Raw genomic sequence first — 139,478 nt, forward strand, 5'->3', positions numbered from 1 at the left:
TTTCATCAACATCAGTCAGGTTTTAAAAAAACAACTTATTTTCAGCCTAGCTGTTTTAGTCCAGCTGTTTTCAGCCCTTTTGGGGTTGCAGGTTCCACACACAGAATTCCCCTGGGTTCCTGCATAGGCATTTTGAGTTTCTGATCAGTTTTGCTCTCCTCGGGCATCTCTCGTGGATCCCTTTGTGCCTGTGGCTCCACGAGAGTTTGATAACTGTAGGCTGGAAGCTTTGTTGTGTAGGATGGCACACTAAAGCCATGCTTCTGCTTTGCCTGAGCCGCATTGCTGTCTGACTTATGATATGTGTGTACTACCTTCAAGTCTAACAGCACCTGTGTCCAAAAATCCTGAAGTTTTGGGTACTGTGTGGATGACTGCTTGTTCTACAGGTTCATTACAGAGTCTGCTTGCAATGTCAGTATTCAGTAGCTGGGAGTTGTATTTGCTGAGGTTAGACGAGAAAGTATTTGAGACTTTATTCTTCTTTTACAGCAAAGACTGTGAAATAGTGGTGACAGAGCAGAGTCCCAGTTCACCCATTGCCAAACCTGTCTAAGTCCAGAACCGCTCTCCAAGGTAAGAAATGATGTGCTGTCTGCCTTAGCTAACTTACAGACAGCTTACGTTTGCTATTGAATTGTGAACCGTGTGTCTCTTAGAGCCAACGGAGCAATAATTTGGGGATGGCCCTCCCTGCAGCTGCAGATCTACTGCCTGATGGCAGCAGACAGCCACGCAGTCAGCTGAGATGAGACACTTCTCTGCAGATGGTTAAGCTTAAGCAAAATGCATCTACGCTACACACTCTCTTGAATTAAATTCCAGTCGTTTTGGGAACCTATTGCTTAAAGGAAAAAGTAGATCACATTTCATTAGATGATGCCTGAGATGAAAAACTGGAACTGGTTTTATAGAAAACACGGATAATTTTCTCCCAATATGTATTATTCTTTTGCAGAGGATGGGGACTGGGGGGGAATCCTTGCAGATGAGCAGCCCCTGATGGAGAAAGGGAGTGAGGGTGAAGGCAGAATGAGCAAAGGCTGTCACTTGCATCCCAGCAGCACTGGGAGAAGGCACTGAGAGCTGCTGCTGCTGCTCTTCTTGGGCTGAGAGACACGACTGAACCCTGGGAGAGATGTAGGAGTACAGAGGTAATGGTGATCTGCAGGGTAAATGCTTCATGTCTGCTGGGTTCCAGCTGAACGTGTGCTACCTGGGCTTGTTTTTTTTTTTTTTTTTTTTTTTTTTTTTAGAGGGGGCTGACATAGGATTAGGAGAAAAGCAGGAAAAAATGTCAGTGCTAGAGATGAGGATTCAGGGATCAGCTGAATTGCAGGTAGGTGCCACTCCAGGATGAGCAACGAATGGATAAATGTAGGTGAGAGCGTGATGAGGGCTGCTGTGAAAAATGAGGAAGAAAGTGTTTTTTTTTTTTTTTTTTCTCTGATCCCATCCTGAATCAGGAAAAAAGCCAGTATCCTAGAATTTCTGCACATTCAATTCCAAAAGGAAAAAATGCCTTTTAGAGCAGTCAACAAATTCCACTTTGGTAGAAAAGCTGATTTGTTTTGAATTGAATGTAGAAAATGAATGTCAAAGAAAAGTCAGTTCGAAGCAAGAAAGTCCATCCTTTTCATTGGGAAAATGTCAAAAGGGCACGCTGACATTTACATTTTTTTTCTCTCTCTACTTTGTTTCCGAACAAAAATTTGCCAAAGCCAACAGGGTGTGATTTGCTGATGGAAATCTGTTGTGACAAAAAAATTTTCCAACCAGTTTCACAAGCCGCGCACAAACATTTCCACTCCTGATTCCAATCTGGATTTGGCAGGGAGCGGGGGGTAAGGACGGAGAGGGGCTATGCTGTTGGTTACCCATCAGGGATGTCTCACCCTGTCGAAGGACCCAGCGCTGCTGGAAGCTCTAGGAAGCAACCTGTTTCCAGAGCGCTTAGACCTGGGTTTGCTCTGTCTGGCTGGGTGGAATTAAAGGAAAAACCTTTAATGAGAAATGTTCACACGTGAGTCATGTTAGGGATTGACAGCTGCTTATTTAGATCCCAAATGGGGTGGCATACCAGTACTTTTTTTCTGCACTAACCTAACTACAGCCGCTAGTGGTAGTGGGTGTCTCAGGGTGTGTGTGTCTTGTTCAGGACTAGTTCAGAAGTGCATCTGGGTGTCATTCAAGCTGTAGCCCATTGGCATCTTCCATCTGGCAATGTGGACTGGAATATCCTTGGGAGCAAAGTCAGCAGAGGTTTTTCTTCAGCTGGGTTGCAGTGCAGTTTTAGCTCACCTGAGCAGGCCAGCAAAGGTAATACGTGACATTTCTGCCTTGTGTGTGTTTGGGATGGTGTTATGCCACAATACCTGATTGCTTATACTTTTTTCTTTGTGATGTAGTTCATGGATGATAGATGAGATACCAAATGAGGACAGGAACCTTTCTGACTCTGGCTGAGCGACAGGTAAGCACCTGCTTCAGCGGTTCCTTTGCTGCTTCTGTCCTCCTCGGCAAAAGGCTGGCACCTCTAGAGGTGGCTGAGGAGGTGGAAAGGCCTTGGGGAACCCATCTGTCCTCTCATTACAGCGAGAATAAACATTAACTTAGACTAGACATCACTTTTAGGTTGCTGAAGCAAAGTGAGATTAATTCCCCTCCAAGCATCTCGAGGAGAAGCATTAGTGACTGCAGGGTGAGCATGTGGATCTTGGAGGAGACCATGGTGTGGGTGGGTGAGGGATTTTTGGGAAGGAAGGAACAGATCCACATAGCCCTGCCCTTGTGGGTGACACCACCAGCTTGCCTTTAAGAAGGGAACGTCCTTGATGACTGCAGGCCACCAATCCCAGCCAGCTCCTACCTGCTGACAGGGTGCCGCTGCGATGTGTGACAACCGCAGATGGCTATCAGCTCCTGGAGGGTCCCATCCCCATCCCCTGCCCGTTTGTCTCACTGAGTGGCACCAAGGGAAAGTGACAGCTGAAGCACTGCCTGACCAGGCAACAAAAACACCAGCAAAAATGCAAACGGAAAGTTTCAGAGGTTTTTTTTTTTTTTTTTTTTCTTCTATGACCAGCTCATGTGTGCAGTATTTTGATATGCCACCATTTCCCCCTTGGCTCAGCTGTTCCTTGGCATTACTTAATTGGCCAAAGCCAACTCGCCCTGTTTTAGAGATTCATCTGAGCTCCTGTGGCTTGCTGGCCAAGCGTGTGGCAAGGATCTAACTGTACTCAAGGTTACAGGGACCTCAAGTTATGGGAAGCTGTGTTAAAACATCTATTCACCCCCAAATCTTCTGTGCCAGTCAGTTCTGCTTCTCTTCTCCCTAGTGTGTTCCAGCTGGGCTGGAGGCAAAGCAAACCATCCTCCTTGCATCAGGGGGATAGAAGCACTGAAATATTTAGGCTAGTCTCAAATAGCTCTTCCCAAACCATTAGCTTGAGAATTGGAGATCCCAAATAATACTTCCTAGGTATCCATGAGGTCTGGCTACTTGCTTATCTTTGGATGCTTACAGACCAAAATAAAGGATATTTTTGCTGTAGCTCATCCCTACATCACTTAAATCCAGCATATGTGAAGGAAGAGGTTTGCAAGTCTCTCCTGCAACCCCACGGTGGAATTTTTGGTGATGGTGGTGAGAACCAAACCATCAGCCTGGGCACAGGGACCAGGGCACAGCCCATGCTGACAGCCCATAGCCAGCGCCTCCCCCCAGAAGGAGGGCAGCCCACCTTGTGCATCAGCTCAGTGCATGAAGGACTTTGAAAGGAGGAGGAAAAAAAAAAAAAACACCAACATGTGAGCACAAGGGCTTGGACGTTACCGGGGAGAAAAAAAGCCACAGCGGCAATAAAATTAATTTCCTTCTCTAATATATACAAGACTTTCTCTAGGAGAATTATGACCCAAGCTGATCAAAGTCTGTAAGTGGTACTTATGCTATCAGTTTCACCCCCTTAATGCCCTCCTGTCAAAACAAAATCCCTTCGAAAGGCTTTGAGGAAAATCACATGAGCATAATGGCTTTCAAAAAAATGGCCCTAAGTACTCAGTAACATATACAGAGAAGACTATTAGATCGGCTGGTGTAATTGTACTTATATTCAAATGTAAACATTCTTATATGAGCAAGTTACTGCTTACCCGCAGAGCGGAGCACAGGCGGATCAGGCTGAAAATGCTTCAGTTATCAAGGGAAAGGGGAGGGGTGGGCAGCTGTGAGAACTTTGCCCTGAGGCAGGATGGTGATTTTGGGCAGCATTAGATAAAAGGAGAAGGGAAGGATGGGGCTTATTAAAGAGCCATTTGGAGATGCACACAGAGAGGGTGAAATTCAGGTGGGGTGCAATTTGCAGTGCCGTGCTGCTCTCAGGTAGGAGACGGACACATCGAGCTATCTGATCCTTTATCTGTTGTAACGTGTTTGTTTGAACATGTTCTCAGTGGGTTTAGTGCTGCTCTGACAGCTCTGGGAACCACAGTCCTCCCCGCGTTCCCAGCAGGGGTGCGCCAGGCAGCACTGCGAGGGGCAATGGGGAGGTGCTGGGCTCTGCCCACAACCATCCCAGCCTGTTGGGTACAAAAAGGTCAATTTCTCAAATACCTGTTTTTCAGGACCGTTAGTACTGGGAGGCTGTGCAGGCCACAGACCCGTGGGGATTGCAAGTCTTTGTCCGTGCACAAAATAGAGACGGTTTCCATCAGCTGAGGATTTGCTGATGCACCTGTAGGGCCATAGGGCCTCAGCACCTTTATACAGGTACCACATTGTCCTCAGGAGCAATGATTGTCACACAACTTGCTTCATGTGCAGCTCATGATATAAGCCCTGCTCTTTTCCCATCACTATTTGGGACTGTTTCAGTATCTTGGATAACCTTTGCTACTAGGAGCAATGCTTCAAGGATGTTCCACAGCTGGGGAGGGATGGGGAGCATCAGTGGGTTCAGAGACAGTCTGGAGGATCTTAAATGGGGAGGGTGTTTGGGCAGATCCTGATGCTGCAGCACAGAAGCTGAGCTTTCCTGGTGACTTGGATGCTTCTGAGTGAAACAGCTGCCTCTGAGGGTCAGCGCCACTTCTGTTTCATCCTGTGCAAACCAAAAGCAGGCACTGAGTGCAGCACTCGTTTCTTCAGTCCCTCTTCTTCTCTCTTCCTTCTCCTGTTTGCATTGTCCCACCTTACAGGCAGAGACCAAAAGTTCATTCTTTAGAGTCTTCCTTCTCTTTTTCAGGGTTTCCACCCTCTCTTTGTGCCCCCAGGACCATGCACCCTCTTTGCCATATGGCTTTTCTCCCTGGGGGCACCAGCTCAGTCTATCCCAAGGTAAGACCAGGTCGACTAGGCAAGGGCTTTCTTTTTCTCCTCTGACAAAAGCCTGAAATATTTCAAAGACTTTCTCCAAAAGACGCAATAATACCAACAAAACCATACGGTTTCTATTACTCTTTTTCTGGTGAGCTGAAAACAAATCTTCCCTGGCCATCCCTCTTGCATCGCGGCAGAGACGAAGTCTGCTGGAGTCAATGAAAAGATGTTCATAGATCAGGCTCGTTGAGATTCCTAACATCTCATAGAGGTATTTCCCTATCTGTCCCTCTTTCCTGGACTTACTGTCTTGCTCTCCCTTTGGAGGAAATTCCTTTCCTGGTGATAACCATGTCTCTAGCTCATATTTCCTCTTTCTTGTTGACAGTTTTAAACCAATAGATTTATGAACTTTGAAGTAATAGAAATATTTAAGACATACCTACTCTTTCCCTTATCTAGAACAGGCTGGGATTATTATTCTTCTGGACATTGCACTTGTAAAGGGAGACATTTGCCTTTCATCCCATCTTCTGGAAAGCCAACCCCACTTTGCTTAATGAGGACTTTGGTAACCTCTGGTTATTGATGCGTAGCACCAAGTGTTATTACCGGTTTCATCCCAGTAGGTCCCAGTGCTATTTTGCCACCTTTTATCCCAGCTGGGACTGATGAGGTAAACCTACTTTTGAGGTGGCTGCAGCAATTCCCAAGTTGTTACAGAGGCCAGGGAAGGGAAATGAAATTGGTGAAAGGTTTAGCTGTGGAATGATGCAATTAAAAGGTCTTTTCCTGGGGGGTTCCTCCATCTCTGCCCCTTTTGTGTAGGATGCTCTAGGGTAGGAGGACCAGATTCTTCACCAGGAATTATCTGTCAGATGCAAAGTGTGCCATGCTCCTTGAAAATAAAATCATGCCCACACAGCTGTCATCTTGGGATGACAGTGTCTTGGTTAAACGGGGCAAGGAGGGAGCTGCAGCCCATCCCCAGAGTGTCTGTCCTGGGGGGACAGGCCCAGCCCCACCAGCTCTGCTGCAGCATCACTCTCCCTCGCGCACCAAGAGCCTGCTGAGTGTAAATTCCTCCCTCAAGGACTTGGCAGATAGGGACAGACTTTCTCCACCTTCTTGCTTGCTCTTTCTGCTGGGTCCCTACTGAATAGGGGCAGAGGGAGGAGACCCTTCCTACAGCCAGTACTTCTGGCTGGCATACAGTGGCTGTGTCCAAGGTAAGTGAATCCATGGGCTGATTTAATGCAGCCAGTCCTGCAGGAGACGGGTTAAAGGGAATTACAGAGGCACCAGCAGCTTCCCACGGTCACCTGAGTGGTGCAGTCTGGGGTGGGTGAAATTACCCGGCGCTAATGAGCAACACCTCCCGGTGCTCCCACGGGGCAGAGGGGGAATTGGGCAGGTAAGACAACCTTGTGGTTAATTAAGATTTTTCTCATCTGTAATGAGCATAATTTGGCAAACTTCCATGGCAATGTGTCTTTAGCTATGATTGAGCTTGGGGAAGGTTTTACCTGAGTTCCGACATTTCAGGACCCCGATAACGGTGCTGCAAATGGATAAAGCGCTAATGTCCCTCTGGTGTGCTGGTGTTGGGTGTGAGGCTTTTCTTTTCATGCTGCGTGCCAAGCAGATTCTGGGCAGCTTCTCCAGCACGATCTTGAGATCACATATTCTGCTTCTAGACAGCAGGACCTAAGGCAGGATATTCTGGAGGGACGGGGCTGTGTGAAGGCAGGGGAGAACCCTTGGGTGCCAAAGGTGTGTGCGAGAGGGTCTGTGGTGCTCTCAGGAGAGGGACAGGCTGACCATAAAACTGCTTTGCCCAGGTGAAAGAGGCTTGAATGTGTTATCCTGAAGCATCTGGGGTGCCAGAAGGTGGCTGCTGTGGATTGCCCCCGGGGATAAGAGACCTCCATCTGCCCCACCTCCAGCCTGCTCGCAGTCCTCTCTGAAGATGGCTCCGTGGTGGAAATGGAGCACATCAGCTGGGTTTGTGCCCAGATGGACACGGATATGTAAAAATAGCATTTACCACTGTGGTGAACACCAGACTTTGTGGCTTTTTTTGTTCATGTTCTTGTCCCCCCTCTGTAGCCCCGGCCTCTCCCAGATGAGCCTGAGCGAGAGGCAGCGCAGGGAAATCACATGCTGGCATTTCCCCAGCTTTATCAGCTGTGGGGCTTAAAACAAATAAATCATTTTCCGAGGCTATAAATCCAGAACCTTTCACCAACTCTTACAGTAACGCACATGTGCAGAACAACAGCAGGCTGTTTATCCAAACTCGCCAAAGCCTTTGTAGCAGAGCTGATGAGTTTGCAGCAATGTGGCTCTCCCGCCGGCTGCGGGGCTCAGAGCATGTGAGGGGAAAGACGATGTTCTCCCCAAACCCAAGCTGGGATGTTTGTGGAAGGCCTTTTTTTTTTTTTTTTTTTTTTTTTTTCTTGCTTCATTGCATGGTGTTTCTCGGCTGGGATTTTTCCAGGTCAGCTTTCAGAGCTGTAGGAATTGGTACTGTAAGGGTTAACCGGGTGTGCAAGGATGTTCCTCTCTCCTCCTGATCCCCAGGTCTTGGCTCTGTTAAACATCTCCCCCTCTCTTTTACATTCAGCTCTTCTTTTACAAGGCTGGGCTCGGGAATCTCAGCCCAGCCAAGAGCCATCTTCCCCTCCATTAAGGCTGCATGACAGCAGGTAACGATATCACTTCAAAAGGACAAAATTGTTCCCTTCCCCCTGACTCCCTCTAAATTAAACTCTCTGCAAACAGCATTTGAGCACGACATAGGAAGAAGCAGCTGCCCTGTTTCCTTGCAAGACCCAGCTCCCAAATGTGCTATCTTGGGGACAAAAGCAGAGCCAAGCCCCATGGCCATTGATGCTGTTGGGGCTGCATGGCGGGGACCGCAGGGCTGTTTGTCCAGAGACATTTGCAGCTCCAGTTTTAGCCATCTCACCCCCCGAGAGGAGTTGAAGACACTCTGTTTTATCAGCCCGCTGCTGACCTCTTACCCTGGATCAGGCCAGCAAAGGCTGGATCATGTCTTGGCTAATCACCGTGGCTGCAGATTGGAGCCCTAAAGGTCTCCATCTACTGTGGGATGCACTGAGCCCACTTTCACAGCCTGCCTGGCTCTTTTTTCCACTTTTCTTTTTTTTTTTTTTTTTTCCTCTTTTATTCCTGCCTTTGCTGACTCAGTCTAACATTTCTCACGCTGTTTCTATGCCTGCCATCTCTCATGCATCCCCGTGGGCTGCCCCATCCCTTGGCACACAGGTTGCACAGCTCTCGTGCCGCTGGCTGTGCTCGTGTGTGGTCCTCCACCTGGGAGCGAGCGGGCCCAGTGGTGTGATTTTGTCTCTCCTGCTTGGGCACTATTTAGGGATAACAATAACAGTCAGAGGAAGGTCTCCTGCAAGGAGAGATCAAATAGAAGGGGGAATATGGGACTGAGAGGGCAGCCCAGGAGGTGCTAGCACAGGCAGCAAGGAGGCACAGTCTGCCTTTCTTCCCAGCTGCCTGTCCTTTAACAAAAAATATGCAAAGAAGAGGTACCAGGGTTAGTTATATGAGTTTTGGGGTAGCAGTTTAAAAAAAAAAAATGAAAAATTAAGGCACACATGTACCAAAGCTACTAGACTTTGCCAACAATTTATTTTTTATCTTATTTTTATTTATAATATTTCATTTATTTATCCTAACTATTCATGTAGAACATCATTTTTCTAACCCCCCTCCCCAAAACCCATTTAACCACAGAATTTCAGCTTCATGGCATGCCCTCACCGCAGCTGGAGGTGCTTATAACTCCAACTGCCTTTACTTTAGCTTCCAAGTGGTTGAGCCTCCCAGTTTCCTGTGAAATCTTCCCTTAAATGATCATTTGAGAGACTGCAGTCTTCCTGGGCCTTCCCAGAAACCTTCAGCAAGCCTGGATAGGATGGGGATATCTCCTAGGAGTGATATGCAGTCTGAGCAAGCCTGCAGAGTGCCAGGGCAGTTGGCTCCCCCTGGCCTGAGGGACTGCCGCTGCAGGGTGCTGCTGATGTGGGAATAGCCCCATGGCTCCAAAGGCACAGAGTTCCTCAGCCTGGATGGCTCTTCATAGGTAATACTTATATATTTTTTAAAGGATGGAGTGGCTTTGGACCCAAATAAGTCATTGGAGAACTCTCCCAGTCTTCCCCCAGGATTCCTGATACCTTCTGTTAAAATAAGTTAAAGGATTTAGGGCACTCCTATAGCCTCTGATTTATTTTTTCCTAACTTCTTAAGGATGCTGGAGAAAACACAGGTGTCTCACAAACACTGATGTGCATAAAGTGACTTATTTCCCATGAACTCCTTGCTATCCTAGTCTCTCCTCTGACTGAAACCGATCCAGTGGCCATTTTTGCAATTAACCCCTCCAAAAGTTGAATGTCAAGTTAGAAGCAGGGTGACAGCAGAGCTTGGACCTAATGCTGGAGCCTGCTCTTGCACACCCTGAGGGCTGTGGGGCTGCTGCCGTCCTTCCCTGGGCTGCCTGCACAGCAGCTGCATCCCCTGCTCTGTCTGCTGGTCCAGTTGGGAACATGCTTTCAGGCTCTGGTATTCCCTGAAATATGAAGCTGTGGGTCTGCAGGAGCCCCGTGATGAGGGTGTGAGAGCAACGTTGGACACTTAGCCTCCTTTTCTGGCATAATTTTGGGTCATGGTGCTTCATGGCCCCTTTTCTGACCACAGGAAATGAGGAGGACATCAGCGAGCACATTGTGATAGGAAAGCCGTGAGAGCCAGCCTTTGATGACACAGGGTAAAAAAAAAGCCATGAAGAAAACAGGAGAAATGCATGGCGAGAAATGCTTGCAGAGATGGAAAAGGATGAGCAGCGTGCAGACTGACCCTCATGGGGCACAGCTCCATCAGCCCCAGTGCTCCCCTGAAAGAGTTAATTCCCCAGCCAGTGCACTAAGTGGTCAGCAGCCCAATAAATTATGCCCTCAAAAGACAAACCACAATCATCATTAGTCACGGCTCATTGGCCTGTTAAGGCTCCTCAGTGAAGTTTATCTCTTCCCTCCTGTCCACCGGCAGCCATATTTCATGCTCCGAAAACAGATGACCCCGGGGGTCAGCGAAATGAAAGCCCCATTCAACAGGTCTGCGAAGGGCTTGCCGTGGAAAAAAACGGCCGGGGTCAAAATAACATTGAGATACGGCCAGACCTTCAGCCGCTGTCCTCCCGGAGCAGACACACACCACACGCTCAAGTGACCAAGACATGTTAATCCGTTTCAGGATCAGGCAGGGTCAGGCCGGGGCTGGGAGGAACAGTGGCATAATTAGGTGAGGGTGACCTCCATAAAACAGTAATGGGCTTCCAGAGGCACGCCGGCGCGGGGCAGCCCGCGGGGCTTTGGGCCCACTTCCCCGGTCTTTGTGAGATGGAGGTCGCTGTGGTGGGATGGTGCTGTCCCCAGAGATTGGTGCTGTCCCCAGAGATCGGCCTTGTCCCCGGAGATCAGTCCTGTCCCTAGAGATCAGCCTTATACCCAGAGATCAGTCCTGTCCCAAGAGATCGTCCTTGTCCCCAAGGATCGGCCTTGTCCCTAAAGATCGGCCTTGTCCGTAAAGATTAGCCTTGTCCCCAGGGATTGGTCTTGTCCCCAGAGATGGGCCTTGTCCCTAGCAGTGCCTGGTCTGGTGGACAAGGAGGGTGGCACAGAAGGGAGAGGAGGCTCTGGGAATCCTCCTGGGAAGAGCAGGGTGCTCTGCGATACCAAGGAGCAAAAGGCTGATGGTTGCAGGGTAGGAGCTGGAGCGACCACGTTTGGGTTCCTCTGTTCCTAGGGGCTGACCCAAGGTTTGTGCCGAGACACCAGGTTTGTGCCCACTTTCATCAGGGAAGGACAACCAGACCTCCTGAGCTTCACCCCACTGCCCTCCTTCTGCCCAGCTTTCAGGCTGCTGGGCCCACAGTTGTGTTCCAGATTATTTATTTATTTATATATTCAGGTTCTATTCTTTATTTAAGGAGTGTTTCTATGTGGTGGAAAGACAGAATAAGAAAGGCAATGAGGAAAAATACCTTTATTTTATTTTATTTTATTTTATTTTATTTTATTTTATTTTATTTTATTTTTTATATCTTGTATTTCCCACTTCTGAACTGAAATGGAATTCTGTTCTTTGGTACAAAAGGGTCAGATGACATGATGACTGGTTACTAAATGGAAGTTGTAGATGTTTCAGAAATACTACTCATTTAAATTAAATGATTTTGACTTCAGGGATTTGACTGAGAAACAGCACATTTCAGAAATTGAGCCAAACTTTTATTCCAAATACCTTCCAGCTAGAAATTTTTACGTGTCCAGTAACAGAAATAAAAAAAAATTAAAATCAAACCTTTACAATCTGCTATGAAGTATCAATTCAAACCCTGTTATCTCCAGCAGAGCTGCGCGTGATGAAACCAAAAACTGTAGTCAATCAGCACACTTTGTGGTAGAAAATCAGTTGCCACCTCCAAAACCCCATTTTCAGAAGGGACCTTGTTTTCTCCTTTTCTTTTTTCCTTTTCCTTTTCCTTTTTCCTTTTCCTTTCCCTTTCCCTTTCCCTTTCCCTTTTTCACCAGGTCTTAGTTAACTACTGTATCATCTTTAGGATGGAGCTGAGCATTTGAGGGCAGGGAAGACTTGAGGACAGCACAGGTGTTCCTGGATAAGGACCACCAATGCTCCCGCACCCCCAGCACCCCTCTGGATGGGTATTTAGCCCCCAGAAAACATGTTGTACCCAGAGATAGCATTGTCATAGCACTGGAGGTCAAATCTGGGGTTGACATCTGCGTTGCTGTAAAGGAAGAGCTTTAAAACCAGCTCCCCTAATGAAGCTGATCGTGTATTTGAGCATTGTAAATCAGGAGGTGCCAGGCCAGGGCCATACCAGAGAGGGAGGCAGAAGAGGATGGAGCACCAGGGGAGATTCTAGTTAGCATTCTGCTGCGATAATTCCTTTTCAGAACAGCTTGCAGGGATCACGTTTTAAAACAGCTCTTTAGCTGCGTGTTTATTGCCGTGTGCGTCATGGCATGTTTTAATGCAAAGCAATGGGGATGATATGATTCCGGACATTCAATCTCCCAGCTCCTTCTCTCCCCAGTTACAGCTGTGCCTGGGTGCTGGTAACGGCTGGGGTGGGTGCAGGCAGGTGCCGTGCATCGCAGCCCTGGATCACTGCCACCATCCCTGGAGAGGGCTCAGCTGGGTGCAGGGATGTGATAAGGCAGGGGAGGAGGCTGGTAGCAAAGGGGAGCTGCAGTGACTGGGTTCTTGGTAGCAGGGCTGAATAACCCTTGTGCAGGAATAGGGGGAAAAGAGGTGCTTCTATCTCTGCAAGGCTGGTGGAAGACCTGCAGGGATGTGGGCTGGGGTCCCTGCTCCTGCCTGGGGAGGGGGGTGCTGGGATGTTGTGCCTGTGGGATTTTAGGCACCAAAGGGATGGAAGGGGGGTGTTAGGGAGCTGACAAGCTGATTGTTTCTCTCTCCACTGTCTAATCAGGGTCCCCAGCTCTTAACTCTTCTGCTGCATAATTAAGGTGACTGCATTGAGCAGCAGCATCCCCTTTCCTTGCGTTCATCCACCAGGCTGCAAGAAAACTTCAATCAAACAGATAAAAAACTTGCTCTAGATAAAGTGGGAAGATTTCCACAGTTGCTTTTTTTTTTTTTTCTTCTCCTGGCTGGAGATGGAGCTTTGTGCTGCAGGTGCTCCTCTGGGGAGGAGGCACTGGGGTGCTGCTGGCAATGCAGGGCTCCCTGAGCAGGTCTTGTGGAAGGTGGCAGCGGTGTCCCCAGCAGCCTGGGGAACTGAGCCGTGACTTCCTGAGCCCTGACCCATCGTGGCAGCTGCCAACACATGCTGGCCATCTCTGATGACACAGCCCAGTCAGAACAAGGTGTGAACTGATGTGGTATTGATTCCCTTCTGGGCAAGGGAGGTGAAAACGGGTATTGAAGTAAGAGCACACGCAACATGGAGTCAGCAGCAGGTAAGGCTTTATTACTTAAATCCACTTCTTTACAAGCCAAAGCAGACACAGATGCAAGACAGAGAAGTCGGGACAGTGTGTAGCACATGTGGCTTTCCATTCCCCAGTATATAATGAACCCATTAGCTACGTTAAATTAATTAGCATCTTATTGTGCCTTCCTCTGCTGCAGACAAGCCAGGGATGAGTGCTGCCAAGCTTGTCCCTGCTGTCTGTATGGAGCAGAGCACAGCCCGTGCTCCCTGCCAGACCTGCTTCAGTCACCTGCGTCTTGGCAAAAACAGCCTGAGCCTACCCCATTTCCCCCCCTTTTCCTCTGGTCACTTTACCCTCGCCGGAATGAAAGCCCTATTGCCTCAGCTCCTCTGAAATGCCTGATTCAGAAAGGCAAAGCAGCAGCACGTGGGGCCAGGCAGAGCAGGGAGGAGGTGCAGCAGAAGCCCTGAGCAGGATGACAGGTGTGGTGCTGGCAGAAAATTTACAGCCTCAGCCTTGGGCAGCCTTGGGCTCTGGGCCTTCTTTTTATTACATTTTACACCGAGCGAGGTAGATTGAGTTACCATTGCATTTTCATCTGCTCCATCAGGGCTGTGCTCAAAACCAACAACTGCGGGGCTGGGAAGAGGGCTCCGCGGAGATGTCAGGTCTGGCCGTCAGCAAATACATCAGGTATAAGTAAAGAGCAGGTGATATTTCATAAGCTTAGAATGGGATTTAGCTGTCCAGCGGAGTCCGGAAGAAAAGGAGCACAGCTAGCATTTCCCCAGTCCCCAGGACTGTAGAATGAGATGAATCTCCAATTTTTTGCCCTCCCTGGGTAATAGAGGCATGTCTGGGCTGCTTGCTGGCTCCTCCGTCACCCTGCCCTCACTGTGCAGGGGGCTGCTGGCAAAGCTGCAGGGAGTCCAGGCTGTGGGATTTTAATTGCTGGCTTCCAGAATGACATTCGGGGCTCTGGAGTTTGGAAGGGGAGCTGGTGTGGGCTCAGCACGTCGGGTGTGAAGCTGTCGTTGTCCACATGAAGCTGCAGAGGAAGGGGACAGACCCCAGAGCTGCTTGCAGGTGGATGTACCTCCTCCCAGGCTGCTCTGGCAGGGTGAATTTGGGCTTCTGGGGCTGTGTATGTATTTTTATGGCTTCTTACCTTTAAGCTGTTAAATGCTGGTGGATACGGACCCGTCCTCACTGATTGTCTGTGTCCTGGGTGAGAGCTGGTCTGTGTGCAACTGGAATTGGGAGATACAGACAGGAAATAATGTCCAGGGGAGACTTTTCTTAAAGAAAAGTAGCTTGTGGATGCAAGTTATGTCTTGAGCACCAGAGCCTGGAGTATTTGAGCTCTGCCTCTTCATTTATTTATGTTTTTAGCAGCAGATTTTTAGGATTATGAAAGGACAAACTGCAGCCTGAGTTCTGCGGCTTGGCTCCGACTCTGAGGAGTCCCTTCTGCTCTCTTGCTGTCCAAGAGCAGCCTCTGGTATGGCCCAGGAACCCCTTGGCCTCTCTGACCAGCCAGTTCTCCTGTGGGAGGGTTTGGCACCCAAAAGCAGCCTGTGGCAGGTGGCTGCCCACGCTCCCTTATGGAAACGTGCCCTGGGTTTGGCCAGGCTCTGCCATGGGTGTAGCAGGGAAGGACGTGAGTGTTTGCAGGGACATCTGCAGCTCTTGGCATGGTGGCACCATCTGCTATGCAAAAAGCAGCAGGGCCAGTGCGTTCCTTTGACTATGGACCTTTTCCTTTTTTTCTGGAGGTGACTTTGCACAGAAGTCATCCCTTCAGGCCCTGTCTTCCTTCAGTAGTTGGGATTTTTGGCTTTTTTTTTTTTTTTTGATTTTTTTTTTGGGCTGGTCCAGGCTGTCAGCCCACAGCCACCCTCCTGGAGCAGCTGTTCCCTGTATCAGTGCCTACTGGTCTGTTTGTTTGTTCGTTTGTTTTTGCTTCTTGGTGCCAAACATGAGGGAAATAGGCACTACGCTGGGCGACAAGGCTGCTATTTAGAGCCTCCACAGGCTGAAGATCAGTAAAGGCAAACCCCTGTCTGCAGCAGGGACTCAGCCCCATGGCAGGGCAGGCTGGGGCCATCTTCTCTGGCTTGTGCACAGCAAGCTGAGCAGGAGCTGGCAGTGAGTCCTTGCTCAGACAAGATGAGCTGGGTGGTATAAGTAAGTGTACAGGCAGCAGGTTGAGGTCTGCGACCATTCCCCAAATACAGGGGGCTGTGCTGGAGCACATCGGCCAGTTTGGGGCTCCCCAGTAGAAGAAAAGCACTGGCAAGTCCAGCGGAGCCGACATAATGGGGTGGGGGAGCCTGTGATGGATGGTGAGGCTCTGCCTCACACTGATGGGCACAAGAGCAGGGTTGGTGATGTCTTGGGAGCCAAGAGCTGTCTGGAATATCTCTTCCCAAGCCTCCCAGGGTGGGAGATGTTCAGACCCAAGTGATTCCTGCCTGCAGGGCGGCTTCTCTGGGGTCTCACCTGCACCACCCTTGCTGCAAATGAAGCTATAATTTGTTGTTTAATTTCTAGTGGAGAGAATGGTTTTCGAGTATTTGGAGACATCTCTTAACCCTTCCCAGGCTTTCATCTGAGCTGAGGTGTGTGATACCCCCAGAACCAGTGAAGAAGCCAAGCTGTTCCCTCCCCAAGCCCCGTATTTCAGCTCTGGCTTTCAGCTGGGAGTAGGAGTATTTGCACGGGCTGGAAGCCATCTCCTCTGCCCTCACCAGGATGCTGCACATGGTGGTAGCAGCTGGTCTAGCAGAGCTACCGGGGCCTTTTTCTGAAGGCAGAGCTGAGTCTGGCATCCTGCAATAGGTCAGGTTTAATGTGGCTTCTCCGCTTGCAATTTGTCATGGCCTTATCGGAACATCTGCATCCTGGCCTCTTATTAAGCCCTTAGAAAAATAGTTATATCTAATGCCTGAATAGTTTTAAATTTGGAAGCGGAGTGGGAGTAGATGGAAGAAAATAAATTCCCCTTCATGTAATCATCAGAGGAGGACAGTTCTGAACAATGACCAGATCGTCCTCACACCGACGATGACAGCAATTTCGGACTTATCACACCCCGGCACTATATTAAGGCACTGAGATTACATTGTTATTCATTAGCACAACATCTGTTGAAAATCAGCATGGAGAGGGCTGGTGCAGATGCTAAAAAGCCTCGCGATGGGAGCAGGGAACTTGTTCCCCCACAGGCAGAGCAATTCCTCTGCCCTCCTGGGTGCTGCTGCTGCTGCTCCCTAGGCGCCGTGCACGTGTGATGCAGTTGGTGACGATGTCGGTCACCCACGTCTGCAGGTCCCGGGGCTGCCCAGCTGTGTGCTTTCAGGTGGGTCTTCTCCCTTTTTCTCACCCTTTTCGGGTAGTCTCTTGCTAGTGTGGGCGCAGCTCCTCGCAGGGCACAGCAAGTTGGATGTGTGCCACCACCACGTTTGCCATGACAGGGGACAAAGGTGCCATCTCCTATGTTTCGAAATTTTAAAGTGTACCCAAGTGGCCAATCTCAGTGTGCTCACACCAAAATGCTCTGATTCCTCACAAGCCCAGAAAGGTATAGGATCTTCTTACTATTTATCCTGTCCTGCGCTGAGACCTCCTCTGCCCTGGCTGCCGTGAGAGCCTCAGCTTTCTCGGCTTCCTCAGAGAGGAACCAAGCTTGTGGACAAATTTAGGAGTGACTTTATGACTCAGTTTCCCTCCTGGACTAGCCTCATTAGTACTTAATCTCCATGGCCCTCCTTGCTTATAGCCTGGAGGAACACCTCCTTGTGGTGTATTTGCTGATTCTCACGTGTATCAGTCACAGGGGCATTAAGCTATAATTGAGACCTGGTGTTCTGATTTTTTTTTTTTAAAGCATTTTCAGTTAACCAGAGTACAAGGAATCAGGAAAAGCAGGACTGCAGGGGTATTTCATAGCCTCGCTGCTAAAAATACAGAAAAGGCTCTTAGCCGAAGACCTCCTGGAACTGCAACCATGGTGGATTTGCTTCTATATTTAAGTAAGCAGTTCTAGAAGCTACACTGCCCTTCTGAAGGTGATATCTGAGTCTCTCCAGTCATCGCCATCCACGGCAGCACATCATTTGATTTCATAGAGCATGTGGATGATTCGGTGGGTTGAGGGGCGTTGCTCTCAGGCATCGTGTTGATGTGTGGGTCTGCCCAATAAGTTCGGAAATCCAGCCCAGCCTTCCTCCTCCTAAGCTGCCTGCTTCTGCTCAGGAGTCACTAATGCTGGTCTGCAGAACCTCAGCTCGAGGAGCTTTCAAAGGACCATTTTAGCAGCTGGTGTGAAACATCCATCAGTGCTCCTGTCTTCGCTGTAGCTTGCACCATTCTGGTTTGCCTTACTTTGGTTATGATGAAATTTAGAGGAACTGCTCCTGACAAATGAGACTCTCTAGTGGGTTGCTTCTTTAAACCATTAACACATGCTTAAACATTGACAGAGCGTAAAATGGGAACTTTGAAAAGGAAGATCCTTCATTATCAAAGGCAGCTGGTGGCATGCAGTGGATCACTGCTACGCAGAAGCATATCAGTGCGAGCACATCCTCGTCTGGATCATCAACTCCAAGCATGTTAGGAGACGAGTAGGACAGATGGCTGCTGCCCTTGAAAAGTACCTTGATGGTATAAAAGCTGGGGTGGAAAACGTTAATTTACAGGCAGAACAGGAAGGTGGTGAAGATGTGGTGTCGGCAAGGCTGACCTGAGGTTTCTCTGTGTTTCACACGGATCTCAAGGAGCTTTGGTTCTCAAGGAAAGGTCTTGCACTGAGATGAAAGGTTTCTTGCAACTTCTTTTCCAGACTGGATTGCAGCCAAGTGTCCCCCAAAGGAAGAACTCCCGAGAGATTCCCCTTCTGCTCCCCCTGCCTTTCCAGCACCAGTTCCTACCGGTGATACTGTGACAAGCCTCCCTGGGGGGCACCGAGAACTCTGGTGGCAAATACTCATTAATTGATTCTCTAGGACCAAGGATGCATCCGATCCAATTAGAGATAAATAATTTATGCCATCGAACGTGAGATTGGGACGCTATTGATCAAGGGCAAGAACGGGGACAACAGCTGTTCCTGTTGTCAGTGTTAAGGAACCTTCAGCGCTATGGAACCTAAACTGAGATGATGATGCTTCAGGAGCAGCGGGGGACCACCAGGCTGAAGATGAAGCAGCTGAGGTCTCCGTGCCGCACAGAGGCAACCATTTCTCACTCTTTAATCCTCTACCTTTGCCCATGCCGAAACTTATGGGCTTTGAAACTTATGGAGATCCTGAAGGTTTCGAAGGACACCTAGCTTAAGTAGAGCATGGGTTTCAGGAGGTAACAACAGGGTTCAAGTGTTTATAGGGGACCTCACAGAGCAACTGCTTAAGTTTGCAAATCTTTTTTGGTCGTCCCACTAAGCCCATGTGCTTTAGAGAATGGACAGGTCCACTCCAACAGCACTGGGGAGGAACTCAGCCATAGTGGGATGGGGTAAGAGCAGTTCTGCTCGGTGTCTTCAGACAAAACCAGAAGCATCAAGGGGGAAGGTGCCAATGGAAACACAGCCGTGTGCTGCGTGTCTGCAGAAGGCACTGCACCTGCGTGGGAGCTGCAGGCCAGACACATGCACAATGTGTGCATCCAGCACACGTGGTTACAGAGCCTTTGGGAGACAGAAAAACCTGGTGCTGCCTAATCTTGCTTTAATTCTCAACCATTGCTCTATATGAAGCAGCACAGGGAGAAGGAGCATGGTTTGGGTTTGGTATATAAAAAGAAAGGGAGGAAGAAACCAGAGTTCCCACTGGTGACTTGTTCAAGCCAATCCAGAGAAGACGGAGGGACATCTCAGGGTTGGGGGCTGAAACACGGATGAAGGTTTTCTGACAAGGTCCAGAATTGCTTGGACTCTACCCATGCATCCTTTTCAGCATTTCAGTGGCTGGGGGATTGCTGAGATGTGCGTGAGCCAGCTGGAGGCTTTCCATTGACTTCGGTGGAATTTGGATCAGGCCCAACATGAGTGGGTCCTCGCTCAGCTCTGAGAGGAGAGGGGGAAACTTTGCAAGGTCCAAGTGGTCCAGAGAAATGAGGATCGCTCAGCTGACATCCCCCTGGAACTAGTGCGTTGTTATTTCAGGCAAAAGCAATCTGTTATTTCCACTCCTGAACATTTATTTGGGTCAGGGTGGGAAAATCCGATTTACTTGCCAAAGTCCCGCTGGGGTGGTAAAAATATAAATACCACATATTATTGTGTGTGTATTCTGAAAAGTGGTTAGTGACTGTGTTTATTACATTTGGCCACTTGCAGGGAGTTATTCTCTGTCTGCCCCCTCCCCTAAATTCACATGCTTACGCTGAATGCTGGCCCTGCTGGGACCCGTAAAACTGCTGCAGGGGGATGGAGCCAGAGCGATTTCGGCTCCTCGCAGGGCTTCCTGCAGCCTGTGGGGAGGAAATGTCTTTCCAAGCCACCAGTCCCACCTGGTCAAGCCACCACAGGGATGTGGTGGGACGATTTCCCAGTCCCATCCACGCGGGGCCCCGTCCTGTGCTTCTTCAACCCAGGGTGGGCACCCACGTGGCCGCATCCCCAGCAGCAGCAGGACATGTATTTCATCCTGGTGGTGCTGGGTTTGACCTGTGATGGCTCAGGTAAGGCAGAGGGCAGAGAGGATGGCTGTAACAAATATGCCATTACTGTTGTGCTTCTTTAATTGAGAAGACACTCTGATTTACCAGGATGGATGGCGACAGAGCCGAGGATGGGATGCGCGTTTGGTTACAGGAAAATGGAAGGGAGCTTTGACTGCGTGTCTGAAGCCACACAGCATTTGAAATTGCAAACCCATCCCCAAAACCAAGCGCTTTTTGCAGAGCACTGCTTACAGGCTCGGTTCTCAGCCTCTCCCAGTGCTGGCCAGACAAGGAGCAGCCAGAGCCTATTCCAATTTTGGCAGGGCTAGGAATGGAGTGGATCCACACTGCTCCAGCCCTAGAATGCATCATCTCCATCCAAGAGCTACAGCTGCCCATCCCAGTGCTGTTCCTGGATGCTTCTTTCCACCGGAGGAAAGTTCAGCTGGAGAAGATGGTCTTTCTTCACCTTTGTGTCCGAAAAGTTATGGTTACACCTTGGTTTCTGGTGTTATACAGGACGAAGGCAGCACATCCCGGAGCAGGGCCACTCAGGCTTTCCAAGTGTGATTTAAACCTGCCTTGTGATCTGAATGCCTTGATCCCCTAGAGGGGGTTGGGACGTGTTTGCAGACTAGGTGGCCTCTGAACTGGATAAATAGCCCCAAATATCCCTCTCTTGGGTACTCGGAACTGCCAGTGGATCGGTGCCTCTCGTCCAAGTGGTGCTTTCCAGCCCCACATTCCCCATTTTGGGCCAGAGTCCTTCACGAGCAGCTTTTTAAGCCCCAGGTCAGTCTTATAAGCTACAATGGATGTTATTGACTCCGTGCCATCCCCTTTTCTCATTTACCACTTTCTGCGGGGGGCTTTGGTTGCACGTGTGTCAGCAGTGAGATGCGGTGGGTTCAAGGCTCCTGCTGGTGCCTCGGCTTTGCATTGTCTGAACCCTGCTGCCTGTGCAGATGGGGCCGGCCTGGCATTTTTCAGGAAGGAGAAAGCTAGGTTTGATACCGTGCATCAAAAAGCATGGGTATTTGTGTTGCGGCAACACCTAAGAGTCCTGCTGGGTCTGAACCACCAGCGAGGAGCATGCGAGGTGCTGCTCCCAAGGAGGGCTGTCTATTTCCAGCTAGCAAAAGTCCCCTGCATTTATTCTGCAGTGCAACCTGAGGCACCGGTCAGTTTCTCACGTCTCCTGCAAGCACAACATCCCCATCCCCAGCTCTGTGCAGCAATGGAAGAAGTGCAAAATGATGGAAGAAGTGCAAAAAAAACACAGCCCTGGGGTCCGTGCTCGCAGCATCCATCACAGCCTGCATGGCTCAGTGGCTGCATGTGAGCCCTCGGTGCTGAAACGAGCCCCCGAGAGGCTCCTCCACCCCCCTTACACCACCAGCACTGCACTTAGCTCTCCTCCAGCGTGCTTTGTGGAGCAATGAAAGGCGTAAAAGCAGAGTGAGGCATATAGAGGTGAGGCATATCCCACCCAGCCTTGGCCTCGCTCCCTTCTGCAACGAAAGCCGGCATGCACGCCTGCAGATAACAGCTTTCCCTATGACAACCGGCATCTTTAGGAGGTACCAAGAGGCAGAAGGAGCAGGTGTTGCACAAAGATGCTGGCAGATCCTGCTGGCAGGGATTTCCTTCGCATCCAAGTGGGAAAAAACCCTTGCAAGGGCTGGCGGAGGCTCGCTGGCACCAAGGTGGCGTTGCTTGCAGCGCCTGGCCATTTGCATATTTGGGGAATTAGCCCACATCTCCTCTCCGTTAGCTCACCCACTTCCTCCCCCAGCCTCCGAGGAATCACTTGGGTTTTGTATGGGCAGCTAATTAAAACCTCTCCTAGCTCGAGCCGCTGATTGCCGAGAGGGCTGAGACCACGAGCAGACCGCAGAGGAGGCTGCCCCAGCCCACAGGCTGACCCCACGCCACTGCAGACCCCACGCTCGCAGCTAGGATGTTATTTACTCTGATAGCAGCAACATTCCCTTAAAATATATTGAAAGAGAGATTGGGAAAATGAAGTGTATAAGATTTATCCTGCACTAGAGGATTTCAGCATCCAAGAAAGCCAGAGAGTCCAGTCCCTCAGACTTAATAGAAACCTCCTGCTTTATTAATGTTGCTTTGCCTTTTTTTCTTTTTTTTTTTTTTCCTTGTCCACAGGTCCTGGGCAGAATGTCAAAGCTGTATTTGAGGAGTTTTCCTGGAGGTTTTCATTAATAACAGGGCCAGGGAATCCACTGCAAATGTAAAAATAATAGATTTGAGAGCCCTGAAAGGATGGAGATTTACTTGCTGTGGAAATATAAGGGAGAAAGTGGGAGTGGGAGGTTCCCATGGCTCAGCATTGCCTGCCTGCGAGCTCCAAAAGCTGCCTGAAGCCGAGGAGGTGCCGGGGATGGGTGCGGGAGGGAAGGCTGCCTCCTGCTCTGCTCAGCACCCATCTTCCAGTGCTGCTGGATGTGCCTGAGCCTTCCAGGGGCTTTCCCAGGGTAAAGAGGAAAGGAAAAGGTGTGCAGGGAGCTGCCAACCACCGGATTGGGTTGGGTCCAGATCTGGGCTCCTTGCTCACCCCTCTGAAAAGAGAAGGTGCAGGGTGAGGCTGATTCCCAGCGGGAGGCCACACAAGCATAGACATGGGTAAGAGCTGTATGAGGCCACCAACACTCAGCTCTTGGGGGTGCCACGAGCGTGTCCCCTCCTTCATAATGACCCTCAGCCCATGGTCTCGTGCCCTACAGCTATCACCTGCCCAGCTTGTGACCTCCTCGGGCTGGTCTGTTGCACAAGCGATGGTGACACCATGCCTGAATCAGTCCTTGGAAAGCCACCTAAAGGAGACCAGGAGATCCCTTCCCACATCTCTTTCCCTGCAGAGGTGTCATCCCCAGGGATTTATAACCTGGGCATCCCAACCCTGTGAAGCCCACGGGCACTGTGGGCTCTGAAGGCTCAAACTGAGCCAGCAGAGAGCCCCTTCTCCACAACTGGTTGATGAAGGCTTTGGGCTCCCTCCCCAAACCAGCCCCCAGCACTCAGGGAGTGAGCTGTCGGAGCTCCCTGGGCTCTCCCCTGGAGCCTGGGAGGTGCAGCAGCCCCGCAGCCCTCCGGAGAAGCACTTCAGCCCCGACACGGCTCCTCCTGCCGAGCTTTTCAACAGCTTTGCGGCCCCCCTGGCCCTGCCCGCCGCGCTGGTGGCCTGGGGGGGCCGGAGGCATTTTCCCAGCGCTGTAATCTAACAGCACCAGTGGGAATGTTTACAGCACGCTGCCACTTGAGGGCTTATCGGCTCCCTCCCTATCTCCCACCGCTCCGGCCTGATAAACTGAGGTGCTGGTGGCACCCGGGGGAAGCGCCCGGAGCTGGGGATGGGAGCGAAGCTGGAGGGGTTGCGGCATTTTTCCTCCTTGCTGAGGATGTGGTGGAGGTGTGGAGCCCGTGGGGATGGGGGGCAGCAGGAGAGACCCCTCCCTGATGGGTGGCAGAGAGCTTCCAGGCCTGGGATAAAGGGAACATGCCCTATGGTGGATTTGGTGGATCGTGGGAGCGAGGAAAGGCATCCCTGGGAGAATGGGAGGCGTGCTGGAGAGCCTGGTGCTCCTAGCAAGGGGAAACCGACTGCTGGCACCTGCCCATCGTGGATGGGAACAGGTTTTCCCTAATTAGCCTAATCAGCGGGGGATAAAAGGCTGCTCACCTGGGCCCGCAGCTCTCTGCTTTGCTGGAGGGATGGCTCCAAACCACAACAGCTCATGAGCATCAGCGCTGCCCTGGCTCCCGCCTGCCAACACGAAGGTGCCTCCCCTTGCCCCAGAAAACCTCCCAAACGCCTTTATTACCTCCAGGAAAGAAAAGATGCCCCGATACTTTCCCTGCGGACGCCGGAGCATCCCTCGAGCATCCCTCGCTGCCCCTGGGCTGCTGTCGGCGGGTGCTGGCCTGGGACAAGCCGCTATTGCCCTCTAGCGGCCCCGGGGCCGGGCCGGGAGCGCACCGTGCCGGGGGATGCTCGGGGAGCCCTGCGGGGTCCCTGCGGACACGGCTCCGGCAGCCGGCACCGCCTCGTCCCGCCTGGGCTGAGCTGCCCCCCGCACAGCTGGCCGCGGGGCTCGCTTGGGGTGGGTGTATTTGGGGTATTTTTTATTTTTCTCTCGAGGTTTTGTGGGAAACGCACCTGGCTCGCAGCCTCTGGGCGTGCAGGGATGCGCCTGCGCCTCTCACCGGGTTGTTTCCCTGGCTGGGGGCGGTTTTCCCCAAGCTGGGAATCTCAGGTTTGAGATTCGTGATAATAATTGAAGCAGGGAGTGTGTCTCGGAATGCACCCCAGCTAGATTTTAGATGCATTTGAAGCCAGTCTAGATTTATTTTTATTTTTTGGTAAAATGCACGTTTAAGAAACCTGGCGCTGTCCTGATGATGTGGCCAAGAGGGAGGTGGTGAGGCTGTGCAGGAGTTGGGGACCAGAAAAGCAAGACAAGCTCAGGGAATGGGGGAATACTTGCAAAGGGAATGGATCTGGGACTGATAGAAGGCCCTCGCTCCATGAAGGGTCTTGGGAAATGCAGGGGAAAGAGAGAGGCTGGAAAACCACTGTGTATTTCTGAGGATGCTGGAAGGACCATGCATGGCACAATTTGTCCACCTTCCTCTTTGCCCTCTCCTTTTATCATAATATACAAGGACCCTCTGGAAATCAAAAATACCCTGCTCTTCCCGGAGCACGTTCCCAAAGTGTCCTTCTGCAGCTAACCTGTCCACCAGCAGAGCCCCAGGCTGGATGCTGCTGTTCTGGTCCCTGCGCCGTTTTGTGTGACTTGTTAGGACCTGCTTCATCCTGGACGTGATCGGGCTCATTTTCCACTTATAAATAAGTACATTACTCCCAGGGCTTTAAACTCAGAGGAATCATAACCAAAGACTTCCTGAGCCTGCTGGCTGCCCCAAATGGCATCTCCAGGGTAGACCCCAGTGGCCATCACCATCCAGAGGCACTGGCTCAGCAGCCAACAGCAGTGCCCAAGCCCTGTCTGAGCTGCAGTTGCTCTGGGATGCTGGGTGCTGGTACAACCATTCCCTCCTGGAAGGTGCTGCCCTCATGGGTGTGCTGGCAGAGTAGGGCATGGGAGCATCCTTTAAAGTGGATTTAAACTGCTGTTGATGATTCCCCTGGGTGGATTTTGCGATACAGGGAGCGCCCTCGTGGCCCCTTCCATGGGCAGAGCAGAACAGGGAGGTTTGGGGGATGTAGGGAGGAGCTGGGACCTGCCCACACCCTGCATCTGGCTCTGAATTTGTACATCTCGGGGAGACGGAGGGCAAAGAAGTCCCATTTCTAAAGCTGTAGCCTTTCATCCCCTTCACTGGGCTGGGTGAGGCTCAGCTTTGCCTTTTTCTCTTTTCAAACAAGCAGAGAGAAGCCAGCTCTGCCCACCCAGGTGGGTCTCCTGTGCCCCGCTGCCTCCCACCTACAAGCAGCATCTCCCCAGGCACCCCAAGCACCCCGGGGCTGCCCAAACCCACCCTGAAGCCCCCTCCTGCTCCTTCACCCATCAGAGACCCAGCAGCAGCAGCAGCTCCTGCTCAAAGCCCCCTTTGATGCCTTGCCAGCCCCCGAGCAGCGCCAAGGGCACTCCGCCTGCCCAGCCCCGGAGCACAAAAGGGGCTGTGTGGCTGCTGTTTGCCCTCCGGGAGCTGGGAGGAAACTTGGCACAGAGAAAAACCTTTAGAAGCTACCAGGAAGACCGAGATTTATGTTTCGCTGCTCTTGAGCAGAGAATAAAGGGAAACTTGAGTGTGAGCGGGTAAAGCAGCAGCGAGGTAGGCACTTTATTTGTGGGGTGTCCGTCCAAGGAGGGCAGCAAATGGGATTTGTCTTCATGTATCCAAGAGGAGCATTCGGTGGTGTATATTTGTAGTTTATATCTTAATAAATTGATTTGGCACTTGGGGGAGGCTGATTCTGCTCAACTGAGAAAGTGCCTTTGGTTTCCGTGGGGTGAGGAAGCTGCCTGGAAAAAAAAAAAATCTCAGCCATTTATTTCTAACCTGAATGTCTTTTGCTTTAGGTTATGAAGAACAGCAAGAAAGATCAAAAAAAAAATCTCCCTGCAGAAGAGGGCATGGTGCATGTATCTGCAAGTTGCAGCAGCCCTGAGAACAAAAAGGCTGCTGTTTGGAAATTAAGGCAGAAGTATAACGAGCTTAAAGGAACAGCGCAAGGAAAACTGAGAGTCCCAGCACTGCCCGGACCAAGAACAGCCCCGTCCCCATGTCATTGTCCTGGAGCCCAGGTAAGCAGAACGTCCCCAGAGCTGAAAGGCCACGTTGTGAATTTTTCTTGTGTTTCTGAAGGGCTAGGTCGTGGATTCTGCTGAGCTTTGTGGTTGGGCACGGACTCCCTCCAACCCAAGTCTCCGTCCTAGCCCAGCTGAGCTGGGACTGAGCCTCCCCACAGTCCTGGGTTGCCGCCAGGGTGGACTGGGCTGGCAGATCTGCAGCGGTGTGGGCTGCTCGGGCCAGCACAGAGCTGTCTTTCAGAGCCAAGTGGCGAGAGCTCAGCCTGCCAGGCAGCCCGTGAATCGGAATTTACCTCTTGCAATGCTCTTCCTGGAGGTCCAGCGTTCAGAGCCTTACTGTGAGCATCCCCAGCCAGAGAAAGGCCCTTGTGGGCACACGGCAAGGGCTTAGGAGTGTCTCCTGCAGCATCCTATAGCTGCCTTCTGCAGGTATATGGATACGAGGGATTTCTTCTGCTGTCTCTTATATCCACTGGCATCTCACAGAAGGATTTCACTCTAACAAAGGGTTATCCACCCTGCAGCCTTCCAAGGCAGTCCCCTCCAGCCTGCTGTCACTGTCTTCACCTTGATTTTGAGTTTTGCAAGGTTTTTTGGCAGTGTCTGCAGGCAGTGCACACCTTGCCAAGGGGACGGGGAGACCATAAAATTAGCTCTTGCACCTTCTGCAGAGGCTCTGTGGGCACAGTAAGTGTGAAAACAACTTGCCAGAGCTCTGCAGTTGAGGATGGCTCCGAGCGGAGCTATCCCAGCTGCAAGCCGTTCCTGAGAACTGCTCACACAAACTAACTCTTGCCACCAAATGTCCATATAATTTTATGGCCCTGGCCTATCCTTCGCGCCTAGTACATGGATATATGACCCATGCTTAAATAACGAGATATGACAGGTTGTACATTGCTTTACGATTATGGCATGTGTCATAAAACAAAAAGCTGAAGGCAATAATCCCCTGGAAACACATTGCCCCGGGGCGTCTTGTTACTATTATGAAATAAAATTACAAATGAAAAAATAATGAAAACATTCAAGAACTCATGGTGGAACCGAGAGGCAATCAAGACTCTAGCCAAGGTTGTGAGGATCATTTCTATCCAGTGTAGACACCCGCCAGCCCCAAGGTGTTAGTGGCAGCCTGGCTGTGGGCACTGCTCTTCCTGCAGCCAGCACCCCAAGAGGAGCAGGAGCATAGATATCCTTCTGGCTAGCTCTAGGAATATCTCTTCACCTGGGGCTGATGTCCTCCTCGGACACATTCAAGAGGTCTCCATCCTAAAACTGTTCAATAACAAGTTCTTTGCTTTTTTTCACCTCATTTAAAGTGGAGACTTGTGTATTTTTTGGCCAATAATTTCCCTCCTAGTTTAATTTGGTCCAAGGCGGGAGCTTTCTAATAAGCCAAGAGCCTTCTGAGGAATATGGGGATGTGATATGTCAGGGTGGAGATGCTGAAACTCGGGTTTGCTTTGGTTCTAGACTCCAGTTCAGCTCTTTAGCAAAGCTTGACCTTCTCCAAGGATATCACTATCCTCCTGCCCTTTTTCTCACTTCCTTAAATATCCACGTATATATATATGTGTGTACAGAGAGAGCCATATCCTGGTGTTAGGATGTCACAGTGTACAGAGGTTCTATGTGCTTTGTGGGAACACAGCGATAGCTCTGCCCTGGAGAACAAGAGCAGGGTGATGCCAACGTTTCCCAGCTGCTCGGGGGCGAGGGATGGAGTTCCCCCAGCTGAGGCTGCTGTTGGCAAACGGCATCACCAGCCGGGCTGTGAAAAAGGAAGCAAAACAGGCACCCAAAGCTGGGTGACAGCACGGTGCTGCTGTTGGGTCATCTTCTGTTCTGGGTGGGGTGCTGAGTGTGGTGTTATGTAGTGCTTGGTGGTCTGGGGAGCTGGCAGTCCCCGTCAGACCAAAAAACTCTAAAAAGAAACACATTAGTTGTGAATGAAAACCATGTATAAACATGACCACATGGGGAAAGGGTGAGGATTTCTATTTATTTATTATTATTTTTTGGCTTGAAAATGTTGGAGGAGTATCTTGAAGCTCTGCTGAGAGGGACCTGGAGGTCCTGGTGGATGGTAGCTGAGCAGTACTGGAGACAGATGGCATCCTGGGCTGCATGACCATGGGCGCAGCCAGCAAATGAAGGAATAGGATTTTCCCCCCATATTTTACATTTGTTGGATGGGGGCTGGAGCATGTGCCCCGTGAGGAGAGTCTGGGGGAGCAGGGCCAGGTCTAGGGACCTGGAGCACCCCTCCGTCCCTGCCAGAGGTTGTGGGGAAGATGGGGCCAGGCCCCTTGCTAAGGTGTGTGAAAGGAGAATGAGAAGCAGCGGGTGTAAATTGGGGCAGGAGGGTCTGGCTGGCTTTGAGGAAAGCAGTTTTCACTCTGAGGAATGCTCATTGTGGGACCAAAGGAGGTGATGGGATCTCCAGCCTTGGTATTCAAGGACCAGCTGGACAAAGACTGAGAAACCTGGTCTGAATTCAGTGTCAGCCTCGGTTTGAGCAGGAGGATGAACTAGAGGTGTCCCGAGATCCCTTCTGAACTGATTTATTCTCTGATTCTATTGAAATATTATACATTTTGGGGGTGTTTAGGAGCAGAGGCTTGCCTTTCACTTCTGCGAAATCTCATCCGCGAGCAGGCATGGATGCGAGTACAAGGGGACAGTTACACCAGTGTTTTTATCTCTCTTCTCGGCTTCATTTATATGAGATAAGGGATGGAAAACAGCACTGCGAGCTTGCAGCCGGAGTCTGGTGTCACCCCCACAGGTGGGACACGAGTACAGATTTTCCCCATGTGCCAGCTGTATCCCTGCTCCTGAAAAGCCCCCAGGCAGGCTGTCTGCAGCCCTGGTGTAGGCACTGTTATCAGCTGATAACCATCACCAGTCCCCTGCCCACTGACTCCCACAGACGCTGCCCTCCCCACGAGGAGCTGTAGCATTTCTTTGTTCTTTTTCCCAAGCATAAGCATGCACCGAGGGCTTGTTCCTTGTCCTTCCCCCAGGTAACAACAGGAATCAGCAGCTAAAGCCCTGGCTGGCTGGGGCCCCAATGTCTTCTGTCCCAGAAAGGTTAAAATGCATCTGATGGCCAGTGGCGTCCAGGGTTTGGGGGTGATCCAAATTGGACCATAGCCTGCAAAATGGGGCTGGAAATCAGGGAACTGGGCTGGGAGTCATGGTATCAGGAGACCCTACCAGTGGACAGATATCCATCTGGATCCAGATGGACAAAGATCCTTTGCACTTGCAGATTTTAGGCTTTTTTTTTTGTTTAAGAAAAGAGAAATGCTTGTCACTGGTTCCACTTTCTTGGGTTGTCAGGAGCTGAAATCTCTTCTATAAACTGCCCCAGTTTTTGCTTGATTGGTGACTCAAAAACCAATGGATGAAAGCAAGCATCATTCCTTCTCTGTTGCCTTCTGAGGGCTGGGGGGAAAATCTGAGAAACTTCAGTCACTTGACAGCTGATTGGGAATAGCAATTTTTAGCCTGAAAAGAACTGAGAAGGAAGCTTGCGCGTTCTGAAAAACAATTAAAGTCAGCATTTTTCACGCAGTAAAAAATTGGACAAAAGCAAACAAGTTTTTTTTGAACTCTCAAATGCTTCCTGACACTTCTAAAAGAAAAAAAAAATAATCCATTAGTTTAAATAAAAATCTGACATTTTAATAAGAGAAAATATTTTGTTTGGACTCCTGTATAGGTATTTTGAATTTAACATCATAAAATACATTAGTGCCTTTAATATGTAATAATATGTCATTAAATATTTTAGTATATTTTAAAGAAAATATTCCAAAAAAACAATGTCAAAAATGAAATATAATGCTCCAGTGCTGCCCTTGGAAAAGTCAAAGCGAATGCTTTGACCCTCTCACTTCAAAAAAAATTGTAGGAAATGTCAAGTTATTGCGAAAAAGTTCTGATTTGGATCCAGATGTGGTTTTAGAAGGCTGGCCTCCATCAATAACATTTTTGACCGAATGCTTCTGATCCACGTCCCTCCGGCTCCGCTCAGCACTCAGAAATGGAGGGAGGGTACCGGCCGGGAGAGGACGCGGGGTGGAACGAAGGTTGTATCCTGTTCCCCGAGGCTCTGCTTGATCTCAATGTCAGAAGGAGCGTTCTCAGGACAACATGACAATTGTCACTTGTCCCATCATGGGTCAGGTTTGTCCCATCGAGTTACCTTCAATAGATCTGCAGCGGGTGGGTTGTTGGCTGAATTTCTGAGGCCTGAAGCATGGGTTTCTGTTTTATTTTTAAAGTGCCTGGTTTCACCTTTGGGGGAATCTCTGTAGTACTCAGCAAGGCTGAACAGAATGAGTGAATAACTCAGTTTTTGGTATTTTTTGGAAATAACTCAGTTTTTGGAAATAACTCAGTTTTTGGAAATAACTCAGTTTTTGTTTTTTTTTGGAAAACAAGTAAATAGCCTAATATATCTCTTAACTTGGAAGAACAAGATCTCAACCCAAATGCTGCCTCAATAGCTTTAAGCAAAAACGCTGTGCTGTTGTTGCAGCAATGAGTGGGAACGGGTCCTCTCGTGTTCAGGAGCTCAGTGCCATGCTCAGGTTCTTCTTTCAGGTCTGAATCAACAGGTTCTGGAATTGTAAGCACCCAGAGCAGCTTTGTGGGTTTCACGTAGCAGTAATGATAACACAATAACAAAAAAGTGACCCTCTGCAGAAATCCCTTATCTTTTCTGGCAGCCACCCGCAGGAAGAACGTTCATTTCCAACCTGTTTCTAAACATACTGACAGTGGGCAATTTGGTGAATGAGGGAAGCAATATTCCTAGTATTTGGTCATAAATGAGGAATTAATTGAACACTTTCTTTTAATTTCCCCCCTTACCCAAGACTGAACCAAACTCGTATCTCTTTGGCTAACAATGTGCTTCCTGGCAGAGGGAAGGTGCACAGTGATTTTTTTAAATTTTTTTTCCTTCTTGATTTGGCCAGTTCTTTGCCCCTTTTGTGCCAGCTCTTGCTTCATGGTGCTCCTTTTCCCAAGTGTCTCCTTGCACCCTTGTTTCAGCTCCTGGTCTGGACCCTGGTGCGTCTTTGGGGAGATGCTACGATCCTTGAACTTGATGTTGGGTAACCTGCAAGATAAGCTCCTTTCCTCAAGAAAAGGCAGCCCATTTTCCAGCAGAATATGGGTCTACGGGGCAGAACCCCTTTGCTGGGGAGACCTAAAGCCTTCCTTTCCCTTTTTGTCTCCCTCTGGTCCCAGCAAGTCCCTGCCCGGCCCCAATTACAGCCCAGGCTCTCTGGGAGAAGCCGAGGTGCACTTCAAACACAACAAAGTCCCGTGGCTCTGCCTTCCCTACAGAGGCAGCATCTCCTGGCCTTCTGCCCTAATGAGAGCAAATTTTTTGTCCAAACATTTGAAGCGAGGAGGTGCCTTCTCTTGCCACCCCCCGCTGGGGTTAATATTATTATCCCGTTCGCTCCGGTTAGAAATTAAAACAAGGGCACTGGCCTCTTGTAATGAGACGTGACAGTGGCTCCAGCACTTCAGAAGGGAATTAGCAGAGCAGGGCTGGCTGCCCAGCCCGTCTGCGCACCGCCGCATCCCCCGGCCCCTCTGCCCCGGGGGATCAAAGGGCGCCCACCTACCCCCAGGGGTCCCGGTGCCCCTCTGGCACGGGGAGAGGGCCCCGGAGGGCTCCTGGGCATCGTCTGAGCCCAGCCAGGATTTTGGATGGAGAGCTCTGGGGGAGAGGAGAGGAGGTGGTGGGGCTGGATTTCGGGTGAGACTGGTGGGAAAGCATCATCTGAAACGCTGGGGGGAGGATATGGGTACATATATGATCATATTCACATGTGCACTATATATATTATAGGATATATTATACTATTTATATCATATAAATATAGTTTATGTAATAAATACCATATAGTTTATGTAATATGTACCATATATATAGTTTATGTAATATATACCATATATTGTATATAGTTTATATAATATATACCATATATTGTATATAATTGATGCATTTATATGCATTAATATATGAGTATTTACATCCTATATACACATATATAATTAATGAAAAGCTTTCAATTTTGTTTTAAATACTCTTTTTTTTTTTAACTTTAGTCAGGTGTTCCGTACAAGGGTTTTCTTAGGAGTGTTAAAAGTATATATTATATATAGTATTAGAAATACCCACCAAAGGCTCCCCAAACCAATGGTCCTATCTCACCAAACCCGGTGAGTTCTTGTATCCGTCTCAGGATAGGTTTAATTAGAAACCTCAAAAAAAAAATGGGGCAAAAATGTGAGTTTTTAATCCCATTTTAAAGGGCCTTTACCCATGCATGAAGTCTCCTTTTGAAGTGCTGTGGCTGGCTCCCTGGAGGAGGAGGTGCCCTGCAGCCCCACAAAGGTTTGTGGCTGAAGCCTTCAGGCAGCTGGTGCTGGTCATTATTAGAGGCAGGATATTCCTTGTGCCAGCCCAGTCTGGGCACAGGGATGTGACCAGTAAATGGATTAACTGGTGCTCCAGAGGTAGAGAGGGACGGGGAGAGCAGCCCGCAGCAGGCTTTGAGCGCCACAATGAAGAGCCTGGGAAGTGAAAACTGATTGAGCAGGCTGCTAGCAGTGATTGCAATGAATTTCCTTGGTCTTTTTTTGTGCTGTGTGAATGGCACAGGGAGGGAAAATAATTCTGTGTGCTGATCATGTACAGGATGCTTTTTGCACACCTGTGCTGCAGGACTGGGGTTTCGTGAGCCACCGCGATGATGCGGGATGAATTCAACCCAAATCTTGCCCTGTCTTGTGTGACAGCACCTTCCTAGGGGAGCATCTGGGGCTAAACTCCTTGAATTGGGGTTATCAGCATGAATCCAGCTGGGGAGGCAGGATTCTTGCTGGAAGCAGATGGGAGGGAGCAGTGAATGGCCCAGTTTCTTGGACTTTCTCAGAGGAATGTCAGAGGCGATGCTGGTGGCTCGGGAACATAGATTATCATCGTCCCCGTGGTGGCACCAGGACCAAGGGCTAACAGCATCACCAGGGCATTGCCCATGTTGGGAAAACATGAGCAAATTTGTCACAGCTAAAGCTGGTAGGGAAAAAAAATCCCTTTTCCACTATATCCAACACAGAGGAAAATTTCTGTGGGGCTTGGGTTGCTGTGGTTTTGGTTTTGAGGAAGTTTGTTTGGTTTTTTTTGTTTTGTTTTGTTTGTTTTGGTGGTTTTTTGTTTTTTTTTTTTGATTGAAAAGAAGAAAATTTTAGGCATTTTAGGTTTTTGGATGAGCCAGTTTCAATTTGCAATGGATGTGTGGCGTGGCCTAGGAAAAGCTGACAGTCCTGGGAAGAAATCAGCTCATTTTGGTGCTCGGCTCTGCAGCAGGGCCAGAGCACGTACCCGGGCACGTAGCCACGGGCTATGGGGGCAGGCAGCGATAACCAGGCGCCCATCGCTCGTTCATCCCCATCGGGGCTGGCGGCTGCTGGCAGCATGGGGGCATCGTCCTTGCGGGGGGGAGCAGCACCGCTGCAGCTCTCCAGCACTGACCTGCTCAATGAGCAGCAAGTGACAAACAGGAGCCTGCACCAGGAAAGCAATTAACATGAGACTTGGGCATTGTTTTTACTTTTAATTTTTAATTTTCCTTTTCCATTTTTCAGGCAGATGTCTAAGGTGCGGGTGGTGGGGGCATTTTCTCCTCGAGGCTGTTGTTTTTCTGTCTCCTCCCTTCACAGCTGAAGTGCAGCGAAGCCCCTGGGGCTCGGCACTTCTTCCCTGTTCTCCTCCACCCTCTGGGGTTGGGGGGCTGATGGGGTCGCGTGTCTGAAGGGCTGGCAGCAAGATCCAGAGCTGGGCATCAGCAGTTTCCTTGTGATGAGGGTTTGGAAATGGGAGCTGCAATGCCTTTGTGCTGTGCTTGGCCTCTGAGCTTGCTCAGAGATGAGGAGGGGCTGAGAGGGGGTTAAATCCATCCTGCCCCCCAGGCAAAAGCAATGGGTCTGTATTTAAGCAGCCTAAAATTTGAGTGTTGTGAACTCCCTGTCCTCCTTCCCCAGCCCCTCTGCCACTGCCTCTGAAGGTGCTCAGGGATTTCTGCCTCCCTCGTGGATTGAGAGCATCCCCCCCAAATATCTTGTGGTGCCCTGCACGGTGTGGTGGGATAAGGGTATCTCCTTTATCCCTAAAATTTCAAGATTTTGCTCAAAAGGATATGAAGGAACGTTTTGCAATCAGCATGATGTGTCTGAAATAAGTCATGTTTGTTTTTTGCAGGGGGTGCAGATGTTACAGAAACCCAAAGCAGAGAGCTCGTTGTGCCTCGAGAGCACTCACTTGTGTCCTGGATGACTTCATAACTACAGGAAACAGGTATTTAAGGTTCTGCTCTGTTCCATAAACTTCCCTGACTTTATACTTAAGCTTCCCTGATTTTACCAGAGTTGCAAAGTCCTTGGAAAACTTTAACTTGTTGACAAAGAGACAGGTTAATTTACTTAATTCAGGTTAAGGAGGAACTGGAGATGGCATTCCAGGACAAAAACCCACTCCATGGAGGTGGACTAACTTCTTCCATCTCTTTTTTTTTTTTTTACTCCCCTTGTCAGCAGGAAAAGTGAGGTGACCAGTGCTCGGCCTTTTTTCCTGCTGGCCGCATGGACACCTGAGCGTGCAAGGAACAAAGATGATGCTGGCCCTGTAAGGAGGGCCAGGCTGCCTTGTTCTGAGATCTGTTTTCTTTGCAAGCATGGATACTATTTTAAAAACAAACATTGCCCTGGAATTAAAATTTGAAAAACTTTCTGCTTTGAAAACATCGGAGTATTTGGTGGGTTGGGTTTTAATGTCATGTTTTCGTAATGTAAAAACCATTCAAGTCCAAATGCAAGCTCCTAAATAGCTGTTTTGCTGTAGCCTAATTGTCAGTGGAAACTGGAATTCAACTTAAGTCACAGTGCAGGGAAATGAAACAGCATGGGCAGAGTGAAAGGCTGCCTGTCTGCCTGAACTAGAGCATTGCACTCATATTTGAAGGAAGCGGGTAAACTTCTGGTGAAAATGTCACCAGCATTTCTGCCAAACATTGCGACTTCAGCAAATCTGTGTTCTCTGCTGGTAATATGTCCCATCAGAGGAGGAGCAGCTGCCTCCTGCTCCAGCAGCGAGCCAAAGGGGATTCCCAGGGGCTGGGGAGCGGAGGATGCTCTCCTGCAGGCGCTGCTGTGTGCCAGGAGCCGAGAAGAGGGCTGATCTCCTCTATCCTGCACACATTGCCTAGGAGTGGGGGGAGACCTTGGTCTGTCATCTGTCCCTTTGAACAGTCCCAGAGCGGACACAGGTTCATTCATCTTCTCTTAAAAAAAAGTGAGGATCAGTAAAACTGGTGCATTCATTCGCTGCTTGCATGCCTGGCGCATGCAGGAGATCTGTTAAGCTACTTAAAAGTTATTTTACTTTGCTCTGTTAAGAAGTTTGACATTGGAAAAGGATATGTTGTTCTATTCATCATTTCAATGATGGTTTTGGGAAGGGAATAAGAAGGCACTGAACATCCCTTGCTCTGTGCAAGGCAATTTTTTGTCTCTTTTTCTTTTTTTTTGGTATTTGCTGGGAAATTAGGATGTGAGAACCTAAACCTGTGGTTTTGTTCAAACCCAAAGTGAAGGGAAACATCATGAGAACTTCAGATTGGCTTGGGCTTTGCTTTTTTGTTTGTTTGTTTTGTCTGCATGCATATAATGCCATGATCTTTGAAGCCCTTTTCCCCTAACTCTTTGTGTCTGTGGTCTGGATGAGCCCCTAAAAGCTGGTGAGCTGGGCTGCAGCTCGCCTTCAGCTCAGCAGGTCCCCAGGCCAGTCCCCTGGAGGACAGGTAAGGCTGTGAGTTACACGCAATTATCCACCTCTGCTGCATTTCCTGCTCACCCCAAATCAGCCAAAAACACCCGGGGAGATTTTTCTCCTGGGGTTCTTCTCCAAACACCCATGAGCACAGACTGCTGCGGCGTGAACATTTGGAGCATTGCTGCTCATCGCCGCCAGGACCAAGGGGTGCCCCGGTTTTTAGGGGGCACAGAGCAGGAGGTTTGGCAGCCGAGCGTATTTGTTTTAATACCGGCTGCCCCCGTGGCTGCTCACTCCCTCCCGGCCCGTCCTGTTTCAATAGCACGAGCCCAGCAATGTTATTTCAGCAATCAGCTGCAAGACAAAACAGCTGGCCCTGTCAGCCGGCCTGCGAAGGTGTGGAAAGTCCGCTGGGGGATTAAGCTGGTCTTACCATCAGTCCTCACTTGTGAAAATACAACCTACTAAGTTTGCCTAGATGATGCAGTTTTCAATTGCTTTTGTTTGCTTTGCAGACAGGTCCTAAATCACGCTGTCAGTCAGCCTCCCCGCCTCCCCCCGCGCCTTCCAGGCGCTCTCGGGGAGGACCTGCAATGTCTTTCCCAGCTCTGCATGTTTCCAGGGCTTCCCCTTGCTCTCCCGGTGGGAAGGAAGGTGGCACATCCCGCAGGGTGAAGCCCCCGGGTGCCCGGCAGCGATGCTCAGGTGGGGCTGAGGAGGGGGCAGCACCAGCATGTACCCTGCCCTGGTGCCTGCGGGCTTTGTGGCAGGACCCCCAGCTGCTCTCCAAATTTCTGCTTTCATGTTTTGTGCTTGCAGCAGGGCAGGGAGGGCTTTATCAGCTCTCATCCCTCTCTTTGTGCCCGTGATGGGGGATTTCCGCAGCAGGGGAGAGCACTATCCGCACCTCCCGTCCTCCTCCCTCTCCTGTTACATCCATCCTTCCTCTCCTCCCTCTCCTGTTACATCCATCCTCCTGGCTGCAGAAGACATCCACACACCACGGGGAAAGCGGAGATGGATTCTGGCTCCTTGTGAGCATTTCACGCTCCAGCCAAAAAAAAAAAAAAGGGGGGGGGGTTGCCACAGTTTTTGGCACGGGAAGGACTGGCGGAGATGGGGAAGAAGCTGCCCCACAAGGTGCAAGCCTGCGAGATCAGTGGGAGTCATCTGCTCGGCTCTGTCCCACCGGGTACGTTTTTATATATCCGTAGGTGCTTGAGTACAGCCCTGTCAGCACCCATGGAAGGAAGTGGTCCTGGTTGCAGGCAGGGACCAATCCTGCTCAGCACACGGAGCCTCTGAGACATGGTGTCCCTAATGCAGAGCCTCTCTGTGGGTCTTTGGGGGGCTTTCAGCCAGGATTTCGGACCATGGGTAAGCCCATCCCATGCTGCTGGGCATCAGAAGGCTGCTCGAAGTCAGCGCATTCAGGTCCCGCTGGTAGGTCTGCAAATTCCTTTATAAATCTGGCCCGCATCTCGTAAGCAGCCGTGGCAACATCTCTTCCCCCAGCCCCGGCCTCACTGTTCCAGGTGTTTTCTTCCGCCTTTGTCTCATAAGACGATACACAAAGGACAGGCCCCTTCCAGGCTTGGGGGTCTGTGCGCCAAGCCCGCTCCCAGCAGCGCACTAAATCCTGCCCCTCCACGTAATTTAAATCTCAGCAGCGCTTGCGCCTTGAGGAAGGTGGGGGAGGCAGCTGGATCTGAGCATCACCTGGTTAATGAACGTGCTGCGATGCCTCTTCCCCTCCTCTATATACAGCTGTAGGGACAAATGCTGGGGGGCAGAAGGGTTTGGGTCACCTGAGGGTACTGATGCTGATGGCATGGTGCTGAGCTTGCAGCGCTCCTGGGGCAGGGCGGTGCTGAGCTGCCGGCACCTCCCATCCCCATCAAGGTGACGAGAAAACCCAAGGAATATTTCCAAAATATTTTTTTTTCTAGTGGGAAAGATGGCTCTTGGAGCAGCTCAGCAAAGCAGGGTGCCCTGCAGGTGTCTGGGGATGGAGGAAGAGCTCGGGGGTGCATGGCACACAGGTGAGGGGCGACCACCCCTGTGCTTGGTGCTGAAGGAGAAAACCTCAGGGGTTTTCCTCCTGCTCATGGGTGCTGTGTGAGAGGCTTGGGTGGCTGGGGACCCCCAGCAGGGGTCCTGCAGGCATGGTCCTTGTGTGCAGGGGCACCGAGGGCAGCCGCCTCTTCGACATCCCCAGGAGCTCCACTCTCCAAGCCTTGAACCGGTTTCACATCTGATTTTAGCCAAGCCAGAGGAACAGCTGCCTCTAGGCAAGGCTTTGCTTTTCTTCTCCTTTTTCTACTGTCAAGCAGCCTGGAGACATTGGGAGAAAGCTGCATCCCCCAGTGCTCCAGCGAGGAGGACATGCTGGGAGCCACACAAGCCACTTCCATGGGGGCTTCCAACCTGCTTTTGCAGACCTACATGATCTGAAGGCCAAGAAGGACCCCAATTCCTGGTCCTAATGTTATGCAGCCAGCAGTAAACCAGCCTGATCTTGCTCTGGGCAAGATCTGGTGCTGACTTGGAAGCTCTCCCTGGTGAAGATAACAGCGTTTCCTCTGCTTTTCTGGTCAAAGTGATGTTGGAGGTGCTGTGGGGCTGGTTTCGTCCTTGCCTCTTACAGCCCAGGAGGTGGAATAGGTGATTGGTGCTCTGGCAAAGGAGCTGGAGTCATTATCTGGATCTTGTATGGCTTTGCAAATGCTGCTTGGGTGTTTTTTTGTTTGTTTTTTTTTGTTTGTTTGTTTGTTTGTTTGTTTTTTTACCTGTGAGGTTGTGTGTGGATAAAATTAGAAGCATCTTAAGGTTCCTCAATTAACTCCAAAATACCAGCCACGGAGCTGTCGAAGGGTTAAGGTTTTAGCTGAACTCCTGCTCTTTCTGTGCACCAGCCTCCCTGGGAAACAGTTTATCAAACTGATAGAGAAAAATAAAGAAAATGGCACGCATCTTGTGTTCAAGGGGGATTAACCTCACCGGGAGCATCCATGGCTGGCCCCGTTCCTCAGAGGGGCTCCGGTGGGGAGAGCTGGAGGAAAACCAGGCTGTGATACGTGCTGCAGATGGCATTGCGATCCTGCTTGCTGCAGCAGGCCTTGCAAGGGGGTTTTGGAGCAACTGGAAGCAGACCTGGCTGGGATTTTGGGGGGATAAAATGTGCGTTGGAGTTATCTTGGCCAGGTGAAATTTCTCAGGGCTCCACGAAAAACTCTTCCATTGAATCTCTCTCTTTCAGTGCTAACAGAAACATGTCAGAAGGGCATGGTGAAGTACGAAATTCTGGGAGATGCCCTCTTTTTGCCAGGCAAGTGGTGTTTCTGCTGCTCGCCGCATGGCGAGCTCCCCTACAGCTGCTCCTCTGGCATAAATCTGAACCGCGAGCTCACCCAATTCATTAGACACTGCCTGTTGAAAAGGCAGTAAATCAGCTAAAACCTCAGTCAGGACTGGCTTTGGCATGTTTTATGGTAGAATTAGAATAACGAATGAGGAGCCGGCTGTTTATGTTAGTTTTGGCTTGCAAGCTGAAGAAAAATTCTGGTGTTGGACTTCGTGATAAACTCTCCACGCTGTAGCGGGCTCTGAGATTGGAAACAACTTTTAAAAGCCTTGAGGGCTCGAGAGGGTGAGGCTGGCACATCACGAGCCTGCTGAGCACCAGGGTGAGGTGAGAGACACAGGCAGGATGAGATCGCGCTGCTGGGAGCTCTCCAAAGCTTGGCCACCTGCAGCCATCTGCTCCTTGGGGCTGGTCTCTGTGCCACATGCATGAGTAATATGTGAATCCGCCAAAGTCACAAGTGTCCAGCTATTTCCATGCTCACACTGGCTTATTTGCACCTTGCTTGGATGCTTTTGGATTCCTTCATAGCTCGTGGTGGGCCAGCCATCATCTGTCCTTGGTGGGTTTCTTTCCAGCTTCACTCTGATATCCTTTAGGCTCAAATGTGTAAAATGGGCTTTGTGCTGGGGGGCAGGAACTGGGCTGAACTTCACTGGGGTTTTTCCAACCTGTAACATGGGCCTGGGTGGCTCGTGGTGGAGGTGGATCAGTTTTCCTCCCCCCAAGGAGAAGGTACCCTGGAAAAGCGAGATGAGCCCATTTCTGGGCTGGTTTTGTCCACCTATACCACCAGAGCAGCTTCCTCTGGTCCCCGTGAAGCCAAGGAAGAGAAAGGAGGATGTGTGTCTGTATTCACACCGGGGGGAACATCTTTGGCTCTTTCCTGCTGCAGGCTGAGGTCGCCTGGCAGCCAGGCTCATGGAGAGGTCTTCTCCAGCCAAAATGGTCCAGACTGTAAGTCCAAACCCAAGAGGTTTAGCTGGGACTCCGGTGCTTACATTGTGTGTTATTTGCATCCAGGTGATGTATCACCAGTAGATATCACCTCTTGTCTTCACAATTTACTATTGATAACCCAGTAAATTGCAGGTACAAAGTAGTATCTATGATCCAGGCGTGCTACAGTGAATTCCCATTTTCTCACCCCCAGCGTACTGGGAGGGATGAGCACCTTGACCTGCTGATGTCCTTCCACCACACAACCCACTGGGGTTCTCCATATAGCTGGCATCGCCTCCTTGTGCTGAATGCAGGTCTTCACGTAGTCTTATTTTCCCTCTGATGACTGATGGCTGTTCTCAGAGTGGACACTGCTTCACTCAGCTCCGAAGTCTCTTTGTCCCTTCTCTCTCTGTTCCAACCCTTTTACCACAGCCAGCTAGCAAAAGCTAAGCAAATGGACCCAAATTTCTGTGCCTCCCCTGTTGAACCAGTGGGCAGGACTTGGTTGTGTCCGTGGTCTCACTTTTGCTTCTGCAGTTGCTTGATTTCTTCCAAAGGACCGTAACGCACGTCCCCTTCCCAGCAGAGGAGCCCAGCACACCTTGTTGTTGTTCATCCCCTGCTTCCGCCAGAGTCTTTGAGCTTCCCTTTTAGACAATTTGAGATCGCAAAGTGCACGGTTTTGTAGAAGGGAGTTCTTCAGGGTTGCACAAAAGTCTCTTCCACCAGGTGGACAATGAAATGCAGTTCACAGGTGGGTTCTCACGTGCTGGTTGGAAGCAAGGTGAAGGCTTTGTGGAGTGTTGCTTAAAGCATGGGTTTCCAAGTGTTTGCTGTCTGAATGCAAGCTCCAACACCTGGAAAAGCAGGAAACATGCTTACAGCATCTTCCAAAAGTAACCCTGTGCAAAGAGCCCGGGTTGGGCTTGCACAGCCGTGAGCAGAGACGTAGGGACGTGGCAGTTCTCTCCCGACATACCGCACAACCATGGGCTTTGCACACCCGCCTTGGGCTCACTCACACGGATCTGTAGACATGTACCATCTCAGCTCATCTCCCTAGTCCTCACCTCCTTCCCTTGGCAGACACCGAAACATCCCAAGGGCTTTGCCCAAACCCAGTGGGAGGTGGTCAACTTCAAGGGGCTGTGGATGAGGTCCTGCAGGTGGCCCACAGCAGTCACAACTTCTTGCCACTTCCTAAAACATTTTGAGCCCAAACCATGCCTGTGCTCACCTGGCAGGGGCTTCTGGGGCAGGAGAAGCAGGATTTGGAGGAAGGATGGTGTCACGATGGGGCTGCCCATTGCCTCCCCTGGTGCACCTCAACTCATGGGTCTCTCCCAGACATCCCACAGGCCATCTCCCACGATCGTGCCCTTCTGCCTGCCTTTTCCTCCTTCCCTGTTCCCTGTTGAACCGATCCAGGTTCAGTCCAGGTTTCTCCCGGGACTATTTTGACTATTTTTCTCCTCCCTGGGCTCCGCGGCCGCCGCCTGCTGGCGGGGCTGGCTCAAGGGCAGCTGCCGGCCTTTAGCTCTTTGAAGATTAGGGGCTTTAGCCTGTCTTTAAAGTGAATTTCTCTCCCCCTTCCTCTGTTTTATTATTATAATTGATGACCAGCAAACTTTTCTTTTCCTTTATCTCTTAAATATGTTTCTTTACCCTTAAAAATGCAATATTTCTTTTAACTCAGAATATGGATGAGTCTGTGCCTAGCAGGGCCGCCTTTGCATCATCTGTCAACTTGATCGTGCAAAGCCTCTGTTTTCAGCTGGCATCCAGCATGGATTTCAAAGCCGTGACTCACCAGTTCTTTGCAGAGTTAGGACTGAAAGAGAAGGTTAAACAAAATAATGCATGAAAACCTCTTTACATCGTTAATTACGAAATTTTATTCTGGGAGGCCTTGTGCCGGTGCTATCAGGGAGTTTTGCACAGGAAGGATTAAAATCGTTGCAAGATTTCAGGAGCGAGGGCTGCAAAATGAATGGTTGCTCCTTGGAAAACATCGGTTGGGAGAAATAAAATGACTGCAAGTGAAGTTGGGAGGCCAAGATGCAAACTTTTTTATTTTTAAAAAGTGTAAGGCAGGAAAGGGAGAGGGCATTTGAATCATTTTTTAAGTAGTCAAAACATTGCATTTCCATACAATGCGTATATGCTTAAGTAGTAAATGCTAGAAACTGAAATTGCTTTCTTTTTCTGTACACCTTTGTATAAATAGCAAAATCAAGCCCACTTTCAGAATGAAAAATCTGTTGAATTGATGAACAGAAATCTTTTCTCTGAAAATGAGAGCAAAATTTTCTCCTGAGCAATATAATTTAACCAGAAAGATCTTTTCTTTGAAATGCTTGTGGTTTTTATTGTTTTTTTGTTTGTTTTTGTTTTGTTCTGTTTTTTGTATTTTTATACCATGGCTGATGCCATGAGCTGGAAGGGGGTTGGAACTTCTGCACCGCCTGCCTCCGGTGGCTCCTGTTACGGGATCCCAGGCTTCAGGGCTTTAACGAAGACAACTCTCCAAATAGTGTCAAAGGAGTATGCCCGTAGCAGCTTAACATTTCCTCTGTTGTCAGCTCTTTTTATGACACCTTATCATATGCATCTTAAATCCGCGTGCAGAGAAGGCAGGAATTAAAAATGAGCGTTTGGAGCCGGCTGATGAGCACCGGTGCTCCCCACGGGGTGGTGGCAGGATCCTACTGATGGGAGGGATGCTTCCTACGGGCTGTTCCTGCTCAGAGGCAGGGCAGGGCTTCCAGCCCCACTGATTTTAAAACGTCATGGTCTAGGATGGGGCTGTTCTAACCCTATAGAGGCTTTACCCCATGGGCTTTAGAGCCAGGCTGAGTGATGGCACCCACATGGGACCCATTGAGATGGAGGCATCTCATGGTTAAATGCCACCCATGATGCCAGGAGGTGGGTGGGTTGCAGAGGCTCTCAGAGCTCTGGTGAGTGCCTTTGCCTCTTATAAAGCTTTTGCCTGTGCTGTAGGGGAGCCTGGGAGAGGCTTGTGCTGCTGGGCAATGCTCTGGCCAAGCACACGTCTGTTGCTCCAGCTCCAGACTCAGTGTTTCATTCCTTTGCTCCTCATCCCCAGCACACTTATTTGGCGATCCCGAGGAATCTGGGTTTGACATAATGCCTGCTCAACGCCTTCTGGACCACAAGGCATTTTTAAAAGAGAATTTGTGAACAGCTCCTGATGGAAAGCACTTTGCGACGTCAAGCGCTAACGAAGAGCTGGGATTTCAGGGCTGGCCATCCTTCGTAGCCAAGGATAAGGTGCAGGAGGGGCATGAAGCAGCAGTGTGAGGTGCACGAGGCACAGAGCCTGGGTATGACCAAACTCTACTGAACCGTCTTTTCCTCTTACCAGCCGGTTTCTGCCATTATGCCTTTCATCAGGCACCAACATTCTCCAAAGCTTGATGTGCGTTGGCACCTCTAGCCTCAATTCTGGTGCTGCCAGGGCACCGTGCCGGCTGTTCCGCACACTGTGGCCATGTGAAATGGGTCCCTTCACTAGGACATTTCATCACCAAAGCCTCTTTGGCCAGAAGACACCTTGTTCGCCACCAAGAACCGCCTGAAAGGGGTTGAAATGTTTTCTTAAAATCTGAGAAACGTGCAACGTGGGTGCTTAACAACATTGAAATGTGGCCCTGTAGGACAGTCTTATGCTGCTGGGCGCTTGAATTTAGCACTTCTCAAACCCTCCGTGTGTGGTGGGGTGGGGAAACCCGACATAAAGCAGAAGGTGTGAGGTGGGGAAGGGAATGCCCGAAGGAGACAGCAGGGCAGCCACCAGGGCTCGGTGGCTGTTGCCTTATCTTCACCCCAAAAAGAGGAGGGTTCCTGCTGGAACACCCCGGGCTCTTCTCCTCGTCTCAGGGTCTGGGAATGGGGGCTTTGCAGTTGCTCCAGGCTCTTCGGCTACTACCAACACATGGTGGTAAATCCATTGGGGTCCTCGGTGGCCTTGTTCCCCCATGGGCACCACTCTGCTGCTGGGAGAGGTGCTGCAGATGGAAGGAGGTGGCGTTAAAAGCAGGGTGCGAGTCAGAGGGAGCTGGGGCACAGCTCTTAGCAGGGCTGTCCCTGCCCAACCGGGCACCAATTTCTCTCGGGGGGCTTTGGGGCCACCACCATCAGTAGCAACAGACCCAGACTGGATCTGTGCCCGTGAGGGGAGATGAAAAGCTGGGTTAGGGGCCCGCAGAGCCCACCCAGGGCCCTGCGGCAGGCATGGTGCCAGGGGGGCAGCTGGGCACACGGGCCGTGGAGAGACCTCATCGAGAGCCTGTTTGGTTTGTCTGGCGTGACACGCAGAACCTGAGTTATTATTTGATCCCGCGCTGAGTAATAACCAGATAAATGGGCCTGCAGATTTCCAAATAAACACTTTAATAAATGACGGGTGAATTAAAGGAGAACTGCTCCCCCCCCCCCTTCCCTTGCTCCCAATATTAATGTTCAAACGCAGGCGGGCAGTGTCTAACAGAGCCCTGGGTACTGTAAATACATTTCTTGCACTGTCACACATAAACACTGGAGAGACGGAGATCAAAAGGTCTCGTTGCGCGGAGCAGGGCGGCGTGATGAAGTGAACATGGTGCTTTGTGGCTGGGCTGGGGTGATGGGACGCCAGAGAATAACAGACTGCCTGGAGACGTAGGAGCCCAGAAGGCCTGGGGGGCCTCAAAGGGGGAAAAAAAATCCCCACTAGCAGCAGGAAAAATAAATAATTCCGTTATCTCTGATGAATTTCTGCCTTTGATCTGGTTTTTCCTCTCCCTCGCGCTGCCTTTTCGCTCCCCCACCTCCCCCCTGGACGCTTTTTTTTTTCCCCCCTTCCCCTCTCGTGGTTTGATTTATCCCGCGGCCGGCTCGGGGAGCCTGACGGGTGCTGATGAATGGGCAGAGCTCGTCTGCCCCTCGCCCCAAGCCGGCGTCGGCCGGGACATCCCTGGCTTCTTTTCATGGCCCAAAAAGCTGGCGTCCTGCCGGGCAGCAGCATGCCACTGCTGGGTGGGTACATTGTTTGGGCTGCCCTCCATCGGGATGATGCTTTCCCCCCTGGGCGCACAAAGCCCAGCCTTCCCCGGCCCCAGGGTTACCGAGCTTAACCCTGCCAGCTGCTAAATAATTGGGTGTTTCTTCCACAGCCAGTGCCTCCTTTCTGAGCCAGCAGAGGCCACGTGGGTGCCTCTGATATTTCCCTGTAGCGTTGCCAAAAAAAAATAAAAAGAGAAGATGGGGTTCTGGGGGCAGAGCATGGTGGAAGTGGGCCGGGTCGGGAGGGTGGCACGGGACAGGTCTGTCTGCTCCCCTGGGGCTCACACAGGGATGGGATGGGGTGGGATGGGATGGGATGGGATGGGATGGAGGCTCCGAGGAAGAGGAGGGAGGGATGGCACCAAGGTGGCTTGGGGCGTTTCTGTTTGCACAGAGGAATTTCTCAAGGGTTGTGCAGTCAGTAAGCTCACGAAGGCTGCTAGAAATTAAATATTTCCAGCCTAATCCTCAGCAAAATGTGCATGACCAGTGGAAGTCTGTAGGTAACTTAAAGGATGCTCTAAAGCCCTGCCATCAGAGGCACCCACCACCGGACATCCCAGTGCTCCTGCTGCTCCAAGAGTTCGGTGTCCACAGCACTGGGCAGCGCTGTCCCCAGGCCTGGAGGACCATCGGGTAAATGCAACGAATTAATACAAATAGGTTATATGGAGTTATTATGTTTGCTACTTGAAATTAAAGCTCCTCCTAGTCAGGAGTCCCTCAAGCAAGCTGCCTGTGCTGTGAGATACTGTCCCCGTTTATTGTGTATAAGGAATGGATGCTTGTATGTCTTTATCCATGGCTAGGAACTGTTGGTGTTAAAAAAAAATATAATTCTGATTTAGAATAGAATAGTTTTCCCACTGAATTTCCCTAAAATGATTGTTTACAACAACCAACCAAAAATAAAAATGTTGTACGGTAGTGAAGGTGCCTGCTGTGTTTCTCTAGCATCGCTTTGGTTCTTTGTTTCCATTTGTCTATGCTACACAAGTGTAATATGCTCTGTTATATGTAATGTAACATCACTTAGAGAAAAAGTGATAGTTTTCTAGAAACAAACAGGAGTCATCAAAATGGCTTTAGCACAACAAACTATTTGTTTTTTAACTTGTTGCAAAGTTTAATCAAGAGCAACATGTTAACATGCAAATCGCGTCCTTGAAAAATCCCTCTTCTGATGTTAATTACTAGGGTTATTAGTGCTGATACTAATCAATGGTCCAAATAGGTTACAAATGAAGTCAGAAAAGCCCCTCAGATTTCAATTCAGATGGAAAATACCCCACATCCCAGTAAGATTCTGGTTCAGATGGCAAAACATTTTGTGGATTATTTGCTTTGAGCCTGCCCTGCAGAGCAGCTGTAGGGCTCCTCTGATTGTGACCAAGATCAGGATGTGCTGAGCAGCACGGCTGCTGAAGATCCAGACCTGAGGAGGGCTAAATTAGCTGAGCAACCTGCAGGTAATTAGGGAAAGGGCAGGGCTGCCCCTCCCTGGGGCGGTGGGGCTGCTGGATATGGCTGGGTGGCAGCAAGGGGGGATTTCCCTGAGGGAGAAATCCACATTTCATGTCCTGGGGAGGAGGATGTGTCGGGGGAATGGTGCTTGGTGGTGCTGGTCTGGGGAGAGGCGTGCTCTGCCCTGGGCCCTGCTGGTGCCAGGGGGGATGTCTGGCTTTGGTGCAGGATGGGGCTGCAGGTGAGTGCCCAAGGGACTGAGGGGCAGGATTAAATCCTCTTTGTAGGCGTTATAGTGGGGCCCAACAGCAGGCTGAGGTTGCTTCAAGGCTCTCAGAGGGAAGAGCTCCTCTTCCAGCTGGGTGCTAACCCAGGAGACCAGGTGGGTAATGTAGAAGCCCTGGAAGACCTCAGCTGTCTCCAGAAGAGAAAGTAAGAACTAGATATTTTTAGTTTTATGTGTATTTTTTCCCTTCTTCTCCTAAAACAAGGTGGACAAGTGAGGTGGATGAGCAGCTTTTGGGCAGCCCCGTAGAAGCAAGGGGAGAGGCATCATCTCTGCTGGTGTTAAATAAGGAGAGGCAGGGGCTGAAATGTATCTGGTTGGGGGTGATGTGCTGGAGGCTGTGCTCTGCTGGGGGTGATGGATGGCAGGGAAAAGCTTGCTCCTTCTCCACCAGCCTCTTTTTGGGGAAGATTCTCAAATCCTTTGGGTGAAGGAGTCCTTGGTGAGCAGAGCACTCCGCGTTGGGAACAGTGATGCATACTCTATAAAAATAAGTTTAACATAGCAGACGGCTTGGAAGGAGACTTGAAATACGTGGTGCTGTAGCAATGGGGACTGACCTGAGCATCTATACTTCAGCTCCCCAGCTTCAGGCAGGAGGAGGCAGTTGGCCAAACCTATTTGGAAGGCCAGGTCCGAGCACTCTGCGGAGTGACAAGCAGAGCCAGCCCCGGCTGCCACCCCTCCCGGCAGCCTTATCTTCCCCCTGAACATCAGAGAAGTGATCTTGCTCCTGAGGCTGGGACCTGACAGCCTTGTACATTAGCACTTTTTTTAAGCGATGTCCACTTTTGAAATAGTACCTGTCCCGAGAGTGGTCACTTCGTTTGACAAACGCTGGCGATGACAGCTGGACGTGGTGTTACAAACTCCAGCCTTCTGCTCGCCCTCGCTCCAGCCCCGCTCGCCGTCCCCAGGGGAGGGGGGCACGGAGAGCTGCCTTCGCCTTCTGGTCGAGACATTTGTATGCTGCGCTGTGGGCCAAGGTCTGTTTGGGCTTTGGATGTGGGCCGCTCTCCTGCGGGACGCACGCGTGGAGCATCGGCAGGCTGTGCAGGTAGAAGTGGGGTTTCCCAAAAGGAGCATCTCTGCCTCCCCTTCAGCTCTTTCAGGCTTGTTCCTATCCCCTGTTTTAGGTCTCAATCCCTTTTCCTTGCCCATTCTGTGCCATTCTCCATGGCTCAGGTACATCCCATTCAGATCGGTGTTTTTCCCCATACCCTCCACCCGCCTTTGTCAGCTCCCCCAGCTCTCTGCTCCTTCCCCATCACGTATGCCAAGCAGCATTTCCCCACCCTGACCTGTCCTTGCAGGCTGGCTCGGTGACAGCCCTGCCACTTCGCCTGTCCCACTCGACACCTACCCTCCCTGGGGGTGTGTAAGGAAAGGTTGGAGGTGGTGCTTGGGGATGTGGTTCAGTGGTGACATTGGTGGTAGGGGGATGGTTGGACCAGATGGTCTTGAAGGTCTTTTCCGACCTTGGTGATTCTTGGCTGTCCCCCTGTTGAGAACCACCACCCCTGGCAGCTGCCACGTGTCCCTTTGGATGTTTCCCCCTGCCTTGCCCCTGGTTAGGAAGCAGACAACTGGCGCAGCCCAAGCTGAGCCTGCAATTTCCCGGCTCATAAAAACATGAGCTTCCTTCAGCCCCGGGTCTCTGCCAGGTCATCCCCACGTGAGCCCTACGCCTCCTCCCCGGGGCTCCCCCAAAATATTTTGTGACACCAGCCACGAGCTAGGCTTTTATTACTCCATATGTTGGAGGCGCATGGAAAAACACATAGGAGAAGTCCCTGTGGTGAGGGAGTGAAAAGCCACCGAGTTTACGGGGTGTTGCAAATAATCCGAGGCAAAACAAATGTTTTCGGCCAACCCGGCTGCCAATTGTTTTAAATGTGGAAAAACAGGCCAAGGGGCAGCTGTTAACGGGCCAGTAATTTTCTTCCTTTCTGGACACCCTGGAGCAGCAGATCTCAAATATTCCTTGGGAAAGGAGTCGAGCACGGGGGGCTTTTTATTGAGCAAACCACGAGGCAGCGCTGGTTCACCCTCGAGGAACACGGCTCCTTCCAGCGCAGGGTTTTATGAGCAATAACCTGCCCGCGGAGCCGTGCGGCCAGGCTCGGGGCTCGCTGGTGGTGCTGGCTTTTATAAGGCACCGTGGGGGCTCGCAACAGACGTGCTTTCGGTAGAGCAGTCCATTAAACAACGCAACCTGAGCTGAGCAGCCGTGGGGGACTGAGCCCTCGGGACCTCGCCGAGCCGACCCTTCTGCTTCTGGAATAAACCCAGCAGCATCCCACTTACAGCACGAGCATGCACAGGGAGGCTAATGCACTGCTGCAGGGGAGGTCAAGGAGGAAAAGACCCAGGCTGGCTTTTTTCTGGAGCACTCAGTTGTTGCTGCAGTGCCCAAAATGCTGCCAGTCCTCCTGGGTTTATTGCTGGCGCTGGGGTTTTAGGGTTTCTGGGATCCCCCTCGAGAAGGTTTCCTTGTCCAGGAGTTGGTGCGATCTTCTGGGTGTGTCACGTGGGTCTGTAGCCTGTATTTGATCTGTTGGATGCTCTTCTGCTCCCTGTCGGGGCTGGGGAGGAAAATGGGTAGCCGTGGAAAATGTTTCAGGCTTGCTTGTGCTGAGGCTGGCGCTGGTTGCAGTTCTCGTCCATGTCTGCATTTGGAAATATGACAGGCTTGGCAATAAGGGGATGTTGTGCCAGAGGGCTTGGTGCTCCCACAGTTTCAGTAAACTCCATTCCCCCTTGACTCAGAATCGCTCACATCCCCGTAGCTCCCTAACTGCCTGCTCTGTCCGCTCTGGAGCCGTCCTTCCTCTTAAAATGTTTTAGTTCTGTCTCAGTTCTTGAGGTCTTTATTCGAGCTGAATTACTTTAGGGCAAAATATCTTGATGAGTCCACGGATTAAAGAAGTTTGCAATTTACTTACAAAAACGGGGTGTTTTGTTCTGGGCAGGATAACACCACTCGAGCCCCCTCTGTGCTAAAATCTTGCACAGAGACCTCCTATTGCAGTCCTGAGCCAGAAAGCCTCTCCTTGCCAGCTTGAAAACCACTTCTTTTACTCATTTATGATCCGGGTTGCAGGTCTCAGGGTGGATGAGAAATTTAAGGACGATTATCCCGGTCCACGAGGGGGTCTGGGACCTGGGGCTGAGCACCCGCAGCATCCCGCTGTCCAGCTCTGGTCCTTGGGGGATGCTGCAGCTGGGGGGTTTCCATGGGGACGGGGAGATGCTGAGTTAGGGACGAGGTTTGGTGCCCCCCCTCCATGCGGCAGGGGACGAGGTGCTGGGGTCTCAGCACCCCACAGGGGCCGGGAAGGGGGGGGGGGTCTTGGGGCAGGCTGCCCCCGGCCCCGCTCAGCAAGGCGGCCCTATGGGGGCTTCTGGGGGGCTTTGGGCAAAGGGTGCGGGTGACATCTTGTGGTGGCGGCTCCTCTCCGGGGCTGTGCAGTGATGGTGCTGCAACAGCAGAGGCTGCTCGGCCATTTCGGCTCAAATCGGGGCCTGCGATGGGGAGAGGAGAGCACCTTGGGCTGAAGCCAGGCGTGCCGGGGCATTGCTGGGAGGTTTCCCCGCTGGCTGTTTCTTTTTCTTCTTTTTCATCTGTGGCATAAGGATGGAGTGGTGGGAAGTGCTGGAGGAGCCGCTTGGACAGAAATCAAAAGGTTGGAGACTTTCCCAGGTTCGCGCCCCGCAGGGTGCCTCCGTTTTGGTGATGCTCTGCAGCCCTTGTCCTCCCCGGTGGGCAAAAACCCACCGAGGGGCTGTAGTTAAACCCAAACTCACAGCTGTGAGGTGCAGTTGAAGGTAGAAAAATCAGTGGGATCAAAAGGGGCTGCAGACCTTCTGGAAGAAGAGGGCTGTCTATGGGGGGAGCTAAACACCATGGATGTCCGTGGGCTGCTGGCCCCAGCAGCTGAGGCAGGACTTGGTGCCCCCCCTGCCTGATGCTTGCTGGTGTGGGGAGGAGGATGCTGAGCCAGCTGGGCATCTGCCTAGCCCCTTGTTGCTGGTTTTGATGGACAGCAACAATTTTTTATATTTTTTTTCCAGCAGGGCAGAGCAGCTCTGGCAGCAGACAAGGGGTAAGGTGATGCTGGGGTTTGGTACCCTCGGGTCTCAGGGCATCTGCTCCTCGGTCCTGACATCCCTTTGCACAGCTCGAGCCTTACAGATGTTTTGTGCTGCCTGCTTCCTTGCTGTTGGTGTTTTGAACCTTTGTTTATGTGAAGCTAGCTTCATTCACTTTTTTTTGGAGTGGCATGAGGTCTCTGGTGCATTCCCCAAAGCTTTTTGAGGGGTAGGACCTCCTGAATTCATCCAACTCTGACTGCAAGCAGCATTTGGGGTGCAGCTAGGATTTTCTACATGATGGAGGGCTGCAGAGACCACGGTGCTATGGTTAAATGGATTTCAGAGTGCTGCAGGGGAGGAGATGAGGGTGAGTCCCCGTCCTGGGGGTCACAGCTCTCCCCTCCTGCCCACGGACCCTCATGGGGTCAGGTCTGGCCCACAGCGAGCTCTGAGAGCTCCTCTTGGGGTGGCTGAGCTGGCAGGGGGTTAATGGGTCGAGAAGGCTCCAGCTTCCTCGGCAGGTGGAGAGGTTTAACTCTGCCCCGCCGCAGCCACCGTTTTTCTGCTCGGGCAGGCAGGAGGCTTAAAATGCCACTTTGGCTGGCAGAAAGATGGGGGCCAGGGGAAGGGCGAGGAAGAAAGCTTTTTACTGCCAAAAATAACTCCGGAACAAAACGAGGAGGTCGGGGGGTGAGCAGGGGAATGGAGAAGTGCTTTCCCTGGGGGCCAGCGCTGAAGTTTTCGCCCTCTGAGTACACAAGGAAGGAAAGCTTGGGTTTGTGGAAGACTTCCCCCTCCTGCCAGGGCTAAAATGAGCCGTGGTGAGGCATGAGGGTGGCCGGGTGACAGAGCATCCTCCTGTCCTTCCCTCCTGCTGGCTGGCTGCAGCCTTCTGACTGCACTCCCCCCTTGTCTAACAGTGGTTTTCTTGTGGTTTTTTTTTTTTCCCCCCTGTATGGTTGGAGCTGGGACAAGAGGGACATGGGATGTGTTGTCCCAGCCCCAAATCCCGGTGTGTGCTGAAAGGAGGGACCCGCTTCCCCATGGATGGCATCACCCAGAAGTGCTCGTGGTGCTCACCTGCACCCCAGGGAGGTTTAGGGCCGCAGGAAGGATTGGGGGCTGCCCTCATAAATCTAAGCAAGGACACAAGGACATCTGACCAGGCTCTGTCCCTCAGCTGGGGACTGATGTGATGGAGCAGGATTTGGTCCAGAGATCATCTCTGCTGGCTGTGGGGGAGGTCTGGCTGCAAAATCTACGAGCTTCAGGCCCCCCTCCCCAAAAAATGGATTTGTAAAGAAGTCCCTGCAGCGGGTGCTTCCCAGAGCAAGTGTTGGGTGGGCATTTGATCGCCGGTGGTGGCCAGTGTGCCAGGAAATACTGTTATTTCTTCCCTTCCCAAGCTGGGAGACGATAAACACCGGGCTCTGCCTCCCTTCAGCTGCGATCCATCAAGGCGGGGGGACTCGCACCGGCGGGTGGGCGAGGGGAGGTCAGTGATTGTGTAAACAGGCACTTCAGAGTTCACCCGAGCTGGTATTACTGCAATTCATTAGAGGTGTCAGCCCTCTTTGTAGTCCCCGTGCTCGCAGAGCCCATCGCCTGGCAGCTTCCAGCACCCAGCCTTGCCAGCAGTAAAACAAACGGCGTGAGGGAGAAGCCCTTGCGGGAGAAGGGAGCTTTGCTGCAAGCTGGGATGAGGATTTGTTCTGGGGGGACCTGAAAAAAAATTTGGGGCCCCTTTGAGGATGGGGTGAGGACCACAGGAGCTCCCCATCCTGCTCGCCATGGGCGCTGTGCGGGGATGGAGCTGGCTAAGGGTGCGCCGTGCTTTGCCCACCGGGACAAAATGCTTTGCACTGAATTGTTGCTGCTGTTCTGCTCCCTGCGTGTCCCTGGGATGGAGAAGGGACGTGTTGCTGCTCGGGCAGCCCCCGAGCTCCTCCGGGGCTCGGTGCAAAGCTCCTTGCCTTGTGTGAGCAGCCAGGGGTGGAGCGGGGCTTCGCATGGAGCCCGCCAAGCCCTTGTGCTGGATGAGGCTGCGATAGCTTGTTCCCATCCCCTCGCCGCCTGCTCTGCTGCGAAGCTTCAAGGGACTTAAAAGAGCACCAAAACCACCATTCCCAACAGCGAGACAGGCTGGTGTGGTACATAACTGTGGGGCTGGAGCCATGGGGATGTTTTCTGGATTTGTTCATCACCAGCTGGTAGGTGGCACAGGAGCTGTGTTTCCTGGCTTACTCCACGTCACAGGCTTGAACCACATTTTCTGCTTGTAACGAATGGTTGGGATGCGCCCCGAGTGGTTGGTGCTGTACAGAAGGCATTCAGAGGAGCGAAATCCACGGCAGAAATGTGAGGTTTAGCACCTCTGCAAAGCCCAAGAGGTCAGAAGTTGTGGGAGAGGGGCTGGGGAGGCAAGCACACAGTGCCCCCGGAGTGGTTATATATTTAGTGTGAAAACCTAGTGATTTCCTGATTTTTTTTTTTTTTTTTCCTGTAGTATTTCAGAGTTACATGCTTTTCAGACCAGGCTCTGCACCAGCAGAGGCTCTTCCCCTGGGGCACCTGGTGCTGAAGGCACCTGGTGCTGAAGCCGCCCTTTCCCCTGCCAAACCAAGCACACACAGCAGTGCCAAAGCACGCAGAGCACGCCCGCTGCTGAAATCACCAAATTTTCTTACGGAAAAAAAGCAGGAGGGCACTGGCTGCCCTTTGGCTTTCAAGAGCTCAGTTGGCTCTGCTGCCAGGCTACCAAAAAGCCTGCGGTGTGGTGAGCTGGTCCTGAGCAGGTGGAGCTGGACCGCGACACAGCGGGGATGGTATCGGCATTGCTGGTGGGGTGGGAGGAAGAGCCGAGCCCAGGATGCAAGGGAGCTGCAGCAGAGCCACTTCTGGGACGCAAAGCGCCGGCCCCCAGCTCTGCAGCCGCTAATAAACCATCTGGCACCGCTTATTTTAATTGCATTGTGCCCTGGCGTAGGGCAGGCGGGCCGAGAGGGTGCCCTACATTCTTGCACCGCAGCATTTGTTCGGGGATAATTGTGCCTGGCCAAGGCAGGCAGGTGCTCTCAATATTTGCACTGCTGGGCCTCTGCAGGAAGGGAAAAGTGATGCGTACAGTGGAGGAGGGAGTTAAACCTCGGGAGCTGCTGTCTCTTGCTGTGCCTTGCCCTCACCGTGCTGCCTGTCCCCGTGCCTGCCATGGTGAGGTGTCAGGGGTGGCCTGTCACCCTGCGCTGCCCCCAGCACCCCGGGCAGTGGCAGGCTGTGAGCTGAGACTGAGGGCATGGCTGGAGATGGAGATGGTCCTCGGGTGGCTACGAAGGGGGAAGAAAAGCACTGGGTGGCCTGGGAGATATATGGCAGGTGGATTCTCGGGGCTGGGACTTGTATAGGGCTCGAATCCCACATGCAGCATCTCCCTGGTTTGGGGACATCTCATCCGTATTTGTTTATGGCAGCCCCGCCATGTGTCCGTGGTCACAGTGCAGAGCATCGCTGCTCTGGGAGCAAGCAGGGAACAAACCTCGAGCTTCCCATCCCTTCCCCCTGCTCTTCACCTCCCCAGTCCCCCCACGCCCTTCCTCTGCGCTGGCTCCCATGCCTGAAGCCCCCCACCCACACGTCGGTGCTCATCCCTGCCCCGTCTCCCCAGGCTGGCAAGCCAGCAGGCATCTGTGGGTCTTTATTTTCCCAGGGCTTGCTGATAAATGCCGTCTCCGTAACCCCGGCCCCGATTGCCTCGTTATCGGGCAGCGTGCCGCGAGGAAGCGACCCGTGACCCTGCCCGGAGCGACCCCGAGGGAATTGCCCTTATCAGCCCCTTTCTAAAAGCTTCCCTTTTTGACACGACAGGGGAGCCTTGTCCGAGAAGTACCCAAATAGAGATGGGGCAGGGGTGCTGCGTGCGGCGAGGGATTATTTTCCTGAGGTTGGGAGGGGAGAATCCTCCTGGGGAACCCCTGACCTGGTCCCCATTGGAGCAGCATCGTGGGGAGCGTGTAATCCCTCACCCAGCACCTTGCTGAGTCCACCTGCTCCGCACAGATGGGTTCCCAGCTCCACACCCGGGGTTATCAGGGAAAGAGACAGCAGATAAGAGCGTCTGTGGCAGAAGGTGCCGTGGGACGGGCTTGGGGGCTGCCAAACCTACAGGAGGGGAGGCTGGGCTGCGTTCTCCCCTCCTGCGGACCCCATCTGTCCATCAGGAGGAGTGATCCTTCCTCCCTCTTCCTCCTGATGTTTTTATAGCAAACATCCAACTTCCAAAACTTGCGACCTAGCCTCATGTTTATGGAGGTGATGTGCTGGGGCACCGCTGCCCAATTTTCAATCCTGGGCCCTACCCAAGACTGCTCAGCCTTTCTCCTGCTGCTCTGGGTGCCAGCACCGAATTTTGGAGGCTGCCCTCCAGCCCTGTTCCACGCTTTGGGGTGCAGATCGTCCCTTTTGACGGGCGGACGGATGGACGGATGGCCAGCCTGTGCGGGTTGCTGGTCCTACCCCCCGGGGATTAGCGGGGATGGGCTCTTGCCAAGCCCCGGCTGTCACTGCGTTCCCACCTTTGATCAGGAGTCGGCATTCCTGAAGTGCTCCGTCTCCCACATGTTGCGCTGATCAAAGGCAGCTGTTGCCCAGACCCTCCCCTGAATCCATTTACACACAACCAAAAATACAGAAACACAAAGGAAAGCGAAGGGGGTGATGGATGGAGGAGAGACCAGGCGAGGGGCGGCAGCAGGAGGAACCCTTCTCCTCGCGGAGGGTCCCGGCCACCAGAAGGGCCGGTGGTGAGTCTTTGGTGAGTCACAAGAGAGGTGCAGAAGGCTGTCTCAGGGTGCGCTGCGAAGGGGCCGGACCTCATCTGTCCCCTGAAGGAAACGGTGTCACCACCGGGTGACAGCAATGGCCGGACCAGCTGCAGCTGCACGGCCAGCAGGGCATGGCCAACACCTCCCGTGGCTTCGTGCGGTCAGGAGGAACACCAGGTGAACCTCATTTTTAAGCCCGTGCCGATCACAGCAGTTTGTGCGCTCGATGCTGAGGTCCCTGCAGCCCCCCGTCGACGACCATGGTTTTGGTTTGTGCTTTATTGTTTGTGATTTATCTCCCGTCCCAGTGAGGCTGACCCCAGCTCGGGCAGCCCCCACCTGCCCAGCACCCAGCAGGGATGAGGTGCTCCTGATCAGACAGGCGTGAAGGACTGCCCACGGCCACGTGTGTCCTTCCTGGGCAGGGCTGGCAGCAGGACAAACAGTGCCGTGGCACCCGGGTGACCTGGGGACAAACCTCTGGTGCCCCTTTGGACACCAGGCCAAAAGAGACATCTCTCCAAAACCGTGGCATGCTTTGAGTCTGACCCCTCGATGTACCCAGGGAGGGACAGGATCTGCAGCAGCTTTTCTTTCTCTCCTTCCCGCCCCTCGCTGTAGCCCTTGCTGCCCAAAGTTCAGCTGCTCGGCTGCAGGCAGCCCGTAAGTGTTTTACAGCAAGGTGACCCCTGCTCTTTGGCGCTGTGCAAGGCCCTGTCCGGCTGGCGGACGAGCCGGCCGCCTAACGCGCTGTGACAGCTCCACTGGGACCGGCCGAGGGGCCGCGACTTCTCCTCCTGTCAGCGGTGGGATGGGACGGAGAGCTTGTCACCCCCTGCCAGGCACGGGGGACCTTGGAGGAGGGAGGGCGAGGGGGTGGGCAGCGCCATGACCATGTCACCATCCTGACACCCCGACTTGGTTCTTGGTGGGCTGGCACCCAGGCTGCAGGTGGATGAAACATCACCTTCACCGGGTGCAGCACCTGCCAGGGACCCTTCTGGATTTGGCTGAATATCCCCCCTAGGTGTGCCCATGGGATCACCTGAGGTGTATTTTCATGGAGAAAACAACAACATTTCTTCAACAAGAAACGTGTTGTGTTCAGTCTAATCCTTGGGGCAGGGCAGCACCCGGTCTTTCCCCTACCGATGCTGTGTGCCTGCAGCAGAGGGGTCAGGGATGGTCTCAGGGCAGGTGTTCAAGCACTGGGAGCTGCTTTCCAAAGCTTTTGTTGAGCCTTCTCAAACAAGGGCCTCAGTTTCCCTCTCTTCTACCTGGGGCTGGGACCTCTGCTCAGGAACGAGCCTACATTGGGGCAGGATCTTCCATGGGGCAGCAGGAACACCCACCGAAGGAGCCACCTATTTCTGATGCCCCAGAAGCCTAAGACTGGGTGAGAAAAAAAAATGTATCTATATATTCCAGCTTTCACACTTGCAAACATAAAAACTGGAGCCAGAGGTAAACTGGGGAGTAGAAAGTAAAAAGGAAATCAACTCTAAAGTCAGAATTTTGAAAGCTTTTGCTTCTGTAGCTTGATCTTTGCATTTGGGGAGGCTGAAATATGTTACTTGCAAAGGAGGGGGAGTAGCAAAGGGGAGAATCTTCATGGCCCTGGCAAAAGCCATGTCCCCTCACGGACACTGGGGCTTCTTTGTGAGCCCTCACCTGGGGAGGATCCTAATTGCAGAAGGGGATGTTGGAGGGAAATCGCATCCCCAGGTGAGGCGTGGGAACCATGGGGAGCAGGATGGCTGGCTGTGGCTGGGGACAGCTCTGTCCCAGCAGTGACAGGTTAGGAGGACAAGGTCAGAGCTGTCCTGGACAGCACAGGCTGGAGCTGGGCGCTGCTGGCAGCTGCGATCAGCAGGTGAGGAGGAGATGGGGAGGGAGAGAGGGGGACAAGCGTCTTGGAGAGGACGGGAGTGACAAGGGCACGGTCTGGATGTGTTAGTGACAGTGTGAGCGGGGCCCTGTCAGTGCCAGGCTGCGTCCCAGTGACAGGGTTGACAGCCCGGCAAGGACAAAGCAGGAGCAGAGGGCGAGGGGGAGGGAGCTGGGTCCCCGGCTCCATGACAGCTCGTGGAGACCCCTTCAAAGAGCTGGGCGATGGGAGCGGGAGCATCTCCTCCTGGGCACTCGTGGGTAGCTTCATGCTGCGTGTTTTTCCTTCAAGCAGAGCCTCAGATGGCCATCCCGGAGCATCCCATTCTCTCCTGAGCGCTGAGCTTGGCTGCTCCCCAAATTCTTGCCTGGAAAATACAGGCGGTCCCCTTTCTGCTCACCTGGGGGGCTCAGGTTGGGCTCCCCAGTTACAAGCCTGCATCCCAGTCCTGCCAAGCCACTGGGATGGAGCCGTGGTGTGGCTGGGGTGAGCCGGCTGCCTTCACGGAGATCTCCCCCTTGTACAGGGGCAGGTGGGAAGCAAAGCGGCACTGAGCTCACACCATCACCCCCAATTTCCCCTAATTTTTTAGGGGTTCCTTCCCCCTGCCCTCAGGGCCTCTCAGCTCAGAGCAGCACCAGGCACGGAGCTCCCTCCTCCGGCCCCACCGAGCAGCACTAGGAGGACCCAGGGAGGTGACAACGGGGTCCCCTGCTTTGGGGACACCATTTTCTTTGGGGACATCAGTGTCCCCTCCGCCATGGCTGCATGGCCCCAGGGGCTGTGTTCCCGGGCTGGCAGGGAGGGGACACCCCCTGGGGAGGCGACACCCCTTGGTGGCCCCCTTGTCCCCTCCGTGTCCCCTTGTCCCCTCACCGCCCCCCATGGCCACCTCCATCCCCCTCCTTCCCCCCCCCCCCCCGGGCCCCATCAGGCTCGGGGCCCGTTGCTAGGGCCCGTTGCCATGGCCCCTCCCCTCCGCCCCGCTCCCACTTCCGCGCCTGCGCGCTGCCGGCCCCGCGCCCACGTGACGCGGCGGCAACATGGCGGCGCCCACGGGGCGGCGTGCGCCCGGCTGAGCGCGGCGCGGCCCTCGTCGTGTCGCGGCCGCTGTCGCCGCCCCTCTCTGTCGCCGACATGTCGAGGCTCATCGTGAAGAACCTCCCCAACGGGGTGAGAGCGGCGGCGGCCTCAGCGGGGCGGCGTTTGGGGGGAGTGGGGCCTGGGGGGGCCGGGTACGGGCTGCTGGGCGCGGGGAGGCCCCGGTGGGGTCCCGGGGAGGCTCCGGGGAGGCCCGGGAGGGAGCCGGGAGCGAGCCGGGAGCGTGCCCAGGTGGCCACCGGCGTCCTGGCTTGTATCAGGAGTAGAGCAGCCAGCAGGGCCAGGGAGGTGATCGTCCCTCTGTGCTCGGCTCTGGTGAGGCCGCGCCTCGAGCGCTGGGTTCAGCTTTGGGCCCCTCACTGCCAGAAGGACATCGAGGCCCTGCAGCGTGTCCAGAGCAGGGCTACGGAGCTGGTGAGGGGTCTGGAGCACAAGTCCTGTGAGGGGCGGCTGAGGGAACTGGGGGTGTTTGGTCTGGAGAAGAGAAGGCTCAGGAGAGACCTCACTGCTCTCTGCAACTGCCTGAGAGGAAGGTGTGGGGAGCTGGGGGTCGGCCTCTTCTCGCAGGTAACCAGTGATAGGACTGGAGGGAGTGGCCTCAAGTTGTGCCAGGGGAGGTTCAGGCTGGAAATGAGGAGACATTTCTTCTCAGAAAGAGCAGCCAGGCGTTGGGACGGGATGCCCAGGGAGGTGGTGGCGTCACCGTCCCTGGGGGTGTTCAGGGAAAGGTGGGACGTGGTGCTTAGGGACATGGCTTAGTGGGTGACATTGGTGGTAGGGGGTGGTTGGACCAGATGATCTTGGAGGGCTTTTCCAACCTTAGTGATTCTCTGACCTATGGCCCAGCACAGAGGACCCTCGGCTTGGTTGGAGGAGGCGAGGGAGTGCTGGTGGAAGGGGGGGCAGGACCCTCAGTGGTTGGGGTGCTGTGGGCCAGGGGTCTCGTGGGGGGGTGCAGGCAGCTGCCTGTGGTTGCAGTGGGTGCTGGATTGGGGGCAGCCCCCCACCTGGGTGCAGCATTTGGGTGGGGAGCTCTTGGAGGCACAGATACGTACACGTAGGGAATTCACGGGGGAGATGAAGAGCTTTCGTAGTTGACGTGCGTTTCTTACCAGCCCTGCCCCAATACGATGTGATTTATTTTTTCAGAAGTCCGTTGTTGGTGAATGTTTTGGTTTGGATGTGTCCACAAAGCATCTCTGTCGTTATATCGCATCGCTGACTTCTTTTCCCGTTCCTCATTTCCCAGATGAAGGAAGATCGCTTCCGGAAGCTGTTTGCAGCCTTTGGCACGCTGACCGATTGCTGCTTGAAGTTCACCAAGGATGGCAAATTCCGGAAATTCGGCTTCATCGGCTACAAGTCCGAAGAAGAAGCTCAGGTGGCACTGAACCACTTCAACAGGAGCTTCATAGACACCTCCAGAGTCACCGTGAGTTGATCTCTAAAGATGCCTTCTTTTGATTCAGAATGAAGTTGATAATTGGAGATCTTGGTAGTCTTACTAATGAGCAGCTAGGGCCCAAAAAAGTCTGAATTTTAAGTTCTCTGCAGCAAAACAGCAAAGCCTGATGTCAGCCCTTGTTGCTGGTGTCCCAGGCAGGTAGCTGATCCGGATGGTCTGTCTTCTGGGCACTAACAGTGATTTCAGGAACAACAGTGTCAGGTTTTGAGCTATGATCATCTGAACTTGTGAATTTGAGCTCATTTTTGCCTTTAAATAAAGCGGCTCATCATATTGTACGAGGCAGAGGGTTATCCGTGATATGCAGGAGAACGTGACTGTTTGGCTGAGCACTGTTCAGACTGTTTACTTTTAAAGACTTGATTTATTCCTCTCAGGTTGAGTTATGCAAGTCTTTTGGTGACCCTTCAAAACCCAAAGCGTGGAGTAAGCACTCTCAGAAGGCCCCTGCCTCGGAAAAGCAGCCCGAGAAACCTGTGACAAGTGCAGCTCCTGCAGGCACAAAGAAAGTAAGTCTTGCTTTTTTTCTGTGAGAATCTGACGAGCGTCAGTGACTTGGCAGAGAGAGGGATAGCCGGGTGTGTGGGAAAGGGGATCGAGTAGCTGGGACAGCTGATGTTGGAGGTTCTGGCATTTTCTGCCTTACGACCTATGTTCCCTGGACCCTTAGGTTACCGGAGAAGTGATATTGCCCCTGCTGCTAATAAGGCTTTCTAAATACGGTTTCTCTTCCTAGAAAAAAAAGAAGAAAGACCCTGCAGAAGGCTTAAAGGAGGTGAGTTAAGTTTCAGTTCCAATCCCTACATAATTGCTAACTTATATTAAAAGCAGGAATAATATAGTGTGGTTTTTTTTTCTGTATTGCTTTCATTGCTGTCAGTTCAGGCAAGAAGTATGACGTAAAGAACTCCACGAGAGTCAATTCTGTTGTAACAAACCACGATTCTGATAATCCCAGTGTTAGAAATTGATTATTATTGTGTTAATCGTTAACCACTCCTCTGTGAACAAACACTGCATCCAGGACAAACCTGTTTCAACAACTGTGTTTTCAAGCCACGTGCAAGTTTTGTTACGTTTGACTTACGCACTTTTTCCTTCTTTAATGTTTTCTTTTTTTTTCCTTAAAGCGCTTTCTAAAGAGTAAGTACAACAAGAAGGTATAGGGCTGAGAGATTGGGAGGATGTTAGTGACTTTAAGTGTTCACCTTGTATAAAGTGGACTCCCCTTCATGAGTTTTCCCCCTGTTGCTGGAAATGAGCTGTCTTTGAATTTAAACTTGCTACTACCTCTCCTCTGTCTGTCTTCACAGTTTGTCTGCTTGGTTTATTTTTCAACAGCTGGAAGGGGATGAAACATTCCAGGAGTTCTTGGTGGTTCACCAGAAGCGGTCTCAGGTGGCCACCTGGGCTAATGACACTTTGGCAGAAAAGCCCAAGAAGGAAAAGTCAAAGGCAGCGGCTGATTATCTGAACTTCGATTCAGACGAGTCTGAGGATCTGAGTGAGGAGGAGAGGGGTGGGAATGAACCCTCTGAAGATGAGGAGGAAACCAAAGGTACCAAAAGGAGCCATCTTTGCTCATCTTTCTCTCTGAATGTCGGTGTCCTGCCTACAAACAGAGACAGTGTAATCAGAAGGTAGCTTCCCCAAACGTGGAAAAATGCAGTTTCTGGTATTAAGTGGATGGCATTTGTGCTTTCTCCTGAAAGCCTAGGAAGAGTAATAGGGGAAACGTCTCTCCCTTAGTGCTGGCCTAGCCTGTGGCCCCTTTCATTGCCAGCATTTCCAAAGCTGGATGTGGTTTCTTTTTATTTAGTAGCCCTTAACTGGTATCTGTGGACATGGTCTGCCTTTGATGCATGTTTCTGAAAATGTTGGTGTGTCCTCGGGCTCTGTCAGAGTTGATGGGAATGGCCGGAGTTCGGTGTGTTAGATCCTAGAAGGAAAACTATCTAGTGGAGTGCTGGGATGACTTAGACTGAGAAATCTGGGCTGTAATCTGGGATTTTTAGTCTCTGGTGTTCTTGCACCAGTGATGAATGTGGTTTGGGAGCCATCCTTGCTCCCTGTGTGGTATTGCCTTACGTTCGTTTGAAGTAAATGGCATCTTGCCTGCTGCTCTTTGCCTCTGTTCGGGTAACTAATGTGTAGGTGTGGTCGGTCGATCTCTGGGGATGGACGGATGGTGTTTTGGAGAAATGGCTTCCTTTGTCTTTTACCATGCAGAACTAAACTGAACAATTCTCTGGACTCCAGAACAACTCTCTGGAGTCCATTTGAAGTATTTAGTTAAAACGGAGACAAAATAATCCATGAAATGCCTCAAGCTCCTTTCTAATTTGTTTTATATAAGAACTGTTGCTTTTAAAAAAGAAAAAAGAAACAGCAGTCCAGACATGTCAGTGTGAAAGCGCTGATTTAAAATTGCTCTGCTATTTTCAAGTCTTTCCTTCATGCAGAAAGGGTAGAGGAGAGTAAGTTGGTTCTAGTGATTGTGTCTGTACTCACATTTTACCTGGTTGAGGAGAAAGCAGCAGTATCGATGCAAAACTTCAATCTTTTTTCTGACAGCAAAGAAAGGCCAGGAGAAGAAGGCAGCTGCCAGGGAAGACCTCTCAGATATGGATTACCTGAAATCTAAAGTAGTGAAGGATTCGTCCTCCTCTGGCACAGAAGAAGAAACAGACAGTGAAGAGATGGAAGGTGAGAGTGAGGAGGACTCAGACACTATAGAAACTGTCAGCACCCACACAGAAAAAAGGGGGAAGGCAAAAGCCCAGAAACCACAGCAAGAGTCACCGGCAGGGAAGAAGAAAAAAGGATCCACGCTACAGGTATTGTTGAATTATATTTTGTCTGCCTTAAAGCAGGAACTTCATGGGGTAGTACATTCTCATTGGTTGCTCCAAGGATGAGATGGAAAGCTTGAAATCTGCAAGACCCCCAGGTACCAGCTTTGTTGGTGCACTTGGTGGGAGACATTAAAAAAAGTTTGTCAGATATCTTTTCAGTGCTGACTGAATTTCCCTTTTTGGAAACTAGGGCTTTTTAAGAAGTGCTGTTAGTGCACTTTTCAGAGGCTCTTCTCTCTTTCCCGTGCCTATCTCTGTGTCTGCAGAGGTTGCTTTTTAGCAGTTATTTGAACATCCCAGTCAAACTTTGCACCCTCATCCAGCAACTCCTGCCCAGGCTGATGCAATTGAGAGAATCTCTTGGTTTTTGTCTCAGACCTCCTGCTTGCTGGGCAAAATCAGCTTGTTGTGCTGTGACTTTTACTGTTTTTCATTCAGCTGCTTTGTTTTTTCTCTCCTTCTGTGCAGCAGAAGAACCAGGTCAGCTTGGGAGAAGCAAGCATGCCATACACAGTGAAACTGCATGGTGCCCCTTTGAACATCACTGAGGTGAGCTTCGTTCCCAAGCTGGGAATGATCGTTCAAGGCTGTTCCCAGTTTATAACTCAACCAAATCTTTGCAGAGGCCCCTTTCTTCACTCAGTGGAGCTGTGCTGAGGGTTGTATGGGCAGCCAGAGAAGCTTTTTACCTGGCTTTGTGCAGAAATGCTCTATGTTGCATGTGATGTTTTTATAGTGCTTATTAAAAAAAAAAAAGTCTGAAACCTACTTCCTGTATCTGAGAACTCATTTAAGCAATTCTAATTCTTCCTGCAGCAAAAGATTCGAGAATTCTTCTTGCCTCTGAAGCCAGTGGCAATCCGGATAGGAAAAAATGCCCAGGGGAAAAACACAGGTAATGTGTAAATGTTGAAGGGAGTTGGATCTGTGACTTGGAGGACCTCTGAATCACACCACTGCTCTTTCCATCTGTAGTTCTAAATTGCTGGCTCGTGCCCTGATTCTTACAGACCTTTCTGTGACTTTGCAGCTCACCTGCCCTAGTTGCCGTCCGTAGGATGCCGTGGGCAGAGTAACGTTGGCTGTGCTCCCTTAGGGTACTGCAGCATACAGCAGCAGGAGCCTTTTTCTTTCGTCTGGCCCTGGAGCTTTCCTAAACATCCCAAACCGTGCCAAGGAAAGGTCCCTTCCTCTGGGAAGGGCTGCTGCTGCCAGTCCGTCTGTAACCAAGGTGGGCTTCTGAGGAGCTGCGGTTACTGGAGGTACCCGTCAGAAATAGCAGGTCCTCGGAGCTGGCAGGGAACTTTGCCTGCTGTTTTTCTTTCATAGCCTAAGAGCAGAGGCACCTTTTCTTTGCTCTTGACGGCTTGGAGACACCTGTGAAAGCCTACTGCAGCTGTTAAATTGGGCTTGTTTGGTTTGTACGTAGAGAATGGGCTATTAAAAGGCAGCCTTCCAGTCTGATGGGGCTGTTTTCAGGCTGGATTGAAACTTTAATGGGACCCGAATGCTTTATCTATAGGAATCTATATTTAAAAAGCCTGATTCACCCTTAATTAGCCAATTAGTGACTCTGTGCCCCACATGATGCTCAGCTGAACCTTTCCTTCCTCCAAGGTTATGTCTTTGTTGACTTGAAGAGTGAAGCAGAAGTGCAAAGGGCCTTGAAACGGAAAAAAGAATGCCTAGGTAAGGGCTGTTTGTTCCTTCTCTTTCCGGCTGCTGTCGATGGCAGGGTGCTCAGCTGCTGAAGTGTTCCCTGCGGAAGAATCTCCCATTGCTTCAGTTTTTCCCAGGCAGATGGTGGGGGTGGTTTGCTCTGCGCTGCTGACGTGGGATAACCAGGTGCTATGTCAGTGCCATCAGGAGCAGCTTAGACTTGGCAGCGGACTGAGCCGTGTGCTCCTTGGCTCTTGTTTCTTGCCACGTGCCTGAAGCGTAGCTTGCTCTTGGCATAAAAATGGTATCGTTTAAGTCTAGGTGGGATACTGCAGGGGGTTTGTAGAAATGATTCTGTAAATCTGTGTTTGAAACATGCTCCTGGCCTGGTCTGTAGTGGAACTGCTCAACTTATACTTGTAAAAAAAACCCATGTAGGAAGGGAACACGTGCTTAGAAGCCTGTGGACAAGGCTGACAGAGGCAGAAGTGTTGGAGCTCTGAAGGAGAAGGAGGCTGTGCAGCTGGCTAGCAAGCATTATTCTGCTTTTCATGAAGACTAATCTCTCGCAGCCCTCATCCTTTTGTTTAATCAGGCAGAGTTCTGCTCAGAGATTTTTTTCGAGTTGTAATTGCCTGTGTCTGCCGTAAGCCCAGGCTCTGAACTCATTGGTACAGATTGCCCGTGGCCTTGGGAATCATCTAACGTGCTTGTGTTTGCGGACTAGGTGGGCGATACGTCGAGGTGTTCCGATGTGGGAATACCCCAAAAGAAACTGTTCCAGCAAAAACTGACGACAAGCCGTGGCAACGAAGGAAGAGGGACGATGAGGAAGAAGAGGACTTGTCTGAATCGGGAAGGCTCTTTGTCAGGAATCTGCCATTTACCAGCACCGAGGAGGACTTAGAGAAGATCTTCTCCAAGTATGGTGCGTACTTGCTGCGGGGCTGGGACAGACGTTTGCTTGGTGGGAGCGGATGTGTGAGGCTCCGTGTCCTACACCTCATCGTTATTGTCCGGTGTGACGGGGTGTGGTTGCTTGGCCTTGAAACCGATCCTGGTGCTCTTGCGCTTAGCTCAAAGCATGCTGTGTGTGTGCCCTCATTCCTCATCACATCTCGAACGCAGCAGTAAAAGCTCTTGCCAGTCAGTCTCAGAGTCCGGGTGGGATGGGATGTGAAGGAGGGGAGGGTAGCTGAAATTACTTGCTGCGTGAAACACTGATCACGCGGGACACTTCTAGATTTTGTAGGTAAGGGGTGAATTTCTGAGTCCCCCAAATTCCTGTTCGTGTTTGGCATGTGAGGTGGGAGCTTCGAGCTTCCCTTTTTACTCGAAGTTAGGCAAATCTAAGTTTCTCTTGGCATGAGAGTGTCCTGGGGGAGACGGAGGGTTAGGTTGTGGAAATCCTTGTTCCTGACTTAAGATGAAGAAGGCAAGTTCTAAGCAGCTGCATTTGTGTGGCCAGGAGGTGCCAGTTCAGAGTGCTGTTGTGAGCTGTGATGGCTGTGCCAGGACATCTCTCACAGAAAGGCCTTTCCTCTCGCAGGGCCCCTCTCGGACATCCATTTCCCTATAGACAGACTGACCAAGAAGCCCAAAGGATTTGCTTTCATCACCTACATGATGCCCGAGCACGCGGTGAAGGCCTATGCAGAAATGGACGGGCAGGTGTTCCAGGTACAGCCACCGATGGGTTTCCTGTGCTGGGAGGGTGTTTGTTGCCCCTGTGCTTTGCCGAACGGGGATCCTTTGGGTGATCAGGGGCGGAGGCAATTCTGCCTTGCTCTGAGAACACAGTCCCTTCTGGTAGGGCAGCCTGGTGTGAACAGCTTCAGGGGTTCCTGAGCTAGAGGAAGGAGGTCTGAGTCTGTCAGGTACTGCCTGGCTACTCTTAATTGCAGTAATGCCTTCTCTGGGGAGGAAGGTTCCCTCTTTCACCTAGTTCACTTGACTAGGAAAGGTGCCTGAAAGTTTCTTCCCTTTGCTTACTTAGTTCATGAGTTTCTTTTGGGTTATTTCAAAGCTTCTTGACCACTTCTTCCTTCCTTCTAGGGTAGAATGATGCACCTTTTACCCTCCACAATCAAAAAGGAACAAATTGAAGATGCGGATGCAGACGAATCTTCTTCCTACAAAAAGCAGAAAGAGGCCAAGGAAAAAGCCAACAGTGCCAGGTACAAAGGTGTCTTTTAGCACAATATGATGATACAGCCTGCCAAATTCCCAAATGGCCAGAATGCATCTTTGCAGGGGATGTAGAGGTTACCAGAGCCAATAAAGCATTTATTGTGCGCCTTTCTGATTCTTTTCTCTCTTACCTACTTGACTCCTCTCTCCAAGTAGCTCTAGTAGTTCAGTGAGTAGCACAAATTGAGAGAGACATGGGATTCGGTGGCTCTGCTTAGGAGTTTCTCTGGTGCCTAACGGACGTTGGTCTGGTGCTGTAACTCTTTGTGGGTAGTGGTTTCAGATCAGTTTGGTCTTTGTCTTCCACTTGGCCACGTATATTTCTAAAACTTGCAGGAATTTTGGGTTATCTTCCTCTGCAACATATTGGTTTGAAAGTTTATGATATCTTCAGACTTTATGGGGAAGGAGTGCAGCCTTGCTTGCACAGGCTTTGTGTTTTTAAGAAACCAGATGAAAAAAATGTGTTCCTCTGAGCCAACATCTGAACTTCCAGCTGTAACTGTGTGGCTGTGCCTAATGACCTGCTAGGGAAGAAGAGCTAAGATGCCAGCACTGCTGCCTTGGTTTGCTCTCCAGTCATGTTTCCCTCATTCTGTTCCTTCTCTAAGGGTCTTCTACCCTTCTTTCCCTCTAACTTATTATCCTGGCTGCTAGTGGTGGCATGCAAAGCTGTTTTTTTCCCAGGGCCATCGAGCAGAGAGATGCCAGTGGAGGAAGACTGCAAGGCTTTGAACCTGGCTTTTTTCTCTCTGCAGCTCTCACAACTGGAACACATTGTTTGTGGGGACAAATGCTGTGGCTGATGCCATTGCTCAGAAGTACAACGCTTCGAAAAGCCAAGTGCTGGATCACGTGAGTTGGTTATTGATCAGCGGGGATGGGAGATCACTTTCCTACCTGTTTTCTCAGGGCCAGGACCTGCCTGATGGTCTTGTGCAGCAAAAGCTGCTGCTCAATCATGAGCGCCATACAGGCTGAAAGATCAGTGATCCTGTAGCCTCTCTGTGGGGGACAATCCCTTCGTCACTGGAAGACAAAATGACGTTTCTTCTCCCATTTCTTCTCCCCATTCTCCCCTATATCTGCTTTTCTGTGGCTGAATTTTGTGTTTGTACGTGACTGGAAGTTGATGGGAATTTCCAGCTTTCCACTCAGCCACTCCCAGCAGATTCAGAGGAGCTGGAGCATTTTGCCTTCAAGCTCTCTACCAAATTCCTGATGCTTTTAAGAGCAGCAGGAGCAACAGTTGCTCAGCACCTTCCTGGATCAGGCCGTTTACTTCCCTGCTTTGACCACTGTCACATTGCTAACTGATGTTCTTGCCTGCAGGAGAGCAAAGACAGCGTGGCAGTGAGGGTCGCTCTGGGAGAAACCGAGCTGGTCCAGGAAATTCGCCGGTTCCTAATCGAAAACGGAGTCAGCCTGGATTCCTTCAGTCAGGTGAGATGCCCAGCTGGAGGCAGCAAATAGGACCTGCCTCTTCTATGGTTGCCTAGTCCTGACATCCTCAGCTCTCTCTGAAATTGATTAATCCTCATCATCTTGCAGGATTGAACTCTTGAAAGAGTTAGGAAACCTTCTGAACACTCGCAAAATGCGGCTGTGCTTGGGATGGTTGAAATACGTGCTGCATGGCTTTCTAAAATCCCGTCTCCCCTTTCTCTTTTCCCCGCACCAAACGTGGCAGGCCTCTGGCAAGCGGAGTAAAACCGTGATCCTGGTCAAGAACCTCCCCGCCAGCACGAGCGTGTCAGAGCTGGAGGTCCTTTTTGGCAAGCACGGCAGCCTGGGCCGGGTGCTGCTCCCGGCAGGAGGCATCACAGCCATCGTGGAGTTCCTGGAACCAACTGAGGCCAAGCAAGCGTTCACCAGGCTGGCTTACTCCAAGGTGAGCCTGGCCAGGGGCAGGCAGCTGCCTGGAGAGCGTGGGTCCTGGCTAATTATGGAGCTGCAGAAAGGAGTGCTTGTAAAGTGTGAGATGGGGGTTTGGAGGATGTGAGTTCTCAGTCACTGCTATCCTGTAATAATTCCTCTGTGTCCTGGGAGAGGGTTTCTGATACTTCTTGCGTTAGGGGAGTGTGGTACTGACGCCCAGAGCTCCCCTTGGAGCTTGTTTGCCCAGCTGTGGCCTTGCTCCTTGACCTCTGGGTGCCGTTTGGCAGGCTGCCCCTGTGTGAGGTTGGATACATCTTCTCCTTCAGTGGAAGATAGTTGAGCCAGGCAAAAAGGTTGCTTAGCTTTCTTACTGCTGTTTTCCGTAAGTGTGTCTGAGTGGAAAAACTCAGAGCAGAGCTTTTTGCATGTCTTACCTTCTTCGTGTTTCTCCTGTGTTCTCTTCAGTTTCACTCCACGCCACTGTATCTGGAGTGGGCTCCGATGGCTGTCTTCTCCAGCCCAGCCCCCCAGAAAAAAACCACAGAGGCTCCAGAAAAGGAGGGAGAAGCAAGCCTGGTACCTGGTAAGAGCTTTAACTTCGGGTCACTCCCCTGCTGCATTCTGTCTAAAGCAGCAATGCTGATGTTCCTGAACTTTTTGGTAGGGAACCATTCTCTTGATGTCCTCTGTGTGGTTTTCAGGGTCCCCTAAGAACACAGCTGCGGTGTGTCCCACACAAGCACTGGGCTCCGTCCTGTCTCTGCACTCCCCACCTCCTGGATGAGTCGGGGGCAGCGTGGTGCTGCCCACAGCACACAAGCCAGTTGGCCTGGGCTGATGGGAGGAGATTTTTGGGCCGGGCTGGGCAGCAGCCATCAGGAGAGCTGTAGCTGTCTTCTTTGAGCCCGACCTGCCCCCCTGAGCGTGGCTTTGAGGTGGCTGCGTGCTGTGCAAGGCCACGCTCCCTGTCTGTGGGCAGCCAGCTTGCCACAGCTGGCAGCAGTGGATGGAGCAGCTGACGTGCCTGTGTCAGATCGAGGGTCCCTGTGCTCGTTTCTCTGTGCTCCTGTGTCAAGCCCTGCTGTATGCTTTTGTCTGGGTGATTTTCCACTGCCACAAGGGCACAACCTTCCCTCCACCAGCAGACTCTTTCTCCCCATCCCAGGGGCTATGACAATTAAATCTTGCCTGTATGTTTAAAACCTTTCAAGATCCTTTGAACCTTAAAAAAAAAAAAAAAAAAAAAGGGGCGGGGGGGGGCTGGAGAAGCATGGCTTTATGTAGGTTTGTTTTGCTGGAAGCTATTTCAGGACTCTGAGGTTTGGGGAGGGGGGAGAAAAGCTGATGAAAAGCCTCTTCCTGGGCTGCTGTTCTGCGTGTGGGTCACAGGGGACAGCCGGAGCCCGGGGGAGCTGGGGGGGCTGCTTTATCTCCCTGTAACCGAGACCCTCACCTCGAGATAAAGGGCTTTAAGCGCAGGAGCTCCTGGAAGGCTGCTTGGGGCTGATAATGGTCTTTGCTGCCAGCCTCTGGCGCTCTGCGTCTGGGAGAGGGAAGGGAGGGGATGCGCGGTAAACTCCTCGCCTCGCTCACAAAAGGGCTTCAGGCGGCGGCGCGTGGCGGCCTCTCATTGTGCCAGCCACAGATGGAGGCACCTTTTCATCCCACCCTGTCTCACTAAATCTCTTCCCTCCCCGTTCCTCCGGCGAGTTGCCTTCAGAGGCGATGAGTTTTTTCCATACCTTGGTGGCAGATTCCTCACGGGCTGGGATGAGGAGAGTTTGGCCACCCGACCGAAAAGGTTTGGGCTGCGTGGTGTCAGAGGCAGGGAGGGCAACCAGATGGAGCCCTGTGGGGAAAGGCAGCTCTTGAAATAGAGCTGGGGGGTCTCTGAGCACCCCTGACCCCATGCAGGTTTATCTCATGCAAAGTGAGAGAAATAAGCCCAGGAAAATCATCGAGGGGGCGGTGGTAATGCCAAAGGGAGGTGCTTAGCTTGGTCCCCCTGAGCACAGCATCAGGTGTGCTGTCCCCTACGCTGTAGGGGATGAAGCTAGTGTGAAAATCCAGGTTGTTTAGCAAGGAAAGGAGTCGGAGAGCCAATGGATGACAGCTTGTCTCTATACTCTGTTGTCGAGGAAGCCCCTTCGTGTGCTGACGGGGAAGTCAGGATTTTGCATCCTGCAGATAAGTGTTAGCAGGAGGCGAGGTTGTAGAGCAGCGCAGAAGCGTGTTCAAGGCTGAGGCCCCTTGCCTAGTTCAGCAGTGTCTGGCGAGGGTGGATGTGAGGGTGTTTGGGTGCTGGGGAAGCAGGTTTGTGGAGTTTCTGCGTTCAGAGAACAGGCAGTACCTTAGTTTCCACAGTTGACGTGTTCACACACCGTGTGCTGAGCTTGCCTCAGTCCCTGTTCACCCACAAAGAGCCAAGAGAGGATTGGTCCGTTCCTGCTCGAACGCTGGCTCACAGCTGGGGCAGGGGGCAAGCTCGCCCCAAATTCAGCTTTGTTACACCTCACAGCGTCGTGTTTGTTCTTGTTGTACCAGGTGACGATGACACGGCCACAGCTGTCGAGGGCTCAGAGGAAACAGCAGCACAGGAGGAGGAGGAAGAGGATGAAGAGGAGGATGAGGAAGAAGAAGAGAGCGTGCCAGGGTGTACCTTGTTCATCAAAAACCTCAACTTCGCCACCACAGAAGACACCCTGAACGAGGTAAGCCGTGAGCAAAGGGTGGGGGCTGCGTTTTACTTAGCACAGGCCACTCAGGTGGGATGGGAGGGGGCTGGAGGTCAGACTGGGCTGCTTGCTGGAGTAAACCCCTTACTCCCTGCAGGGGCTCAAAGGAAGGGCTCTGCTGGGCTGCGGAGGGCCAGGGGAAAGCTGTTTTCCACCTTGTTGTGCCAAGGATAGTGTCCAAAGGAGTTCAGTTGCAGACAGTACGGGCTAATGAAGGGAAGAAGAGGGAGCCCTGGATTGTACTGGGGCTGGAAAACTCCACTGAAGAGTTTTCGGCATCAATTAGACAAACGTTTCTGAAACGGTTTTGATGAGGTTTAATTCCACCTTGGGACAGGTGGAGGCAGTAGGAAGTCTTTTAAGACTCCTCGCTTCCTGTGCTTCTCCTTGGGATCAGCCTGAGCAGCTGTGACGCTGCTTTGTGTGCTAAATAAATAAATGGTGATTTCACCGAGGTGTGCTTTTCATCTTCAGTCTTCTACCAACGCAGAGCTGCTTTACCTCAGCAAAGCGCTTGGGAGAGATTGTAGCGTTTCTGAAGCCCCGTGGGATGTTAATAGCGAGGCTGGGAGAAACAGCTGGGAATTCCCATCCCTGCTAATTTCTGTAGCCATGTGCAATGCCACGTTTCATGGGCCAGGAATGCTGGTGGGGTGTTAGTCCCTTCTGGACCCGTGCTCCTCTGCCTTGGGACTGTGGTACTGGTATAGACGTGGTCCAGTGGGCCCTGGGAACAAATATAAATATCAGAGAAAGACTGGGACTTGTCCGTTTTTCCTTTTTTTTATGCTTTGTGGCTACAGTTTTACAGGAGAATCAGATAGCCGGTGTGCTGCTGTAGGGCACCCCCTCCTGCTCAGCTCTGGAAGGAGCTGTTTTCTTGGGACGCCACTGGAGTTGCCCGCCCCTAAGGTCCCTGCCTGGGTGAGAGCATCTTGTAACCTGCAGTGGTCTTCCAGAGCCACCCCAGATCTCAGAGGTTCTGAGGAGGGTTTCCAAGAATACCTGTATTGATATCTTTTTCATTATTTTTTTTTTTTAAAGTCTGCATGTATTTGCACAGAATTAATCTTATAATAGAAAAAGCAGCTGCACTGACTGCTTCTCAGGTGTGCCGGGGGGAAGTGGGCTCGTGAGCTTGTGCTCGTGGCTCTGGAAGAGGGCCACGTTGTCACTCAAGCTGAGCTGTAAGCCTGTGACAAAGAGAACGGAGTCACGTGTCTGAATTCCTTGCAGACGTTCTCCAAAGTGGGAGCTGTGAAGAGCTGCACGATATCCAAGAAGAAAGACAGAGCAGGTACTCTAGATGTTGCTGTTCAATTCCTTCCCTTGGCTGGTTGCTGAGGGCTCAGGTGTGGCGTTGCTTTAGCATTCGTCTAGATGAGCATTTGTGTTCTTGCTGGCGAAGTCTTTTAACATTTCTAGAAGTACGCCTGTTGAAATGGCTGAAAAGAGCCACCAAAAATACACCGGGGTTCAGTCTAGAAGGTTAAGCTCGATTGTGGGCTTTGTGGGGATGTGTGTAGAGGAGCCAACGCCTTCAGGACCACACAAGATGCAAGTTGAAAGGAACCAGCATCATGCACTGGTTGAATCATCGCAGGGCACGCTTGAATCCACAGCAGCAGCCAGGATCTTTGAGGATCCCTGGCTGAGCACCGTGCTGTGTGTGGTTCGTTTGCCATCTCCCTGCCTGCGTCGGTCCCGGCGCGCTGCAGGGACAAGTGGTTGGAGCCGTTGCATTGCCTGCTTGCTTTCCGCGGGGTTGGACGCAGGAAAGGTTTTGCTTAAGGCAAGCACAGCCTGGATGGCCTTTGACTTCATGGCATGGGCGTGGGCAGGCTGGCCCCTTCTCTGGGGTATTACTTTTTGCCTCCCCAGTGTTGACAATCAGCAGTTCAGAGACTTCTTGTGCTCCAAACTGTCCCTGCAGCACGTTGAAGAGCCAGTGCAGGGCACTGCAATTCGTGGTGTGAGTGCGTGTGATGCTGTGGCAGCGAGTTCCCCTAGTCTAGTCAGTGTGCAGCAGCGCTTTCTTCTGGTTTGTTTTTAAACTTTTAACTCTCCTGTTTAATAGCATAGTTTCCTACTAACTTAAGTTCTCTTTCTCTCCTCCTAGGCACTTTGCTTTCCATGGGCTTTGGATTTGTGGAGTACAAGAAGCCAGAGAGTGCTCAGAAAGCCCTGCGCCGGCTCCAGGTAAGCTCAGGTTTGCCTATCCAGGATGAGCTGAGAGACTCAAAATCTGGTTGAGGAACAGGGTGTAAAAGGGACAGTAGCTTGTTCAGAAGGGTGTTTGTTAGCACTGATCCAATGTGGAGGTGGCAGAAAATGTGGAAAGGTGCAAATTTAGTGAGTTTTTATTCTGCCGGGTTTCTTTTGCAGAGGTGACAGAGACCCAGGCCCTCACAAAACGAGAATAACTATTGCTCAGTATTTAGTGCTGTAGAGTTGAGTTTTATCTTCTGTAAATCTGCCAGGGCTTCAGGGTTTTCTAGCCTTATGCCTTCTCCATGACACATGCCACAGGGCTTGGCTGCGCTCCAAGGGAATAACTTGTTCCTGGTGCTGCTAGAACACCACCATTCAAGTCTTGGGTCTGCATTACCTGGGCGAAGCGGGCCAGACAGCTGGAACGATCCCTTTCTAGATAGGTTTGAAGAAATTGCTGGGTTTGTACAATCTGTTCGTGCTCCGTGACCGCAGTCCATGGGTCCCACCTTCAACAGGTGGTGATTTCACGTTCCACAGCCCACGTAGTCTTGGGGTTAGATTTGCGTTCCCAGTTGTTTTGAAAGCAGAATCCTGGGGGAAGGGAGAAAGCAGCAAAGTGGGTATTTTTGCAGACTTTTTTTTTTTTTAATGCTGTATTGGCTACTGACAGCAAATGAGTCATCCCTGGCTCATTCCAGAACAAGCAGTAAGACGCTCCCTGCCTTGAAGAGTTTGCAGTCTGGAGGGAGAGGAAGCAGTAGTCGGAGGCAGTGAAGTGAACTCGCCTCTGCCAGCTTAGTGGCAGAGCTGAGGCTGATCGGCAGGGAGATCAGGGACGCGGGCTGCTGCTTCGGTCGGTCAGGCTGTCTTCAGCCTCATATCAGAAACTTGGCCTTGTTTGAACAGTGTTCAACAGGGAAAAACTTTGATGGGGAGAATGGGAGGAATACGTGGGAAAGAGTAAAGACGTGAAGTGCTGTGCCACTACCTTGGAAGCGTGAAAGCTGTTGTGACTTAATTTTTTTTTTTTTTTTGACTTTTAGGGCTGCATTGTAGATGGACATAAGCTGGAAGTGAAAATCTCGGAGAGAGCTATCAGGTAAAGCTGTCTTACCTCTGTAGCATGGTTACATTTAAGCTGCAGTGGTTCTTGGTAGGTTCTTCATTTCTTAGCCAGCATCTCTGCATCGTGAGGGTTGTGAGCGGTAGCGCTGGTCACACATCAGCTCTTGTTATAATTAAGTGGAGTCACCTTAGTCAGTCTTACTTGAAAAGAAGAAAAATCAGCTGATGTGAAGGTGTTTGCTCAGTAAAAGACATATTTCCAAGTAAAACCCCTAAGCAGCATGCAGTGGTGGGGCCCCGAAAGCGACCCCAAACTGAGAACCAGGCACTTGAGACTTCCACATTCGAGGAAAAGGCTCCTCAAATGCTTTTGCGATGGTGCCTCACAGACAAACCTGTCCGTGGAGGTGTTTCTTGCTGTCAAATAAAGAGGATGACTGACTGAGATTTATACCTTTAATGCTGAAGTCTGAGACTCCTGTCCACTGGGATTTTGGTAATTCGTACCCATGAAGCTGAAAATTAATCCAGGTGTTTGAAGGTGACAGTCAGCACTCAAAAACTGTTGTTTAGGCACTTTGGAAACCCTACCAGAAGAGGTGTCTCTTAAATGTCAAAATTTCTCTGAGAATTTGGTACTTTGGGACCAGAATTCAACAGTTCACAAGCTGCACTTTGTACTTTGCTTCTTTAATGAAGCATCCTCATTCATTCTGCACTTTACAGTCTAGATAACCACTAAATGAATTTTAATGTAGAAAGCTTTCCTTTATTCTGCTGTTTTTTCTCGTAGGTAAATTTTTCTCTTGTTCAAATGCAACACAACCTGGGCAAAATAAATTAGTTTGATAATCTATTAAAAAGTTTTGTTTACTGTTTTCTAATCCAGAAAGAATGAAAATTAGCTTACATTAGACTAACTGTTTGCATATGTACAAATAATATCTCCTTCTGATAATTGAGTAGACAAGATTTGGTTTCAAAAGCAAAGTTAGTGGCAGGTACAAGTACAGACCTGCTGCCTGGTCTTGGTTGTGGTTGCACTCAGCAAACTGGAATCCAGTTTGCTGACATGGGATTTAAATCGCTTGCATTCATTCCTACATGACATACCCTGTGAAATTTCTATTGTCATCAATAAGATACCAGTGAGGATGTCAGTGTGAGCTGGCTGGCTAATTTTTCCTGACTCCTAACTTTAAAGGTGCCCAAATGCCCTGCGTATGCTGCTGCACAGTGGTTCTCACCTGCCCTCTCTGTTGACTCCACAGGCCTGCCGTGAAATCCTCCCGAAAGAAGCAAACGGTCAAGAAGCAGAAGACTTCCAAGATCTTAGTCCGAAACATCCCGTTCCAGGCCACCGTCAGGGAAATCAGGGAGCTCTTCAGGTAGGAACGCGCTTTGTCGGGCGTGTGGCGTGCTCCGTGCGGGAGCCAGCAAGATTTGAATACAGGAGCTTGCTGCTGGAGTGTAAATATTAGGAGTTAGGGGTTTTTTCTGTGGAAGTAAGCAAACCTGGAAGTAGAAATGGTTTAGCAGGTTATATATCGCTACAGAAATCCTGTCTGAGGGACAGAGATGACATGTGCCAGCTTTGTGACTACAGCCTTTGGGAGCTGTCAGAGCTGGGTGGCCCTTTGCTGTGCCACAGACGTCCCCGGTGCATGGGCATCACTCCCCGTCGACCGAATGACATCGCCTTGGATTTTTTTTTTCCCCTCTTGTCTGATCCGTGTGCGGCAGCTTTGCTGCTGCTTGGCACACCTGGCTGGGGAGGAGCACCGCGAGCCGCTGCAGACAGCTGCTCTGAGAGGTTTTAGCTCGGGCTGGCTCCCTCCTCCATCTGCCCTGCACGCATAATGCCGTAGCTCCTTCCCAGCACGCGGGGAGCGCGTAAATCTTGCTCTGCCTTCGAGTGTTTTGCTTTGTGAACCTGGATACGTGCCTGGTGTACTTGGTGTGGTGCATCCCTGCGTGAGGATGTGAGGCTGCGCTGCCTGTCGGAGCCTCTCCAGCAGGGAATGCCTTGCCAGGCTTGAGACCTGCCGTAACAGCGAAGAGGGATTTTAGGATCCCAGCCTGCATTCCTCTGCACGCTGGCTGGTCTCGCTTTTCTTTGTACCCTCAGCCTTTTGTGCGGTGTCTCGTTACGCTGTGTAACACATCCCAGGAAAGAGGTGCAGCCGTGTAGAGTTCAGCTTACGGTGTCTTTTCTGCTCCCAGGATGAGAACCCGTGGCTGGTTGCCCCAGGCTGTGGTCCCAGCTCCGTTCTTCCTCCTGCATCCCCAAAGGAATTTGGGGGGATCGGTGTCCAGCTCCATCCATCCCTTTTTCCATCCACGAAAGCAAGAGTGGTGGCATCCATCCACAGGGGATGGTGGACTCCTGGGTTAGGAGGAGGCTTTCCTGCTGAGCGTTGAAGCAGAAGGCAGGTGGCTTCAGCTGCTCAGGGCTGCAGCGTCCCTTTCCAAAGGGACTGAGCTGCGGGATCGCTTTAACCCTTTGAAACCCCTCAGGGCACACTGTGAGAACTGCCTAGCGAGGAGCCGTGGGGCAGGGATTTGTTGGAGCAGAGGAAGCAGTGCAGTTCTCTATACGCAGTGAATTCTGGCTGCTTCGTTAGCACGTGTGATGCTCTTCTCCTGGCTCGCCCGCAGGTAAGGACAGTGGTTTCTGTGCTGCTGGCAGCCTGATTCCTGCAGGATGGAGGAAGGGTGTAAGGTGGTGAGGAAAACTGTGCGTTGAAACACTGTTTTGGAGCGGGGTCCTCGGTTCTAACCGGTTGCAGGCCGTGACTCAGCTGTCGGACACACGTTGAGGAAAGGCACCGTGTAAGGAGCCCTGTGGAAGAGCAAGGGGGTTTTCTTGCTGGTGCAGCCTGGGCGCTGTTGCTTCCCCGCTTCCCTGAGAGCCCTTTTGAAACAGGGCAAAAACCCTTGGACTTCAAGTTCTCGCGCTGAGTTCTGGTGGCACACAGGGCTCTGCTGATCTAAAACTCAACGCAGCGTGGTCGTAGAAGTGTCCTGCCTAACACCAGAGCAAACAAAACCGTGGGGATCTGCGCCTATTAGGGCTCTGGGTGAAGTTCAAGGACCTGGGAGGCTTATGTCTATCGAGAGAATAGACGAGCCCAGCAGAGAATGAGGGGTTTTGGGTACATTTTTTTATTTCTTCTTGCCTTGTCTGGCACCTGAGTGCTGGGGAGCGGAGGGGCAGCGGAGCGCTCTGATTAATATTGCAAGGAACAAGCAGCTTCTGGCTCCGGGCGCTGCTGGCAGCATTCTCGGAGCGACGCGTGAACATCCGTCCCATTTACCTAGGATATTCGGAGGTGTGGGTTTTATCCTCAAAACAAAAATCAATGGCTTGGGGGGTGGGGGACCCACAATCCTCCCTGCCCCCCTGCCATCCCTCCTTCCCTTCAGAGAGGCTAAAACCGGGCATGACAGAGCGCTACCCAACACTTCATCCTCCTAGATTGCTTTCTGTGCTTTTAAATCAGCTGCCTTTTAGCTCTTGGAGCTTTTAGCTCTCCCTCCATTTAGGAACCTGTCCGATTTGTATTTCCTTACTTTATTTATTTGGAATTGCGACCGGTCGCTTGGCAGCGGAGGCGGCACGGACGGCAGGGCTGCAGGGGGCACTCTTAGCCTGCCCAGGAGAGGCTGCTGGGGACGGACAGCCTGGGGACAGCCAGGGACCCCGCCGGGCACCGCCACGCCGGGCAGCAGCCCCCGGCCCGTGGAGGTGGGAGGCTTCGCAGGACGAGCCTCCCCCCTATTGTTTCACGCTCTCAAAAGCCCTGCAGCTGATGTCTCTCAGCTTGCTTCCTTCTGCGCTCGATTTTTTTTTTTTTTTTCCTTTTCTCAGCTGCTTTGGCAGGAGACGGTATGTGTGTTTTTACCCCCAAACAAATATTTGCGTGTTTTGAGCTTTGTCAAGGAGCTGTCTTCGTTTTTAACTCTCGCTGCGGTAGGTGTTAATGACACTGAAACAGCGAAACAAGGGAGTTGGGTGTTTGGAACAGCAGATTTGGAAGGCTTCGTACACGCGCTGCTCGGCGTTGGCAGTTCAGGAACTCCTTCCCTGGTTGTCTTTATGCTTTTTAATATCTCGGTGTATGGATCCACGGCTTGGATGCTCACACTTGCCCTGTCCCGTTGCTCGTGTTCGTACAGCCGTCGAGTGGCAGGGTGGGTCCCTGGTAGCGTGGAGAGGTCTGCGAGCGCGTGCAAAATTCAACCTGATTTGTCCCCAGGTTGATGGCGTGCCGGAGACTCGATGTGAACGAGTTCGATTTTGGGGTTTGGGGCTGTGGAGTTCAAATCCTCGGGAGGAAGGAAGGAGCTGAAGTCAGGAGCACTCAGGTTAGCAGCCCTGAAGGCTGGAGTCCTGCCCCTGCAAAATCAGGCTTGCAGGGTGGACGTGTGCCCACCCCCCACCCCGAGCCCGATGGCTTTGGGACATGTGGTGTCCCTCTGTCCCCTCCTGCTGGAGGTGCTGGCCTCTGTCGTGCCATCGGGAGAGGTTTTTTGAGGCCTGATGGGTGTTATTTTCTTCAGAGGGAGAAATGCTTTTCAATTATAGGGGCAGCTTTTGGGCTAGGTGTGAAGATTTAGCTTTTGTGGGTGGTGTGGTTTTTTTCACCATTTTTGTTCTTTATTAGATTCTACTCTTATCTTCACTACCTGCAAAAATAACAAAAGACAAATGGTCCTTCGTCCTTTCCAAAGAGCCGTGCTTAGGGGAGGAGAGACAAAGGAATTGATGTCCCATGAAGGCTGCTAATTTTTGCTACCAAATTGGGGGGCTTTTATGGCACGACTTTTTTCAAAAGGAACTCTCGATGTGGCAAGCTGAATTGGAGATCTGTGAAAGGCCACATTTTCACAGATTGGAGCTCTGGCAATTTCTGAAAATTAGGCTCCTTTAAAATCTCTCACACTAGATCCAACCTTCATTTGAAGTCCCAATTAACCGTTTGTTTCGTAGCATCCTCTTCCATCCTCCTTCCTGCACCAACTTTCATGAATATTACAAACAAGGCTGGTTTGCAACTGCCATGTGACACTTCAAGGACACCTTTTATTTTTGCCAAAAGGGAAACGGTGAGATTTAGAAGAAGTCTTAAAGGTTTCCACCCGGTCTAATGCAATGTGAGACACAAATACCGCAGAGGGTCCATCTAGAGTTTGGTGCCTGACGCTTGTACCACCACAGGAGCAGCTCTTGGCATTGCGTCTCGACTTGTGCGCGTTGAGGGTGGTGTTTTCCTTTTGCCTTCTTTGCAAAACATACCTGAAAGTATGTAGTCATTATTTTTTTCAGTATAAATTCTCCTAAAATTGCAAGGAGCTTCGCTTCCAGCCCTCCTCTGCCAATTAGTCGCAGCCACCCGCACGTTGTGAGCGCTGTCCAGAGCGAGATCGGGTGTCAGAGCAGTGCCCCTAGAAGATGTTTTATCATCTGCCTGGCCACCTCTTGTCTTTCACCTGTAGGAAATGAATCCAAACGCATTGTGAGAAGCTATTGAGTCTTAGAAATTATCCCTGGCTGTTAAGAGTGGACTTGAGTTGCACGAAGAAGCAACTGAAAGGTATGCCAGAGCACGGCGGGGCTGTGGGGCGAGTTTATCTCCGTTGTGACTTCCCTACGGAGAAGGAGGAAGAGAAGGAAGACCTTTGGGGTCTCTCTTAGTTTTTAACTACTTTGTTGGCTATTTTCTTTGTCTTGACAAAGACATGGCGTTATTGCATCTGGCAAAACAAGTGCCTGGGACTGATCAGGAGAAAACAGCTCCATTCCCCCTGATAGAGGGCAAAAGTGAGAACAGGCAGCGGGACGAGGCTTTGGAGTCACAGCTCCCCTAGAAGAAGAAAAATCTCTGAAGAAAGATGCGGTGGATAAACTGGCAGATATATTTTTTTTTAAAGGCAGTCTTTATGAAGTTAATTTTATAAGATGATGCCTTTCACTTCTTCTGACCTATTATAATAAAGTGTAGTTATCAGAATGGGCTTTTCATTTCCCATTATAAAGGACACGGTGGTATAATGAATCCGTCTGCCAGACATGCTTGCTGTTCACACCTTTCTCCCAGTAATGGAGTCTACATGACTGGAGACAATTTCTACCTCCTGGACTAACGTTGCCCTGTTGAAGCTGTGGAAATCTTTGCTACTGAAAGGCAGAAGAGGGGGGAAAAAAGAAACAGAGCCTTCATAAACATGTGAGTGAGTTAAGCAAGTGCTGGACAGTTTTAATTAGAAAATGCAGTGCAAACACCCCTAAGATGCACAGTGCTGCAAACACTTGCCGTACAGTCTGTCAGATCATTCTCCAAGTGATGGTTTTGCTTTTAAAACCCCAGCTGTGTGCTAGAAATATCTCAAAATCCATTGCTGCTTCCTCTTGGCTGCTTAAATTTTTCTTTCCGGGCTGTGCCCGCTCCAGTGAGCCGGCCTGTGAGCGTGGGGGAAGCTGCAGAAAGCACAGCGAGCATCAAATCGTGGTGTAGGAGCCTGTCTGGGTCAGGCAGGGGCTGCTCGGGGCGGGGTGGAGCTGGTGGTGGGGCGAAGCCCAGGAGCTGCAGAGTCCCTGCTGGAGGTCTGGTCTGGAGGAGATGGCTCGGTGCTGCCCAGGAACCCCAGGTGCAACACTTTTCCTCTTCTTTCTGCCACCCTCCCACGTCGGCAGGCCAAATCACCTGCTCGGCTCCTCGCTGGCTGCTGAGAGCGATGCCCCCAGCGCGTCCTGTGCCCTCCTGGGGGCAGCTGGTTGAAGCACAGCGCGGGTCCCTCTCTGCTGTGCCGCAGCTGGAAGCTGCCCCAGCACCCTGAGCCGAGGTAAGGGGGGGGTGTGCACAAACGACTGCAATTCACAGGGCTGTCAAACTTCCCGTTTATTATGCTCTTAGCCCTTTAAAGCTGAAACAAAATTAAGTCAGTGTGGATAAGATGATGGGATTGTTATCTGAGGGGCAGAGGGAGGCGGTTGCTAGCTGTGCAGGCGTTGGGCACGCTGGTCTGGGCGCACTCAGGCAGGACGTGGAGCAGATCATCGAGCCCTTTTTGAGAAAGGCTGCTGGAAGCTGCTGCTGGGTTCGTGCCCTGTTCCTCTGGGTTACATCCACCAGCAGATTAAGCCGCGTTTCTGAAGCACTTCATCAAGACGGTCCAACTGTCAGGCTGCGGCTAGACCCGGCTGAAGGACTTGTATTTTGGAGAAGGAGAGGGGGCTGGCTGTTTGGGTGATGAGCGAAATGCCTCTTGTCCTACCCCTGTGTGGTTACCGGTGTAAAGCCAGCGGTTTCTGCTCCCCCACCAGCAAATACAGAGATGTTCCCCGGAGGAGATGCAGCCCTTTTCCCCAGGAGGATGCTTCTGCCCGGGGGAGGAGCCTCCTGCTCTCCTCCACAGCCTGGTGGGCCAGCCAAATCCCTTGTTGCTCGGTGCGGGCAGATTAACAAGCCCCCGTGCTAGAGCAGTCACCAAAAGCAGGGAAGAGAGGCTCATCCCGTGGGCGAGGAGCCTTGCTCAATTTTTTTTGTTCGTTATCCAGGCCAGCACCGGCCACTCACTTCACTACCTCTGTGGATTGGGGTTTAGGTGCCTCGGAGAAATGGACACTAAGAGGGAGTAAGGCATTAAAACAAGTGCTGGGATGTACCCGTAGCAGGGCAGGGCCGTGCCAGAGGTTATTTGTGCTCAGCAGAGCTCCGGCTGCTCCGCGGTCTTTGCAGCCATCAGGTCGAACTGGGTCGAACCCGGCCAGCAGCACCCTGCACCCTAGGCAAAGTCACCGAGCTCCTGCTCCATCTTTTGACTCGTCTGAGGCTACGGACGGCTCCTGGGCAGCGTTGCTGGTGGGAGTTCATGTCAGAGAGCCTGTGTAGGTGCGTGCGCGCGCCCTGGTGCCCGCAGCGTGCAGGTGGGGTACGAGCGCTGTTGGCACACGAATCCATTTTGGCTTGTCTCCAGGGGCTTAAAAACCCACCTGCTGTCGGTTCCCGTTTCAAAGGTGGCTTTCCAAAAACACGTTGCAAATCTAGGCCTGGAGGCACGTATCGGAGGAGCACCGGTGAGCCAGCTGGGGACCGCGTCCCTGGGAGACGTAACCGGAAGGGGCTTCTGATGCTGCACCGCTTCGTGTTAATGCGGGGTTTCGGCTCCGTGATTAGGATGTGGGGTCTGTGCATGGGCTGCTGGGAGGGCTGAGCGTTTGGGGCTGCAGAAAGCTGCTCTGGGATTGATGCCTTCAACCCCAGTACTCCTGCTGCAGCTTGGCCCCGCTCACCCGCTTAAGGTCTACAAGTGCGCTTTGAAGGCACTGGCAAAATGTTTGTCTTGGCTGGGTGCCTTTCCCTTGGTGCTGTTAGGAAGCAGCTTGGTTGATTGCTCCCTTCTTCCCAGCTGAGAGCTAGCTCCTCCTCCTCTTCCAGAAAGGGTGGCCCCAAAAGTCTGCATCCAGCCCTGGTGGCTGCTGCCCCAAATAATCCATGCTCCTAGAACATCTGGGGTGTGGGTGCCCTCGTCCCCCCCCTGCAGCCTGACCCAGCTCGCAGCACCCAGGGTTTTCTCCGCCAGGCAGGGGTGTGCTGGGCTGGTTTATTTCTCGTCCGATCTTGAAAAGCATAAATTAAACTTTTGGGGGAGATGGGGGTCCTTCTCCGAGCCTCTTCCTTACGCCTGGGGAGCCCAGGCGCAGCGACGTCGAGCAGAGCCCAGACGTGGAGCTGGCCGCTTGCATTTGGCTCCGCAAAACGAGCCGTGGGGCGGGGCAGAGCGAAAGAGGTTTTCGGTGCTGTTTTCCAGTTTGAATCGTAAAGGTGTTTAACATAGATAAGGAAATGTTTAACTCTGTGTTATCTTGACAGGGCTGCTTTAAAAGGTGGATCTTCCCAAGAGCAGAAGGAGGATTTTTTTTCAGGACATCTCTTTCCCTGCCTTGAATATTCATTGCAATATTTGATTTATTTCCCCCCCCCCCCCCTTCTGCACTCTGCATGTCCCCTGCCCACAGGTCCCCTTTTTGCTCACCTGAAACCTCTGCCGAGGAGCTCTCGGCTGCCTGCTTTTGCTCAGGCCTCCCGTCCGACACAAATTAAGGAGTTTTTAGGCCTCTTCCTTCCGCGGGAGCGCCTCTCGCCCGGGCGCCGAGCCTCCCGGGGGAGCTCAGTGAGTTTCACACAGGCTCCGCTGCTCCTCGGTGGGGAAGGGCTTGGGGAGGTGAGGCGAGGTGGGGAAGGGGCTGCTGCTGAGGTGTCTTGGTCGGACGTGACTCTGGGATTCTGCGTCGGGGTCTTTGCCAGCTTTCTGTGCCGAGCGGGGCTGGCGCACGTGCGTGCGCTTTTGCTCCTCGATGGGAAAGGAGCAGCAAATCCGACGGAAGGGCTGGGTGCCGTAGTGTGAGTGTTAGGAAGTCTCCTTTTGTCTGAATTGCTCTGAGCACTGCCCGTGTGTCTATATATAAGGAAGGGAAAACGTGTGGGGTTTTTGTCTTAGGGTTTTTTTGGCTTAGGCTGTGGCCTGATCTCGTTCTCCTCGTGCGTTGCCCCTTGGCCGGTCAGGCTGGGGGCTCGCAGGACCTGCCCTGTTGGAATGACCTGGACTAATTCTGACTCTTGCCTTAGTTTTTCACCCGAGGAGCCGTCCAGCTGATGATTTCCTTCGTCTTAAAATCTTTCCCCCACCGCATTCCTTAGCCAGACGTTGACATTGACCTGCCCACCTCCCCGTCTCTCGCCGGCGCCTGTGTGTGGGTACTTCTCAGTCTCGCTTCCCGCGAAGGGCTTGAATGAGCCTCTAATGAATCACAGTTTGCTGCTCAGGGTGACACCGTGTCCTTTATTTGCATCTCTATTTGCATTATCTTCTTCTTTAACGTCAAGCCCGCTGCAGCATTTCTTCCTCCTCCAATTTAGTGGGGGTTGAAGCCTTTGGGACGTGGCTGTGATCGCTCTCCTGCCTTGCCCGGGCGGACCCCAAAGGTTTCCTGTGCCCTGGCGTTTGCACCTGGCGTTGGCTTCTGCTGCTCGTGGCACCGAGAGCATTTCTCTCTGCGTCTTGCTTTCCCCAAAGAAGCCAAGCGAAGGCACGGCACGCTGACCATCTGTCTTCTTCCCTCCTCCCCCAGCTGCAGCTGAGCCAGCTGACCGCTCCAGGCGTCTGGCAGGGCAGAGGAGAGATCTTAAACGTGAGAACCTGGTACCGGGAGGCGTAGGAAGCTCCTGGGGTTGGTCTTTGCAGGGACGTGGTGCTATGGGACTGACCCTTTTTGGGGCAGCAGGAGTGCTCGGAAGGAACCCTCGCACGGAGCGCTTTTTCAGACCGAGGTTTTGTTGGCCCCCTGGGAAGGTGACCTCCTGGCTTCTTAGCAGAGGTGGTGGGGACACGTTGGGCTGTTCCCCTCACGGGTGGCCTCCTGGGACCTGCTGGGAGAGGCTCGGAGGCCAGCCCTGGTCCCTTCCAGCCCCAAAACGCCTTCCCGTGGAGCCGTGCTCTTCGACGTTTCGGGTCCTGCCTTTCCAAGAGCGCTGACCTCAGCACCTCCAGCATTTACACCAAAACTCACCCCACAAATTCAGCAGCTGCCTGGGCTGCTCGGCCCCTCTTTGCCTCTCCCCACCCCAGCTCTGCCTCTTCCCCTCCTTCGAGCCCGCTCTCCCGGCGCCGCGCCGCTGTGCGAGCGGCTGAAGGGTTAAGGGAGTTCAGGGGCGAGGGGGGGGGGGTGGAGGCGAGGTATTTCAGATGCTCATTACTCACTGCCAGCTTCCCCCAAAATCATATTAATTTCACGCTGTCACGCAGGACTGCGCTGTCTCTCTCGTCAGCATCCAGGAGGGCGGCGGGGGGGCAGCGCCCGTCTCCCCCGCGCACCGCGGCTGCGATTTGGGAGCTCAGCAGCAGGCTCCCTCCTCGCCGCCCCAGCAGGACCGGGCTCCGGCCACCCGCCCGCCGTGCACCCGGGGACCTGGGGGTGCTTCTCCAGCCGCCGGATCATTTTCCAGCCCGCTGCTTGTGCAAAAACCCCATGAAATTAGGGCCGCCGCGGCGAGGGCAGGGAGCTGCCGTCCTGCCCTACCTGCGGGCGGAGGGGGTGCTGCTGAGAAGTTGCTCTTTAACCACTTGCCTCTTTTTTTTTTCCCCCCCAATTTTTTTTAATTTAACACGAGCAAGTGCAGCCCGGCTCTCCCTGCCAGGACCGCATCCATCGCCTCCTCTCGTTTCCCCGCGTTTCTGCAGCGCGTTTGGCTGTTTGCTCGCTGCGGCTGCCGGCGCCGTCACCTCTGCGGGGACTTCTTGCTGCCACACGAGGTAGGGCTGGGGCTCTCACAGCTCCCTCGCAGGCTCCACGCTCCCCAGGCCCTCGTGGCTGGCAGCTCTCCCCCCCGCCAGCCTCTCTAGCTGCAGGATTTCTGCACCACCCCCAGCAATTTGTGGTGTTGCCACCCCTAGAAGGTGTCTCAGCTCTTGGCCAGCTGTGCTCTTGTTGTATTTGTGGAGGGTTCAGGCTGTAAGGGACCACCTCCTCACTTCTCTCTCACCGTCTCCCCTACGGCTGCACTTTTTTACAGCACTCGGTGCGCCGCAGCCCCATCCGAGGAGCAGCACAGCTCGCGTTTCCCTGTGTTTGCAGAGCAGGAAGCGCGTTAAGGGGAGCAGCCCTGCCTCCCTCGGGAGGGGAGCTACCTGCGGGTGCGGGAGGAAGGATCCCATGAGCCTGCAGAGCCCGCGCTCACAAGCTGTTTTCCTGAGGAAACAGTTTTCCTGTGGCATCAGGGCTCTCCGTCTGCCTGCGTAAATTTCTAACCCCCAGGTTGAAAGCTGAGAAGAGGGCTCGGGGGTGCTGGCTTCCTACAGGCAACACCAAGCTCAGCAGCTGGCTGGGAGATGGTCTGCAGGCGGCTGTTGCCGGTGCTGCGCGTTCTCAGAGCTCTCTAATATTTATTAAACATCGCAGAGATGATGAGCCCAAAGGACTTCATTCTTTTAATCACCCCTGAGCATCCGGCTCGTGCTCTCCCAGCTCAGATTCCTTTTTGAGGTCCCACCTTCTGACGTGAACCGAAACAGGCTCTTTCTGCGCCGCCACCTCCATGGTCCCGGCGCTGTCGCGGCGGTGCAGCGTGTTCCTCACCTTCCTGCCGACCCCAGGAGCAGCGAGTGCTCGCAGGAAAGCTCTCCAAACCTCCGTGTGTGAGGCTAAAGCAGCGTGCGTAGCAGCCAGCTGTCGTCAGACGCAGGGTACGTGGCACGGGGCCGCTTCTCAGCTTCCTCTTTTCCTCTTCCCCGTATCGGGGAGCTTCCACTTGATGCGGCTGCGTGGGAGCCGTTCTCCTGCCTGCCCTGCTCCTCCTTGCAGGTCCCGGGGTTTGCAGGGCCGCGTGTTCAGTCCTCCCGCAGACATCAGGCATCTGTCGGGGAAATGGCTTTCTCCGGCGCTCGGCTGGAAGATGCCAGCCCCTTTCCATCTCGCTGCCTGCTGGCAATTTGCAGCGAGAGCTGCGCCTTGCTTCTTCTCCGGGGGATACGGGAGGGATGTTTACCACTTGGGGCTTGTGTGCGTAGAGGGTTCCGTCAGAAACACCACCAGAGTATTTTGTTTAAGCAAAACATTTAACATTACGTTGTTCAGATATTTTCCTCTCTTCCCGAGGAAGAGAGGTCTATGACCAAGAAGCCCGCAGCATTAAGTTGCTGTGAGACTAGGGCAAATAGATGGCCAGGGAAGGGGGAGACCAAACTTGATACCCCCAGCACTGGGAGGGCTTCAGGTTTTGTGGAGCCCAGCTGCAAGAACAGGCTCTCAGCATCCTCCACGTCCCTTCATGAAATTCCTGAGGCTGCAGCAGCAGGTTCACCACTGCTGCTGTTTGCGTACCCACGGGGTGAGACGCTGGGTTGAGGAAGGTGCGGGGAGGCACGTCCCTGCCTCTGCCCTCAAAAGCTGGCCCGAGACCCCAAGACAAGGCTAACAGGCTGCGTGCGTCCTCAGGGCAGTGCTGGGGAGCGTGGGCTTGTGCCGCTAAATTGCAGTTAGCACAGCACAGCCGTGCTCAAAGAGTGGTGCTCTTCCACTTTCATAACACCAAGGCATGGTCAAGGAAGCAAGGGGGGCAGAAACATTGTCTGTGAGTCCCATAACGGCTCAGGCGATGCTGGCAGCGTGCGGTCGTTGTCCTTCCTTCCCTTCCGTCCTCTGAGGCTTTCCCAAGCGACCTGTGAAGGTGTCGAGCTGCGTGAAGTCACCTCTGAGCTCCAGCAGGAGCTCAGGGAGCTGCAGGTTGGGAACGGGCAGGCAAAGGACAGAAACTGAGCACAGGGAGCAGCCCCGGCTCCAGTTTGGGGGCAGGATGCAGGAACTGGAGCATCATCAGAGTCGATACGGTACGTCTGGAAATATTCCTCTGTTCACAGCGCATCCAGCAGTGACACAATCGAACGTTTGACCAGGACGGTGCTGGTCGGTGGCGGTGCCCCTGCTGAGCCCTGTGCCTGTTCCGACTGCTGCGTCTCCTCCTGGCCTCTGGCAGGTGTAGGACGTGGGTAGGGAAAGCTCTCCGGGACTGTCCCGTGCTCAGGAGATCTCGGGATCCTCGTGGTATTTGAACCACCGGAACAGGAGCACTTCACTCGAGCTTCCACATGCATTTGCATGCATTTGATCTTCCCTGCGTGTTTCTCGGTTCTCCCGGTGAAAATAATTAATCTGGTTATTTCTCGAAGTCATCCTGCAGCTTTGCAGGGCCAGGACTTAAATAAGGATTCTCTTTAAAGCGGAGCCATGTTAAAATAGCTGCCTGCCTATAAATATCTTATTGCTTCTATATTTATTCTCCTTCAGCCCAGTGCAGGAGGCTCTGGAGTCAAAGCCGAGATGTTTTTTGGCTGTCGGTGCAGCCATTTCACCTGGGTTCCTACAGCGAAGCTCCTTTCTCTGCCGGATGCCCTTTGGGGGCCGCGAGGCACGGCTGCATCTCCCTCCTCTTGTTTACTGCGCTGCCAGTCGCCTGAATTTCCTCTTCTGTCTTTAAAACGAGCTGACTCAGGAGGATCCGAGAGGAAAGGAGATTTGTGCCAGGCCCTCCCGCGAGCACTATTTTTAGCGTAACTCCTTTGTGACCGCAGCTGCGCTCTGATCGGGATTTTCAAAGGAGCCCAGGAGAGATAAATCCCCAAATCTCGGCGCTGTTCGAGCTGCGGGTTCCTTTGAAATCCTGACCTGCTGGTGATCGCTGGGGGGACGTGGGGGCTCCTAAGCCCTGGTCTTGCAAGGTGCTGCCCGCAGGAGAAGCGTGGCTCAGAGTTGGAGCTCGACAAAATGCTCTGCGAGCCCCACTGAGGTCGGTGGGAGGATTTAGGTTTCCTGGGGTTTGGGATATAGGGGTCATGGCTGCGCTCGTACGTCTCGGTGGGAGTGACCGTGGGAGCTGGTGGCAGGAGCCGTGGGGTGTCCCAGGGGGTCCTGGCACGGCGCTGGGAGGTGGCGGGGACAGGAGGCCGGCAGGGCTCGAGAGAAGTCCTCTTGCAGCGGTCCTGGTAGATGCGGTCTTCTCTCCACTGAATGTTTTGCCCCAACAGCAAATAAAAAAGCAGCAGCTGGGGTAAGAAAGCCCCCAGGCGGATGAAATCACAGCACGTGGGGGTGGCGGTCTTCCAAAAACCTCGACGCTCTCGCAGGGTTCGGTGCGAGTCCCACAGCGGTGTCCTACCTATGGCTCCCTAAAGCTGATGCCGTTCCCCATCCTGCACCGTTCCCCGTGCCTGCGGTGGCTTGGCAATTTCGAGCGCTGAGACGTAGTTAGAGCAGCGACAGCAACAGATTTCCTTCTGCAACGAAGTTAATGAATCAGAGGAGCCTTTAAAGCATGAAAACGAGTGCGGATAATGCACAGGTGTCTTCCCAGGGAGGTGTAAGCATGCTGGGTAAGTCCTGGGCACTTTTCTTTGATCTCACCAACTCTAAAATAGATGTGTAATAATAGGTAGATTAAAAAATTCTCCAGGTGCGTGGCACTCCCTGTGGCACGCGCTCCTCCATCAGCAGGGCTGAGACAGAGCAGGGCAGCACGCCGCGGGACGTGGAGCTGCAGAGGAGAAGAGCTCACACCTCTAGGTACGGCCAGCAGGAACAGGGGGACAAATTTGGGATCGCCACATCCCATCCTCCTGCCGAAAGGTGCACGAGGGCTGGGCACGGCTTTGGAGAGCCAGGACCCGACCCCTGGTTTTCTGCCTGCCCCTTGCAGAGGTGTTGGCTTCTCCTGCGCAGCCCCCGGTGCTCCCTGATGTTTTTTTGGCCCCGTTGCCCGCTTGGATTACTCTGTAAGGTCCAGCCCTGTAGGGCTAAATCTCTGCGCCAGCCCTGCCATAGCAACTGGACCTGCCTGCGTCCGCCGTCCTCCGGCTGCGGCCGGGAAGCTGTTGGAAATAATCGTTCTTCGGGAGGAGAGGGAGGACGAGGAGAGGCTGCGAGACAATGCGACCCCTTCTCCCCGAGCACAGCAAATCCCTGCCGACCGGGGAAGGGAGCTGCAAGCCCCTGGGAACGTCAGCCCTGGAGCAAATCCCTTTAAGGAAGCGAATCGGCGGCGCAAGGCGAGGATTAGACGTGGCAAAAACGAGGAAACCAAACCTGGTTCTAGCACCTGTTCAGAAACGACTGGAGTGGAGGGATATTAAAATTTTAAAACCCGCCGCTGTGCCGGTGATGGGGGATTTAAAAATAATAATTACCGGCCTTTTTTTTTCCCTTTTTCGCTTGGTTTTCAGAATTGGTTTCTTTCTGTTTAGCATGCAGCCTAATTGCGTAATTACACGATAGACTGGAGTAGAATTTAGCGCGTGTAATACCAGTTATAAAGAAGAGCCCTAATTATGTATATCTTCTCAGGTAAATAATACATCAGGGGCATGGAGTGGCCTAATTACTGTTCTGAAAACCTGCCTAATGACTAATTTACTTGGAATTTCAGAAAGCTTTTGATAAGGTCCCTCACAAGCAACTGTTAAGGAAAATAAATCGAGGAGGGGTGAAATGTTTTGCTCCGGTTTGAAGCAAGCAGTTTAGGCGAGGGGGAAGCAGATTCGGGGGGGAGAGGGAAGGGCCCAAGGCTGCCTCCTTTGCGAGGCTTTGAGGGAGGCCGCGAGGGCGGAGAGGCTTCCCTGGAAAATCAGGACCTTGGCAAGAGCCTCGTGCGTAAATCCACCGCTCCTTGGAAGAGCTCCTTGGAAGAAGCGCATCTGCGTCCTCCTAGTCGCTGACACTGGGGGTAGTTGTGGGTTGTTTTTTTTTGAAGTTCTGGGCCCAAATTTGATATGCATCCAGAAAGAGCTAAGCTTTGGTTTTGCCCACGTAGAAGAGGTGGGGAGCGAGGGCTGTGCGGCACCCCGGGCAGGTTGCCCAGCGGTGAGGCCGAGGGGGCGCAGGCGGGTGGCTGCGGGGGAAACCTCAGGGGCTCCCCTGGAGCTGGAAGCAGGGTGGCACGGAGCTGAGGGCTACTGGCAACCCAACGAGCGTGGGAAGGCACGTCGGGACGGCATGGCAATGAATCCTCCATCGGCAGCACGCCCAGATGGGTCCCAAGCAAGAGGAGAGGAAGGCGAGGGACAGCAACCCGCTGGCACCAGCAGTAGGAGAAAGAGGATTTGAAGTGACAGCCAGAAAAGGGAGCCATCAGCCAGCCGGCGACTTGCAGGTGGAAAAGAAGGGGGAGCAAAGTCCCGAGGAAGCTTTCAGAGGAGCCCTGACCCAGCTTGGGTGATGGGGATGAAGGAGGAGATGGGCTCGGAGAGGAGAGGTGAGGACAGCCCGGCACAGGCAGCGAGGGAGAGGAGCCAGGCTGGTGTGGTGGCTGGAGAGGGGAGTCTGGAGCATGGTGTGGGGCAAGGACATGGGAACGCTCTGCTCCCAGAGCACAATACCCTGACCGCTGGCAATCTACCAGGTTTTTTTATTTATTTATGTACTTATTTTTCAAGTACTTGCTGGCTCGGCATCGTTTTATTCTGCCCCGTGAAGCCAGGTCCAACGGGCTGCGTGCCCACCTCTTCCCAAAATTCAGTTAAAAATCGTTTGCAAGTGCCTTCACCGCATTTATCCCAACAATTCACCCCAATCGCCGGATCTTGGGCTCTTCTTCAGGCACCCCTCTTGGCATCTCCTTGCTCCCTGGGGAGCTGCGGGGCTTCCCAAGGTGGCAGGGGCAGCCAGGGCTGGGCACCGCTGCCCCCCCGCCCTACAGTCCCCCCTCCCGGTTTGCTTTCGGGTCCTCTCTGCGTATTTCCAACCGGAGGAGCCAAAGCGGAAGGAGGGAGGGAATTAGCACGAGAGGGCCCCGCTGCCGAGCGGCGGAGATAAAGCGCGAGGGATCATCGTGCCCAGCCATGCTAATTGGCTTTCCTCCCTAGCAAACTTTGCGAGCGGTGCTCTTGGAGGCGGCGAGATAAACAGTTGCTGCGGCAGGTGTGCTGGAAGCGCCGTCTGGATGTAATTAGACGGGCGCAAGAGAGAGCACCCGGAGAAATGGGGTGGTGCCGCTCGGCCCGGGGGGCTCGGCCCACCGCATCCCTCCCTGTCCTGGGCATCGCTGGTTTCCAAAAGCCTGGGTCAGTCCCAGCCTCGTTCACGGGGCACAAGGTGGAAGTGTGGCTGGTGGCAGTTTTCCTGCAAGCTTGGTGAGAATAAAGCCTAGGAAAAGGGGAAGGACAAGCTGCTCTTTGTGCTGGAGTGGCACAAAGGTGAAAAATTCCCCTATGGCACATCACAGAGTCTCTGTATGGGATGGGAAGGGGACAGCCACCGGGCTGGACCCCAAATGTCCCATCTCTGTGACCCATGGAGGCTGGTGGCACGCTGCTCTTGGTGGCCCGGCCTCCTGCAGCTCACCCTTCTGCGGTGCTCCCAGCTCTTCCGCTGCTTCTGCCACGGGGCTTTTGCTTCGTCTCGCTCCAACTTCTCGCCTTCGTGTCGCTCCGTCTCTATTTTAAATCCCAAAGGTCGCTGTTTCCGCGGAGGGACCGAAGCGGTGCGTGTCTGTGTGAGGTCGGTAAGCAGCAGCCGGGGCTTTGCAGCTGCTGAGCTGGAAGGATGGGAAAGGTTTGGCTGTCCCGGGCTCTGCGCCATCCTGCCACCACCCAGCGGTGCAGGATGGGGACAAGCATGAGCCGTGCCCGTGTCAGGCTGCAACCAGGAGGTGCTTGGGTGTGCGCGGGAGCTCGGATCTCTCTGAAATCTCGCCTGCAGCAGCACCTCTGCCCCCGGGCCTGCTGCATCCACCTGCAGGAGGTGGGGATCTCTTCGCTTCGTGTCCGGCTGTCCCTAGGAGTGGAGAAGAACAGGAATTAGGTAAGGCAAAACCCCATTTCGCTGCAGCAAGCGGACCAAGAGGCCTCCAACTACGGATGATGCTTGTGGGCAGCGAGGAGAGGCTGGTGAAAAATTAAAAAAAAAAAAAAGGTGATGATCCGTGCAGGAAGGAACAAGGAGCACCCGTGGCTGTCTTCCTCCTGTGCCCCGTGCGGTTTTCGGAGAGGTTTGGAGGGCAGTTTGGTGACCCAGCACACCTCGAGCTAGACCAGGGAGCTGAGGACGGAGCTGCTGCGGGAGAGGAAGGCTGGGGTGTGCGGGTCCAGGCTTCAGCCCTGCCGCCCCTTTCTGTCCCCTTCTCTGTCCCCATTTCTGCGCCGGGGTGGTGGCAGCGGCAGCGCCGCGCTCGCTGCAGCGTGCCGGGAGGCTCCGCGCCCTCCTGCGCCTTCATCTGTTAATGCTCAGAGGTTACCGAGGAGACGTTATTGATGATGATGATGATAATGGTAGCAGGGGAGATAGGTGGCAGATTAATTCCTGAACTCTCTAACAGGATTTAAGCTAACAAGAGAGGAGGGCTTCTTTTTTTTTTTCTCTCCCTCTCTCCTTTCCCTTCCTCCTTTCAGATATTTCCTGCGCCGGGGATAACAACACCGAGGAGTGTTAAATTGGCTCTGAATGTCCACCCCTGGCTGTCCACATTCTTGTAACGATTTCATTAGCTTGAATTATCCACGTTATTTTCTTGTAATGGGATTAGCCGTAGTGGAGTCAGCCCAAGTCCTGGAGCAGGAGGCGGGAGGGACCTTCCGCTGCGTATTTCATTAACTCCCTCCTGCAGGGGGTGGAACTGGCCGCGGCTCAGCCCAGGGGCAAAACCATTTGGCAGGGTCCTGCCTTCCAAAAGGAGGAAGAAAGAAAAAGGACCGTTATTATATCTCCCTTTTTTTTTTTTTTTTTCCTTTCCCCGTAATCAGTAAATCGGCGCGGAAGCAAAGACCGGCAGGGGAGTAATTTGGTGGGGGAGGGAAGGTCCTTTTTGGGGGTGAAAAGAGGGGGGGGGGGGGGGGGAAAGGAAATTAGGATGACCATTGCAAAGAGATCGCCTGAATTCTGCGGGGCTGAAGCGTGGCTGTGGCCCGCCACAAGGATTGAGGTGGCACGGGCTGGGAAGGGGAGGACTTTGGTCTTGTTTGGCCCCACGTGCCCTGCTTGGAGCTGTTGGTGATGAGCAGGAACCTCCCAGCTCACCCCCTCGAGCTTCGTCCAGGGCTGCAGCAGCCACGAGGAGGGATTTAGGCGGTGGCGGGGCTCTGGGGATGGGAAGTCATCAGTGAGAGAGGAGGAGGTGGTGGCAGTAGGTGGCAATCCGTGAGAAGGCTGGTGGCCTTGCTGGAGGTTTTCATGACCGACTTTCCACTGTTACCATTGGTATTGTGGTTTATTTTTCCCCCCGATTTAGGATTATCCTGGGCAGTGGGACATCTGTTGGCGTTTGGAGAAACGTAAGGCTGATTTATTTGCTTTTCAGGAAGGGCTGCCCTTCGGGGAGCGGGCAGCAGCTGGCTTTTCCAGCCACGTGCGTGGATTCGTGGTGCCAGAGCTTCGCAACCGGCCTTTGATCGGGTGCTCAGGGCACACCGAGACCAAGCAGGCTGCAGATGACTTCTGTCCAGGACTTGAAAATAATGGTCAGGGCTCACCAGGACTTGGCCTGTCCTACGGAGCTTGCAGTTCAAGCGCTTCTTTTTTAAGGCAGGGAATGGCACGAGGTGAAGAGGGCTAGGAGCAGAGGCTGAGCGGAAGGGGTCAGCAGGTATCAGGTTGGCTCCATCAGCACGCGTCTGCTTCGTTTTCTCGTGGACATCCTCGTGGGTTTGGGTCTGGAGGAGCGTGGAGTACAAAACGGTGCAGGCACAGAGCTGGAAAGGCGTGTGCTTAGTGCGGGGTACCCGCGTTTGGCGGACAGGACGCCTTCCGGCTGGGCTTGTGTTCAGGCAGATCCGCGGTTCCTGCGAGGTGAGGCACTGCCGAGCTGTGCGGCGTGTGCGTGAGCAGCTCCAGGAGCTGCCCGGGCTGCTGGGGCCGGACCCAGGCACGGGGGGGGCGAAGAAGATTCGGGGTGAGCTCGTGGCAGGACAGCAGCCGTGGGCACGGAGGGAGCCGCCGGCTCTCAGCTCGCTGCTGGTGTCAGCAGAGCGGGGAAGGAGGTTTCCAGAAAACACCTGTATTCCCCGATTCCCCCATCCTCCAGGTGCTTGGCCGCGATGCTGAGGGATGCACGAGCACCTCCCGGCAAGCGGGCGAAGCCAAGTGAGCAGCGTGGTGTCTACCGGGCTGCAGCGCGCTCTGCTTAACAGCAACGGAGCGTCCTATAATTAGCAGGCAAAGGACTCGCCTCCCGGCTGGCCTGTGCCAGAAGGATATAATTACAATCCCAAGGAGTGATGGTCCTCTGACCGGCGGCCAGCTCGCGGCTTGCATCCTGCAGCGTGGAGGAGAAATCTCCTTCTCCTCCCTCCGCTCAGCCGGCGAGGCGAGGGGGCGGCCGCAGAAGCTGCGGACGAGCTGCCGAAGCGCCAGGAGGAGCGGCGGGTGCCCGGCAGCGCCGCGCAGAGGTGCTCGATGCCACCTGGCACCGGCGATGAGGGACGCCAGGGGGTGTCCCTGCTGGCATCTCGGGGAGCTTCCCGCCTCGCTCTTGGGTTTGGGGCCGGTGACAGGCCGAGGGAGGTTGTGGCTGTCGTTATCCTGTGCCCGCGTGGGTGGTTGCTCAGCCAGGGCCAACGCAGGCTTTTACTGGTTTCCCTTTCTCCCTCTGTAAACCTGGATCAGGACGAAAGGAAGGTTCTCGCTGAGGAAACGTCTCAGTTGGTGCGTTTGTTCGGGGCTGTCAGCCCTGCCAGCCAGCAGCGTGCTGCCAAGCCAGGGACGGCGAGCGCGGGCGTCACGATGGATTTCAGCAGCCTGGCTGGCGAGCCGCCTGCGGTGTGCGGGGAGGGCAAAGCTGGGAGAGCCAAATCCTGCAAACCCAGCCACGCTTGTGCCTCCGCTCTGCTTCCCACCAGGAGCCTGACCCACGCTTTCCATCGCCCGCCGCCGGTGGGTGAATTCCCCCCTCCTGTGCGAGCAGCGCTGCCCGACGCCGAGCGGTGCAGCGGCCGGGATTTATTTCTGAAACGCTTTTCTCCGATGCCTCGATGAGGCAGCAAGGGGGTGGCGAAATGGCTGCGTGCACGGCGGGTCGCTGGGTGCTCTGCAGACCTCCTTGGCAAAGGGCTTGCTCTTTGCTTTCGCCTCCCAGGCTGAGTTTGTTAATCGTGAGCGGCGCCGTGTAGGTAAAACGGGGTGCCTTTGTTTTTACCTTGGCTCTAGGAAGGCACGCTCGCTGCGGGTGAACTCGGAGCAGCCTGGTGTGATGCCACCTGAGGTGTTCCGCCAGAAACCAGCGCCAGGGATGTGGGTCTGCCCGGCGCAGGATTGAGCGGAGGGGAGGCTGAAGCCTCCCGCAGAGGCGGGCTCGCTGACTCGGGAAGGGCTTTGCGCCTGCAAGCGCTTGTGCCACGGCTGAGCCCTGGCGCCGCTGCAGGGGCTCTGGAGCTCCCCGGCTTTCATCCAGGCAGGCAGAGACGCCGAAATCCTCATCATAACTCTGACATGCAGCAGGACAGGCGACGCCTGAGTGGCCGATCGGAGCTTTCCGTCCGGACTGGTTGTGGTCTCAGCCAGGACCCTCCTCTGACCTCCGCAGCTCCAAGCTCAGCTCCTGGTGGTGAGCATCCGTGTCCCAAGAGGGTCCGTGGCTGCTCAGGGTTTCACACACTCTCGCTCTGGCTCCCGGGACTGCCCTGTGAAGCCTGGTGCAGGGGTAGAGGAGCCTGGCCCGGGGCCATGCTCTGCGCCAGCAGCGGGGTCTGGTGCCAGCGCCGGCTGATCGCCGTCCAGTTCCCCGCGGAGAGAGGAGAGACGTCAGCTCCGAGGGGAAACCCGGCTCCTGGGGTGCCTGCTGCCTGTGCACACAGGTCTCTGCGTGCCAGTGGGTTTGCAAACATCGCAGTCATGTTCTGGAAGGGGAAGGAGGCAACAACAAGGGGTCCGAGCTGCTGGGAGCCCACCCTCCTCCGTAGCCATCCCCACCCGGGTGTTAAAGCAGCTCGGTGGGATCTCAGCGGTGAGCCGCGTTTTCAGCAGCTGGCACGGCAGCCTGCCTAAAAGCTCCTTTCCTCCCTGTCACCTTGCTTGGATGAGCTGCGTCCCTGTCCCTTCCTCTAGCCCCGCTCCTGTGGGTTTTTGGGGCCGTCCCCGAGCTCCTGGGCTGCAGCAGCGGCGTCCCCCCGGTACGAGGAGCCTGGCGCTGCGGGGGGTAATTGGGCTCCCCCCCCCACCCCCCCCCAGCCTCTGCCTCTCTTCCCCCGCACAAATCTGGAGGAAATAATTGGAAAAGAGAGGTGTGAGCCTCTGCCTTGCGCTGGAGAGGAGAACATTAAAGGCCCGGGCTCTCCACTTCATTCACAGCTCCTCGGATGGTAATTGCTGTGTTGTGCTTTCTAATTAGCGCCGCGGTGGGGGGGGGTGTTTTACTCCTCCGCCCCGGCGGGGTCAGCCCTGTCCCTCTGCTTTCCTTCCCCCTGCTGAACGTTGTGCTGTGGTCCCCTACAACAGCCCCAGCCCTCTTTGGCCCTGCCGGCCTCCTCCCCCAGCCCCAAGGAGGTGCTGCTCCGGGCTGGGTCCCCGCTGTCGTCTTCTTGGTGGCCAAGGCCGCTGCGTGTCCCCAGGGCTCCCCCGTAGGGTCCCTAACTGCCCTGCTGCCACCTCCAGGGGCTGTCCCAGCTGTCCCCTCTTTGCCCACCCCGTGCCTCGGGTCTCGCTGTGGTTTCAAAGGGACGCTCTTAATTTGATGCTCAGAGCGGGCGCTGCAAGTCCTTCGGCCAACATTCCGCTCCCCGCGGGCGGTGCCCGTGACGCAGGTCGTGTTTTCCGTGGTGCCATGGGTTGGAGCGCCGTCGTTGCCGTTTCTAGCTCCGTTTTAAACCCCTTTGGGCCAGGATCTCCCTCGTCAGCCCTCCCTTTAACCCACCCAGGGCTCTCGGCTCCCGCAGGGACGCGGCAACGAGAGGAGCCATCCGCGGAGCTCCGGTGCCCGGCTCACCCCCGGGAGCATCCTCCTCGTGCAGGAACCCGAGCCCCTCCGCTAGCCGAGGCCACGCCGCGCGGGTTTGTTTGTTTGTTTGTTTGTTTGTTTGTTTGCCCAGCTCCAGCTCGGAGGGGGCAGGAGGGAGGCAGAGCGCTGGAAGCGCCGAGGAGGAGGCGTGCGGATTCATTTGGAGGCTTCATAATGGTACATTTACACACCGCCTTGCCGGAGGAAATTGGGTGGATGAATGCCTGGTCATGCCGCCGGTGCAGCAGGTTAACTCCCAGGATTTAGCTTATATCGTTTCACGAGAGCATTTACGGCCTTTACTGTGTTTATTCCCAGGTGCTCTTTGGCACTGCTGCATCCCGGGCTCCTTTTGTGCGTGCGGGTTTCCAAACAAAACACCGCATCTCCTCAGACCCGGTCCGCATTAAATATTTATTGCCTGCGGTTTGTGCGTACGTGGCTGATAAATGGAGGCGAGGGGAGGAGAAGAGGAAGCTGGAGCTGGGATGCAGGGAAAACAGGGGCTTCGTCCAGGAATTTCGTGGGGGTGTCGGGGTGGGAGAGCCAAGGCGCGGGAGCTGCGAGCTCCGCCTCGGGGTCTGGCTGCAGGCTTTTGGGGTGAGGTCCAGGCTGGGGGGGTGGCTGCGTGCTTTGGTTTCTGAGGGATGTGTTCGTTCTGCAGGGAGACCATGCCATGGCAAGGTTTCCAGCTAAATGGGAACCCCCTTATTTATTCCCCTGTTCCCAACTTTCCATGCTGGTGGCACTCAGACTCTTCTGAAACTCTGCTGGAAATCCAGTCTGAAAAACGGTGCCCAGCGGAGGGATGGGGCCTCTGCGAGCACGGCGTGCAGGACAGGCTCTGGGGGCAGGGGAGCTCTTCTGGAAGGAGGAAAAGACCCCGCGAGGCCACGCTGGGACTTGTGGCCGTGTCCTGAAGTGCCAATAAATCCGATCTGACCCCTTGTAACGCGGAGATGCTCTTTGCCCACCCTGAGCAGGGCACGGCACGCAGGCTGAGGCCTCGATTTCCGCAGATCTAGAGGGAGGAGAAGGACAGCGGTTAGACTGGAGGAGGTTTTTGCTTTGTGAAGCAGAAAGGATGGCCTTTGAAATCCCAGCGGAGCTTTCAGCTGTCGCTGCATGCTTTGGATGTGGAGCTTACAGGGAAGCAGAGCGGCCACTGCCCACGGCTTGCCTTAGTCCTCGGGGCTGGCAAGCCTGAAATGTGTCTGCAACTGGTGGTGCCGCGGTTTGGGATGAAGAAGAGGGTTCTCCCCTCAGTCTCAGTGTCTTTGCTTTTCCCTCTCTCCCTCACAGCACCTTCGGAGAGCTGAAGACCGTCCGGCTGCCCAAGAAGATGGCAGGGACAGGCTCCCACCGCGGCTTCGGCTTTGTGGATTTCCTCACCAAGCAGGATGCCAAGGTGAGACCTGGACCTGCCCCCGTCTCCTCTCCCTCCAGCACCGTCCCTGCCTGGTCTCAGGCCAGAAGGGAGCCTGGAGGCTCTGTTCCACTGAGGGATTCGATGCAGGCTGTTGGATTCACCACCAAAGCCACAATGAAGCTAAACCCCCACGGTGGGCAGCCACCGAAGGCTCTTTCTCTTTACCTGCACTCGGGATCTGGCTAATTTATCACCCTCAGTGAAACCAACACCCAGGACCACCCTCCAGATTGTCTAGCAAACAGCTTTTCTTCTGTGGCAGCAGAAAAGACGGGGAAGGGCGGTTGGGGCAGGCAGTTGTGCTGTGCCTTGCCGTGCTTTCGGCCCTGCAAGCCGCTGTCTGTGGGAGGAAGGGCTCACAGAAGTGGTACCGAGCATCCAGCTACCAAACAGCTCAGATCGCCCCACGCACGCGTGTGGGTCTTGGCTCTGGGGCTGTCACTCGGGGCTGCTGGCTCAGGGGGATCAGGTGGGTGTCGTAGCCCATAAAATGAGTGGTCCCGCATGGTCCTGCTTGAGCTGGGGGAACCAGAGGCAGCTCACAGCAAGGACAAGAAACTCCATCACAATATAACGCTTTTCAAAGTGCTTCCCAGAGCGCCTTACGGAAGAACATCCTGGGGACCTGAGCAGTGCTCTTTAGGAAGGAAAAATGAGTTTTCAGCAGTTCTGAAAAGGCGGATCTAGCCGCGGCGAGGGTTTGTGCCTACCTGCACAGCTGTCCTGCAGGAGGCAGGGGCAGCACGTAAAAAGCTGGGCAGTGCTTCCAGCCAGCAGGTAAGGGCATAAAGGGCAGAGCCATGAAGGGCAGGAGTTTGGTGTCCCTGATGCAATGGCCAGTAGAAGGACGCAGGGTTGGTTTTGGGGCTTTGTCTCTGCTGCTGGTGCCCGGTGGAGTGTGCGGGGTCTGGAAGAGGAACTGTTGTGGGTGCGGGCCAAAGGGTGTCGCTGCTGAAGAGGAGGTACCACGGGGCTCCAGCGACCTGCAGCCACTCCAAATTTTCAAGACCGTGAGCGGAGATGAAGGAGCGAGGAGGGGGGAGCGAGCATCGCCGGTGTTTATGTTTTTAGACAGGATTCATTGATCCAGGATCACAAGGGACTATTAGATCATCTGTTCCAGCCTGACCTCCCCTATAACACAGTACGTAGAGTTTCTTTGTTAGTCCTGTATTGATCCGAACTCAAACTTCCTTCAGCTCAGCATTCGTCCTCCCCTTCGGGGCTGGCTTGCTCAGCAGCACGTCGTGCAGCGAGCCCCCTCGTAGCGTGGGTCTCCTGCCTGCTCTGTGGTTTTCGCACGTGCCTCTGCTCCGGCCGGGTCTCTCGTCGGGTTTGCTCTCACCTGGGTGAAAAACGCAGCCAGGCAGGGGGGAGAGATTCTGGCAGGGCCCTTGTCTGGGATCCTCCTGCTCCCACCACCCCACCGGAGCTCACAGAGGCAGGGATGCACCGACCCCAGAGACGAGTGTGCGGTGAGAAAGCCACCCTGCGAAAGATCACTCCGTGAGTTTTTCCTCTTTTCCAGCAAAGCAGCTTTTCTTCCTTCCTCTTTTTTTTTTTTACCCTCATCTCTTTGAGGGATTTAATTGTCTCACAAGTGGCACATCAAGTACACTCCACTGGCCGTCTGGAAAAGGATGCGCCGTGTATTGATGAATAGGATCCTGAATATCGTAAACACGGACATAATTGGCTTAGAGTTTATTGCTAAGTGAAATGAGAGAGGAGGGGAGTGGGCCCGGAGACCTCTGAGCTGAATAGCTGTGGACTATCAATGACATTTTTGCTCAGAGTGGTAATTTGGAAATTGCTTATAAGCGTCTTATAAAACGTGATGTTTTTATAATAGAATAGTTACGGTGGCTTTGTTGGGCATTTAAAGCCTGTGACCTCCCATGTTTGTCATTTTCTCTGAGCAATTACAGCTGCTGTGGGAGCGCCTGCGGAGGTTTTTCCAAAGCTGGGAGGGAGACGCGGGGCTTCCGCTCCGAAATCCCTGCTGGTGTGCCAGCACGGCCGCCCCATCGGGCTGGGCTTCGTCCCCTTGCCCGCCACGGCTGTGGGTTGAGCAGATCCCAGCACGTGTGCTAAGCCAGGAAAGAGGGAGGAACCCACGTCAGCGATTCAGAAAGGAGCCAGGACCCTGAGTTTTTCTGCAGCGGGAGCTTCAGGGCTGCGGCCTCGTAATTCCCCACCAGCTGGTACCATCCTGCTGCCCCAGTCCCCAGCACACGGTGGGTTTTTATACCTTGCTTTCATCGTATTCCCAAAGAGGGTTTGCATACCTGCTGACCAAGCCGTTGGCTTTAAATCTCCAGCACAAGATGACCACTAGCTGGGAGCGCGCGGCGTTTGGGGGCTGAGAAGGGGACCTTCGATTCGCTGGCAATAGCAGATGAACTCTGGTTACGGAAGCTTCAACCACTTGATACATTTCCTGAAGTTCCCCGTGCAGAATTGGCGGGGGATTGTTTTTATTTTTAAACTATTAACTGGAAGCCGAGTTTCCACTTTTCTCCCCTGTCAATATAAAAATACATCTGGTCTCCAAATAGGAATTGCCCTTTTGGGAAAGACAGGCAGCCCTTTAAAAAGGCGCATGCAAAAAATCCTTGTGTGCAGCTGGCGTTGCGGAGAGCATCCTCAGTTGGGACTGTTTCTTGTGAGGAAGGGAAATTTATCAATCTCCTAATGTTGTTGACCCTTTGTCCCTCTAATGACTCCAGCCCCGAGGCTCTGAGGCTTGAGTATTTAATAGGGCAAGGGGGAATCTGGAGGCAGAGCAGCACTGTCCTCAAAATTAATACAGCATTTAGGGACGGCGCGCCAGGGCGCTCAGGGGCGGTGGATGCAGTGGTCCAGCCCCTTGGTCTCTGACTTTGCAGTGCCCTGGCACAGCAGATGAGCTCCAAAGCAGCATCTGCCTTGTCCCAGGCATCAGAGAAGTTCATCAGTCCCCCCTTCATTTGGAAATTCCCTCTCTGAATCCCACAAACGTTTTTCACTCTCCTTTTCCCTTCCTCTCTGCTTTTCCCTGCTCCTTCTGCCTCTCCGTCCTCTGCCAGGCTCAGGCCATGCCCAGGCTGAAGCCACCACCAAGTTCAGGTGCTTCCAACGTGCCAAGCCTGCTCCGATCCCCTTTCTGTAACGATGCAGTGCCGCAGTAATGTGAGGTCTTTTCCCATTTTTATGGACGGCCACCAGCCCTCTGTTCCTGTTCTGACAGCTTGGTCTTCGGACACTCAGGTGGAGGATACCAAAAATATCTCGGGCCCCCAGCCCCACTTGCTTTGAAAGCCATTCTGCTCGTCCTTGTTCCCTTTCCTATTTCTCCTGTAGTTAAAATGAATTTTCTCCTGCCCAGTTTTTTATTTGGAATAGCAGCAGTGGTGAATTTACTCATCTCTGGAAGATCTCCAGCCACGAGGGTGCATAGGGACAGCATTTCTCCCCTTCGTCCCTTTGTCTTCTGAATCATCGGTGCGTTCTTGCTTTGCCCTGAAGAAGTACTAATCCCTCCCAAAGCCATGAATGTGTAAGTTTTATTTTTCAGCTGGTTTCCAAAGGAAATGACACGTGTAGGTGCTTTTCACCTGAAAGGCGTGGATCCTCTTCTAGTGCCCCAGCTCAGGGTCGCTGTGCTCTCACCCCGCCATCCCACGCTTTGCTTCTTCCTGGGTTCAAAGCCTCTCATTCCAGGAGCACGTTAGGCTGGGAGGTGTCACCTGGCCGCCAGGAGATGTGCTTCACCCAGCAGGATTTCCATCCAACACGAGCTGATGGCAACACCAGCCTTCGCTCTTGCTCCGTGACCTCTCCTGGTGATCCCTACGGGGCTGGCAGTCCTGCGGCCGCATCCTGTCCTGCAGCCTCCCTCCTCCTCGTGCTGCAGGTAGTGAGAAATTAAAAAAAAAAAAAAGTAGAAATGAACAAATGGGACTGGGCGATGAGAGCTGTGCTTCTTCGCCAGGCTATGGAAGTGGCTCCTTGTGCCAGCGTAAACAGCCATCGCAGCTCCCTGCTGCCGCCTCCCCCGGGTGGTTGTTCAAGCCAACGCATTGCTCTGCTAATTGGATACCATTCCAAGTGAAAAGAGGCCTTTAAAACAACAGCAGCGGCAAATAAAAACAGCTGTAGCTGCAAGAAGCGCTGGTGAGGCTGCGGCACACCCCAAAAACGGGGCTGGGCATGAGTCTGGGGAGGTGGCAGATGTGGAAGGATGTCTTGGTGCATCGGCGAGTGGTCCGGGCAAGGTGGAGCTGGCAGCGCTGTATTTTTTTGATAATGAAGGGGAATTGAGTGAGTGAAGGAGAATCAGAAGGAGGGGAAAATGCAGGCAACGGAAAGCTGGTCCCTGGAAATGCTCTGTTCGGAGATTTGTAATCTGAGGAAGTCAGAAGAGCCTGCTGCGGGGTAAAGGCACGGCCCCCAGCCCTCGGCCAGCAGTCGGACTGGGAGGAGGCGCGGTGAGCTGGTGAGAGCGCTGCTTTCACCCCGCGGGGAATTTCTGCTGCCTCCGTGGAGCAGCTGGGCCCTGAAGCCCCCAGGGATGGGGCTCCGGGGCGGCCCTGGCTGCCAAGGAGCAGTGCTGGGCACCCGAAGGCGCTTCCAGGAGGATTGGAGACGTGCCGTGCCGTCTGGGGACAGCCTCGGCCATCCAGAGCCACTGCTGGGCGAGCCTCGCTTGGAGACTTCTTCAAGACTTTTGAGCCTTTGCCCTGTGTGCAGAGAAACCTTCTGCTTTCAGCGTTGCCCCAAATCTGACGAGGCGCTCCAACCAAACCCCAAAAAGCGGGCAGCGAGGATGATTAACTCGACGCGTTTTCTTCTGTTGTCAACAAAACCTTTGGAAAAGGCGCTCGTGCTGCTGTCCAAGCTCCTGCCCGTGGCGCTGGATGGCCTCAGCACCTCCGTGGGACCGACTGGCCGTGGCTCTTCCAGCCTTACCCTTACATCAGCGCTGCTTCGGGGCCCTCCAGATGTGAGGACAGAGGGATGCTGTGTGCAGCCGTGTTTGTTCCATGGATGCGCGTTTCCAGACCTGATGTATTTACCTGATCCTAATCCTAGCTGTGGGTTTTCAAAGAGCATCCTGCGCTCCTTTGCTCTGCCCCGTGCCCAGCCACGTATCGCGATGTCTGGAGCACTTCGGGCCCCTGGGGATGAAACTACTGACCTGAGGGTTTGTATGTTGGTGGGATGGGCCCGATCCTGCCCAGACCTGAATTCTCTTGGAAGTCTGTGGGAAATGGGGACTGCATTGAGCTGGTGTTGCCTGAGTGCTTCTGTGGGTTGCCTACAGACGCAGAGAGCCTGTGGGCACAGCTCATTGCCCCATGTTCCTGGCTCAGGTGTGGTCCCAGGGTGCCGCAGGGCTGCAGCCAGCCTTGAGCTGCTCCCCGTGCTGGCTCTCAGCCCGCTCCCCTGCGAGCAGCAGGAATCGCGACGGGTACTTGCTCTTCTGCAAGGATGTGGGAGATAAATGATGGAGTCACGGCCAGTGACGGAGATGAATCCTGCCCCGTCAGAGCCAAGTGCTCGAAGCAGGATTTCCTGTGGTGGCCTTTTAGATTCAGGGCAGAGGGAGGGACATCTTTGTTTTTTCCTCGTGCAAGCCTGCTTTTATTTTCTCTCTTCCCCCCCCCCCCCCTTTTAATCTGCAGAAAGCCTTCGACGCCCTGTGCCACAGCACGCATCTGTACGGCCGGAGGCTGGTCTTGGAGTGGGCAGACACGGAGGAGAGCACGGTGGAGGCCCTGAGACGGAAAACAGCAGACCATTTCCACGGTAACGTAGCAGCATCCTTCTGGCCCGGCGACTGCAGCTTGGCTGGCACCGGCCCATCTGGCACGCGCCGCCGCTCCGCGCCGGCCCTTTCCCCGCCGCGCCGGGGCTGCCAGATGGATGCTGGAGCCCCGGCGGTGCCAACGCAGGGGGTCTCGCCCAGCAGAGGCGGGCACGGCCCACCGAGGAGGAGGCTGTGCCTGTGCTGGAGGAAGTCTCTGCTGCGGGAGAGGAGCTGGAGGCGGCGGAGGGCTGCGCGGGGGGAAGCAGGAGGGATCCGGGCAGGATGCTTTGTCTGACAGCTCTCCCTGTGCACGTGAGGCTGTTAACTCCCTGCGCGCTGGCAGCGCTGAGGCATCGCTGTGCCAGCTGAGATGCTTTTGCTCTGCCTGCCTTGCGCCCTAGGGTGCTCGGTAGGTGGGGACAGGCTGCGAGGGCAGGGGGCGAGCGCCCTTGGTGGCACCGTGAGCGCAGCGAGCTGCGCGGAGATAACCCCATCGGCTTCCCAGCAAGGGCTGCGTCTAACAGACGGGCACCTGGGAGGGGAGTGGGGTCCCTCAGAGGATGGGAACCCGGTTTAAAAGGACAAATAATTTGACCGTGGGTTGAGATCCGGAGAGTGCCGTTTGGATCAGGTGCCCGAGAATGACAGCTCGGCAGATAACAGCCCCGCGGGCTCCTATTGACAGCCATTGACAGGCACAAATGCATTGCTTGGCAAATATTTATGTAGGAAGGGCTCCCCTGGGCTGGAGGACTGAGCTGGAGATCGATGCTCTTCCTCCTGCATCCCCTGCAGCATCCCTTCCCCGCCTCCCCTCTCCGTCATGCCCGTGGCCGGGGGGGTGGCAGGAGCAGCTCTGGGGCTGCGTTTTGCCATGCACCGAGGTGGGAAAGCAGCAAACCTCGCTCACTGAGCGAGCCCAGCTCCAGCAGGACCCGGTGACATGATGGTGAAGCGCTGTGCGTGGTGCTGAGTCTTACGGGCGGGCTGGGAAAGAGGCGGCTTGGCAGGGGAAGGGACGAGGGGGGATGCGATGGGGCCAGGAGTGGAGCAAAGGGGCACGTGGTGAGCTGGAAGGGCTGGGAGCCGCGGGCTGAGCTCCAATACAGCGCTGAAAAGGAGACCTGGAGGAGCACGGCGGTGTCCAGCCACGTAAAATACCCTGCACGTAGCGCTGGGAGGCAGCGGGGCAGATGGGTGCTGCTGGGAGGGGATGGATGTGCCCCCCAGAACCCAGCCCAGAGCGGGTGCGCGTCCACAGCAACGTGAATCTCCGTCCTGGGGGACAGGGGAGCAGGTGTGCTGCTCCGTGCACCCCTTTTCTGTGTGCGATCTCCTCCTGCCCTTGTTCCTCTGCTCTGGGCGGGGGGAACGGGCTTGGCTTTGCTGTCGGTGCAGACTGGCAGCAGGTGCCGGCTGCTGCTGGCGAGCTCTGCCGCCTACCCCAGGCTCAGCTCACGTCCTCACTTCTGTTTTCATCGCCCCGGCCCCCCTGTCTGGTGCCTTCCTGGCCGAGGCGGGGATGCGGAGCGCGGCAGGAGGAGGTTCTGCGCCTCCCGGGAGGGCTGCAGCCTTGGGAGGGAGCTGCGGTGGCTCCGGGGGCTTGGATGGAAAACAGGAGCGAGGTTATCGCCGCCCGTCTTCAGGGGCTGGAAATAGGATTGAAGACGGCAGGCAGCTCTGCTCTCCAACCCGTCTCGAGGGGAGAGAGGGAGAGAAAGAGAGAAATAATATCCAATGACTTCAGCCCTGCCTTGCACACACACACACACACGTCTCCACCGTGAAGCTGCTGGTGGCTAATCCCGGTGCTGAGCGGGATCTGCCAGCAGCAGATCTCCAGGACAAAGCCCCTGCGGGGCGGGCACGAGAGCTGCCTGGCACTGGGAGCAGGGCACAGCTTTTCCCGGCCGCCCTTGTGGGGATTTTTGTTCTTCGGGTGCCAGTTTGGGGAGTGCCCTCTCCGGATGGCGAGGCGGGTTGGTCTCGAGGTTTCCGCAAGCGGCGCTCGGTGGCCCCGAGGACAGGAGGGAGCCGTGCCCTGCCCCGGTACTGCCGCGGGTGTGCGGAAGGTGATAGGGATAAAAACTGCAGCTGCCTCTGCTTGCAGCCACCGTGGGGCTGCTCGTTCGCATCCCTGTTGCCTCCCCACCTTACCCGGAGGCTGATTTTCCCAGGCAGAGCCCAGGGTGGGGAGCACACGCAGCATTACCTCCTGCCATCCGTACCGTCTTTGTGGTATTGAGCATTGCCATCCTGCTGGGTTTTTTTTCTCCCCTCTGAAAGCCTTTACGATCCTTTCGGACCTTTGGACCTCCAACGCCACAAACCACGGTGCTGCTGGGAGCTGCTGGCCTTGCTGCAGGGGTGTCGCATGTTTCTGTCGTCACCTTGGCAGTGCCATGCCAGCAATACAGGTTGACACGTGGGCTCTGCTGCTCCCACCTCTTTTTCCCAGTTATCCCACAGAAATGAAAGCCACCAGGGAGCATCCCAAGGATTTTTCACCTACAGAAGGGGTGAATCAGGACAAAGAGCGCTGATATTCCCCATCTCGCATCAATTTCGGGACACATTTCTTCCAAGTTCTACACCCCTGCAAGTATTTTGAAAAGCCCCTCCTTTTCCTTTTCCTTTTCCTTTTCCTTTTCCTTTTCCTTTTCCTTTTCCTTTTCCTTTTCCTTTTCCTTTTCCTTTTCCTTTTCCTTTTCCTTTTCCTTTTCCTTTTCCTTTTCCTTTTCCTTTTCCTTTTCCTTTTCCTTTTCCTTTTCCTTTTCCTTTTCCTTTTCCTTTTCCTTTTCCTTTTCCTTTTCCTTTCCTTTTCCTTTTCCTTTTCCTTTTCCTTTTCCTTTTCCTTTTCCTTTTCCTTTTCCTTTTCCTTTTCCTTTTCCTTTTCCTTTTCCTTTTCCTTTTCCTTTTCCTTTTCCTCTGTGCCGTTTTGGTTTGCTGTGGGCGCAGCAGCGATGCCCAGGGGTTTCCAAGGTTAGAGTTGGCGTGACCATGGAACGACCTCACCTTGCTCCTTCTCACTGTGTGGGTCTCGCTGCCAGCTCACCAGATTTCTGCATCCCCAGCTCTGAAGGAGCAGGCTGACCTTTCAGGCTGGTGCCTCGAGCTGCGGCAGCCCAAATCCCCCAGCCACCATCTTCCCCGTCAGCCCTGGCATTTTTGGCTCAGCAACAAAACGCTTCCTGGGCCGCGAGAGACGGAGCATCTTCCGTGTCCCGCCGCCCACTTCTCTCTGCTGCAATTCTGCACCTTATTTCTAGGCACCGCTTACACAGATTTGGCTCCTCGGGTCTCAATTTGCTGTTCTGCATTAGGTCAAAGCCAGGTCCGGCCTCCTAAATCTCGCCTCGCTTGCCGCCGTCTGTCCTAGCGATCAAGTCGCTTCGGAGCCATCTTTTCAATCGGTCTAATAGGTGCAATAAAGCGGAGCGGGCTCCGTTCCCGTTTTGTGGGGTTTTCAGGTCATTCTTCATGGCTCCTTCTGTGCCTTTGTAACGTTCCAGGGCGAAGCGAGGCCCCCGCTGCCGGCGGTGGGGTCGGTGATGCTGCCGGACGGGATCCCGCCGCCCGACCCCGATCACTGTTCTTCTGCCTCCGAGCTCAGTAGCTAAGAGCTTAAATCTTTTTTCTCGTTCCTGAGCACGCCTCCTCTTTAGCCTCACGCAGGAGGGTCTTATACCGGGAGGGAAAACCCCGCTTGGATTCTCTGGGGTTTAACGGCGCCCCGCAACGCCTTGTTAACGCGGGAGCTGCTGCTGAGAGGTGGCTGCGGAGCCCACGAGCGTGGTGGGGAGCCCACGAGGGTGGCAGGGAGGGCTGGATGCTGCTGTGGATAAAGGGACTTGTCTGCAGCAACGTGGGGAGAGAAGCCACAGGAAGGTTGGTCGGCTTTGGGGCTGCTCATCCAGCCCGTCCCATGGAGCAGGACTGTGGCAAGCACTGCATCGGGGTGGCTGCACCAATCCTGCCACCGGCAGCCTCTTTTCACCCTCGTTTTATAGGGGGCTGATCCCCAGGGGCCGTTGTGCCAATCCCCTTGGGACAGCAGGGCGCGCGGGCACCATAAAACCCTTCAAACCACAGGGAGGGCCGGATCCCATCTGTGCCCTGCGCCCGTCGGCGAGCTCTGGGGTCCCCTCCAGGCCCCCAGCACCCAACCTCCTGCCTCCCCTCACTCACCTACAACCCTCGGGACCGCACCGATTCCCCCCCCCGCCTCTCCTTGCATTTTTATTTCCTCCCCCCTTTCCGCCGCACGCCGGCCGTGGGGCGACGGCTGCAGCCCACGAGCTCCAGCCCGGGGAAACGTCGGCGAGCGAGGCGGCGCCGCCTCTCTCCCGGGAGCCCGCGCTCCGTGCAGGGAAGGTACGTGCTCCCAATCCGGCTAAATTGCTATCGACTTGTGTTCTCTGCGCTCCGCAAACATTGCGCTCAGCCGTCACCAGCGGGGCTGGCGGTCTCCTGCCAGGGCTAACTTGGGAAGCCAGCTGTGCCGGGCCGTTTTTTTCCTGCTCTTTCCCATCGATCAAAGAATTAAATTGACGGATGGGGAATTTTGCGCCGAGCGCAAGGGAAAAAGGGGAAGGGACGGCTCGGTTTTTTTTTTTTCCTCGGCGGGATGGGGCGGGCGGTGAAACGGGGGGGAGCTGCCTGCCCGCCGAGCTGCCTCTTGTTTGGGGTGGGAGAGGGCGAGGAAGAGGGGGGCAGCCAGGCGGGAGCGTGCACCCCCCCCCCCCCCCCCCCCCGTCCCCTTGGGGTTTTGCAGGGGGAAGCCCAGGGGGCTTGTAGGGGAAGCCCTGCTCTGTGCTTGGCCTGGCCCTGCGGGGTGAAAGGGAAGGGAAGGGGAAAGGGAAAGGAATGGAAGGGGCTTCCCCAACCCCACAACCTTTCCCCCATTGCTCCTCCTTCACCCAGGCCCCCCGAAGCGCGGCTCCTTTTTCCTTTCGGCTGTGCTCCCACCCTCACCTCCCGTCCTTTTGGGCTCCCTTTGTGTTTCCTTTTTTTTTCCTCCTATTTTTTTTTTCTTTTTTTTTCTTTTTTTTTTTTTTTACAGAGCGTCTGTAACTAATGCAAACACATGCCGTAGCCAGAGAGTAAAACCCTGCAGGATTAGCGTGGCATCCGCAACCCTGCCACGTCCTAATCCCGTGGTAATCCCCCTCCCGGCCCACCCCCGCCGGCCTTGGCTATTGTTTAAAGGAAGCAAATGGGATCGTTAGCGGGCAAACCTTAACCAGCTTGGAGCAGCAGAACGGAAGTCGAACCAATTCGCTTCCCCACCCTCCTGGGTTTTGTTTGATTCCGTTTTATTTCCCTTTTCTCCTCCCCGTTAGGCAGGCGCCGGGTCGCTCTCGGGGCTCCCCGGTGCTGGGGGGGGGGGGGGGCCGTCGGGGTCGGGGTTTTCCCCATGCTGCTTGTGGGTCTGATGGGTTCGGGTGCTGTGGTCGGGGGGATGTGCAGTCTCCTGGTTGGCTTGGGGTGGGTTTAGGGGTAGGAGCAGCTCTGATCCCAAATCTAGAGCCATCCAACCTCTTCCCATGCTCGTGCTCTCCTAATAAACCCATACAGTTTGACTGGGGTGTGATGGGGGCAGTGAACAGACCCTACAAGGGGCATTTGGGGTCTGGTGTGGAAGGGCTGGCGGGGGGGGGGGGGACAAAGCCAGACCTGCCACGGATTTGGGGAATTCGCACCTAACCCTATTCGCCTCCTAACCCTAAGCATGAGGACGGCCGGGGGAGCAGGAGCCTGGAGGGCAGAGTAACGGGGTAGGGTCAACAGCGGGGTCTGCGCCTTCCTCCGGCCTCGACCGTCCCTTTTTTTGTGTGTCTTTGGGCATCTCAGCGGGGCAGAGCCGAGCGCCTCGGCTCTGGGGGGTGGCAGCCGGCGCCCCCTTCCCCTGCCCGTCCCCGCAGCCCCCGGCGGGGAGCGAGGCGGGCTCTGGCGCTCTGTCAAGGAATTAATTGAAAAATAAAAATCATTAGATGGGAACTCCAGAAATGCAAAACTGTTCCGAGCTGGGGGGGGCGGGGGGGAGAGGCAGAGGAGGGGGATGTGAGCTTTTGTCAGGTTAATTTCTTCTGTATTGATGTTTTGTGACATTTACTTGTTGTTTATCTCCCGCAGCAGCTGTAATACTAAAAGAAAATGCACAGCTTGTTCCATTTATTTATTTTACACCTTTTCTTCAGTCCTACGGTATGTTTGTTTGTTTGAGAAACCCAGCGAGGCTTTTGATGTCTGAAAGCAGGATTTAAACAGCTGTTCTCCATGTGCTTCTCGCGAGCGAGAGCCGCTGGCTGGGGAGCGCGGGGGGAGCGGGGGCTGCGCGGCGGCTCCTGCCGTGCCGCGGGGGCATTTCTTGCCCGGCGGAGACGAGGCAGTCCCTGGCCTCCCCGGCACAGGGGACAAATGGCTTCGGCGCCACGGGGGCTGGCAGCCCCCCGGGGGGGGTTTGGGACTGGCCGTGGTGACGGTGGCGGGGTGCAGAGCAGAGATGTCCCTTCCCCAAGGAAGGGTGTGCGTGGTATCCGCGTCCTGCCGTGCGTCTGGGGGGGGGGCTCCTGCGAGCGCTCTCGGGCGTGGGGTGGGTGATTTGGGCTCCGTGGGAAGGGTTTCGGCGTCGCTGGCCTCCAGCGAAGGCTTTGGAGGAAAGGTGCAGGAGGTGTGGGGATTCACTCCGTGGTGCCGCGCTGCCGGGGCAGCTGGCGAGATGGAAGCGGCATCGCCGGGGGACGAGGAGGGCTGGAGGTGGTGGCGGTCGTGCGTGGGCCTGGCTTGTGATCCTCGCCTTTCTGTTTCCTCTCCCCAGGTTCCCCGAAGAAGAGGAAACGCTCGGAGGTTTTGGGTGAAATCCTGCAGCAGCTGGAAGAGGAGGAGAGCAACAGAGATGAGGCCATCTAGCCGGTCGTCGGCAGCTGCCTGCCGTCTGCCCAGGTGGGTACGGGGCACAGCTGGCCCTGCAGGGCAAAACGCCTCGGGCAGAGGTGCCAGGAGGAGGAGGAGGCTCCTGGGAGCGTCCAGGGACGTGCTCATGTGGGGCAGAGCAGGTGGGCCGCTCCTCCTTGGCTCGCCACGTGAGATGGGCACGGAGGGAAAACAGCCAAAACAGTTCCCCCACCTCCTTTTGAGACCCCCGGGCGGATCCTGCTGGGGTCGGGAGAGTCGGGAAGGCTCCGGTTTTAAGGGTGCCGAACACGTGGCGGTGACCGGGGGCTCGGGGCTGTCCCCGTGCCAGCGCCCTGTGCTCGCCCACGTGTGCCTGCGTGCGTGATGCACATCAGTGCCGCCGAGGCTGTTTTCCTCCCGGCAATACCTGCCTGTTGCTGCGAGGCGGTACCAATCCGCCTAGCAGTGGGATGCTCATAACCTCACCTATTACCGGACTTTGTTAAACCCACGGCACCGCCGTCTCCTGAATAGAGAGCACGTCTGGGCCCGGAGCCGACCAATAACCCTGCTAATGCATCCTCCTGCCTCGTGCCACGGGCACAGGCACAGCAGCGGGGCCCTCCTGATGAAAGGGAAGGTGCTTGCGTGACCGCAGGAGTACAAACGAGCTGGGTTAAATAACTGCCTGCCTCGCACGGCGCGTCTGCAGTCAGTGCCGGGGCCTGGAGATAACATTTGTTCCCGTGGAACAGCTCTGATTTAAGGATGCCTCCGCATGGACGTGCTGCCAGCACCTTCTCGAGATGCCGGGAGGAGGAAGGAGGGGACGGAGCAGCACCAGCGCTGCTTGGAGGCACGGCGAGCCCAGCTTTTTGGGCACGTCCCCCCTGCCCTGCTCTCCCCCGGCCGCTTGCCACCGCTTTGGGACGGTGTCTGCAAACCTCCCCCAGCTGGGCTCCTGGAGCCGGCGCTCCCTGCTTGAGAGCTCTGCTGCTTCCCAGCCCCAAAACGCCCCTTCCCAGCCCCAAACACTGCCCCTTTTCTGGGGAAACTGAGGCACACGTGTTAGAGCAGCGTTAGGAAAGGGGGAGTCAGCTGAAATGGCCGTACGCTCAACGTGGAGTGAGGGAATCTTGTTTCTTGTTTGTTTTTTACCTTTCTTTTTGCCCAGCGTTCCTGGTGGGGGTCCTGGGGTGGCACCAGGGGGGAGCAAAGTCGCGTGCCTCGGGGTGAGTCTCTGATCAGCTCAGAGCAGGGGCTCTGCATCTTTGGAGAAGAATCAGGTCAGCCAAGGATGGGGGCAGGATGGGAGGCGCACAGCACCGCCAGAAAGCTGAAAACCATCCCAAGATCCATGGGAAAAAAATGCTTCGAGGTAAAAGAACAAAAAATTATATATATATATATATCGATAGGTACAAGAGCAGGGGAGCAGGATCAGACAGAAGGATGGCTCAGCACCCTGCAGGAGGGAGGAACAAAAACGTGCCCAGCTGGCCCGAGCTGCCCCGAGGACGGAGGAGCCGAGCGGGTCCCTTCCTACGTGTGTCCCCCAGCCCTCTATTAAAGCAGAGCTTCGCAGGGTTGCAGGTTCGGGTTGGATTTTCCCGTGTTGTGTTTTTTTTTTTTTTTTTTCCCCTCTTTTTCCTCCCCTCATTGTCTTTTGTGGCGGGGCAGGTTTCTTGCTGAGCGTCTCTGAGGTCTGCAGCAGCGCCGAAAAGGATTAGCGCAGGCAGAGCATGTAGGCTTTAGAGAACAGAGCAGAGTTTGGTTTCAACATCTAATTCAATTTGTTCTGCCGAGATTGAAATATGAAATGGTTGCCAGTCAAACGTTCGGAGGGGGAGGAGGGAGGAGAGGAGGGAGAGGGAGCCTTCTCAAATTTAAATTTTAATGAAAATTAATTTAACCCTTTGATACGTTTTAAAACGCCTTATTGCCGTGGCTGGGATCGGGCTGGAGGACGTTCACGAGGGGCTTTTTCCGTACCTTCAAACGTAATGAAGATTTTCTTTCTCCCTTAATGATACTTATCTCGCTGAGCAGTTTGACATTGGTTAATTTTTCAGGCAATTTGGTATCGAGGAAATCTGTTTGATGTGTGCGGGGGTGGGGGGGGCTGTGTATGTGTGTACAGCTATCTGCCCGCACGTTAATTGTGAAAGTGCTGATTGCAGCGCCGGAGAACGGCTTGAGTTAATTCCTACTCCGCGAGCAAAGGCTCGGCTTCTTTGTTACGTAGGAAGAATCCCACGTCCCGCACCCTAAAATTACAGCAGGTTTAATGGGAATTTTCCGAGAACGAGCATATATCTGCTAGTTAACTTGAATTAAACCGAAAGCCTAAGTAGGTCTGCGCAGAATTCATCACTCCCCACTGCCTTTTTTTTTTCTTTCTTGGATCTGAAACGATCCTAACGATAAAATAATGCAAACTCTTGTAGCTGTCCACATAGTTATGGGAAATGGTCTCCCCCTGGTCCTTAGCTCCTTTGGAATTGGACGATGATGCTATTCAAACTCAGCCTCTTTGCTGAATCGCGGGGTTTTAATGGAGAGCCGGCTTTTCTTCGGTGCTGCCTCTTGGCAGAGGCCTCAGGGAGCTGTCACCTCCCCGGCAGAGAACCCCAAAGGGTCCGGGCTGGGCTGCGTGCTGCTGGTCCCCACTCCCAGGAGGGCACAGGAGCCCCGTGCCCGCATCCAGATGGTTTCCTTCCTGTCTCCCAGCTCTCCTCCTGTCCCTCGTCCCACGCCGCCTTTGCGAAACCCTTCCCCAAAGGCTTGCTGACGGAGCGGGGCTCCAGGAATGGTCGCCGGAGGACAAGCAGCACGTCTCCCCGCCGCAGGTTTGCCAGCCCTTGGCCAGCTGCGGGAAGAGCTCGGCTCTCCTGCGCCCTGCTTGCTGCCGGCTCCGTCGCAAGCCTCTCTTGCTGCGTGCTGGCACGGCAGCAGCAACGCTCCCAGCTTGGCTGCCTGCTCGCCCGGTGCGCTGTCTGCATACGCTTGAGGTTGGCTTGCTGAGCAGGAAGCACACGGTAAAGGTTCGGGCTCTACAAAACCCACTTCGGCTGCTGCTCCATCGGCAGAAGCAGTGCTGGGGCAGGGCTGCCGCCTGCCCGGTGCTTTCGGACCTCCCCTCGCTGCCTCGGTTTCCCCATTGCAGAGCTCCGGCTGGAGGCAGCGCCCCGCTGTGCGTGCAGGTGTGCTGCAAACTTTGCTACGTGGCAGCCGGGGCTTGCTTTTGTTCAGCCCCTGATTTCCCTGCCTCCTTCCATGGGCGACTGCAAACCTCTTTTCCCCTTCCTGCAGCCAGCACTCAAATATTTGCACCATGCCTAAGGGCTCTGTTGCCACCAAGGCAGCTCCTGGTACCTTGCCCCCCTTGGAAGGGAACAGCAGCAAGCTCAAATTGCCATGGGGACGCTTCTCGTGGATGCTGGTGGAGATTTGCTGGGATTTGGGGAGCATGAATTTCTCTCCTTAATGTTAAGCGCATCCGGACCTTGTCCTGGGTCTCGCTGCTCTTCTCCCGGTACCACCGTGTTCCCGAACAAGTCAGTGTTCAAAAAAAGGGGGCAGCGAGGAGCCCCTGCCCAGCTCTCCTTCCTCCGGAGCGCGCTGCTGCGTGACACGGACACGCTGCCTCCTGTTTTCCCTAAATATATGCATTTGAGAGGGAGAGAAATCGCATGGCAGGGCTTGAGATTTCAGACTTATCCATTCATGAATAATAATCAGGCTCAGTAATTCACAGTAAATGGGTATCCAAATTGGCTAATAAGGGAGGCTTTCACCCCAAACTGGAGCTAGGAAGAGAGGCAGAGAGAATATCAACAAACGTTGGCTGAGGCATATGTGCGCACGATGTGACCGGAATCGGTGAGATATGCAAAGCAGGCGGCGCAGGAGCGCGAGGCTCTGTCAGCGGGGTGCGGGAGCAGCCAGGAGAGGGAGAGCCCCAGGAGGGGCAGGCACCCCAAATCCCCTAAAGCTGGCTGGCAGCGGCCAGTGTCATCCCATGGGACAGTTGGCACCCTGGTCTTGTGTAGGAGCACGGTCCTGGAGAGACCCCAGCGTGCCACGACGCGTAATTCGTGCCACTTAATTAGGATCAGGGCGCAATTAGGATCAGGGCGCAATTAGGATCAGGGCTCTCTCGTGGCCCCAGGACCTTGTGGGTCAGTTTTCTCCTCTGCAGCCTCTCGCCGTGGTCAGGCTTTGCCTCTCACCCTGCTGCTGGACCCAGGGCTCTCGGAGGACGGGGGCAGTCCCTTCTCCCACCCACACCCGCGCTGGGGCACGCTGGGGAGCCCCGGGCTTTCCCAAGGGCTGCTTCGGGAGCGGAGCAAAAGCAGCCAGCAAATTCCAGCAAGGTGGGGTTAAAACCTTTGCCTTTTTGCAGAGAGGGGCGGGAGCCAGGCACGGAGCAAGGAGCAGCATGCTCACAGCATCCCGATACGTGTGACATCCTTTTCCGAAGGTGGCTGAAGCACTCACCAGCCCTCTCGTGCAGTAGGACGCCGGCTCCAGGCTTGTGCCGCTGTTTTTTGGCCTTTTTGTCATCGTTGCCACGCACATTTGGGATTTGCTCCACCTCCAGCAGCCTTGGACAGGGAAGAGTCCCCTGTCCTCGCTCACCCAGTGTGGTCGGTCGAGGTGGGGGTTAGGTTTCCTATAAAGAATCAGCACTTTATAGGAAAAACCTGCGCTGGGCTTTATGGCTCCTGGTGCTGAAAATGAAGGGAACCACCGACAAAGAAGGAAAACAGAGAAATTGTGGCATTAAGATGGAGAAAGAATAGTGAGAAGCACCTCTGCAGCTCTCTGGGTGCCTTGGTCCATAATTAGTGCTATTTAAGTCCGCATAATAGAGTCTCGAAACCCAGCCGCTGCCTGGTTAGGGGCAGGATGCCCCTCCGAGGCCCGGCTGCTGGCAGGCAGTGTTTTGCAGCTGCTAAATGACTTTTTAAATTGAGGAGAAACCCACAGCCACTTTTACAGTCCCCTCAGCTCGCTTATATAGGGCAGCACGATGGCTGGAGAGCAGCACGCTGCCGCTTGGCTGAGTTACCAGGTCTTGTGGTCCCGGTGTCCTCCAGCAAGGAACGGCGACGGACTCAAACTAAACGACGTGAAACTCTTCCTGAAGGCAATTTTCCCCCTTGCCACCTCTGCCGTGCCCCTCCCTGCATCCCTCCATCCCTTTCCTCCAGCTTAAACCTCCCCTTGTGGTCCGAAACCAGAGGTGGGATTTCGCAGGTGGAAGGAGGACATCCTCATAAGCCACGGGAGATGGAGAGGCATTTGGGCTCTTGCCTCTCCAGCAACCTAAACCCGAGTGCACTGGCACTCTCGGGGGATTTTTTTGGAGCTGGTGAAGCCTGGCCTCAGTTAGCATTGCGGGACAGCCCCGAGACTGTCTCCCCCACCAGGCATCGTGCTGGTAATTCCCTGCTGAGCGGCTTTGCAGAGGCTCCACGTGCTGGGACGGTGCCAGGGCTGATCCTGGGCTCAGCCGGGTTTTTGGGACAGGAGGGGTGCTGTGCTTGGGAGATGCTGCCCTGCTTTGGGGCAGTTTGATCTCAAAGAGCCTGCGACTCCAGGCAATCGCAGCCAGTCCTTGGCAGACTGAAGCAGACGGGGCAGCCACCGCAGCGCTGCGTGCCCTGGTGTCGGGGCTCGCACGGGTCGAGCCAAAATTCCCCCAAAAGGGCAGGGGACGGCCCCGTGGGATTGGCCACGTGGAGCCTTCACCCATGGCCAGGGCAGCGAGCTCTGGTGACACCTTGAGCGCTCAATTTTCCATTTTGTGGCCTGGTTTCTAACCGATGGAGTGGAAAACCTGTTAATTTCTCCTCTCCCCGTGGCTCCAGGCGGCTCAACCCGCAGCGGGTCCTGGTCCCCAGCACGGGAGCAGCCAGGTTTGGGACAACCCCGCTGGTGTCCGAATTAACCCAGCTGGTTTGGGCAGAGCCAAGCTAGGGGCAGACAACGGGGTGGCGGGAACGCAGAGCCCGTCCTACAGGCAATTTTAAGAACATGTCAGCAGGACTGATGAAAACCACCCATTTCTCAAATCCTTTTTGCATCCCCCAGCAGGATGGCCGGGACGGATGCGCCGGCGCGATGCGATCGGGGCAGCTGCCTCGCCTGGTGGCCAAAAACCAAGGCAGGCGCTCCTCCTACTAGAAACTGACCCGAAAAACGAAAAGTGGGAAGTTTTTCTGGAGGAAAATAAATATATACAGCCTCCGTGTTTCCGCTGCTGTGCCTCGAGTCCCTCGCAAGAGGCAGCGAGTGCGGCTGCGAGGCACGGGGCGGCTGCAGGCAGGGGCGTTGGACTTCGTTAGGATGCAGCCCTTAGATCCCCGCTCTCCCTCTGATGGCTGAGTGTGATTGACACTTACAAATTACCCAGCCAAAAGTGTCGAGTCTTTGACCCCTGAGTAACATCTTTGGCAAGCCTGAGATTTGCCAGCATTTTGTCATCTAATTACTACAAATCCCTTGAAAATTCGCTGCCTGGTGAATTTTTAATGCGGGACAATTTCAATGTGATGCAGCGCCCAGATGGGCACGCGCGCGTGCTCCTTCCGTCTGCCCCCCCTTGCCTCTCCTGATTCCCTTTCTTCTTTCTCTCCTTTATTTTTCCAGCTCCCTCCCCCAGCCCTTTTGCTTACCTTCCTCTGCCCGTCAGCATCACCACGTGTGGCTCCTGCCCTCCCCGGGCTCTGCGTCCCCCCGGGGGACGGGGCTGGGCGCCTGCATCCCCCCTAAATTCTCCCGTGCCCATCCCCATCCGTGTAAATCAAACTCGAGATGCGGTCTCCGTCTCGCCAGGGGTGACGGGTAGCTGCTGCACGCCATTCATTTTATTTCCCTCTTCTCAGGGCACTCGCTGATGGATGGAGAGGGAGAAAACCGCTGGGTTTTCGGCGGCGAGCACACCTGTTGCCAGCTGAGTCTGCTCGTCCCGCGAAGCAGAGGGCTGATGTACACGTCTCAGCTCTCAGCCTTTTAAACAGACCCTGAATTCGGAGCAGGAGGAAGAGCTTGTGCCCCAGGACCTCGTCTGAAACCAGCAGCAGGTACGGGGCAGCAGCACGACCCTCCCAAAGCAGCACATTTTTTTGGCACAGCGCCCTGGGGACACGGACGCTTGGCGCAAGGCCCCCCGCCGACCCTAAAGACTGCGGCAGAATTTGCTCTTAATCTCCGAATCAAATCGTGAATTGTACATTAAAAGCCACGCGTATGTTTTTAAAGAGTTTTCCAAAACTGACCGAAGCTGGGGTTTGTTTGGATTTGGTTTTGAATCCGCGCTCCCCACAGCCCGGCGGTTATTTCAGCCCGATAGGGAGATAAGCATATTTTAGGACCGAGGCCTGGGGTTTGCCGCATTCAGCTTTGTGCCTGTGTCATTTCTGTCCCTGCTCTTAGGCAATTGCCTCCCGTCTCTCCCTGCCTTGCTTTCAAAGGGAAAGAGGCTTTGCTTTTCAACCAGGGTACCGCTTTACATATGTACGCAGCTGATAAAGTATTTTCACTTCGCCCCCTTCCCCTCTGGGAATCGCTGTCTTACGGCAAAACTGTTTTGTCTGACAAGGACTGCAACAGATTACACGTGTTGGCTGCAAACACTGGGCCTTTTTTTTTTTTTTTTTTTTTTGAGAACCGCATACCTTAAAAAAAAAAAATCCCTACAAAACCTCCCGGTCTCTCCAGTGCCACGGTGAGCTCTGCCTTCTGCCTGGTCTCCCCAGGAGCGAGGTATGAGCCCAGCATCCTGGGACTGGTGGCATAGCAGCTCTCCGGGCCGTGTCCTGGTTGCTTTTCTCACGTGCCCAAATCCACCAAAGTCCCACTGATGTCACTCATTGCCTGGTCTGGCCAGAAATTTTGGCTGCAGTTTGGGTTGGGATTTCCCGGGACCCCTCAGCATCAGAGCGACGATGTCCTCGTGCTGCTGAGGACCAAGCACTGAGGTTCACAGAAATATTTGCTAGTAATTCCTCAGGAATTACAATTTTATATGCCAGCATTAGCCCCCCATTCATAAAATCACTTTGCCAGTTTCGGTGTTGCCTGGTGGGTACCTGGCTCTGGTCGATTGCTGTCCCTGGCACTGCACTCCCTGCTGCCTGGTACTGGGGGCAGATCCAGCGGTGGTGCCGTGTTCAGATGTTGTACACCAGGGCTGAGATGTGCCTGGATTTCAGAGGGAGAAAAATCAGGACTTTGTGCAGTGTTACAGAGGGCAACCAAGGCTGGAGGTGCCTCGGGATGGCGTGGAAACGAGGAGCTGTTTTGCGTGCGCGATCGTCACCAGCTGATCTAGGCAGTGCCTCGCATGCTTTAAAGGGAAAAGAGGAAATGTTTAGCAATGTGCATGAATAATTACAAAGGGTGCGTCACTGGCAGGCAGCTCAGAAGGAAGCTGGCCTCCTGGAGAGGGTCTTAGCTGGGCGATGACATCCGAGGCAGGGAACCCAGACGAGCGCGGGTGCTGCGGGGGAATGCAACCTGCCGAAGGCGTGAGGCTAAGGTGCAGGGTTCGATTTATCCACAAACAAGCTAAAACCAAAGCAAGTCCTCCTGCACCTCATTTTGTGTGTCATGGAGGAGCCAGAGCCACAGCAGGGTGCGTGGAAGGGACCCGTGGGGGACAGCTCTGCCTGTGCCACCGCTGCTGGGCTCCTCCAGCCTGCCCTCGGAGGTCTCCGGCGATGCCTGCGTTGAGCAGGGTTCAGAAGCAGGTCCAGTTGTCACCAGTGGCCCAGGGATGCTTAAGCCGAGGGAGAAGTTGTGTTCGTCCCAGGTGTCGATGCTCTCACCAGGTATGGGGGCTGTTTCTGGGGGAGAAGATCTCACAAATCAGTGGGATACCGGGGTGAGGACCCAGCTTTGGGCACCCTGGCAATGTTCAAATCCAGTGATCCCTGGGGAAAGCTTCACACCCAAAGGCACCCAGAAGTGACGGGAAGCATAACCTGCTCTTTTCCCCCCAGCTCACTTCCCCCCCCGCCCCCATTTCACAGTATCTCACATGAAATCCCACTGAAGCAACAGGTCAAGGTCCGGGGAATACTTCTCTTCCCCCGAGTAGTTTGTGGAGATAATTAACTCTGTGCTCCCTCAGCTGAAACTCGGCGTGGCTGCGCTGAATGAAGGGAGCCCGAGGCGTGTGGTATCGATGGGGAATAGACGGGGGAGAACGACAGACAGAAAACAGGCAGGATGAACGGGTAGGGAGCAAATACTGCTCGTGGTGGCAGCCCAGCTCGGGGCTGCACCGACTGGCACCCCCAGCATCTAGCACAGGAGCCAGGGCACCTTTTTGTGGGCTTCTTGTTGGGCTTTGCAGACCCCTTGAAAGCCTTTGGGCAGGGGAAGGCGAGGAGCTCAGCTGGCTCTGGGTGAAGCTCCACCAGATCCTGGTGCAATGTTCACTTCAGGGTGGCTCAGCTTCTTTCACCCAGCTCCTCTTTCTTAGAGAGCCAAATCTGGTGATCCTGAGATGCTCCTCGGGCCACGGGGGCTGTGGAGGGTCTCATCCAGCGCTGGTTCCTGCACGCTGTGGCCGTTCAGCCCAGGACCTGCTCCCCCTGCCACCCCCACAGGGTCCCCTTGGGAGGTTTTGGAGTCGTCAGCACGAGGACAGCCCAAGCATCAAACAGCAAAGCTGGTAAGACCTGCATGGTGACAGCTGAGCTCCATGTGTGCTGACATTTGGGGGGGTCCATCCTTCTCCTGGCTGTGCTGGGCAGTCATTCCCCGCTCCGTGCCTCAGTTTCCCCTCCCTCCCCTCCCAAGCTCTTTGGAGGGTGCTCTGCGATGCGCAAACACTTGGGATCCTCTCCAGGAGATCCCTGTGGCTTCAGCCTCCTGCAGAGGAGGGCATTTATGGAAAATATGAAACCTGGGGGGTTACAGCTTTTAAAAAGAAGCCGGGGGAGAGGGAAGTGACCACTGTATGCTGTCCCTGCCCTGGCTCTGGGCATCGCTTCTGGTCGAGGTGTTTTATCCTGACAGAGGCCCTTCTGAGAACATTTAGGGTTAAACAAGCTGTAGCTCCTTCCGGATGATTCACAGCTCCGAAAGACAGTGCTGTGCAGCAGCCAGGGAGTTCTTGGGCTCCTCTGAACCCATCTTGGCCCGAAACCCACCCCTTGTGCCCCTGCTTTTGGTGGCTCCACTCCAGCAGGACACCTCCAGTTCTGCCCCCACCACGGGAAGGCCAGCGGGATCCCTGCAGCCGGCGTGACGGGGACGAGCAGCCTCGCTTCCCATCCCTGCACCGAAAGGGAGAGGGAGGGAGAAAGAGAGAAAAAAACGGGAGGGAAAGGACATGTCAAATCAATCATATTTAAACAAAAGCCGCTTCGGCCCAAGGGCCCTTTTAAAAGCTGCTTATTTAATTAAAAGTCCCATTTTCCATATTTATGGCCCTTATTCAGTTAAATATTAACCGCCTGGGCCAGCGCTGGTTTATTCTTTGGGAAGAGGCGGTGTTGGGAGTTCATTAGGGGTTTATCAGGCAGCCGGGGCGCCCGGCAGATGGATGGACGCAGGACAGCGCACGCGGGGACGGCACCGCCACCGGCCCAGCTCGTCAGGGACACCCCTTGTCACCTTCCCAGCCACCATGCTTAGGGCAGGATGCAGGGAAGTGGGGGAAGAATAAGGGATTTGGGACTGTTGGGCCAAATCCTCCTGCCCTGGGTGGGGACTCTTCTGGGGAGTATTTCCTGGGCTCGTAGGGATTTAAAGGTGATGAAGACCTCAGTGCTGCTGGCAGATGGGCCGAGGAGCTCAGCACCAGGGGCACGCAGGGACAGCGTGCATGGTCCCATCCCAACCACCCCACACAGCTTATCCCCCCAGTGCCCCTAAGCGGTGGCAGAGTAGTCATGAAAACACCCCCATTTTGTCCCCAGCTTCTTGGAATATTTCTGTGCTCCCCACTAAACCCTTCCTGGGGCTGTAAAACCAGCACTGTCTCCGGCCAGGACCAAATTCCCAGCAGCTCAGCCAGTTGTCCCTGATGGCACGTGAAAACCACGGCTGTGTTGGACCCAGCTCAGCTGGGTTTGGACAGCTTAGAGCCGAACCTCGTTAGAGGCTCATCAGCCAACCGTGGTTTCAATTATTGGCCTCTGGGAGCTGGAGGCAAGAGTTAGGACCTCTGTGCGGGTGGAGGTGGACCTCAGTGGTATGCACAGCATGGAGAAGGGCCAAAGAAGCATAAATGGCTTGAGGAGTTGGCAATGCTTTTAGAAAACGTGGGAGCAAGGGGAACCTGAAGCTTGTATAGGCTCTTCTTGGGTTGGGTTGGGTGAGTTGGTTTGAGTTGGGTTGAGTTGGATTGAGTTGCATTGGGTTGAATTGCGTTGAGTTGATTTGGGTTGGGTTCGGTTGGGTTGGGTTGAGTTGAGTTGGGTTGGGTTGTTGGTGCCCCAAGGAGCCGCAAGATGTCCTGGCTATGACGGAGTGAGTGGTGTGAGCACCACGTTGAGGGCAAGGTGCTGAGATGGGGACAGGCTTGCCATTTCTGCCCGTAGGGCTAAAGACCATGTGTAGGTGATGGCTCACGCGGCATGAAATGCCTGTGCTGGTTTTTAGTGACTGCTCTCCGTGCCTCTTGGTGGCTGCTCCACCTGGCTGTGCCAGACGTGGTTGTGACCATAACGAAAAGCATCTGCTGACCTCTGGCTGCTTTAACCTGCCCACAAGGAACCATGGGTGGGGAGAAGTGGTTCCTCCTTCACCACATAGTTAGCAGATCGTGGTTAATTGGCTCTTGTGTGTGCCAGGAGGTGCCCTCAGGAACCCTTGAGATGGCTACAGGAGATTGGGGCTCACCTGGGCACACCCAGGAGCTTGGTGTGAGCCCCTCTGAGTGGCTTTTAGGGCATCCTCGTGCATCCCCAAGGTGCCCCGGCGAGCTGGGTACCACCGCGCCGATGCAGGGACGCAGCGGAGGGGTGAAGGGAGCATCTCCCCTTCCACCCCAACACCAAACGAGCTCTCGTCTTCCTCTCCAGCAGCAATAAAACGAGAGCGGACCGCGCCGCGGGAGTCCGACGGGGACCCGGTGTCGGCGGGGCAGGCAGGGCGAGTAATGAAACGGAGCCGGCGATTTTCTCCGGGGACGGCGGGCGAGGAGGGGGAAGGCTGGCGCGAGCCGCGGGGACGGCGGCGGGAGAGGCAGAGACACCGGGTTATCAGAGAAGTGTGAAGACAATAATGCAATCTGACATTTCTGAAATGAGACCCCCCGGTTGCCCTGGCAACGGCTCACGTGGGAGCAGTTCCCGGGAGACGGCTCCGAGATGTACCATAAATGATGTTTGATTAGAATTTAAATCATTTAGGCGGAGAGAAGATAGGCCTTTTGTCAGCGAGGGGACCCGTGGGGGTCAGGCGGCTCCGAGCGCGGGGTGGCCGGGGGCTGCGGGGGGACGCTGCCTTCAGCCTCACCCTCCCCACCAGGCACTTGAGGCCGAAGCACCCACGGTCGGTCGGTCGGTCGGTCTGTGTGTGTGTGTGTGTGTGAGTGTGTGTGAGATGGGAGGAAGAGGATGCCTTCGTGTCCTGGGAACAGAGCTGGAATCTCAGCGATGATTCCAAAATTTTTGGTGGTTTTACTTCATTTTTTTCCCCAGCTGGTGCGAAGCCACCGGGCCCCTACTGTGGCTTTTGCAGCAGTAGCAAATGTGCACTGTAATTAAGATAATAACACTCAAAAATCAATTTTCCCTCCCCAAAAGTTTTCCCCAGGAGCAGGGATGCAGCGTGCCGTTAGCCAGAGCAGAGCATCGTTCCCCGGAGAGATGGGTGGCTTTGGGGGCAGCTGGGGATCCACACACGGCCCCGGTCAGCTCTCTGGCACCCAGCCCTCTTTGGGACCCCGCACAGCTGTAGGGCGAGCATTTCCCAGCTCCGTGAGGCGTGCGGTGAAGTCCCCTTTGCTGGACCAAGCCGTGTGCGGGGTGAAACACCTCGCCCGGCTCCAGGGGCTCGGCAGATTTCACGCTTGGAGCAACCGCGATGGAGACGGGGCCGGCGGCTGTGGTTTGTGCTGCTGCCACGCCGGAGCTGCTGCTGCGGGGTTCATCGGGTGAGGTCCCAATGTGGTGGGAAGGAAAGGCAGGAATTGCTCAGCTTGGGCACGAGGGCTCGGCTTTAAGCGAGCTCCTGCAGCTCAAAGGCTCTCGGCCCCGGGGGGCACCACTCAACGCGCCCCTGCTTTGCCCAGCCAGCCCCGAGCGTGGGTTCAAAGCACCCGGACCTTCTTCTAAGGTCCTGGGGGTGTGCAGGGACGGCCACCACTAAACCAGGAGGCATCCCAGCTTCGGGAAGGCTGGCTCCCCGGAGAAAGCTGCTGCACTGCCTTGCTACCTGCCCGCAGGAGGTGCTTCGGTCACCTTCGGCGGGGACTTGTGGAAGGACGGGGGCTCGCTCGAGTGCGCAGGGGACTACGCCTGGCTGAGATGCTTCACGAGCTCGTCTCCCCGTTCAGCTGAAGGAGGCAGGGCAGGAAAGGCACCGGCTGGGCAGGAGGGGGAATTACGGGGCCTTGGAAGCTCTTGGCAGCAGCACGACCAAGGCAGACAAGGGGGTTAAGTCATAGTGTTGCCAAAGGGGAGCGATCTCATTTTTTTTCCCCAAACTGAGCAGCCCCAGCTGGAGGAGCCACTTGTTCCTCCAGTCCTATAAACCCTGGGCTGTGGTACAAGGTGGGGTAAGGCAGAAAAGCTGCTGCTCTCTGTGCGGCGGGGGGAGCCAGGCTTTGCACAGCCTTTCCTCTCGGAGATGCTTTGCCCTTTAATGCCACGGTTTAGGTTCAGTGAATCTTCAGTGCCTGCTTTTCAACTTCCAGAAAATGCCATCTGATCATGAAATTAGAGCTAAACTAATAAGTCTCAACAAATATTAATCTATTGAATTTAGCTTCTTTCTGTTTGTGGACTGGCAATGAGGGAATCGCAGTGTTCTCACATGTATTAATTATTTGAATGTATTCAACAAACCTTTCCTGGCTGTTTTAACAGTGTGGCTCGGCCATGAATATTCCAGCTCCAACTTTTGTCTCTTGGTTGTGATCACTGGAAGCCGAGCAACAATCACCCATCGGCTTGTGGTAGGAATTCAACGAGAGGAGCGCCGAGTCGTGCATGCCAAGCGTGACTTCTGGTGGTGGCTTTGCGTCTTCGGAAAAATCCCTGGGTTTGTGCTTGTGAGCCCGGGTAGTGGGATGGGGCTGGACAGGACCACGGGGAGCCTGGGCAGCCTTCCCCCTTCTGGTGGCTCTGCTGCAAAGAAAACGTGGCCTGGAAGCTGGGCACTGTGCAAGGTCCCACGGGACACGATGCGGGATGAGGTGATGGGTGCCACCTCGGCTGGGTCTCCTCTCTCCATCTCATCCCTCGGGCAGCGCGCACGGGCGGCTTCGTTCCTCCAGCAGTGCCCAAGGAAAAGCCTCCGCGCAGGCAGGGGATGCCGTGAGAGCTCCGGGGACCCAGCTGCGGCGCCGACGGCGACATCCCGTTAATTGGCACACACCAAAAGCGCAAACCCCTTACAGGACCGGGCTTGCCATCGGCAGCCATCACCCGCGGAAGGCGTCCCGCGGCTCCGGCCGGCTGCCCGAACCCCGTGGTGGAGCTGCCCACGGAGGAGCTGCCGTCGTGGTGCTCAGGACCCCCCCTCCTGCCAGCTGGGGCTCCGCCGGGCTGGTCTGAGCACGCCGGAGGAAGGGGGCTCGGCGGACGTGTTGCTTTTCAAATTAGCACTGAATTGATTTGGGTTGGGAAGCGGCAGCCAGGGCCCCAGCGCTGCCGGACGGGAATGAGGATGGGTCCAGAACAGAGATGGAAAGCTGAAGGTATTGCTGCCGAGGCAGGTGATTTTTTGGCAAACATTAAGGAGCCGCTTGAGCACTTCTGGGGATTGGTTTTTATTTCCTTTTAGGTCTCCAGTTTGCTGCTTAAACCCCCTGCCCGGTCCCCTCGCCCTGCCCCTTGGCCCCACTCGTTTCCCTCCTTTCCTCATCTGTAAAATGGGTGCGTGCACAAAAGGCTGCGCTCGTCCTTCAGCTGATGTTTGCAGCTCCCAGTGACGCTGCTTGCTGCAGGGAGGGCTTCCCCCCAAGGGAAAATAACGGTGCAGGGAGAAGTCAGCGGCTTCGTTTTTACCCTAAACCTCCTGAATTTAGTAGGGGGAGTCTGCAACCTCTGCCGGCGCTGTGATGAGAACAGGACGGGTGGCGGTGGGATGGCGTGACACCGGCAGCACCACGTTAGGTTATCACGACCCCTTCGAGGTGGGGGACCCCGACCCTCGTCCAGAAAGCACCCAAGACCTCGGCCTCCTGCCCAGGGCTGGCCTCATCCCTGCGGTGACCTCCCCAGCAGGAGGCCCGGCCATCCTCCCCCTTTGTTCTGCTCCTGGCAGCCGCAGCTCCGGCGGCGCAGAAATGACTGATGGAGCGGGGAGGGCCACGGAGGAATGCTGCGGGGTGGGTTTCTGGGTTCGTGGAGCTCCTCTGCGCCCCTGCCTCCCCCTTTCCCCTCCTTTCCCCCCTTGGCCTTCACCAGCCTTGCCTGGAGGCCGCCTGCTCTGATCCTCCCTCGCAGCCTCCTCCCCGCGGTTCCTCTCCCTTCTCCCAGGGACGCACGACGTGGTGCCGGGGGCAGAGGATGGAGGAACCGGGCACCTTGCAAAAAAGAGCTCACGTTTGCACAGCAGCCTCGCAGCTCGGAGGATTAAATCCCCTCGTTCCTCTGAGGGAGGCCAGGAGCTGGCTCTGTGGTGGCTCCAGCAGCGGTGACGTCTGGGGACGCTGCCGGGTTTGCGTGCATCCCCACACCCTGCTGGGGGGCACACCAAGCGCCGATGTCTCCAGTGGGATCTGCCAAAAAAAATCACCTGGCTCTGATCCTGCTCCCTGCCTCCACCACGGGTGACGGGGGGACTGTAATCCCCCCTCCTGCCTTCCCAGCTCTTGTTTTGCCTCCGTCCCCGTCTCCTCCCCGCGCACACCATTCGAGTGGCTCTTGGCTGCTTATTTCCTCCGATGGCATCAGGCTACAAGTGGCTGCGCGGTTCAAATGAACACCACCGGGCTTTTTTTTTTTTGCTTTTTTTTTTTCCCTTGCCTCCGCTCTGGAAAGGGGGATCTCCGCTCCGCTCTGCCTCCCGAGGGAAGGTGCCGGCCCTTCTCCCGTCCCTCTGCCCCCCTTCGAGCCCCGGGAGCCAACCTCTGCCAACTGAGACGGACACGGAAGGCATTTTGGGGGACACGGGATGGGGTTTGATAAGGATGGGGTCTTCATCCATGTAGGACAAGCATCGCGGGGCGCACCCTGCGCTCTCCCCCTCCAATGACCCCGAGCCAGCACCTCACAGCAGCCCTTGGGGTGATGGTGGGGGTGCAGCTGGGCTCCTCTGAGTTCACTCCTCACTGAGGGCATCCCACAGCTCTGCTCCTGCCACCCCTAAAAGCCCTTTTCCTATGACCAGGGCGAGCAACGAGGGCGCAGTCGGTCCCCACATCTGGAAACCCCACAGCTGGGTGTGTTGCCCCCAAAACCCTGCGCATCCAGCCCATCTGCTGTTTTTTAATCCCCCCTTTTGCCCCCAAAAAGCCGTCAGCAATGCCCCAGCGGCGGGATGTGAACACCCTCAAAATTCGGCTCAGCACCCTCGTCAGGATCCATCCCCATCTCCCCTCCCTCCTCCCTCACAGCTGCTTTCTCCTTCTGCTCCTGCTCCCCTCTCGCTCCCTCCACTCTGCCTCAGAGACGCACATAACTCTCCCGTGAAATATATACAGTGTAAATATATAAAAAGCCGGCGTTTGCCTGCTGCTTATGTATTCATGAAATAGTAAATAAATTTTATGGGATAATGTGAAGGCTGCCAGGGAGCAGGAGGATGAAAACTAACCCCTAATGAGGCTCCGTGTCAGCTCGGCACACGCGGGATCGATCTGCCGCTTCCATTTAGCGCCCGAGCACGGGGGGTGCAGGAGGCGCTTCCTCGGCCACCGCCGCGGCCGGGCGGCACGGGGACACGGGGACACGGGGACACGGGGATGGGGAGGGCGTGGGTAGGGGTCCTGCAGGGGCTGCGCGGCTCAGCACCAGATGCGGGAGGGGGAGAACGGGCAGGGTGGCTGGGGGGGGGATGCAGGGGGTGAAGAGGGTGCAGGGAGGGATGCAGGGAGGGATGCAGGTTTGTAGGGGAGGGATGCAGGGAGAAATACAGGTTTAGAGGGGAGAGGTGCAGGGAAGGATGCAGGCTTATATAGGAAGGATGCAGGGAGGGATGCAGGCTTGTATGGGAGGGATACAGGTTTATAGGGGAGAGATTGCAAGAAGGGGTGCAGGCTTGTATGGGAAGGATGCAGAGAGGGATGCAGGCTTGTAGAAGGATGCAGGGAGGGGTGCAGGCTTGTAGGGGAGGGATGCTGAAAGATACAGGCTTATAGGGGAGAGGTTGCAGGGAGGAATGCAGGCTTGCATGGGAGGGATGCAGGCTTGTATGGGAAAGGTGCAGGGAAGGATGCAGGCTTGCATGGGAGGGTTGCAGGGAATGATGCAGGGAGGGATGCAAGGAGGGATGCAGGCTTGCGTGGGGAAGGCGCTGCAGGCTTTGACAGGCTGCTGTGCTCAGCGAGGATCTTTTCCTTTACCAGCAGGCGAGGAGGGCTGGGGGTGACAAGGCTGCTGGGGGGGGGGGGGGAGGGGGGGCTGCAGAGGTGGGGGCAGGCAGGTGACATCCAAGCACCTGCTGGGACACCAGACCTGCTGCTGGTTTTGGCAGCGCAGGCGGGATCCCTGCCTCCACCGAGCTGACCCCTTGGCAAAAAGCAGCTCCCGAGCCTCGCTGCCACCCCTGCTCCTTCCCCTGAGACCATCAGAGAAAGGGCTGAGCGGGGCTGGGTCTCCTTCTGCACCTCCTCAGAGGCCACCATGGACTGCCACCCTCCCCCCCGTGCAGCGGGGCAAAGGCTCCGTTAGCCCACCCCAAGGGCCCCTCAAGCAGGACCCGCTCACCCTGGCCTCTCCCTGCACACCCACTGCCAACCCCGCCTGGGAAAACCCCACAAGAGGCCCCATGCTCTGCCCCGAGGGGCTGGGGCTGTCCCTCCTGCCCTCAGCCTTCCCAGGCAGCAGCCCAAACCCATCACTGCTTGTCCCAAAGAAACCCAGGGAGCGTGTTATTCCCTTCCTCCCCCGCAGCCGGTTGTGCATTCGGAGGCATTGACCTCCCTGTTTGGGGTAATTTTTCGGCGATACTTGAACACGGGGTGGAAAAACACAGCAAAGCTGGCGGGGTACGGGAGGGACACAAGTCCCACGCGCAACACCGGGTGCTGAAGCTGGTGGGAATTCCATGATTTTCTGCCAAAAAAATAAAATAGATTCACATCAATCGAGTTGCCGATTTCATCAGCGCCTTGGAGAGCTGGCGATGCCGTTGTGCCGGGTGGCGTCGAGCACCTTGCCTCCGTCATCGCCTGCCACGAGATGACGGAATAACGCACGTGATGGAATAATGGCAGCGGAGATAAAGTCCATATAACGTGATTACCAAATAATGTGATTATTGCCTCGGATGTTCCCTTTCCACCAGGCACCGGCGCGGGAAGGTGCCCCGTCCCCCCGTGCCCACCCATGGGCGCTGTGCCCGGGGCCGCCGCAGCCCCCCCCGGCGCAGCGTCTCCCCCTCCTCCCCCCTCGCATTCTTTTTTATGGAGGGAATGAGATGGAGAAGTAAAAATTATTAACCCCGAGGTCAGTACTGGCTGCCTCATTCCTCTCTAGCTTCAAGCACTTTCTCCCTCATCTGTTTCACAGACAGCGATGTTCGGCTCAACACATTTGCATATACTTATTGCTTTTTTTTTTTTTTTTAGTCTTTATCTATTTATTTATTTTTAAAGAGACAGAGCCGTGCTTCTTTCCATTTTTTTTTTTTTTAATTTTTTTCCCCTCCTGCAAGCTGTAACCAACTGCCAGGCTGGGGATTTGCGCTCCCTCCTTCAGCAGCGCCGGCCGAGCGAGGCAGGGGTGCGCCGGCCTCACCGTCTCCTTCTTCCCCTCGATGTCGCCGCTGATTTTTGGGGTCTCTGCAGGGCACCCCGCTGCCGTAGCCACGCAGGTTTTGGTGCAAGCCACCCCGATGCTCCCACGCACCAGGCATCCGAAGCCATCAGCAGCAAAGCCGTGCCGTCGTTTGGGCATGGAGCGCGTTGCGACGGGCCAGGAGCGTTTTGTCTCCAGGGACTGACCACAGCCAAGGCTTTCCTCTGCCACCCAGCCTGACAAGCACTGAAAAAATTTAAAAAAATAAAATAAAAAATGGAGCGTGGTCTATCTGAAGCTGAGCGTCTCCAAAAATCACTCGCAGATATTCATAATGGTCCGGCAGCTATTAGAGGCGCAAGGAAGAGGGAAAGGGAAGGAAATGAACGCCGGGCGAGAGGAGAAAATTCATAGCCCCGCCGATACGCCATGATAAATAATTATGAGTTATTAATTTTAAATTACATCTTTAATGCGTTGCATGATTTTAATTCCCACCGCAGTATTAATATAGGGGCCGTGGCTTTGATTAATTTGAAGCGGAACAGAAAGGTGTCGATTCCCGGGGCCGCTGGGGAGGGCTTGGCCGTGGGGTGCTGGGTGGGGAGCACCCAGAGGTGGGGTACAAGCACTGGGGACGGTGACAGTGGGGTGTTTTGGTGCTGTGTTATTTTTTTTTGGGGGGGTCATTGCGTCGGGTGTGCATCACGGTGCTGGGGACCCCCAAGCATCACCACGCCGCTGCACCGAGGGCCAAGCCACACGGAGGCGGAGCACCGGTTCCCATCCCCTGCACCACTTGATCCGGCTCCTTATCACCCACAGCACCTCCTCTCCTCGCTCCCGTGCCCAAAAGCTGCTCACTGCATCCCTCCGGGCTGGGTACCACCGCTCCAAGGGGCTGGGAGGGCGAGCATACCAGCCCCCCTGCCACCCCCGGGGCCGGGAAGCCGCTCTAAGTTTGCTTTCCGAGTAAACTTCCCTAAGTGTGACAATCGCTTTAGCTTCCCAGCGAGGATTTGCCGGGCCCCTGTTATCTCTTTGAGAGTCGGGAGTTCTCCAAATGGGCATGCGAGAGCAGCCGGAGAGGTCAGAGCCGGTTAGGCTGCACAGCCGTTCAAAGCCCCCTTCCAAGCGGCATTAAAGACGGGATTAAGTCTAAGAGGGTTATGGAGGGAGGAGTAAAACAGCCTTGTCCTGCACCAAGCACCGAGATAAGGCTCTGTTCTGGAGGTGTGAACCCCCGCGTGCGCCAGCCCAGGCGCTCGGGGGGCTGCGGGATAATACTGCAGGCGAGCGGATCAAGCCACAGCCTGCGGCCCCCTCGCTGGGGCGGTGCTGCCCGCAGCCGGCCCCTCTTTATGGGATTTTTGAAGCTGGGGAGTGATGGCACAAGCAGCCCTGAATTTCTGCTGGCTGGGGACAGTGTGAGGCAGCGGCTGGGGCCGTGGCGTGGCCCTGATTTTTTGTCCTGGGTTTGGAAACCCACGTCCTGCCGCATCTCCCCGGGCACTGGAGCCAAGACCAACCCCAAACTCCAGTGTCACCAGCCCCTAGTATCACCAGCCTCCAGTGTCAGCAGCCTCCAGTGTCACCAGCCTCCAGTGTCACCTCTTGCCAACGAGCAGCCCCAGCCCCATCTTCCTGCACAATCAGGGAACCTGCCTGGTTCAGGTGTCACCGCGCCGCCCTCCAGCCCCAAACATTTGGGGCCAGGCAGATACTGGTTTAACCCCTCTCAGCATGCCCAAGAAGCAATGACACATCGCCGTGCACCTGGGGAAACCGAGGCACACGGGACACCCGTGCAAAGCCACCGAAGGGGTGCTGAGAGGCTGTGCCAGGCTGCAGGAGCAGGACCAGGGCTGTGATGCTGGAAATGTTTCGGGACGGATGTAGGCACGGGATGGGAACTGGATGCTGGCTGCCCATCCCTGCCTGCCCCGCAGCTCCTGAGGGCAGGGTTTGTGGGGTTTTTTTTTTGGCTTTGTTGGCTGCGTACCCAGGCCGCTCCGCAAAGAGCCAAGGTGCAGCATGATGTCTGCATGTTCAGGGGCTGTTAAATTAAACAGCTCGGGGAATTAACGGCACGCTGCGAGCTGCAGCGAACACGCTCGCAGCCAGAGATGGCTGAATTTGCTCCTCACCCCCCCCAAGAAATAAATAAAAAATAGGAGAGAAGAGCAAAAAGAAATATAAGAGAATCCCCGCCTGCTGCATGGAGGCTTTTATTTCTCCCTCGCCCTTTCCTCCTGAGTTTATTGCAGTGGTTTGGAGGACTCTGTGTTGGGGTTGATGCTCCCCAGGTGCCCGCATCCCCTCCGTGCTGGGTTTGTTATGGGAATCTGCTTTTTGGGGTCTCCGGGTGCTCTGGATGCAAGCAGCAGTGCCACCATACTGTGCTTGCTCGGCACCAGCGTGCTTTTTCTTGCTTAAAGGATAAAAAAACATAGCAAGGAGCTGCTCTGAGTTTTTTTGGGGGCCCAGCCTGTCCCAGCTGCCCCCAAACCCTGCTGTGGGGTTGCAAAAGGAGCTTTGGGCAGTGCAGGGAGGGGGCCGGCTCTGTGCACCCCTAGGAGCATTTCGGTGTGCTGAGCATCCCGGCAGGATGCTGGTTTATTTTTGCCAGGGAAGTCGCTGGCCCTTCACTTAGGCTCTTTATTTTTTTATTATTTTTTTTTTCTCGTTCTGCACATGCAACAAACCCAACTGGAGGAAAAGGAGAAGAGGAGGAGGGTTTTCACAGGCACCAAGGTAAAATCCCACGGTGCCGAAGCAGAGCCCCTCCAGCAGCCTGCTTTTTGCTGAAACCCCTGCAGCACGCGTGCAGCCCCGCAGCCTCGGGGAAGGATGGCCCGGGGGGAAAAAAAAAAAAATCTTCCTATGCCATCCCCGTGCTGCCATGGAGAGCCGTGGCAGCCTCCTGCCTGCCTTGCCATGCCCAGCCGAGGATGCCCAAGGGTTTGGGGCACCCCCTCCGTGCTGGCTGGGCTCCGAGCCCCCCGCCTCACCGTCCCCAGCATCCCCGCGCCGCTGTCAGGGAGGAAGACGTAGAGCAATCACGGCTCTGTGCTGCAAATATTAATTATCCGCTAACTGCTCTCCAGGCAGCCATTAGATCCCAGCTCTCCGACAGCTGTTCGCGGCCGCACGCCCGAGGGACGCGGCGGCAGGGAGCAGCCGGGGGGACAGCGGGGACCCGGGGATGGCCGTGGGGAAGGGTCCCCGTGTTGTGCCCCCCCCCCCAGGGGTGGGGGATATGGGAAAGGGGAGCGAGGCGGTGTTTTTTTCCATGCAAACTGGTTTTATTTTGGGGGGGGGGTGCTTCCTTCCAGCGGGGCTGCAGGGTTCGTGCATCCCCTCTGCAGCACCCTGCGTGGCTTCTCCTCCTCCCCGGCGGTGGGAGAGGAAGAAGTTGGAGAAATCCGGCTTTTTTTAATTGATTTTTCCCCCAAAAAAAACAAACAGGCGTGATGGTGGGAAGCTGTTTGCTGCAGACAAAGGCAGCCCAGCCGGTGTCACCGGCGAGGAGGGATTTAAGGGCAGGCGGCCGCTACCTACGGCCACCTCCCGACATTTCGGGCAGCAGACCCCACAGCTCAGTATCCCTCCTCCTCCCATCCCCCGGGTGGGGATAAAAAGCAGGGAAAGCCATGCCTGGGGAGGAAGGCAGAGATTTTTGGGGCTCCCTGGGTGTACATAAAGGGATGCTTCGTGCCCACAGAGGTACCCAAGCCCTGCCAGGCGCCGTGCACGAACATCCTTCCTCCTGCCTGCCGGGACATAGAGAGCTGCTTAACGAAATAAATGAGCGAGGTAGGCCCGCACACAGATAAATCTCTCCGAGAGAACATTTAGACGTTCTGTATTTGAGCTGGCCATCATTTAAATTACCGCTCTGCCTCCCCTCAACGCAGCCCCTCATTACCGGGGCTTAATTGCGGCGGCTCCTGGTGGGAATCGGCTGCCTCTGCCCACCCGGGATCCCATGGTCTGGAGGCTCCTGGGGGGCTTCCTGGGAAAGCCCCTGGCTGTGGGGATTTTTTTTATGCTTCCCTGCAGCAGCCCACGTTCCTGGGGCTGGAGAACACCTGGAGAAGGCGCTGCAAGGAGGTTGGGTCCTCTCCAACGTGCTGAGCTGCGCCCGTGGCTTGTAACTCCCCTTCTTCATCGTGCACCTTCTCGTCCATCCCAGCCCTGTGGGGCTCAGGATACATTCCCCTTCTATCATCTATACGTGGAATAAATAGTTTTATAGATATATAGAATAATATGTAATAAACTAGGCAGGAATACGGGCAGGGTTGGTGCCACATCAGTGCAAAATCGGGAGTGGTGAGCTTGCTGGAAGAAGGGTGAGGAGACCAAACCAAGCTCTTCTTCCAGAAAACGAGCCAAAGGACAAACCTACAAGAGATTTCAGCAAGGTGTCGAGTCCCTGGGCCGGGGGGGGGGGGGGGGGGGGGGGCGGGATAAGGGTTTACCATTCACCCAGAGGTAAAACCTAAAGGTGGACACATTCAGGGACCGGTGCACCATACATCTGGCCACCTCTGCCATGGGAAGGGACCCAGAAAGACATCGCCATTTGGAGCAGATTTCTCAAATGGGGGACCGAGAGGAGGCAGAGGGGCTGGGGGGACCAGGGGGGGTGGGGGCAGAGCTGTGCCCCCTGCGTGGGGTAATTGGCAACCCCTGCCCCGCTGCCCCTTCTGCCGCGCGGTGTTTAATTGCACCGGCTAACAGTTCAGGGGCAGAGCTGCTCGGGGGCCTTATCTCCGCTTTCACCATTTTTCTTTCTGGGAAATGAAGTTAAAAAATCCCTTCACAGCAGCTCCAGTGGAAAAAAAAAAAAATTAGTCCCCTATCACTATTTAACATGCACTGCTAAAAACTAGATAAACACAGGCCGTCACTTGGAGATTAGCTCCTCACATGACTAAATGATTTATTTAGAAGATTCCTTCTTTTCTCTCTCTCTCCTTCTCCCTCTCTCTCTTTTCCTTGGCTAAGAACATATTAATCAGAAATTAGAGGCAGGCTGAGGGATGGAGAACAGCCTGACAAAGAGCAAATGGGGAGGGGAGAGGGGGAAGGCTGGGGGAGAGGAGAGGGAGGGGAGGTGGGAGCAGGGAGAAGTGGGCATGGGGGAAGGTGGGGGGCAAAAAATATATATTTGCAGGGTGGAAAAATGAATAAAGAGGGAAATATGGGGTTAGAAAGAAATGGGAAAATGTGTGTGTGTGCATCAGGAGGGGACCCAAAGGTTGGGGGGGGGCCAGGAGGGGAGGCGACACACCGGGAGCATTGCGTGCAGCAGCGATGTGCAGGGCTTGTCCCGCTCCCTGGGGGGGGGGGGCTGGCAGCAGTGATTAAGGTATTTATCTGGCAGGCAGCCCAGGGGGGCACAGAGGAAGCCCCCCAGCCCCTCGGCACCCCCGTTTCCCCCTCCCCAGCCCCTTTTTCCCACCGCAGGTGCGGGCGATAAGAGATCCCGGTGCTGCTCAGGCGTGGAGGGGGCACGGGGGGCCGGGGATTTGTGGAGGGGGATAAAGGGAGAACAGCCCCGGCAGGATTAGCGGGGGGGCCCCATGCCGGGCTAGGTGCTGTGCAGTGTCCCTCTCCCTTTATCCGAAGAGATAACCAGCCCCGAGGCTGAGGCCGGCAGCGATAAGGAGATTAGGCGGCTCAGCTCTCCACGGGCCCACCAGGAGGTTATCGAGAGGGGCTGGGCCTGAACTCGCCCCCAGCCCTGCCCATGGGACGCCCCTCATCCCAAAATGCGGAGGGTGCTCCCCGTCATACCAAGCAGGCGTTGGTATCCATCCCAAAATGCAGAGGTTGCTCCCCATCACACAATAAAGGGGATGTTACCCAGCCTAAAACGTAGAGGATGCTCCCCATCCCACAAAGCAGGAGATGTCCTCCATCCCAAAGTGCAAGGCATGCTCCCCATCCCACAAAACAGGTGATGCTCCCAATCCCTCAAAACAGGGGATTCTCCCCAACCCAAAATGGAAAGGATGCTCCCCATCCCACAAAGCAGGGCATGCACCCCATTGTATCAAGCACAGGCAAGGTGGGAACCAGAATTCAATTAAATATGTACAAAAACAGGATTTTTTTTATTATTATTAATACACTAACAAGCCCTAACTAAGCAGAATCTACAACAACAAAAGGTCTTGCGGTACCCAAACGTGAGTTTTCCCTTTTAAACCAACCCTGGTACAAGCTGGAGGTGCCTGTGGCGAGACCATCACCTCCGGCACCGGTTCATGGCCAGGACGACAAAACCTCATGTTTCTGCCTCAAAACGTGGGCAGGTCGGGTGCTGAGCACCGCCACGTGGGAAAACCAAGCAGAAGAGCAAACTCTTGGCACTCTGATAGCAAAAAAACATGGCAGCACTTCAAGGTTTAAGTTTTTAGCAGCAGACTTTCAGTCAAACTTTCCTTAAAACTTCAACAGCAAATATGTACAGCTATCTTCATATATACATACATATAAAATTGTACATATGTATTTAATTTTAATATGAATAGATCTTGTTAAATGTAGGCTTTAACATAGGTTTGCCATAATTTAAGCTTTAAATTTTAATTCAATTAAATTTTTAAGGCAAAATGTAATTCATTCAAATTAAAACCTCCAGCTTCTGTCCAAAAAGAAAGTTTGGATTTTAATGATAAGGGGCACCTTTTCATTTATTTTTTGTAATTGATTCTGATCCGCCCTTTGCTCAGGATGACAAGTGAGCACCCCAAGCGCTGTGTGTGACCCCCTCGGTGGGTGCTTCCTGGGGCCACGTTTTAGGGGGGTCCCGAGGATCTGGGAGCTGCGCGGGGGGGTGCTGCGAGGGGCTCACGTCCCTGCAACACTGGGCTGGTGGGTGCTTGTGTGCAGGGTCAGGCGTGGAAACTTGAGTGCACTGTGTGTGCAAACTCCTGCAGGCAGACCTCTGCATGCAAATTCGTGCGTGCAAATTTGTGTGTACAAATTCCTGCATGCAAATCCTTGTATGCCAAGCCAAGCACGTGAACCATTGCATGCAAATCTTTACATGCAACCCCTGCGTGCAAACTCCTGTGTGCAAATCCTTGCATGCAAATCATGGTGTGCAAACCTTTGCATGCGACCCATGCTTGCAAATCCCTGTGTGCAAGTGATTGCATGCAACCCATGGTGTGTAAACCTTTGCATGCAAGTCCCTGTGTGCAAACCCCCATGTGCAAGCCCTGCGGCTCCAGGAAAGGAGGCAAGCCGGCTCCCTGCGCTCCCTGCCAACCCCATCTATACTTTCACAGCACTGGAGCCGCGTAACCCATCCCTGGAAGCCTCCACCTCCCCACCCCATGCACCCCTCTGCTCGCAGGGCATGTCAGCGGGGACAGTGGCCGCTGCGCTCCCTGGGCACGCTGCAGGAGGGATGCTCGGTGTGACCGTGACACCCCCCAGCTGGGATGAGCCCCCTCTCTTGCCCCAAAAATCAAGGGAAAGAATCAGAGGGACCAAAAGAGGC

General features: G+C 54.1%; 1 protein-coding gene across 1 annotated transcript; it reads left to right on the forward strand.

Moving 5' to 3' along the window:
* Nucleotides 1-59,127: 59,127 nt before the first annotated feature.
* Nucleotides 59,128-120,500, forward strand: RBM19 (RNA binding motif protein 19). Its single transcript, XM_035556840.2, has 25 exons — nucleotides 59,128-59,282; nucleotides 60,460-60,642; nucleotides 61,053-61,184; nucleotides 61,412-61,450; nucleotides 62,017-62,233; nucleotides 63,250-63,512; nucleotides 63,999-64,079; nucleotides 64,347-64,425; nucleotides 65,148-65,219; nucleotides 65,917-66,117; nucleotides 66,739-66,869; nucleotides 67,245-67,366; nucleotides 68,138-68,234; nucleotides 68,712-68,822; nucleotides 69,070-69,270; nucleotides 69,723-69,840; nucleotides 71,802-71,968; nucleotides 73,229-73,289; nucleotides 74,112-74,191; nucleotides 75,250-75,305; nucleotides 76,543-76,659; nucleotides 100,045-100,150; nucleotides 105,838-105,961; nucleotides 112,783-112,907; nucleotides 119,753-120,500. The coding sequence occupies exons 1-24, from the start codon at nucleotides 59,247-59,249 to the stop codon at nucleotides 112,872-112,874; spliced, it is 2,886 nt and encodes a 961-aa protein (XP_035412733.1). The 5' UTR covers nucleotides 59,128-59,246; the 3' UTR covers nucleotides 112,875-112,907; nucleotides 119,753-120,500.
* The last annotated feature ends 18,978 nt before the right edge of the window (nucleotides 120,501-139,478 follow it).

Source organism: Cygnus atratus, chromosome 17 (assembly GCF_013377495.2).
Source record: "Cygnus atratus isolate AKBS03 ecotype Queensland, Australia chromosome 17, CAtr_DNAZoo_HiC_assembly, whole genome shotgun sequence".
NCBI classification, from domain to species: Eukaryota; Metazoa; Chordata; class Aves; order Anseriformes; family Anatidae; genus Cygnus; species Cygnus atratus.

Bases quoted from the DNA above. Each gene is read 5' to 3' on its own strand.
- RBM19 (XM_035556840.2), top strand. From the start codon at position 59,247: ATGTCGAGGCTCATCGTGAAGAACCTCCCCAACGGG. The intron at 61,185-61,411 runs GTAAGTCTTGCT...TTCTCTTCCTAG, and splicing joins CTCCTGCAGGCACAAAGAAA to AAAAAAAAGAAGAAAGACCC. The intron at 105,962-112,782 runs GTAACGTAGCAG...TCCTCTCCCCAG, and splicing joins AACAGCAGACCATTTCCACG to GTTCCCCGAAGAAGAGGAAA.